This window comes from Staurois parvus, unplaced genomic scaffold (assembly GCF_062004578.1).
Source record: "Staurois parvus isolate SC_StPar_1 unplaced genomic scaffold, SC_StPar_1.0 ptg000287l, whole genome shotgun sequence".
Classification (NCBI taxonomy): Eukaryota; Metazoa; Chordata; class Amphibia; order Anura; family Ranidae; genus Staurois; species Staurois parvus.
In genome coordinates this window covers 3,094,307-3,233,183 of record NW_028318083.1, presented here as the reverse complement: position 1 = coordinate 3,233,183, position 138,877 = coordinate 3,094,307, and the positions used below count along the sequence as shown (strand labels likewise).

The window sequence follows — 138,877 nt, the reverse complement described above, 5'->3', positions numbered from 1 at the left end:
AAAAACAAAACAAACCCATCAGAGAGATAGCAAAAACATTAGGCGTGGCCAAAACAACTGTTTGGAACATTCTTAAAAAGAAGGAACGCACCGGTGAGCTCAGCAACACCAAAAGACCCGGAAAACCATGGAAAACAACTGTGGTGGATGAGCGAAGAATTCTTTCCCTGGTGAAGAAAACACCCTTCACAACAGTTGGCCAGATAAAGAACACTCTCCAGGAGGTAGGTGTATGTGTGTCAAAGTCAATAATCAAGAGAAGACTTCACCAGAGTGAATACAGAAGGTTCACCACAAGATGTAAACCATTGGTGAGCCTCAAAAACAGGAAGGCCAGATTAGAGTTTGCCAAACGACATCTAAAAAAGCCTTCACAGTTCTGGAACAACATCCTATGGACAGATGAGACCAACATCAACTTGTACCAGAGTGATGGGAAGAGAAGAGTATGGAGAAGGAAAGGAACTGCTCATGATCCTAAGCATACCACCTCATCAGTGAAGCATGGTGGTGGTAGTGTCATGGCGTGGGCATGTATGGCTGCCAATGGAACTGGTTCTCTTGTATTTATTGATGATGTGACTGCTGACAAAAGCAGCAGGATGAATTCTGAAGTGTTTCGGGCAATATTATCTGCTCATATTCAGCCAAATGCTTCACAACTCATTGGACGCCGCTTCACAGTGCAGATGGACAATGACCCAAAGCAGACTGCAAAAGCAACCAAAGAGTTTTTTAAGGGAAAGAAGTGGAATGTTATGCAATGGCCAAGTCAATCACCTGACCTGAATCCGATTGAGCATGCATTTCACTTGCTGAAGACAAAACTGAAGGGAAAATGCCCCAAGAACAAGCAGGAGTTGAAGACAGTTGCAGTAGAGGCCTGGCAGAGCATCACCAGGGATGAAACCCAGCGTCTGGTGATGTCTATGCGTTCCAGACTTCAGGCTGTAATTGACTGCAAAGGATTTGCAACCAAGTATTAAAAAGTGAAAGTTTGATTTATGATTATTATTCTGTCCCATTACTTTTGGTTCCTTAATAAGTGGGAGGCACATATGCAAACTGTTGTAATTCCTACACCGTTCACCTGATTTGGATGTAAATACCCTCAAATTAAAGCTGACACTCTGCAGTTAAAGCACATCTTGTTTGTTTCATTTCAAATCCATTGTGGTGGTGTATAGAGCCAAAAATGTTAGAATTGTGTCGATGTCCCAATATTTATGGACCTGACTGTAGATACAATGTTGCAGCCTCTATAAATGTAAAAGAACTGTCAAAGATGAAAATCGGCCAATTTTTTTACCGTTCCTGGTAACGTCGGCCGATTGAACGACTGATTTTTCATTTTTTTAAAGAAAAATTGGCCGGTTTTCTCCCCATCTATGGCCTGCATTAGTCTATGTATCCATTCACACATAGGCATTTACAGGCATATTAGAAGAGGAGTGTTTACAGGCAGAAAACCCCCCAACCAAGGATGTGTTCTTTAGGGAAGCTTAAGAGCATAAAAAAATCTATGCACATCTAAACGCGCCTAAATGCTAGACGTGTAAAGCGTATGTGCGTTTATGCTTCCAAAGACCAGAATAAATTGATATTCTGGTCAGTAGAATGCATTTACACTCAAACTCTATATGCGCCTAAAGGTGTGTGCAATACACAGCTTTAGTGGGTTTTTTAAGCCGAATTTCCGTGCCAGCAGCTCTGGCATTGAGAGGGGCTCTTTCAGAGGTCTCTTGTGCCTGAGGCCTTAATAAAGCCGCATACAAGAGCCCTTATGTAAAATCAATTTTTGAACAATAATAAACAGTCCTTTTAGGGTAAGGGAGACATTGATAGCCAGAATTATAATCAAACTTACTGTATTTGCTGATTGCCATCATGTGTGATTGGTTTATAACAGGAAAACAGCAGTACACCTTCACCTGGAATATCTGAGTGTACTAACTATAATTAACCACTTGAGCTCCAGAGGATTTACCCCCCTTAATGACCAGGTCTCTTTTTGCTACTCGGCGCTGCAATAATTCAACTGATAATTGCACGGTCATGCAATGCTGCACCCAAACAAAATTTACGTCCCTTTTTTCACACAAATAGAGCTTTCTTTCTGTGTAATTTGATCACCTGTGCGCTTTTTATTTTTCACGCTATAAACAAAAAAAAGGCCAAAAATTTTGAAGAAAAACAATATTTTTTATTTTCAGCTATAAAAAATATATAGTAAACTCAAAGTTGGTTATAAATTTAGGCCAAAATGTATTCTGCTACGTTTTTGGTAAAACAAATCCCAATAAGTGTATATTGATTGCTTTGTGTGAAGGTTATAGCGTCTACAAACTATGGTATAAATACTGCAATTTACGCCATTTTTCTGCTATACAGCGCTGCGCTAGTTTAACGGACAATTGCGCGGTCATGCAATACGGTACATAAATGAAATTTACATTCTTTTTTTTCCCACAAATTGAGCTTTCTTTTGGTGGTATTTGATTGCCTGTGCGGTTTTTCTTTTTTGCGCTATAAAAAAAAAAGGCTGACAATTTTGAGGAAAAAAAAAACAATATTTTGGACTTTTTGCTATAAAACATGTCCAGTAAAAAAAAATGCAAAAATCAAATTTAGTCATAAATTTCTGCCAAAATGCATTCTGCGACATGTCTTTGCTAAAAAAAAACCCCAATACGTGTAAATTAATTGGTTTACGTGAAAGTTATAGCGTTTACAAATGGCCGGAAAGATACTGGGATTTTTAGGTTTTTTTTTATACTAATAATGGCAGCGATCAGCGAATTATGGCGGCGATCAGGGACTTATGGCAGTGACCAGCGACTTATGGCGGGACTGCAGGACTGCGGTGGACATTCTGACATTGGGGGGTACTGACTTGGGGTCACTGACATCCCCAAAAACACCAATACAGTTATCAGTGCAAAAAAAAAAAAAACTGACACTGTACTAATGGCAATGGGGAGGAAGAGGTTAACTTTATTTTGCAGGGAAGGGTTATAGGAGTGAGGGGAGTGTTTTACTAGGGGGCGGGGGTGTGTACTGGGCGGGACAAGGCTGATCAAGAAAGAGAAACTGTTCTTTCTCGATCAGCTCATCCTCGAGCTGACAGGGAAGTGACAGACAGCACAGCTACTGCAGCTGTGCTCTCTGTCACTGTTTGCCGATCGCCGGGACATAGCCGCTAAGGAGTGGCTGTGACCCGGCGACTGACATCTGCGGCGGTGATCCGCGGGACAGATAAGGCGGCGGTGCGCCTCGCGCGCGCCCCCTATTTGTTTACAAAACACACGTTTTAAAACGTGGTTTTGCCTGCGAGTGCCGCCCTGCCACCGTATATGTACAGTGGCAGGGCGGCAAGTGGTTAAAGAAAAAAATGTCAACTGTTACTAAACCAAGGACCCTGCATTCACTATATCTGGTCTCCCACAGTGCACAGAACATGAAAGTGCAATTATTTTAGTCAATATACACTGCTAAATACCTTTTCCCATCAGCAGTATATAGCAGTCTTGTGACTTCTATCAGTGTCCAGCAGACCACATGTTAAAGCTTGTAGGAGGAGTTTTCTTTCTGCTCTAAGAAGATGCAGAACCCCTGACCTCTGTCTAGACAGTGCTGATTGTCCCTGTGCTGATCACATGCACCATATGTCTTATCAGGAGATAAGAGGGGGACACTGGAAGAAGGGGAGGATCAGAGAAGTCAGGATCAAAAGGCGTTTTTACACAATATAGAAGATTAACCCCTAGGTTCCACAGTGAGTATAACAAGTATGCTTTACTGCATATGCAGACTGATTTTACTGTTGTGGGTTTAGTAACACTTTAACCTTTACCTGCTGCCTAAGCTTCCTTGTGTTCAGGAGCAGATTTTCCAGCATGTTTGTGCTACAGACATTTCTAAAGCTCGTAGCATTTTTAATCCTGGGGATGAATTACTAGAGGTGTTATATTCAGATTTGTCTGCCCTCTCTGGGATAACCATATTCAGAGTCATAGGAATAAACACACTGAACATAGAGCAAGCTTTGGTCATTAGAAGTGTAGGAAGTTCCAGAGAGTTTTCATCACACAAAGCCCCAGCTTTTACTTTATCAGATGTCTGATATGATGTCTTTGTGTTTGGGAACTTCCTATCTTTGCAATTTGTTTTCCTCTGTTGCCATTGTTAGCTTAACTTGAAAACGTTCTACTCTTTATTCCATGTAATAGAAGGACTTCATAAAATAAACACAAAATATAGAGGCACAGAGAAAAAAAATATATAAAGACCTATATACTTTAAAAAATAAATTTTAAAGCTGAACTACAGTTAGATATAAAAGATGCAAATTAATGTACCTCTGTATTCATTAATACATAGTTAAAAGTGTTTTTTTTTATGTATGCAGTGTACATACCTGAATTTGACCTGCTATCAGCCTGTTGCAGTCCCTGTACAGCAGAGCTCAGAAAGGGGTAGGAAGAAGCAGCACAGGGACCCAATCAGATGTTCTACAGTGCAAGGAGCATGCTCATAGGAGGAGATAGCAGAATGGCGGGATGAGCTCATCAGTGTACTGCTTCTCCTTCTACTGTCCAGTCACATGGTGGGGGTGGGAAGAAGACCTCTAAGTTAAGGTGAAACTGCGAGTGAGAAAGGACAGGTCCTCTCCTCTGCAAGATAGGTATGTACTGTGTGGCAGAGCTGTGTAAATCTTAGGACTGAATGGGCCAAAATACAAATCCTTTGGCATGTAAAACATCTCCGTCATATGTTTTTCTTCTGTGTATGTATGTGTTTGCCTGGAGTTCAGGTTTTAATTTGAAAAAAAAAGGGTTAAATTATTTTAAATGGAAATAAAATGTTCAATTTGTGTTCATTATTACTGAAGGATTGCTGATTTCTTATGCTTCAAATGCTAGTTGCTTGGCTGCTATGCAGACCTTCTGACCCCAATACTTTGAGTCACTTCCAGAAACACATATTTCCCATCACTGAGTTATTTCCCTGTCTCCCTGTCACTCTTGACCCCACTCTGAAAGCCCAACTCCTGCTGACACCACCATATACTTCTGGCCAGAGTAAACTCTCTCAATATTACCAGAAAATATACTCACACACAAGTTAGAGTTAACTGGTACTTTGTTTCTATTAGGGTTGAATATCAGCACAGTTATCACGTACCTGGTGATGGAGGCCAATGGAAAGAGGGCTTCCTTTGCGGCTAAGTTCCGGACTCCCCTGAGAGTAAGACAGTGGGTGTCAGGGATCTCCTCGATCCCCGCCGTGATGGTCCCGGCGCAGGCGCAGTGCACCGCCCTGTGCAGGGACACGGGCACTAGGTCCGGGCCGGCCGCGGCGTTCGAGTTCGCGCATGCGCAGTAGAAGCCACGGCCGCCCGCTGGGCACCAATGGCAGCGCAGGGCGGGATATTTAAATGGCCCTGAGCTGTCATTCAGTACCTTCTGGTCCTACCTGTATCCTGCGAATCTGAACCTGTTCCTAGTAAGTTGTTTGACCCGGATTGCTCTTGACCTGCTGATTTCTCCTGCCCAGACCCTTGCTTTGCCTGACCTCTCTTCTGAATGCCCCTCATTAGATCTGACCTGTTGTTGCTGACCTGGCGTGTGACCCGACGATTCTCTGTCCGCTCCCTTGTACCATACCGTCCTCTACGTTACCAACTCGGCCCGTCTGACTTCGCACTTGCTCAGCCATCCATCCATCCCATCGGGGTCACCCGACCTCCTCACATCTGGCTCTCCCTGGTTGGAGCCCCTGGCGAACACCCCTACCATTGACAGGTGTGCTCAGTAGTTGCGACCTGGTCTCGGGGTACTCCAAGTCCATCCCCACCATCAGGGGCTCTGGTGAACAAGTACCCTGGGGCTTAGACTCCGCGCTCTGGGCACGCCTGACTGGTGGGGTGCTAGTGGTGCCGGTAGGCGGTCCCTCACAGTGGGAATCTGCCCCAAAGTTGCACAGGTCGCCTGTAGGAGTGCTGGTTGGTAATCCACTCAGAAGCATGACTGGTGCACGGAGATAGGTCTGCAGACAGGAGGTGTACGTGGTATGCAAGCCCTTCTGGGATTTGGATGTTTACTGGGTAGTCGGTTCAAGCCAAGGTTAGGTACCAGGTGGGAATCAGAGCGGGCGTAGTCAGATGGGATAGCCGAGGTCATTCACAGAAGAGAGAGAGAGTATCCATAAGCCAAGCCAAGGTCAGATCGGGTAAATCAGAGTAGACAGGTCCAGGAGCAAGCCGAGTCGGTAACAGGAAATCACAAGTCAGAATCACAGGAAAAAGGAACCAGGAACAGGGCATGGGGAGCTAGAGATCATCCAGCAACCAGAGGAAGTGATGAGCCTTTCTTATAAAGGCCATCTGGCACCAGACTGAGGCTGATGTGTACTTCTGCGGCCATGTAGAGTACTGGCAGAAATGCCAGATCTTCCAGAACTCCTGCCGTGGACAGGACCCTGACAACAGTAAAGTAGCACAAAATTATAGGTGTGTATGTAATAACAGTTATCACTATTAGTAACTTTAAGCAAAGGTTAACACAAATATAGCAAAAATCTCAGTCAGTTCTGGACTTCCTGCAATTCAGAATTTAACCAAAGGCCTCAACTCCAAGCTGTTTCTGTCCCCAGGAAAACTATTAAGTGTAAGGCTAGCTCACTTTGGGCCCCCAGAAGCTTATCACAAGGTTCAAGTCTGAGAAAATGAAAGAGCTCTTTAATTAGGAAGGCTAATGTCCCTTTAACTGCAATAAAAGATCTTCTGCACGCTTGTTAGGGCCCAGTTGGTGCACTACAAGAAATCAGATCTCCTTGGTTGCAACAGGCAGAAGTCCCTCAAAAGGATTTATGCAAGCACAGGCACTCTCCCTTTAAGGCACAAGATGAGATGCAGGTTTTAAAGAAGAACTCCGGGATAGCCCAAAAAAATCACCCATTAGTACACCCCCTACACAAAACACTAAACAGGTAATACATTTGTGAAATTCCATACCATTGAAGAGAAAAGTCATCTCTGTAATTCACAAAAGATAACAGCATCTGCTCTACAGAGGAGGAGGTGTAACGGCAGGGATTACATCATATCCTCTCCTCTTAGGAAATTACACTTCCCATCAACTTCAAAGAATTGCATTGAATGTGGGCGGGTCCACTAGGTCTGTTGATGTTGAATGTATACTCGCCCACTTCAACATAAATCACGCCCCCTCATACTCCAGCCACACTACTCAGCACCACACAGCAAGACAGTTAGGTAAAAATCTTATACATGTAAAGCATGCATGTGCAAAATATTTAGTTCATTCCATTTAGTCTACTTTATATTTAATTCTCCCTCCTCTAGAATGTCTGTTAGTGGCTGTGTCTGTTATCGTCACATGCAATCTCTCCCCCTCCAGCCACAACAGGGGATAAACTAATTGATCAGAGACTGTAGCCATACTACAGGAGATGACTTGAAACATATCCCATGGGGTCACAGACAAGGACACATTTATAGTACAGTAAGGAAGGCACTGAACCTCTGACAATGTTTTTATGGCTGTTCCTGTGCCATGGTCAGGAATTGAGAGGAAGTCTCCCTTCAGTGGTGTCAAAGAAACAGGAAGTCTCCCTCCAGTGGTGACACATAAACCGTAAATCTCCCTTCAGTGGGGTCACAGAAACAGGAAGTCTCCCTCAAGTGATGTCACAGAAACAGGAAGTCTCCCACCAGTGGTGTCACAGAAACAGAAATTATCCCTCAAGTGGTGTCACAGAAACAGGAAGTCTCCCTCCAGTGGGGTCACAGAAACTAGACGTCTCCCTACTCTGGTGTCACAGAAACAGGAAGTCTCCCTCATGTGGTGTTACAGAAACAGGAAGTTTCCATGCAGTGGGGTCACAGGGACAGGAAGTGAGGGGAAGTCTCCCTCCAGTGATGTCACAGAAATAGGAAGTCTCCCTCCAGTGTCTTCACAGAAATAGGAAGTCTTCCTCCGATGTTGTCACAGGGACAGGAAGTGAGAAAAAGTCTCCTTCTGGTGGGGTCACAGGGACAGGAAGTGATAGGAAGTCTCCCTCCGGTGGTGTCACAGGGACAGAAAGTGAGGGGAAGTCTAACTTCAGTGGGGTCACAGAAACAGGAAGTCTTCTTCCAGTGGTGTCAAAGAAACAGTAAGTCTACATCCAGTGTTGTCACAGGGACAGGAAGTGAGAAAACGTCTCCCTCCAGTGGGGTTGAAGGGACAGGAAGTGAGGGGAAGTCTCCCTTTGGTGGGGAAGCAGGGACAGGAAGTGAGAAGTCTCCCTTCGATGGGATCACAGGGACAGGAAGTGAGGATAAGTCTCCCTTTGTTGGGATCACAGGGTCAGGAAGTTAGGGGAAGTCCCCCCTTGTTACATAGTTACATAGTTATTCTGGCTGAAAAAAGACAAAATTCCATCCAGTTCAACTATAAAAAAAGTTATAATCCTACACCCACAGTTGATCCAGAGGAAGGCAAAAACCCAGCAATGCATTACCCAATTTGCTCTTGCTGGGGAAAAAAATTCCTTCCTGATCCCCCGAGAGGCAATCGAATATTCCCTGGACCAACTTTACCTATAAATGTTAGTATCCAGTTACATTCTGTGCATCCAAGAAAGAATCCAGGCCTTTTTTAAAGCAATCCACTGAGCTGGCCAGAACCAACTCTTGAGGGAGTCTATTTCACATTTTCACAGCTCTTACTGTGAAGAAACCTTTCCGTGTTTGGAGATTAAATTTCTTTTCCTCCAGACGTAAAGGGTGCCCCCTTGTCCTCTGTGATGACCTCAGGGTGAATAACTCTACACTGAGTTCACTATATGAACCACTGATGTATTTACATGTTGAATTATACATGTTGATCATATCCCCCCTTAATTTGCTCTTCTCAAGAGAGAATCAAGAGAGAATAAATTCAGTTCCTCTAATCTTTCCTCATAGCTGATCTCCTCCATGCCTCTTATCAGTTTGGTTGCCCTTCTCTGTACTTTCTCCGGTTCCCCAATGTTCTTTTTGTGAATTAGTGCCCAAAACTGAACTGCATATTCCAGATGAGGTGTTACTAATGATTTGTACAGGGGTAATATGATATCTCTCTCTCTGGAGTCTATACCTCTTTTAATACAAGAGAGGATTTTGCTCGCTTTAGAAACTGCAGCTTGGCATTGCATGCCATTATTAAGCTTGTGATCTACCAGAACTCCCAGATCCTTCTCCACCATTGATTCCTTGATTGATTGTTGGGGCCACAGGGACAGGACGTCAGGGGAAGTAAAGACCAGACATACTGCTCTCCACACTCTTGTTATCTAGAATGATATGAAAGTTGGATGTTAGGCTGTGATAATGACATTCTGAGTCCTGTACTTCCACAGAACCCCCCTCTCCCTTCCCTGCACACTGACCCTGCATGCTCTTGTTATGGGGGATCAGTAGGATGGAGGGGACCTCCTGATAACAGAGCAACGACCTCTCTATACACAGATCCTCCAGCAGCACACCACTCCCCTCCTGTATACCTGTTCGGTGTACTGAGCAGAGCGAGGACGCGGCTACAGATCTGACTTTATCTGTGGGCCTGATAGCCGCACACTGCTGACACACCGTCCCTGCTAGTCAAAGGACTGAACAAGCACTGCCTAGCAGCACAGCCACAGCACTCTGTACAGCCACACTGAAACCGCATGAGCTGTCTCCTTGGTGACAAGCCACCATTATGTGGAGGAGCGGACAGCAAAGGAGCCGGTAATCGAAATGCTATGTTGTAATGTGTATGGCAGCACTGGCTCAGCCCTGTGAATGTGTATGTTGGTGACTACACTGAGTGCACTCAAAGCTGTACAAGGACAGGTGCTCATTTTTACGGAGCCCTCTGTGAGAGCGGCTCATGAAGCCATGAGCTGGACTCCTGGCCATTAGGATACGAAAGGCTGGACAGACCCAGAGCTTGACCTGTCATTTTTAGGACACTACCTCCAATGGGCAGTACAGATTGGGAGCCTGAAAGTCCTGGTCTGCCCACCACAGCCAGCAGGGATGGAAGTATATCCCTGCTTGCTGTATAAAACTACAGATGGGAAGTGCCAAGACCAGAAGCTGGGGGAATAGGAGGAATAGCAGCCACCGGTCTTACAAACAGGATACCCCTGGGAATTACCGGTTTTATTTGAAAATGAATAGGCTATTTCAGAGCAACTACTGAGCAAACAAGAAGATGGATGATAAAAGCAGTGAAGGTAGGAAATCAGCAACAAGGACACGTAAAGAAGATTTTGTCCAGAGTTTTGCTTTAAACAAGAGGGTCAAAGGGTGGGCAGAAGCACTTATTGGCAAAGGCCTAATTCCTCTCTATGTCGCAGTAGCAAATGACAACGACAAGTGTCCCTTGATGGATATAAATCAGTTGCAGAGGAAACAGTGTTGTGGCTTGGCCCGCAGAGGGCAGACACTGCAGTAGGCTCTAATGACTGGATTATTCTGGGGATGTGTTTGTTAATAGGCTAGGTGAATTAGACCTCAACTTGTGTAACTGGTGAACAAAGTCAGTATCTACATAGAGAATAGCTGATTTAGTAGAATGGCAGTGATAACTTAATTGGCTGGAGATTGGGACTCTTGCCCGATCTGTGGCATCATCCCAGTCATTGGTGGTCTCGCTGTAGATTGGGGCCCCCAGCGGTCCTGCGGTTCCTCCTGTAGAGTTTACTAGTGGCTGCAACACTCCAGGTCACCGGCTGACAGGGTAGTTCTCCAGATTCCTTGGTAATGTCAGCGGTCAGTTCTTCCTCCCTCTCTTTCCGTTCTCCCTCTCTCTCTGTGGCCTGGTCCGCTCCTCCTCCTTACAGCTCTCTCCTCACACCTTCCTTCCAGCTCTCTCCAAGCTCACTTCTTTCCTCTGTTTCCAGACTTCTACATTTATAGTATATGCCTCTGCCCTCGTCTGGGAAATGTAATCCCCTAAATTGCTGCCTTCCAACAAAGTCCTGCTGTTCAGCCTACAACATCCATAAAGCTTTTCACATGGTGTGTGCTACTGAGTTGCAGGACACCGCCACTTTGTGTCTTCTTTAACATCATGCAGTCTGAATAATAACGGTGTTATATATATAGAAGGGCTTCTTGCTTGACTCTACCTTTTCTGATCTGCATGTATTTTTTGGACGAAGGATTCAGAAGGTACTGAAGCCAGCCGCAGGCAGATTACATTTTCTGAGGTCCATCAGCGGCAGATCTTGCAGAACATTTATTTTAAACTGACATTTATGAAGGATAGGCTCATGAAACTAGAACACGAGTCTGGAGAGCTTCCAGCAGCAAAGAGAAATCTTGGCAAGTTCTTAAGTGATGAACACCATATTTTCAACAATTAAAAACTTTTACAATAAAAACAATTGTCTGTTTTACAGGATCTTCAAATAGTCAGTGTGGAAAGCACAAGTTCACTTTAGCCCTGGTTCACACTGATGCAGTATGGAATTCGCTGCGTTTTCTGTGCGAATTCCGCACTGCATCAGAATCGCACCCCATTCATGCGAACCTCTGCGGGTATGTATGTTAAGTATACAACACCCCAAAAGCGTCCGCAAAATGCGGTGCGATGTGCAGAATTGGATCACATAGGTGTGAATACCCATGTGATCCGATTTGAGTGCAGACCCAAAAAAGGGTCCTGCACCTTTTTGGTGCGGTGCGATTAGAGCCATACAAAATGTATGGCTCCAATCATAGTGCACACAAATCGCATGTGATTTGCACAGGAATGCGATGCGGTTCCTGTGCAAATCAAATGCGATATACCACACCACATATATGTGAACCCAGGCTTAAAGACTTTACTGCCCAACCAGAGAACCTAGAATTGGATGTTTTTATGAATGTTTGTAAGGCAAAATGCAGACTGCAGACTGTTACACCAATCTATTTTGATTCGGTTTACAATTTGTACACATTCCCTAAAAGTATTAACCTACTAAATCACTGTCGGTAAGACACCTGAATGAGTTTGTTGTTTTGCACTAGATTAATTGAATTCCTGATGTTAAGATTTGCAGTTACGCTTGTAAGCAGGATTGTGTTTATAGTGACTTAATGTAAGCTCTGCATATTTTTGGTTACCAAGCAATTAATGAAACCTCTTGTTTAGTATCAACAAAAAAGCACACTTATTAGCTATTGTTAAAGTTTACACTTTGTTTGACAGGTGATCACAATTATTAAAATTATTTAATGATGAGTATATGCAACTTTGTTTCTAATACTTATCTTATTGTAGCCCTACGCCCTCAGGGGCCACTGAGTAATTTTCAGGCTCTCTGTCGTTCAGCCCCTTTCTGGAAGCCCAACCCCTGTTGACACCATCATAATCTTCTGGCCAGAAGAACCCTCTGGCTGCCACCAGAAAAAAGGCTCTCACACAGTTTAGAGTGAACTGATATTTTGATGATATTAAGATCAAATGAGAGCACAATAAAGCAACATAGAGAAAAATGTGTGCATGTAATAGCAGCCATCACTCTTAGCAAACGGTCAACACACAGCAAAATCTCAATCAGTTCTAGATGTCCTGCAATTCAGAATTTAACCAGTAGTCTTAGTGTAAGGGACCGCCTGGCGGTACCACTAGCACTCCACTGAATAGGCGTCCCCAGCGCACGGAATCTTAGTCCCAGGGTGCTTGTTCACCAGGGCCCCTGATGGTGGGGATGGACTTGGAGCCCCCCGAGACCAGGTCGTGGCTACTGGGTGCGTCCGGCAGTGGTAGTGGTATGCGCCAAGGGCTCCCGCGGGGAAGAGTCTGATGTGAGGAGGTCAGAAGACCCCACTGCAAGGGATGGATGGATGAGCAAGGTCAGACGGGCCGGGTCGGTAACAGAGAGGACGGCAAGGTACAAGGCAGCGGGCATAGAATGGTCGGGTCACACGCCAGGTCAGCAACAGCAGGTCAAATCCAATCAGGGGCATTCAAGAGAGAGGTCAGGCAAAGCAAGGGTCAGGATAGGAGAAAACAGCAAGGTCAGGTACAATCCGGGTCACAACTTACAATTCACAGGTTCACAGGTTCACAGGATGCAGGGAAGACCAGAAGGCACTGAATGACAGCTCAGGGCCATTTAAATATCCCGCCCTGCGCTGCCATTGGTGCCCAGCGGGCGGCCGCAGCTTCTACTGCGCATGCGCGAACTCGAACGCCGCGGCCGGCCCGGACCTAGTGCCCGTGTCCCTGCACAGGGCGGTGCACTGCGCCTGCGCCAGGACCATCGCGGCGGGGATCGGAGAGATCCCTGACATTGCCCCCCCCCTACGGGCAACCTCCAGATGCCCACCCGATCTCTCCACCACGGGTGATCGCGAAAAAACCTCCGGACAAGTCTGGGTGCATGGACATTATGGGCTGGTTCCCAAGAATTGTCCTCAGGGCCATAGCCCTTCCATTTGATAAGGAATTGGGTATGGCCTCCCCTCCTTCGACACTTCAGGATTGTTTCAACCTCAAATTCTTCTTCTCCCTCGACCGTTACGGCTTCCGGGGGTCTAGATTCCCGGTCAGGGAAGGCATCAGGGACTACTGGCTTCAGCAGGGACACATGGAAGACTGGGTGGATCTTGAGCGTGTCAGGAAGGACGAGTTCGTAGGCCACTTCGTTAACCATCCGTTTAATGCAGAAGGGGCCTATAAATTTGGGTCCCAATTTCTTTGACGGGCAAAGCATTTTTAAATTGGACGTCGCTAGCCAAACCAGATCAATACCAGATCTCCTCTCCGTTTCCTATTGAATGCCTTCCTGTAGTCTTCCTGGGCCCGACTGATGGCCTCTTGAAGCTTCTTATTGTTCGCGGAGAAGAACGTCACAACATCTTGCGTTGCTGGTACTGGGCATTCCGTGACCAAATCCGGGAGGAAGACTGGGTGAAAGCCATAGTTGGCAAAGAACGGGGACTGTCCCGTCGCTGAGTGGCGGGCGTTGTTGTACGCAAATTCCGCTAGGGGTAGAAGTGGCATCCAGTCATCTTGAGTAAATGAAGTGTAGCATCTTAGGTATTGCTCTAGGGTCTGATTGGTCCTTTCGGTTTGACCGTTAGTTTGAGGGTGGAACACAGAGGAGAGAGACAATTTGATGTCCAGGGCTTTGCACAGTGCTCTCCAAAATCTGGACGTGAACTGGACCCCCCGGTCCGAGACAATGTCTTCGGGGACCCCATGCAGCCTTACTACCTCACGAATGAAGACTCGCGCAGTCTCGGCCGCCGAGGGGGTTTTCTTCAACGGGATGAAGTGGGCCATCTTGGACAAGCGGTCCACGACCACCAGGATTGCCGTGTGGTCTATTGATGGTGGAAGCTCGACTATAAAATCTAACGAGATCTTTTGCCAAGGCCGTTCAGGAATCGGTAAGGGTCGCAGCAGACCCCAAACCTTGTTTCTTGCTGGCTTGTTCTTCTGGCAGGTGATACAGGACCTTACATAGCCCTTACAATCTTTAGCCATGTCCGGCCACCAGAATGAGCGTCGGAGAAGTTCCAGGGTCTTTTCTGGGCCAAAGTGCCCCGCCATCGGGTGGTCATGGCAATGCCCCAAGACCAGGGTTCGGGCTTCCTCCGGCACCACAATTCGATCTTCCCTCCATAGGAGTCCCCCTTGTTCTGGAGCGGCCCTCCGCCTGGGGTAGAGATGGTTGTGGATGCCTCCATTAGCTTGGAACGAAGGTCCGACTGAAGGGCCAAGAAGTTACCCGAGGACAGGATGGTGTCGGGTACTGGGATCTCCTTGGCGTCCTCGTACATACGTGATAACGCATCGGGCTTAGTGTTCTTTGATCCAGGCCGGTACGTAATGTGGAAGTTGAATCTTGAAAAGAATAGTGCCCATCTTGCCTGTCGCGGGCAAAGACGCTTGGCGGTTCTCAGATATTCCAAGTTTTTGTGATCAGTAAATATTAAGATGGGGTGCACCGCACCTTCCAGTAGGTACCTCCATTCCTCTAACGCCGTCTTGATCGCCAGTAGCTCTCGATCCCCGATATCATAATTCTTCTCCGCTGGGGTAAGCTTCCGTGAGAAGAATGCTACAGGATGGAGCAGTTCCTTGGTGCCTTTCCGCTGGTAGAGGATGGAACCTACCGCATTCTCTGATGCATCTACTTCCAAGATATAGGGCAGGGCGGCGTCTGGGTGACCCAAAATGGGTGCCGAGGTGAACAGCTTCTTCAAGGCTTCAAAAGCTTCCTGCGCCTCTGGTGTCCATCTGAACCGAGTTCCCAGCTTGGTTAGCTGAGTAATGGGGGAGACCAGACCCGAGAAGTTCTTGATGAACTTCCGGTAAAAATTCGCAAAACCGACAAATTGTTGGACGCCTTTCCTGTCCGTGGGTTCAGGCCAATCCAGTATTGCGGCGACTTTCTGGGGATCCATCGCGACCCCCGCGGTGGAGATAATCAGGCCCAAAAAGGCAATGCTGGATTGTTCAAAACAACATTTCTCTGCCTTGGCGTACAACCCATGCTGCCGCAATCGCCCCAATACCTTTGCTACATGTATTCTGTGTTCCCCCAAAGAAGGGGAGAAAATCAGAATGTCGTCTAAATAAACGATAACAAAGACATCCAGAAAGTCTCTAAAAATATCATTCACAAAGTGTTGAAACGTGGCCGGAGCATTACACAACCCGAACGGCATGACCAAATATTCAAAATGGCCGAAGCGGGTGCGGAAGGCCGTCTTCCACTCGTCCCCCTCCCTTATGCGAACCAAGTTGTACGCCCCCCTCAAATCCAGCTTTGTAAAAACCACTGCTGTTTTTAAACTTTGGAACAACTCTGGCACTAACGGCAGTGGGTAACGGTTCTTTATCGTGACCCTGTTCAATTCCCTGTAATCTATACACGGCATTAAGGTTTTGTCCTTTTTTTCAACAAAGAAAATTCCCGCCCCTGCCGGTGAAGTGGAGTGGCGGATGAACCCCTTCTGGAGACTGTCATCGAGATATTCCTTTAGGGCCCCCAGTTCGAGCTCTGAAAGGGGGAAGATTCGCCCAAAAGGAATTTCTGAACCGGGTAACAGGTCAATGGGACAGTCATAAGGGCGGTGGGGGGGTAGAGAATTGGCTCCCCGTTTGCTGAACACATCTAGAAACCCATGGTAGACTGCAGGGATTACTTGTTTTAGTTCAGCTTCCCCCTCAGAGCACAGGAGGATTTGGGGGATCCCCGGGCCCGAAGTGCGGCAGTATACCCGACAGTATGGGGAAGGGAACGAGATTACTCCGGTTTCCCAGTCAATCTGGGGGTTATGGGCCCGTAACCATGGGAGCCCCAGAATGACTGGGAAGAGGGGTGAAGCTATAGCGTCCAGGCGAAGGAGTTCCTGGTGCTGGCCGGCAATGACAGTGGTGATGGAGGGGGTTTCCTGGTTCACTACCCCCGATTTTATTCGGGAACCGTCGGCCAAATAAATATTGAACCCCTTCCGTTTAAATTGGAGAGGAATACCCTGTTGGTGAGCAAAATTAATGTCCAAGAAGCAGCTGCATGCCCCCGAATCAATTATGGCCGATACTTCCACGGTCCTTTCTGGAAGCTGAAAGGAAAGGGGCACCACTAAGTATTGGGATGGACCAACATTGCCAATGGATAAGGAAGAAGAGGTGCACTTACTCAGTTTCTGCGGGCAGGATCGTACCATATGGCCAGCTTCACCACAGTAAAGGCACAGGTTCTGGGATCGTCTGCGCTGATATTCCTCTGGAGATAGTTTAGGCCGTGCCAGGCCGAGTTGCATGGGTTCAGGGATATCTCCAGGTGGCCGGTTCTGGACGTTTGGCCTAGGTGCTTGACTGGGACCTTGAAAAGACCCCCAGGAATTTCCTTGACCCTGGCCGGACCTCTCAAACCTGCGTTCCCGCAGTCTACGGTCAATTTTAATGGTCAGTGCTATTAAGTCCTCTAAAGTCTCAGGCACCTCCACCCGGGCGAGCTCATCCTTCAGACCTTCTGATAGGCCTATACGGAACTGATGCAGGAGTGCGAATTCGTTCCAGCGTGTGTCCCCCATCCAGCGCCTAAACTCAGACGCGTACTCCTCCGCCGCTCGGCGGCCTTGCCGGAGCGTGTACAAAGTAGCTTCAGCAGAAGCTGCCCGCTGCAGGTCATCATACAGGATGGCCATGGCGTCAAAAAAACTGTCAACCGAACTAAGGTGAGGGTCATTTTTTCCCCGTAATCGGTGGGCCCAGTCTTGGGGTTCACCCTGCAGGAGGGAGATGACGAACCCCACCTTCATGGATTCAGTCACGAAGGTCCGGGGTTGTAACTCAAAATAAAGAAGACAGGACTCACGGAATGACCTGAAGCGTGTGCGGTCCCCGTGAAAACGTTCCGGTAAGGGTACTCGGGAATCGGCCGCCGGGAGTGGTGCGGAAGCCCCAGAAACCAGCACAGGGGCTGCTACGGCTGGGGGGACCGCGGCCTGTGGGGCAGGAACGGATATAGTGCAGGTCTGGAATTGGGTTTCAATCTGCTGGCATCTATCCTGCAGGGCCGATACGGCCTGAGTCAAATTAGACAAGTGCCTGCAGATCTCCTCAAGCGGCGAGGGCCCTCCTCTAGACTCAGTCATGGCCTTCTGGTACTGTAAGGGACCGCCTGGCGGTACCACTAGCACTCCACTGAATAGGCGTCCCCAGCGCACGGAATCTAAGTCCCAGGGTGCTTGTTCACCAGGGCCCCTGATGGTGGGGATGGACTTGGAGCCCCCCGAGACCAGGTCGTGGCTACTGGGTGCATCCGGCAGTGGTAGTGGTATGCGCCAAGGGCTCCCGCGGGGAAGAGTCTGATGTGAGGAGGTCAGAAGACCCCACTGCAAGGGATGGATGGATGGATGAGCAAGGTCAGACGGGCCGGGTCGGTAACAGAGAGGACGGCAAGGTACAAGGCAGCGGGCATAGAATGGTCGGGTCACACGCCAGGTCAGCAACAGCAGGTCAAATCCAATCAGGGGCATTCAAGAGAGAGGTCAGGCAAAGCAAGGGTCAGGATAGGAGAAAACAGCAAGGTCAGGTACAATCCGGGTCACAACTTACAATTCACAGGTTCACAGGATGCAGGGAAGACCAGAAGGCACTGAATGACAGCTCAGGGCCATTTAAATATCCCGCCCTGCGCTGCCATTGGTGCCCAGCGGGCGGCCGCGGCTTCTACTGCGCATGCGCGAACTCGAACGCCGCGGCCGGCCCGGACCTAGTGCCCGTGTCCCTGCACAGGGCGGTGCACTGCGCCTGCGCCGGGACCATCGCGGCGGGGATCGGAGAGATCCCTGACACTTAGTTCTGAGATGTTTCTTCCCTTAGTGAGCAGAGAAACTACCAAACAGTGCGGCTAGCTCACTTTGAGGTCTCAGAGGCTGATGTCAGGGTTCAATTTTAAGGCAAGGAAAGAGATCTTAAATTGAATAAGTAATGTGTCTTTAAACTGCAGTATAAGGTCTTTTGTGCGCTTGATGGGGCCCAAGTTGGTGCACTTTAGGGATTCAAATCTCTTTGGGAGCAAAGGTGGAAGTTCCTTAATAAAGAGTGAATACAAAGGAAAAGTGCTGCCCCTTTAAGTGATATACAGCTTGGACAGCACCCCTTTAAGACATAGGGTGAGATGTGAATTTAGGCAGAAGATTCAAGGAATGGACAGCAGCATGTTGCTGTAGAGATTACTTCTTCTTCGGACCACAGTGGCAAACTGCAACAATGAAGGGAGTTCCTTGATGAATGTGGGCCAACTGCGAGGGAAGCAATAATGTGGCTTGACCTGTGGAAGGCAGACACTGCAATAGGCTCTTGTGATTGGATAATGCTGAAGGTGTATTTACTAGTAGGACGAGTGATGTAGGCCTCAACATACTGTATGTAACTTGTGAACAGTGTCATTTAAACTAGGCAGGGAACTGCAGACTTGAATAATGTCATTGGCAACTTAGATGGCTTGAGGATGGAACCCTCTTACCTGATCCGTGGCACCAATCAAGTAATGGATGGGTTCTATGTAGATTGAGGGCCCCCTGTAGTCTTGTGATTCCTCCTTCAGAGATCACTCCTGACAGCAGCACTCTGGACCACTGGCCAGCAGGGTAGTTCTCCAGATTCATCAGCGATATCAGCAGTCAGTAATTCCTCCCTCTTCCACCACTCTCTCACTCTTTAGCCTAGCACGGAAATCCAGCACAAAGCACAGCTTTCGCCTCACTCCTGCTTTCCAGCTCTTCCTGCTCACTTTCTGTCCCAGGTTCCCGGGCTTCTGTATTATTTTGCCTCCTTTGGGAAATGCGGTACTCTAGCTCGCTGTCCAACGGCAAAGACCTGCAGTCAGCCTATGAATAACAGAGTCTGTGCCACTGAGCTGCAGGACACTGTCACCTTGTGTCCTTTTTACATCCTGCAACCTGAATTATAGCAGCGTGTTACATTATTAACACTCATACAACGCACAAAAGAATGCAGCTCATTTATAGCCCTTGTCTGCAGCACCATCAGAGGAGCAACCACACTGGGCTGTCATTGACTCTGCAGGCATCCAAACACACAACTGTATGAATACATGGGGCATCAAAGTCTGAAAGCCAACACCAGAATCCAGTAGGAAACTTCAAAGGGCCCAGGTGCCAACTGGGTGTCCACCAACAACAGCCAGCTCCAATTCTGAAGAAACAAGAGCGGAGGCCTAAATCCTCAAATAGCCCTTCCCTCTGTTTCTGAGAGACTATCCAATTCTCTTCCTTTGACTTTTAGTAAAGATCATACACCCCAATGTCCTACAATTCGGTTAGGATGTCAGTTGACGCATTACAAAGCAAACATGGAAGCTCAAACACAGAGTGCTGAATCCACGGCCCAAGCTCCTTCAAGAAAGATTTTAGGCAAGCTGGTAGGCCATTCTCCCATCATGACAGTTCAAGTAAGAGGGTATTTACACAAATGCCCTTCTTGATTTGGGAGCTCAAGTGACCCTGCTGTATAAGGACTTCTACGATAAACATAGAAAATAGCTACCCCTGTGGAAACTCGATGATGTGGAAATTTGGGGTATCCGAGCTGAGAAGTTCCCTTATGATGAGTATTTGCCTATCAGGTTGGCATGTGACTCTCTTATTCTGACAGTCTGAGACATTCAGAATCTTAGCCATTGTGTGCCTTCCTCCCCCTGGATTCACCAGGAGATAACAACCTAGTCAAGTGACTACTAAATCCTCTTGTTTCAATTAGTTTCCCTGCGTTAAAGGAGGGTGCACCCCATATTACAGAAGATGTAACAACAGCTGGTACAAGAGCAGAAAGCCCCAGCAAAATAAATGGGTAAGCTATGGAGACTGAACAAAAATGAGAAGATACTGCAACCAGGAGAGGTGGCATGAGCTTCAGTCAAGTTAACTGGGACTAAGCAGGCCTATATGTTGTCCTTGAAGCGGACACTGGGGTGGAGCTAATCCCTGAAGTGGTGTCAAGAAAAGCCTAGGAAGAGTTCCTGTCAGCTTTTGAAATGTTACTGACTCCCCAGTGAAGTTATTGGCACATATGCTAATAGGACAAGTGTATCCTACTACTCCCATCTCACTAGCTGATTTTGTGGGGGAGAGCTGAAGATGAGATTAAGGTAGAGAAGTTTTACCCGATGAACAACCCTATTACTCTTGAATGGAATGAGAGAGCCCAAGCACAACTCTTGAGATGGCATTGAACTATTCTCCAACAATGAGAATGATTTCAATGTGGGGTGCTCAAAGGGTACCCAGCACTGAGGCACGGAGTCCTTATCCCTCTCCCATAATGGTGTTCTGGAGGAAGAATGGTTCCCTAAGGATGTGTATTGACTACTGCATCCTCAACAGGAGGACTATTCCTGACCAGTACATCTCCATACAGATAGAGGATACTTTACAATGCCTGTCGGGGGCAAAGTGGTTCAGTATGTTGGACCCAAGGATTGGACATCATCAAATTCCCATGGGAAAAAACTGACATCATGTGCCCATTGGGATTCTACAAATTTATCAGGATGCCCTAAGGTCTTTCAGGAGCCCCTGTGACCATTAAATGACTGATAGACTGGACGGTGGGAGACATTAACTTGATTGAGGTGCTGGTATACTTGGATGACATAACAGGTTTTGTCAAAATCCTCAAACAGCCTGGAGAAGGTCTTGAATAGACTCCATGTTGAGGGGTTGAAGCTGTCACTTAAGAAGTGTCAGTTTTATCAGCCTTCTGCACCTATTTTGGTCACATCATCTCTGCATTAGAAGTGACCATCAACCCCATGAAATTGGAAGATGCCATCTCCTGGCCAAGGCCTGCAAAGAAAACAATCTAAGGTTATTCCTGGGGTTCTGCACCTATTATCAAAAGTTTGTGCAAAATAGCCTGAACCCTCAATGAAATGCCGAAATGCGAAGATGAGGGAAAAGAATCAAATTTGTCAAGACTTGTTAGGTCAAGGGTCCCAGAAAGTTTCGCAATTCAATGCAGGATGAATGGACAAATCAGTGTGAACAGGCTTGTCACCAACAGAAAAGGAATATGACCAATGCCACTGTTCTGGCCTACGCAGACTCAGCTCGACTCTATGAATTACATGTTGTGTTGGGTTTGGTGGAGTGTTGTATCAGAAGCATGACAGACACCTACAATTTGTCCTATGTACAGTAAGTGTCAGGGTAGGTGCATGGATGTGCGCAGATGCGGGGCTCCTGCCGGCTCAGTTCACTGCCTGTCGGTGGGTGCACATACGCGGTCGCGAGTGCATGCAGGTGCACATGCGCGGTGGCACTTTGCCATCAGGTGGGCTTTTTAAACTAAGATGGGTCTCTGCCTCAAAATCATTTGGTCTTTACCCTGTGCTCCTGTGTATCCTGCTATCTGTTTTGCCTTAGTGATCTGACCTGTCAATTGACCTCGCTAGAACGTTGCTTGCCTCGACCTCTGTCTGCCCACCGACTATTCTTCTGCCTACCGATTCTGTCTGATCTTGCCTGCTTGTTGCTGAACCGGACCACCTGACCTTGCATACGCTGATCCTGCTTCCTACCGGCTATCCTTCCAGTATCCTGCACCTGCACATCTGCCTGAGCGCCAGCTGCCTGACTACCCTGCTTCGGTGCTCCATGCCACTTTACCAGGATCCCTGAGCCAGAGCCGCAAGGGAGGCCCTCCTCTACATCTCAGGTTCCACCATCAGGTACGTGACAGTAAGTCAGAGCCTTACCCCCACTGAAAAAAAAACCTACACCATGTACAAGCTAGTGTTTCCTGCCTTGAAGTGGGTGGTGGTGGACAAGCTGAAAGGTTATCTGTATGGCACAGATTTAAGGTCAAGATCGATAAAAAACTGCTCATGTATATACTCACTTTGGCCAGCTGGACTCCACGAGACATTGATGGTTGGCTGCCCTATCTGGCTTCTGCTTCATCCTAAAGTATCACTCAGGGTTCAGAAACAAAGAGCCCCTATGAACCTGATGCTCATAGAAGAAGAGTGGACTTTATTGACATCAAAAAGACTCCAAGCTTTATGTCTTGGGTTTGAGCATTGTGTCAAGAGAGCAACCAGGGCTGAATCCATCAGGGTCACTGCTGTAGGGGTCCCCAAACTCAACTGTACCCTCACCCAAGTGAGTGGAAGAGACCTTCCTACTCTATCAAAGAAAGATCCAACAAAGGATCAAGGACCCTCACTGGCCAAGACCTTGGTGGAGAAGTTCTTTGTCCACTATGGTCTTCCCCGGTGCATCCTCTCTGATCAGGACAGAGTTTGAGAGCCATCTTATCAAGCAATTGCTCAGTCCTTTGGGTGTTGTGAAGTCCAGAATGATCCCCTATCACCCACAAGGGGATCAGCAGTCTGAGAGGTTCAACTGCACCCTTCTCGACATGATTTGGATTCTGACAGCGGAAAAGAAGCAACACTGGAGAAGGCACATCTCTGCAGTCATACTTGCATAAAAACAGCATAGAGGAGGATGCCACTGGGTATTCCCCAAACATGCTCATGTTTGAAAAAGAGGCCTGACTGCCCATGAACTTAGCTTTCAGCACCTCTATAGACCAGACGTCTATTACATCCTATAGAGAGTATGTAGATTGTTTTTAGCAAAATCCTAAAGACAGCTTACAAAAATGCTCAGGTTGCATCTGATGTTGTAGATCACTGGAGAAAAATGGTCTTTGACCTGAAACCAGGACCTACAACCAGGATATTGTGTGTTTCTGAAAAATGAGGGCATTCCCCAGAAGTATAGGCTGACTGACAGGTGGAGATTCCAGCCCTACATAGTCTGCAAGCAATTGTCTTGTCTACTGGTATATCAGATCTGCCCTGAGGGGAGAACAGGACCATTGAATGTATTACACTGGATTCGCCTCCTACTTCTGAGTGAGGCTGTTCAGATGTCTCAGCAGAGTGAACCATCTTCTACAAGGGCAATATATTCCATACAAGGTCCAGTAACCCGTTCACAGTCTTCTCCATCTGTCAAAGAGTCCACCTGAGAAGAGGAGGATGACAGTGAAGAGGAAGGTGTCTGCTTAAGCTATTGGTGGCCATCTGAGGCAATGGATGTCACTCCATCTACTTCTACTACCAAGACCTATTTGATCCCCTCAAGCCTGAAGCCCCTGAGTTAGTACAACAGGTTTAAGAGAAAGAAAGACAGGAGGAGTCTTCCATTCTGCCAATTGAGGAGGAAGCAGAAAACCCTCAACCAGCCCATGAATCCAAAGAAGAGGACCCTGAAGAAGGTCCATCTATGCCCAAGGAGCAGAAAGCCAAGATATCAATACACCCTCCAAAGAAACTGACCTATCATTCTTTAGTGAAAAATTCAGAAGAAACTCTTTCTACAGCCCAAATGTACTCAGAGATGTCCATACTGTCTACCCTGCCTAAAGTGGACAGAGGCCTTAATTTGCTTTTTGACATACAGTACCTTGGAGGGAGTTTCCAAGGTCTGCTTCTTTCGTAAAGCAATGTCACAAAATGAGCCTGACTATCAGGGCCAAAAATGTATTGCTTTTTCTCATGCAAATGTAGCGCTACCCCCTTGAAAGCTGCTGGCTTTGGGTCCCCCTTATTTGCTGCACAGCCAGGCAACACACTTTTTCCAACTTGCACCCAGTCACAAAGAAACAGTCTATTGGGTTAGGTTTTTAGGATTTGTTAGAGAATTCAACTTGGATATGGTAAAGGGGTTATGGGATGCCCAACCTGATTGAAGATTAGCAAGAAGGAGGACAGTTTCCTTCTCTAGCACACTGCAAAAATGACAGATGTTGACTGTGTTCCAGCCAGAACTACGACAGTCTTTAGCAAAGTAATCCCCTCATAGGAATTCGGTGTCCTCTGAGTGAATTGTCAACACAGTGACAACTTGTAGGAGCTCTGGGTCCCCTTTATGAACACAAAAACAGCCCACCTGGCTATGGTATCTGATCCCAGGACAAGGGATTGGGTAAGCATTAGACTGTCCCTTGAAAACTTGCCAGGAACTTGCATCTAGCAGACTTCTCCTGTATAGGCCCTAAGGGTGTAGAGGTACTCACACTGTCCTTGTCCTGCAGCTGTGGATAGAACTGATTTCAAGCCTTCCAGTGGGCTGGTTCTTTTGCAGGCTTTACAGGCTGTCCTTCCCCAGGAAACTGCAGGGCACTGGAGCTCCCTCTTTCAGCATTCCTCCTTCCTCCAGCCTGGAGGCAGAACCCCCCCTCCCAGGCTACACAGCAACACTTCAACCATCCATCTTCCACCTGACTCCCCTGCTGGCTAGGTTCTGTCATATTTATGGGCCAGTCTGCCACACTTCCAGGCCTCCTGTCTGGGATTGGTCAGACTCCCATACATATGCAAATTAGCTCCTCCTAGCTCCTGCCTACTGACTTCTAGAAGCTTCTACAAGCATCTAGAGCACCAACTGACCTGTAGAACCTTCCAGCCTGAGCTGAAGTAAACCCTCTGTCTCACACCCAGGCTTCTGGCAAGCCTCTATCTACACTAAACTATCTACACTACAGGGTGCTACATGAAGTAACATGTTTACTGGGTTCTTTTGATTCTGAAGGAGACAAAAGACTTTTAGTGAAAGGGGGGGGGGGTGTAGCCCCAATCTGCTGCTACAGTGGCAGGGCTGTTGGACAAACTGGGCTGTCATTGACTCTGCAGCTGCTCACACACACAGCCAGCGCTGCAGCTATACTATTTCCTTAGCTGCTGGTGAGGGTAGAGAGAGAACCAACCACACTGAGCAAGAGGATAGCCTTTTTTCCCAGGACATCAGAAAACACTGACTGGCTGCTATGCAGCCTGGGAGGAAAGAGGACTGCTGGGAACCACAGGAGATTAATGTCCCCAGGAGACATCTTTCTATTAAATCAAGGATGCGATGGAACTACAAGTTCCAGGAGGAGAGAATCTGGAGCAGGAGGAAAATGAAGGAGAAGCCCAGGGCTCAGGTCACGAGGAGGACTGTGGGAGGGAACAATCTGAGTGGGCTGGTGTGTTGGAGATAAACTCTGCTACATAAAGGCCACTGACATGTTCTGAGTCACTGCCAACATCACCTGTTCCATGAGAGATCATCATTACCAGGTTCTGAATTCCAGAGAGTGGGAGGAGGTGTAATCACAGATCATTTTTGTTGAGAGGCTGCTGGCCACAACTTTCTGTCCAATTTAAAAGGGACAGTGTCACCTAATTGTATGATATAATTTGGGTACTTACGCCTGTTATTGTGGGATCTATTAAAGTCTGCATGCTCAAATGCCGGAACTTTGGACCCCAACGATTACCAATACACTGGCCAGAGGGATGGGTTTGGAGAGACTGCTAGACCTTTAGTTTCCAATACCATCCTTAGTTAAGACTTCCCTAGTTTTAGAGTTCAGAACACATTTGTTCCTCCAGTTATTTAAGGTGTTATACAACATTGGTATCTGTTGTTCACTGTTATTGCTGTTCTGGTTTTTGTTTTCACTTGTTGGGAATATTCTCCCAAATAAATCTTCCTTAGTTAGCCTTGGATTTTCAAAGGGTGTGACATTGCTGGGAAGATAGTTTAGACATCTAAAATCCGGGGACCCACACCTCCTTCAGGGATGAACGCTTCACATTTATTAAAAAATAAATGTATTTTTTGTTAAATGCAAGCAGTGTAAGTACTTGAATTTGACTTGTAGTCAAATTTCTTGTAGTCTAGTACAGCAGTACTGCCCAGCCAAAGGGTGGTGAGCTAAGTAAAAGTGATGCTGCAGCAGTTTAAAAGGACACTAAACTCTGGCTTAAAAATAAAAAAATATATTCAAGTTTATATTTTAAACTTAGAAATATACCTTCTTTGAGTCTCCTCCTAATCTTCAAACTCTTTTTTTTTCTGCTGTGGTTGTAAGCAACATGAGTCACTTGACAAATTTTCCTGACACCAAGGTAAAAATAGGAGGGACCTCCAGATGACCTCCAGATGATTGACAGCCTCAGCTCTGTTCCTGTGAGCTGTGTGGAATGAGGTGTGTCCTTTCCCTCCAATCAGCTCTCAGAGATCTCACTGAGCTCTGCAGAGTCTAACTTCAGCTGTCCGTCCCCTTTTTTTCTGAACACGTAGGCAAGCTTTATAAAGTCAGCACTCTAAATGGATGTAGCGAAGAGAAAACTGCCAATAGTACAACTTGTGTGGGAGACTTTGTTTCATCTCTGTGTATCACCTGAGGCCAGCCACTTCACTGGGTTTATGTGAGGGTGTTACAACCACTTTAAAGCATGTCTACATTTTTCCATTGTCCCACTGTATGTAGGAATGTAGCTACCCTTTCTTGCTCACTCCCAAGATGGACTATGGACTTTGAAATCTTTAGTGTGCATAGAGCTGTGACCACAGGAACTCACAGGAGGATTTTACAAGGAGGCAGAAAAACACAGTAAGAAACAATTTCATAAAACACACACATTACAAAAATATATTTATGGAGAATAAGTATATCATTTTTTGTCACTTTAAGGTCCCTTTCCCTATTAGACAGGACTGCACTGTGGGGCAGAGCTATGTAACTATCAGAAATGGATGGACAGATATACAAATCTTTTGGCAGGTAAAAGAGCTCTCATATATTTCATCTGTTGTCTGGAATTCAGCTATAACATTTTTTCTAAACCTATTATTTTCTCTGTAATCTGCTGAAATAGCATTTCATGGCCAGAAAATGTTTCCACATTCATTTACTTAGTTATTCTTGTTTGATTACAGCCACATATGATTTTGGTTCTCTTAGCCCCTTTGCACACAGCAATGATAATACACGCTTCTAGCTGTGTTTGGCGCTCATCCCTTAACCCACCTGGAAACATGTAATGATTAGCTATGGCTGGATGCACACCTAGATGCTCACCAGTGTCCAGGGGCATTCAGCCTAGCTGCATTTACCAAATCAAGAATCCCATGCATCTCTGAACCATCAAGCTCTGTCAGAGCCAATCTAAGCATATGTAAGCTGATGTAAGCCAGTGTACAATGCTTACATTTGTTGGGTTTACTCTGGTTTCCCATTGCTGAATGTTCTTCTGCCAATACGGCACACAGTACTGGCAATGATTTTGGCAGTGTGAAAAAAAGAAGTACTGGGAGTTGTGGGTACAGTGACCAGTGTTTTAATCTACTAAATTAACACTTTTTTAGTCAACTAAAATAGGACTTAAACAAAAACAATTCAGATGACTAAAATACCACTAAAACTAAAATGGCATTTTAGTCAAAAGACTAAAATATGACAAAAACTAAAATAACATTTAAGTCAAAAGACTAGTACTAAAACTAGATCGAAATTTGATGTCAAAATTAACACTGCACTACCACATAAGAATAAGTAGGAGGCATCTACTAAGCTTCTGAAAGAAAAAAAAAGAAAAAACTTTTCTTATTTTTTTCCTAATAATTAATATTGGTAAGATATTCAGGTAATATGTGCAATGGCATTACAGCCAATAGAGTTACAGCTGTTGAAAAAATTTATTTAAAAGCGGAGCTCCAACCAAAAGGGGAAGTTCCGCTTTAAGCCTTTGTCCCCCACTCCCCATTAAGGAATGACACCTTTGGGGAGCAGATGGGGGGCGCAGGTACCCGAATTTGATAGGTACCCACTCCCACTTCCATTGCGATTGCCTAGGTGATTGGAAGTGGAAGTTGTCCTCCCCAACTCTCTCCCCGTAGTCTTCTGGGACATGTGACAGGTCCCAGAAGATTACGGGGCCATTCACAAAGTGCAGTGCTTCTCGGGCATGCGCAATGGGCACCCGGCTGTGAAGCAGCAAGCTGTCACAGCCGGGTGCCCACATTGAAGATGCCGGCACCGGGGAGAGAAGATGACCAGTGAAACCAGCCATGGTGAAGACACCGCTCGACCGAGGGACAGGTTGGTGTCTGTATTTTAAAAGTCAGCAGCTACAGTTTTTGTAGCTGCTGACTTTTATTTTTTTTTATTTTTTTTTTAGCTGGAACTCTGCTTTAAAGTTGCACTACTTTTTGTCAAAAAGCAATATTTTTGTTTGTTTATGAAACTTGTTTTTATTTTTAAAGATGTTATATATCACAATGGCTAAATCTGTGTCTGTAGTGCATGTTCAGACTTTAATACCATAAATAATAACATGTATTAGATTTTTACACCAGGAGTAAATAATGAGTTTGCCAATTTTAGGGAAAAACATTACAACTTACCTAAAGTCTAAAATACGACTAAAACTAAAATGGCATTTTCAGATTTGATAACTCTCCATAGTGTTTTAATAATCCCATTAAGTTAGGCAACAACAATCTAGGATTCACAATGTAAAACAGCAGATCATCTGCGTACGCTGTTACCTTATGTTCTACATCTATCTTAATTCCAGTAATATCAATGCTCTTTCTTACCAACTCCAAAAGTTGTTCCAGGGATAAGACAAATAACAATGGGGATAATGGACATCCCTGACTAGTTCCATTATACACTTTAAAGGTCCATGACAGGGACCCATTGACCTTCACTGCTGCTGAAGGGTTTTTATAAAGCCCTTTTATCCACCTCACCATTTTTTCCCCTATTCTTACTGCCTCTAGTGTATTTATCATAAATCCCCAATCTACCCTATCAAAGGCTTTTTTTGCATCAATCGACAATATAATTGTCAGCTGCCTTTCTCTTTTTGCTTTTTGTAAAAGAAGCAGTGATATTAAACTATTATCTATTCCTTCCCTTCCTGGGATAAATCCCCCTTGATCTAGGTGTATCCACTCCGGCATCAGCTCTTTCATCCTTGTAGCTAGTACTTTTGTGAACAGTTTAGTATCAATATTTAATAGTGATATAGGTCTATAACTGGCGCATTGTGCACTATCGTTCCCCTCTTTAAGAATAATTGTTATATATGCATGCAATGATTCCTCTCTCATTTCCGTTCCCTCCCCCAACGCATTCATATATCTACAAAGTCTAGGGACAAATAATTCTTTAAATTTCTTATAATATCCTACCGTATGTCCATCGGGACCAGTGCTCTTTCCTCCTGCCGAACACTTCAGGGCCACTCTAATTTCATTTTTGGAAATTACTCGTTCTAGGGATGCTAATTTATCTTTTGCAATTCTTAGTAAGTCTCCCCCCTTTAAGAATTCTTGCCTTTTCCTCCTCTTTTCTTCCTCTGTTGCTTTCTGACTTTTAGGGTTCAACTCTTAAAGCCTACTATAAAACTTTTGAAACATATTAGTGATACCAGTGGTAGAGTATATCAATTCCCCATCATCATCCTTGATTTTTTCTATATAATTTTTTAATTTCTTTACCTTCAAACTTTTCATCAGATATTTTCCTGGTCTATTCCCCCACTGGTATCTTTGCTTTGAAACTGTATTAAAAACTTTCCTCCTTTCCTGTTCCAATAGATCCTTCAGTTCTTCTCTTTTAAGGATAATCTTCCAGTGCAAATCTATGTCCTGCTTTTTTTATGTGCCTGTTCTAGATTATATAACTCTTCAGTTACCTCCTTTAATTCCCTCTCTCGGTCTCTCTTTTTTTTTTTTGTCCCTGCAGCAATCAGGATTCCCCTCATAAAGACTTTATGTGCCTCCCATATAGTAGCCACTGATAATTACTCGGTTTCATTCAGAACAAAAAATTGCTCTAACTCTTCCCTTAACCTTTTCTCTATTTCGGGTTCTTGTATAAGTGTCTTGTTTAATCACCACATAGCCCTCTTATTTCTCTCACCTCCCAACCAAAGTCTCACTATGACAGGGGCATGATCCGAGATAGAAATAACCTCTATGTCAGATTTAACCAGGGATTCCAACTTTAGTCCAATCGTGAATACGATTTGTGTGTCGAAGAGAAGAAGGTATAATCTCTTTCTCTGGGATGTTTTACTTTCCAAGCGTCTATTAATTGATTTTGATGCAGCCACCTTTTCAACATTCTTAATTTTTTACCTCACTCCCTCTGCGCACTCGAGGATGCATCCATCCATGGATCCAAACAACATTTGAAGTCTCCTGCCATGATCAGACTACCCATTTTAAATTACATAATTTTCCCAAGCACATCTAGAAGGATGCGCAGGAGCGTGCGAGTGCGCGCATGCGCACTAGCATACATGTCACCGCAAGGCGGGCTATTTAAACCTCCAGCACAGTTTAGCCTATGCCTTTTGGTCTATAACGTTCTGCACTCCATAACCTGATTTTGTTGCCTGTATCTGATCTGACCCTGACTAAGAAAGAACTTCGCCTGCACCGACCCCGGCTTATCCCTGACTATCCGCTTGCCTGCTCCCTTGTACCTGATTCGCTCGATTGATCCTGACCCGGCTTGTCTGACACTGCTGCACATACTTACCTGTATCTGCACCTGGCCTGTATCCTGGTTACCGCCATACTTACCTTCTGCTTCACCTACATTCCTGCACCTGGCCTGCACCCTGGTTACCGCCATACCTGCCTGCTGCCGCACCTACGCTCCTGTGTCCACTCCTGGTCCTTATCCTGGTTGCCGCCATACCTGCCTGCTGCTGCACCCACGTTCCTGCATCTGCACCTGGCCTGCGTCTGGATCTTCTGGGTCTTCACCTAGCTACCATCAGCTCCAGACCAACCCGGCACTCATGCCACTCCTGGCTCAGCGCCCTCTATTCCCACTATCAGGGGCTCCGTGCGGGAGTAGTAAGAGGACGCCTCCTCTCTGTCAAGGTCCTACCTTTTCCCTGAGGTTATGTTACTCCATGTGCTGGCGTCCATCTTGGATTCTGCTGTGCATGATGGGAATCCTTTTATGCCTTCAGGTCTCTGTGGTCCATCCCCCAGAGGGGTGTGGCTGATGACATATAAGCCTGTGGCCCGCACATGCTCTTTGCACTTGTGTCTTGTGTCTTTGTGTTGCTATTACTCTGTTCTGACTCTCGTGACTCTCCTGGTATCTGATTCGGCTTGTGACTTGACTATTCTTTGTATTCTCCCTTGATCTGACCCTCTGTTGCTGAACCCGGCTTGTGACCTGTGATTCTCGTCTGCTGTCCTGTACTGTTTTGTCCTGTTGTTGTTGACCCGGCTTGTCTGACTACTCTTTTGTCTCTTCCACCAGCTACACGCCATTGGCGGCGGCCATTACCACAGCTGGGGTGTCTTGGGGGCCGCGACCTGGTTCCTGGCTGCGTCAAGTCCATCCCCACCATCAGGGGCCCTGGTGAAGGGCAGCCTGGGACTTAGACTCCGCGCCCTGAGGGACTCCGGTCTGTGGGTAGTGGTTGTCGTCAGCCAGTGCGTTACATTGTTAGGCCTGCCTGTCCGTTCCTCGGCCCCCGCCCTGACACTCTCCAGGTCAGGCTCCCCAACCAGGTACGTGACAGAAGTACAATTCATTATTGTTGCCTCTGGTGGACACAGAGTTTTTTCCTCCAGGGAGAGATAATATTTCAGGGAAATGATTTAAAGGTAGAAATGCACAGTTAAGGGATATAGTAGATAAAGGGAAGTTATGCACTTTTCAAGAGTTAAAGAGTAAAAAGGACTTATTTTTTGTATTAGACGACTTGAGATATTTTCAATTAGGACATTTTGTCTCAACGCTACCCCAACCACTGAGGATGCAGGAGGACATGTTGCCATTTGAAAAAATGTTGAGTTCTAAGATTGTATATAAACATATAGCCTCTAGGATTTATAAGATTCTAATTGAATTGACAGGTTCTGAACCTCCGTTATTCTTGGATAAATGGGAAAGAGAATTGGAAACAAAAATAAATGACCAACAGAAGAAATGTTAATGTTAGTGCACGGGGTGATGAATATGAACACAGTTGAAATGAATTATAAATGTTTATCCAGATGGTATTGTACATCGAGTGTGGCACATAAACAATGAAGAGAAATATCACCATTATGTTGGAGGGGATGTGGGGCAAGGGGCACAATAGCACACATATGTGGGTGTGCCTTTTTTTATAAGTCAGAGATGTCAGTGAAAAAAAATAAAAAAATTGGAGATTATACCATCTGATTAGTTCAGCAAAAAGTTTCATCCCCAAATTTTGGCAGGTACAGGACCCTCCAACAATGAGGGACTGGATAGATAGAATCTAATATATATAAGTAGGATGGAGGAGTTACTCCATATCGAGGAGGATAAAATAGAAAAATATAGAAAGGATTGGAGTAGGTGGTATGAATTTAAAATATCCAAAAAATGCTTCAAAGTGAGGGGTGCCCTGGTAGTATAGTTGGAGAATAAAACTGGTTAACTACATAATAGAAAATAAAGTTGTAGACATAGGTTGGTGAACGGGGAAGGAAAGAGATGGTAGGAAATACTTGGACAGGGGTAATTGTATCGGGCGGGGAGAGATTGGGGGGGGGGGTTTAAGCTGTTTTTTTGGGAATGTATGTTTTGATAAATGATATATGGTTGTTCTATGTATTGCTATAAAATGTAATAAAGAATATAATAATTAATCCAGTGACAAGAAGAGACAAGAGACCAGGCAGAGGAGAAACACTGGGGGAGACAAGACAATAGTGCCAATCACAGTAATAACACTTATACAGAGTTGCATGGATACTTAGAGAGCATGCTGGGCTTGAAAAAAATTAATTCTGGGAGCTTAGCAGCAAAAATGTATGTAAACACATTTGCATAATGCTGACAGAGAGCAAATTATTTGTAGGAGAGCTCTCCTGAACATCACCTGAAAATTAATGGGTAGCAAATTATTGTGTATGTGGAAGGGGCCTAAAGGTGCTTTACAGTACATGTTTCTTGGTATACAAAAAGAAAACCCTAAACAATAATATACAGGGAATGCACCAAGAAACTAGAATAAATTTGGCACAGTTGGTTTGGAGAGTCAACATAAGTCCTATAGTTTGTCCAGTCAACTGAATTGCCTTCCTCTACCCATGCCAGGTTACATTTTAAATGACTAGTCCCTTGGTTTGGAAATATCATTTTGTGCAGAGATGATATATTAAATCACAGCTGTCTATATGTCTTGAGGATGATGCCTCTGTGCACAAGCTTACAGGAGGTGTCCTTCCTGTGAAATTGTGAAGGGACCTTACTGTCTCACTATACATTTTTCAATTAATTTACAGCATGAAGAATACAGCAGCAGAAAGATGCAAAGGCTAGGATCTGCAGGATTTGGATTTCCAGTAAGAAGATCTCTCCACCAGACTTCTAGAAAAATATCTTATAGTAAGTTGGTGGTGCAGCCTACTATTATCTAACCAGCATAGCAGTCAACACAGCTGCTATGGGGCCTGGAGCAGTGTAAAGCCCTCTCAGGGCCAGGAGAGGTGAGCTTAAGAAAGAGAAAGCAACTGCTCTGGCTCCAGCACTAGTAGCAGTCATCAGCCTTTACCTGCTTTCATTGGCATCCCCAGAATGTGACCACTACTGCTCTGTTGCAGCCCATCTCAGGGAACACTCACCAACCCATCCCGTGTTCCCTAGCTCCAATCTACTACTGTAGCACATACAGCTGTAGTGTTGGAATAGGTATTGTGTGGTCCCATTTACTTGAAATCAACCAATCAAAGGATGGGGCCATGCTACCTATTTCCTGGCATTAGAAAATTGTGTTTAGCTATGTTCTCTAGAGTAGAGAATGTGAAGTGAGTATACCTGCTGGTGATTAGGAAGATCTGCTAGAGGAATGGATAAGTGCTGGGAGCAGGAGGGGTATGCATTGGGAAGAGGTGTGTACGTTATAGGGTGATCAGAAAGTGGTGGGAGCGTCGGAAGGTGCAGTGTGGTTTAGCAGAGTAACTACAGAGTCTGGTTGCAGGAACAATAACTTGTCTTAAAGGAAAGGCTCAACTCAACAGGTAACCCAGCGAGAAAGCGCCACACCATAGAAACAATCACAGTTCAAAATGACTTGTATACACAGCAGGCTTAGATGCACCAACAGCGTCTGTCTCAGAGGGCGTAATGCCGCTTGGCCGGTCTGGTCCAGTCCCAATGAGGAGGCTTTCAAAGTAGGACGGCGTGTCCCTAGCCTGTCCCTCCTCATAAGAAACCTCTCCTTATGGCCAACACCTTCCCTGACAGACTGATGCTCTTTCCCTCAATACCTGGGGGCAGGGACTTACAAAGACACTGCTGACCCAAGATGGCTGCCAGGGGTCACCTTACTGTAGTGTAGCCAACCACAACGCTGCCTCAGAGGACTTGGAAGCCATAGAGTAACCAGGTTTCTCCTGACTTACCCTCCACTTGCAGTACCCCTTCCCCCCCCAGTTTGAGTGTCACATGCAGTGTAGAAAGCAGACTGCACCTGCCTACATGTATACTGGAAGGGGTGGAAGAAATGGTGTGCATATTGCTGTGGGAAGTAGATATACAGTATAATTTGTATTGGAGGAGAATGCTTTATACTGTATACTGCTCTGGAGGGGTGGAAGAAAAGGGGGTTTATATAGTGCTTTTGTGGAAGCATGTCCATGCTGCTTTGGGAGGGAGATTTATTTATGTATTGGTGTAGAGGGGTGTGTATACTTCTCTGAAGGATGAGGGTTTATCTGTTGCTCTGCAACAGATTTTCTCTGCGACAATTTGCTGCTTTGAAAATAAGCTTAATCTTATCAAATATCTGAATTGGTTTAGCCTTTTTAGAAGCTTTCTAAGATTGTTCACACCAGGTCCTCACAGCAACACACTTTATGCACATTGTGGTTCCATTTATTTTGAACGGAACCCCAGCATACCTCCACAACACATGTGCTCTGCAACCACCACAGCCCACAACCACCCACGTTATACATGTTAGTTACAAAAAATGCAGCCTGCACTATTTTTTAGTTAGTTTCATTCAAGCACTTTGGAGCTCATTCATTTTGAATGGGCTGCTAATGCACCACAATACCATGTCCAGATCTAGAGGGGTGCTGGGGTGGGCTACAGCCCCCCAGATTTTAGTTGCCCCCCCACCTCAAAGCCAACCCTAACTTTCCACTATTGTATACCACTATATTACTCTAACCTACCACTATACTGCCCTAACCTGCCACTATACTACCCTAACCTATATAATAGATAAATGGTGCAGCGCTAAAAACTAGAGTACAGTTTATACACACAATATATATAAACATGCATGATATCACTCTGAGGGTGATCAATAAATACAAAAGTTCAGTGTAATAGTGCGGATCATGGAAAGATCCCAATTCAAGGTGAATGGACGTCCTGATCCAAGGTGTGATGGTAGGTGTGATCACACAAATAGGTGGAAAACGCACTCACCAGATGTGCGTTTAATATACGCGATATGTAATCCTGCGTCACCAGGCCATAAAACGATCATCAGATCCCAGATCAGATTGTACCCAGATCACCATCTCAGTTCCACAGAAGTGAAGTCATCTGAAACCGCTACCAGGTATCACCACCAGGGTCCTGAGTCCTCCAGATGGGCACTGCGAATGATAGCACTCACACAGAGTGCCCAATAAGAGACCTCATAGCGTGATACTGCTTTAGATGCTTTTATTCAGGGTTGGTTGGTGTGGGGTACATACAAAAATAAACCAAAAAGTTACTGACCATATGCATTCCTAGGTGGTTAGGTGTCCTGCTGCTGCTGCCCCCATGATGCGTTTCGTGCGATGCACGTATTCATAGGGTCCAGGGCTGGCCAGGACATCCTCATCAGTGCTATTTATAAATGTGAATGGCAAATTTGCCTAATACGGCCGCCATTTTCTCGGCTATCCGCGCATGCGCAGAACGCCGGCGTCGTCTTCCCACGCTACTGCGCATGCGCGAGCGATCGACGCCATTTTGTCGTGGATCGCGGATGCGATCTCCAGCAGGAAGTCTCCTACAGTGCGGCGCCATTTTGTTGGCGCCGCACTGTAGGAGACTTCCTGCTGGAGATCGCATCCGCGATCCACGACAAAATGGCGTCGATCGCTCGCGCATGCGCAGTAGCGTGGGAAGACGACGCCGGCGTTCTGCGCATGCGCGGATAGCCGAGAAAATGGCGGCCGTATTAGGCAAATTTGCCATTCACATTTATAAATAGCACTGATGAGGATGTCCTGGCCAGCCCTGGACCCTATGAATACGTGCATCGCACGAAACGCGTCAGGGGGGCAGCAGCAGCAGGACACCTAACCACCTAGGAATGCATATGGTCAGTAACTTTTTGGTTTATTTTTGTATGTACCCCACACCAACCAACCCTGAATAAAAGCATCTAAAGCAGTATCACGCTATGAGGTCTCTTATTGTGCACTCTGTGTGAGTGCTATCATTCGCAGTGCCCATCTGGAGGACTCAGGACCCTGGTGGTGATATCTGGTAGCGGTTTCAGATGACTTCACTTCTGTGGAACTGAGATGGTGATCTGGGTACAATCTGATCTGGGATCTGATGATCGTTTTATGGCCTGGTGACGCAGGATTACATATCGCGTATATTAAACGCACATCTGGTGAGTGCGTTTTCCACCTATTTGTGTGATCACACCTACCATCACACCTTGGTTCAGGACGTCCATTCACCTTGAATTGGGATCTTTCCATGATCCGCACTATTACACTGAACTTTTGTATTTATTGATCACCCTCAGAGTGATATCATGCATGTTTATATATATTGTGTGTATAAACTGTACTCTAGTTTTTAGCGCTGCACCATTTATCTATTATATATGTTTGTTTTGGAGGTTTTACTTGGTTACCTTTTCGGTGTATCAGCTGCTCACTAACGGTTTTGTGTATACACATTGATACACTTTTTGCATTTAAGTCGCGCTCACTTTAACATCTTTTATTACAATACTACCCTAACCTACCACTACACTGCCCTAACCTGCCACTATACTACCCTAACCTACCACTACACTGCCCTAACCTGCCACTATACTACTCTAATCTGCCACTATGCTGCCCTAAAATTACACAATACCACCCTAATCTGAGACTTTACCGCCCTAGTTTGATATTATACTGCCCTAGCCTGACACTATACTGTCCTTGACTGACACTGTACTGATCTCAGTTATATATTGTGTGCGGGGAGGAGCTCTGCTGCCTTTGCCCAGGCTGTGTGCAGTGCATGGGATGAGAGAAGAAGCTATGCCCCTGTCCCCTGCCCTGCCAGCAGTGACCCCTGTCCTCTGCCCTACTGACCTCCCATCCTTTGCCCCCCTGACATTTTTTACTGCGCCCCCACATCGGACAGGTTAGATCCAGACCAGCTCAACACATGATAAAGAAATAAATATACATTGTATATATTTTCTGTATATACAGTATGTGTGCAGTAGCTCAAGGTCCATACAAGATGACTGTGATGATTAGGATGTTGTTCAATGACATTTTTCTTTCTGTTTGAGGAGAGTGCCCTATAAAACTTTTGATATAGTGCTCTAACTAAAGCTAAAATATCTAGTTTAGCTATACTAAGCGTGTAACTTTGTTCCTGCAAAGAATCAGGGTTAAGCAATCATGATAATTCACAAAAAAAGAACATTTGGGAACTGGAGAAAGTACAGAGAAGGGCAACCAAACTGATACGAGGCATGGAGGAGCTCAGCTATGAGGGAAGATTAGAGGAACTTAATTTATTCTTTCTTGAGACCCTTGAACAATATTTACGATGTTTCTCCTCTTACTCACAGGATGAGTGGGTGTCTCTCCTTCCATTGGCAGAATTTGCGTATAACAATTCCATCCACTCTGCATCCACTCTGCTACCAAACAGTCGGCTTTTTAGGCCAACTATGGATACCATTCTTCCTTCCTCCCTGAAATGCCGGGGAGGGGGGGGCTAATCTGCAAGAAAGGCTGGATTTCCTCAATAGGAATGGTCAAATGTTACGAGAAACTATTGTGGAAGCTCAGGAAAAAACCAAGAGATTTTTTGACAGAAAAAGAAGGGGGAATCTGAATCTGAAACCAGGAGATAAGGTTTGGCTATCCACAACAAACTTGAAATTGAGCTCCCCTTCAAAGAAGCTTGGTCCAAGATACCTGGGACCATTTACAATCAAAAGAAAGATTAATCCTGTAGCTTTTGAATTAATGTTACCAAAGAATATGAAGATCCATCCAGAGGATAATTCTTGGGAACCATCCGCTAATGTCCATGCTCCACAGTTAGTGCAAGCTTACCTTCATCTTCATCCTATAAACAAGCTTTAGTGGGCATCTGGAGGATGCCCCTAAGGGGGGGGGCACTGTAAGGGAATTCCCGTGAGAAGGCTGGCAAATAGACGTGCGCATGTGCACAGAAATGCACGACCGCACACACGCACGCCCATGTGCACACGCACGGCAAAGATTGGTGCCAGACGGACTATTTAAAAGGTGCCTCTGCCTGTGCTGAGTGCTGACTGGTCTTCAGCTGTTCCCCATTTCCTGCTCGTTCCTATGTGATTTCCTTGTTGCTGACCTGGCTTGCTCCTGACTTGACTCTGATTACTCTCCTGCTTGATACTTGTTCCGGACTTCGGCTCTGCTCCTGAAGGAAGGAATTTTTTTCCCCTACAGGAACAAATTGGATCATGCTTTGCTGGGTTTTTTTGCCTTCCTCTGGACCATAACATTTCCTCTGGATTATAACTTCTTTTTTTTTTGATGGTTGAACTGGATGGACTTTTGTGTTTTTTCACCCAGACTAACTATGTAACTATGATAAATACAGTGCATCATAACCATTAATAGCTCAAAAATGTTTTTTCTTACATTGTAGCTAGTAGCATTTACTCACATTCAGGTGGAATTGTTTTGGATTGTTGATGGTATTCTGCCAGTCATCTAAGTACCTTCCTGAGTTATATTGAGTTTCAGGAACATATGTCGACATTTATTATAGCCACATGGGTAACTCAGTCATCTTAATCCAATCACCATAGTGTCATATAATTTGTCAATGCTTGGTACATGCTTTGAATGTGAAACATAGTGATATCTATTCAAATGAAACCTGATAAAAAGACCGAAAGAATGGAGAAGAATGCCAAAGCATACACCTAGAAACAAAACAAATGGGCTTGAGCACACTTGCAGACTTGAAACAAAGCTGTATTTGTATACTATCCTAGGAATGTGTAAATGATGCCCTGTATTCACTAAAGATATGACTGTTTTATGTAGCGTCCCTCTAGTTAACCAGGGGGAGCTAGCTAAGTTTTTAGGCAGAGGCTAAATCTACATAGCAGCCTGGGATAAGTCAGCCTGGGATGATTCAGTCAGGTTACTCTAGGTCAGGGCTGAAGACTCTGAAGGTCAGTTCCCTGATACCTCTCCCTTCTCTAGAAGCTTGAGAAGTTTGTGTAAGGCAATGGGTGTGGGTGAGAAGGGACTGATCTGCATGTCTGAGGGATCTTGACCAATCCCCAAGCAGAAGGCTTGGCATGGGGTCAGGACAGCCCTCAGATATTATTGAGCCTGATCAGCAGGAAGTAGTCAGAGTGTGTCAGTTGGAAGATGATGTAGGAAGCAGGAGTGTGGAGCCTGGGTAGGGGCCCAGGGAAGGGGCCTACCAACAGGCCGGTTCTGGAAGAGGGGGCATCCATTGTACCACCCTCTACTAAGAGGGACAGCCTGAGTAGCAGGGAAGGAGCCAGTCCAGCAGAAGGCCTGAAGGCAGCCACCAACCCATAAAGCTATCAGTAAGGATAGTGTGAGTAACCTTGCACCCCCTGGGCTGGATAAGGGAAGAGGGCAGTCAGGTGGTGAACCCAACTAGCTCCTCAGCCATTGCTGTTTAATCTTTGGCAGCTTCTGGATCCCCTTGTCCAGGAAATACCCTTAGTACTGCTGGGTGAAGTGAAGGATTCATCTGGGGTCTGAGGAGATACACTGGAGATCTGGACTGCTCTCAAAGTAGAGACAGATTTTGCTTCTTGTCCATAGACTTGTACATAGTTTGTCCTCACAGTTCACAGTTCCTTGTGCATCTCATGCCTCGTTCAACCCCATCCAAGTTCAATACCCCTTAATAAAATCACACAAATAAAGCCTAAGGACTGGTTACTGTCTCAGCGAGCAAGTGTGGAGGAAGAAGATGCGTGTTGCCCGGCTATGCAGGACTGTAGGGGGACCCAAAAAATAAGCGACTCGTAAGGGGATAGTGCTACATATAAATATGCAAATTAAAGTCAGATATTATTTATTTACATAGCTTGGATATTTCCTGAGTAAGAAAAGATGAGATTGTTGTTACTTGACCTAAAATGTATTGTGGATTCTCCAAGCAGAATCTATACCATATAAAGGCATTGATAGTCTTTTAAATTTTGTATTTTCTCACTTTGATAAACCATTTTAATTAAGACCTTTCTTCCCCCATGTAAATGAAGATCTTCCCGCTCAGTTCCACATGCTAAGAAGGCCTGAACTACACTGTATCTGAGCACCACAAACCAAAATAATGAATTCATTTTTAATATCCAAAGCAAATTCACCCATCCATATATGTCTCCATGCTTTATTTTGCTAAGAAACCATTTTGAAAAACACCCCTAGCATTTCTGGCTGTAGCTATCTTGAGTAAAGACAGATGATTCATGTAGCATTTACTTCTTGGAATCCATCTATCCTTAGGTCAGGCATGCAGACAGGAGGGCGTGTTTAGCTGAAAAAAAAACCCTCCTCCCCTCCTGAAGACTCTTAGGATGTATGACATCATGGAAATGGCATGGAAAGCAGAAAATACAGTTGCAAGAAAAAGTATGTGAACCCCTTGGGATTACGTGGAGTTGTGCATGAATTGGGCATAAAATGTGCTCTGAACGTCATCTAAGTCACAACAATAGAAGAACACAGTCTGCTGAACATAATACTACACAAACATAAGATGTTGCCATGGTTTAATTGCACATAACATGTAAACATTTACAGTGCAGGGAGGAAAAAGTATGTGAAGCCCTAGCTTAATGACTTCTCCCAGAGCTAATTGGAGCCAGGAGTGAGCCAACCTTGACTCCAATCAGTGTGATGATATTGGATGTGTTGCTGACAGCTGTCCTGCCCTTAAAAAACACACACCTGTTTTGGGTTTATTGGTTTCAAGAAGCACTGTCTGATGTGAACCATGCCTCGCAGAAAAGAGCTCTCAGAAGACCTACGATCAAGAATAGTTGACTTGCATGAAGCTGGAAAGGGTTACAAAAGTATCTCCAAAAGCCTTGATGTTCATGTGTCCACGGTAAGACAGACTGTCTACAAATGGAGAAAGTTTAGCACTGTTGCTACTCTCCCTAGGCGCGGTCGTCCTGTACAAATGACTGCAAGAGCACAGCACAGAATGCTGCATGAGGTAAAGAAGAATCCCAGAGTGTCAGCTAAAGACCTACAGAAATCTCTGGCACATGCTAACATTTTTGTTGACACATCTACAATAAGGAAAACATTAAACAAGAATGGAGTACATGAGAGGACACCACGGAGGAAGCCATTGCTGTCCAAAAAGAATATTGCAGCACGTTTGAAGTTTGCAAAAGAGCACCTGGATGTTCCACAGCACTACTGGCAAAATATACTTTGGACAGATGAAACCAAGATTGAGTTGTTTGGGAAGAACACACAACACTATGTGTGGAGAAAAAAAGGCACAGCACACCAACATCAAAACCTCATCCCCACTGTAAAACATGGCGGAGGGAGCATCATGGTTTGGGGCTGCTTTGCTGCCTCAGGGCCTGGACGGATTGTTGTCATTGAGGGAAAATGAATTCCAGAGTTTATCAAGACATTCTGCAGGAAAACGTACGACCATCTGTCCGCCAACTGAAGCTCCGCAGAGGATGGGTGATGCAACAGGACAATGACCCAAAGCATACAATTAATTCAACAAAACAATGGCTGCAACAGCACAGAATAGGCCTTCTGGAGTGGCCCAGTCAGAGTCCTGACCTCAACCCGATTGAAATGCTGTGGCATGACCTTAAGAGAGCGATTCACACCAGACATCCCAAGAATATTGCTACACTGAAACAGTTTTGTGAAGAAGAGTGGTCCAAAATGACTCCAGATCGTTGTGCAGGTCTGATCTGCAACTACAGGAAACGTTTGGTTGAGGTTATTGCTGCCAAAGGAGGGTCAACCAGTTATTAAGTCCAAAGGTTCACATACTTTTTCCTCCCTGCACTGTGAATGTTTACATGTTATGTGCAGTTAAACCATGGCAACATTTAATGTTTGTGTAGTATTATGTTCAGCAGACTGTGTTCTTCTATTGTTGTGACTTAGATGACGTTCAGAGCACATTTTATGCCCAATTCATGCAAAACTCCACGTAATCCCAAGGGGTTCACATACTTTTTCTTGCAACTGTAGCTGATGAAATGTGAAAAAAAGGTTTAAAACAAACAAATATGATATACTGTCCTATCTATTTACTAATGCTAGCGGCTTAAGCATTAACATGAGTCAATGTTGATTGAGAGAGTGAAGTTCCACTCTAATCAGAGTTTTGTCTCTACAGAAGCAGCACACTTATAAGATTGCTCTGATATCCAGAAGTGGGCTGCTCAGGAATCCCACAGCTTGAGTGGTTATTGATCTTGTGATCACAACAATTGGTTAATCATGGTGATCAAGTGATCAGTAAATACTTATAGTGCTTACCCTGCTGTCTGCCACATTACATCTTCTTTCCTCCCACAGCAGCTATAGATGTGAGAGAAGGACATCTATATGGGACATGCAAGCTTCTGGTAAAACAATAAAATAAAAACATAAAGTTTAATATTATTACAGTTATTAAATTAATATTAATCTAATAAATTAGATTATATTAGGTTAGCTTTTTAGTTAGTATTAGGTCCATTCAATAATTAATTTTTAGGGCTAATTCACATAAGTCCCCGCGTTTCCAATGCCAGGACATCTCCAGCACCATTGCCTTACTGTTTTTAAACGCACACCACCACAAACCGTTCGTGTGAATGCGGCACTTAGGAGACAATGCACTTTGGTTTGTCGTGCAGTGGAACTGCCTTGGGATAGCCACTCAATGCAGTCCCACGACACCTGTTGTGAATGAACCCTTAGGGTTTTATTCTGTCATTGGGGAATTACAGCCACTAACCTGTTCCTGCCTGGCCAATAGGAAAATGATGGCCGAGCGGGACTTTCGTCGATCCAGGTGGGCGTCACTTTCTGGACGTACTTTCTGGACCGTTGCCAGTACCATGTGACCTTCTGTCACCAATCACAGCAGGTCCCATGACAATTGTAAACAATGGATGGCTTCCTTTCATGCCATCTGTTGTATACAATTGTGTCCATAGCTGTGATTGGTCACAATGATCACGTGCACAGACTGGGCCAATCACAGCCCATCTGTGTCATGTGATTAGTCGTGGCCAACCACAGCTAATCACAGCAAAAAAATCCTGAATGAATAGATTTCATTCAGTTAAATGCTTTTTTATTTTTTGCTAATAAAAATCCCAATAATTGTAAATTAATTGGTTTACGTGAAAGTTATAGTGTTTACAAATGGTAGTATATATACTGGGATTTTTTTTTTACTAGTAATGGCGGCGATCAGCGACTTATAGTGGGACTGCGGCGGACATTCTGACACTGGGGGGAACTGACTTGATGTCACTAACATCCCCAATGACACCAATACAGTGATCAGTGCTACAAAAAGCACTGATACTGTACAAATGGCACTGGGCAGGAAGGGGTTAACATGAGGGGCTATCAAAGGGTTAACAGTGTGCAGGGAGTGTTTTACTAGGGGGCGGTGTCAGTGTGCCTCACTCTAATCAAACTGCTCTGGATGGCTTTGCTGTGCACAGCCATCCAGAGCAGTGTGCCCGAGCTGACAGGGAGGAGAACTGTTAGTAAACAAAACAGTTCTCCTCCCTGTCGGAGATCCTCGGAAATCACTGGACGCCGGTGAGTAATTACCGGCCGGGACCTGGTGATTGACAGCCATGGCTGCAAATGGTGGCGCTGGTAGGGCATGCGCGCCTCCTACCCAGAAGTGCAATATCACATATATAAACGTGATTTTGCACACCCATGCCACCCTGTAGCAGTATATCTGCTATAAGGCTGTCGTGAAGCGGTTACATACTGCAGACTGTCTACTTTGCAAAAAGGTGTCATTTGGGGGATATCTGTACTGTTCTGACATTTTGGGGCCTCAAGAAATTAGATTGGCCATCAGTACTTCAGGATTGATCAATTTTCAGAAATATCCCATAGTTTGTGAACTCTATAACTTTCCTACAGACTAAATAATAAATACTGGTTTGGGTTATTTTCACCAGCAAAATGTAGCAGAATACATGTTGGCCTAAATTTATGAAGAACAATTATTTATTTGCAAACTTTTATAAAAGAAACAAAGAAAAATGTGGGGTTTTTTTTCATACATTTCAGTCTTTTTTTTGTTAATTTAGCAAACAATAAAAACCCCAGTGGTGATTAAATACCACCAAAAGAAATCTCTAGTTGTATGAACAAAATTCTAAAAATCTAGTTTGGTTACAGCATTGCACGACCACGCAATTGTCATTCAAAGTGTGAAAGTGCCGAAAGCTGAAAATTAGCCTGGGCAGGAAGGGGGTAAAAGTGCCTGGTACTGAAGTGGTTAAACTCAAAACATAGTAATATTCTTATTATCATTATTATTATTAGTAGTAGTAGTAGTAGTAGTAATAGTAGTATTGGAGAATACCATATATCTAGAAATAGAAAAGAAGCAAATTTGTTTATTGACCATACAGCATTGACATATGCGTAAAAACCTACCATGGGGCTTCTGTTTTTCCAGATAAATGAGAGAAAATAATTTACAGAACATATTTGAAATAGTATTTATTATACAAAATATGAAATAGTATTTATTATACAAAATAAATTACACATTAAAGAAACTAACTTTAGGCGCACTCTGAAAACCTATCTCTTCAGGGAAGCCTACCCCGCCCTCAGCTACTTACTGAACTCCTCCACTCTTCCTACCACTCCATCCCCCACAGCTATTTCCTCCTGTACCACTATCCCCTCCCTCCTAGATTGTAAGCTCCAAGGTGCAGGGCCCTCGAACCCCTCGTGTATTGACTCGTATTGTTACTGTACTGTCTCATGTACTGTCTCCCATTATAATGTACAGCACTGAGCAAACTGTTGGCGCTATATAAATCCTGTATAATAATAATAATATTTTTTTCCATTTCTCTGCTTATTTAAAAAAATATATTCAGGATAGTTTAAAAAGAAAAACCAGATTAAGACCCCGTATGGACTAAAATGGTGTGCAAATCTATTTAATTTGCAAAGCAATAAAAAGTTATTGCTGAGTAAACTAGTATATACCAAAACTTTAACATTTTAGCTTGGTCACTGTTATGATGAACCCTGGACATGAAACCATTAAGGTAGATGTAGAATCATCAATCATTCATTATATCATCAATCATTAAAATCCCTAATGATTTTTAATATTATGCATCTTTTAACTTGTAATAACCAATCTTAAATCTAAGATTCATTTAAATAATTCTGATGTTTGGGTCATTCATTTTATTGTTTACATATTTTATGTATTTATTTTTTTTACGTAGTTATAATTATCTTTATTAATATTATTCAATTTCAACACCTAAAAAAATAACACCCCAAATTCTCTGTCTCTTGATTGCCCTCACTGCATTGTCACATTCATTTCCAGTGGAGTTCCAGTGGCTGTGCAGGCATGTTCCACTATTGTCACCATCAGGAAGTCCATCCTAAGCAACGACATGCAGTTATTTCTGGAGCACATGCATGTAGACAGGACGTGGCTGCACAGAACTTGGAGCAAATTACAACTTTCTAAAAGTTAAAACATGGCAATTTTTATGGTACACTGCTTGGCACATGTGCAAATGCCTGCAGGGCTCTGCCAGATGCCGAAGGCCAGAGAGACCTCTTTGGTGTATCTACGCACATACCATGCATTCAAAAACAGTGGTGCTGCCGGAGGGGGCAGAGCCACAATCAAGGGAGCTGAATTCAGCCTTACGTCCTCACATTCTTATATATTATGTTTGTTCCATTAGATTTTTTTCTGCCGTGGGTCCACTAACAGTTACAAATTGTCCATTATGCTCCCAGAAAAGTATCACACTGACATTTGGGTCAACAATTGAGTGTCACCCAAACAGGTAATAAAATGTTCTTGTTGCTAGGATAAAGGTTTTGATGCCAAATGGTTGATAATTATATCTTTCTGCCTATGCTACAATAAAAGTGTCTTTTAATATGTAATTAGTTTGAGGCTCAATATAATATGCACATTCATATTTCTTGACTTAGTTTTTGTAATAAAAAGACAAATGAAGGGTGTAGCGCTGTGCAAAATAAAAATTACCAAGTATTTAAAATAGTCCACATATGTAATAGCCATAAACGCATGTGAAGACCATAAATGAATGAAAAAGTCTCAAGACGGAGGAAAATGCAGCAGATTGACTTGTGACTCCAACCGTTAGTAAAAAATGCGCACTCACCGGAAGCGCATGGATAATGCGCATAAATATAAATCCTCAAGGTATACTGGACAATCCGGTGAACTTTTCCCTATGGTGCAGTCATCAAGCCGTTAAGAAAGTATTTGAATCCACTGGTTCCAGAGGTCCCCTTATGGTGGTAAGGTGATCAGCCTGGGTGTGGGGCTCCTATTCCTCCAGATATGCTGGATACTAACAGGTACCTGTGGGCTTAATAGCTCCAGATAGGAGCCACAAAACAAGTGCCCATAGTGTAGTAGATTATAAATCTTTTATTGTAGTACCGCATAAAACAGACAGAGTATAGTGGTGAGCAGAACTAACACACTATACCTTAATTAAAATGGCCGCCCGGGCTTCATTCCAGCTCCAGGCGGCAGTAGTGTCATAGGAGGAACCAGACAGCACATGACACTACTGCCGCCTGGAGCTGGAAGGAAGCCCGGGCGGCTATTTTAATTAAGGTATAGTGTGTTATTTCTGCTCACCACTATACTCTGTCTGTTTTATGCGGTACTACAATAAAAGATTTATAATCTACTACACTATGGGCACTTGTTTTGTGGCTCCTATCTGGAGCTATTAAGCCCACAGGTACCTGTTAGTATCCAGCATATCTGGAGGAATAGGAGCCCCACACCCAGGCTGATCACCTTACCAACCTTAAGGGGACCTCTGGAACCAGTGGATTCAAATACTTCCTTAACGGCTTGATGACTGCACCATAGGGAAAAGTTCACCGGATTGTCCAGTATACCTTGAGGATTTATATTTATGTGCATTATCCATGCGCTTCCGGTGAGTGCGCATTTTTTACTATCGGTTGGAGTCACAAGTCAATCTGCTGCATTTTCTACTGTCTTGAGACTTTTTCATTCATTTATGATCTTCACATGCGTTTATGGCTATTACATATGTGGACTATTTTAAATACTTGGTCATTTTTATTTTTCACAGCGCTACACCCTTCATTTTTCTTTTGATCATTTAGAGCTATATTGGAACCTCTTGGTGTTTTAGCAGCTATCTTTAGGAGCGCTCACTATACTCTTATTTTGATTTGTTAGTTTTTGTAATAGGTTGGCTCAGTTTAGACACACCTGGTAGATAAAACATGTGGCACAAGGTTCTCAGATAAGCTGGAATGTGGCCTGCAGTTTCCCCTCACATCCTTGCATGAGTCAAAAAAATGGCACAATTTCCATAGCTTGAATTTAGGTCATGTAACATATTTTAGAGTAGATGTACTGTATATGGTAGGCATACAAAGCAGGTTTGAGTGGCTGGATTAATATTTGATACATGACCATTATTGAATATCTGTGGTACCTGTATACTGTATGTTGCAAAATAAGATCCATGCAAATGGGAGACACCTTGTTCACCTAAAACTAAAGAAAAACTAAAGTAAATATACATACCTAAACTGTCAGACACCATGAAGAAGGTCATTTTTTCACTTCAGCTTCCTAAGACTCCGAAATACCAGGACTTTCTGGCATGTAAGAATTGGCCCACCACCTTCTGTATTCTAAAACTTGCTATTGCTCTTTTTGTGTCATGCACAGCTTCATTGACCAATAGAAAAACTAAAGAGGAGGAAGAAGATGAGGTTAGAATCTCAACCCAGCTTCCTATTTATTATTTATTTACATGTAAGGATGGTGTGGGATTTGGGTGATGTAGAAAGCTAAAGAAATTAAGAGAGCACTACAATGTCTGTTGTTCAGTATTTTTTTTATTACTCACAATAGTATCAGCAAATTTGTATCAGCCATTACATTTTGAAAGTGACACAGACAAGTGTCAGGCTTTCTTGAGGCACATAGTCTTTTTGTAGCAGACAGCTCTACAATTCAACCTGATGAAGGATGGAATGTCTAATAAAAAAACTATAACTGTGCAATTAATATTTAAAACATTTACAGCATGCAGGACTTCTACAACACAAGTGCAATTTGCAACTCTTTGGAGATATGCTTGGAGGTATAGTAAAAGCCACTTCACAGTATAACACCCTATACCAAATGGTGCTACAACAGTTTCAGTCATCAAAACTGATTAAATATGTATGCTTTGTATATGTACTGTGTAATGTATTTCCTTCATAAAACATGTAAACACTTTATTATGGTTAAATTTTTCACCATTATAAATTCATCAGATTTACAGAATTTAAATAAATATATGCAGATGGACAATAATTATTACAGTCATTAAAATAAAACAGTCCATTTGTCAAACAATACTTGATTACTCAGTGCAGTACACAGTTTGGATTCTAAAGAAGGAAAAGCTTGATTCTAGTGCATCACTATAGTATGTATAGAGCTTTAAAATTCCACAGTACCACACAACTGTAGTAGGACTAACAAAGACAATGAAATGAAATAGCCTAGTCTATGGAAAGGTAATGTACTGCAGTTGACCATGGTACGTTCCAGTGATTCACTTCAAATACTTGTAACGGTTACTGTAACAAAACAACAGTTATGTGTTTTAAAAACGTCTGATCAATGATAAACAATGAAAATCAAAATGATAGGTATCAACGATTGGCAACAATTGAGGTTGCCAATTTTGCCATGTAATCAATACAGTTTCGGGCAACACAACATAGCAGTGGTATGCGTCAACTCCTGAGAACCACATTTTAGGGCCATATAGCCAGGATCCAGCCAAAACCTCTCATTTAAATTGTGGATATAGGTCCTGTCAGGTGTTCCTATAGGAAAGATTCTGTCAGTGACTCCACTGGTGTGATTCATGTCACATCCTGTAAAAGCAGGGGATTCTCCTTGAAGGAGAAGTATGGACAAAGCTCTTTTGGCTATATTTCTCCAGCGGGTCACAGGAGTGTACTTAATTGTGTACTCCTGAAACCCAGATTCAGGTTAAAGTCTGCTGTCAGCTGACATCAGAGAGCCGGTCCAGGCTTTGCAGGGATCCCAACAATAATGTAGGGATACAGGCAGATGCCTGACCAGCAGCTGGTTCTGCCTCTCAGCATGTTGCTGAGAGCTTGAGCCAGCCGCTCCCACCCCCTCCACAGCCTGGTGCTCCAATGAGCCCCGGAGAGGCAGAGAGTCAATGTCCTGTGCTCAGAGCAGACCTAAACACTGAGCAATCACTCAGTTCTCTGTGCAGAGCTAGTGGGGGACAGCTGCAGCATCTGATGAATGCTGCAACATCTGTGATAGTATGTATGTTTGCTTTTTTTTTATCCTAACACTTCTTTTTTAACGAAAACACATATTCAGTAGGATGAGGAAGGATTGGAACTTCTAGCTAGGCTTTTATTGTTGTCTATACCCTCCTGGTCCAGTAATGCCTGAACCGCCCTTTCTGGTATGGATATCACAGGTACAGGAAACAAGGAAAAATCTCCCCAGTGCTGTCACAGGTAGAAGTAAAGACGTCACAGAAATGTACGTGTGTATGTTATCCCTAACACTGGACTTCTCCTATTTGCTGCACAGAGCTGTTCTGTACTTCCAGACAATGTTATTGCAAAGAGACTCTTTATCCCTCTCTGTTCTCATCTTGGACTACAAGGGTTGTGGATAGGAAGACATTGGGAGAGGTTGAGCAGTTTAGCAAACGACAATGGGCAGGACTGACATTACTCAGTCTAAAAAATAATGTGTCTTGTCAACATACTATAGATAATTAGGAGCTGGGAGCATTTCTGGCAGATCAGCAGGTATTTTGCTGTACTTGCAGGCATTTTAATGGGATAAAACATGGGGAAATTGATGGACTGCATATGTTTTTATTTTGCCTTGACGTATGCTTTAACTCCTCTACACTCTATCCAAAACTAAAAAAAAAGTGTTTTGATTATTTTTTTGATCCACTTTATTCATTTTAAAGTAGGACTGACATTAGCTTTTTTAGTTTCAACTAGATTATGTAAGCGTTAGGACCTCTATCAAGTTTTTATTACTATTGCCATCTAAGTTTCTATTGGGGAAATGCTTTTTTCCTTTTTGACACAGAGACAAGACAGGAAAGAAGCAGAAATCTGCCCAAAATTAGATGAAATCCCACCATGAAGGGCCGAATTCAAGCACTGAATCCATAAAGATGTGAAGGTTAAACACAGCCTCGATATTTAGAAATCACCCAAGTGGCCATCTTTTGGCTCAGAACTTGAATTCAGTCCTTTATGTACCTTCTGCAATCACACGGATGCTTGTGCTTTTGATTCAACATTTGTTTTTGTTCTAAAGAACAATATTGGCAGCATAGTCCCAAGGACTGTATTGTGGATAGCCTTTCTCTTCCCCTGAGGAAGCCCAGGTTGGGCAAAACATGTTGGGAAGCATCGTCTGTGCACCGCAGGAAACAGTCAAGCGTGTTGTGATTGTCAAGTCCATTGTAACTATTCGTATTCAATGAAATTTTATTGCTATAAATAAATAGTAAAAATCTTTAAAAGATTATTTTGACTATCATTACGCACCGTCAAGCTCTCCTTTGTATAATTTTGACAGGGATGCAGTGCAATATGCTGATTGTCAACCATTCATCATTCTTTCAATTTTGTATTTTAACATGTTTTCTTTACATATGGGTGGTAAGTCATGCATTGATATGCAGGAATAAATCATGTTTAAAATGCAGTACAATGTATTCCTATGGGAAATATGCATGAAAACAAAATAAAGATAAAAAGGCAAAAAGATATGGGGAAGAAGTGTACTATTAAAACAATGGTACAAAACTCTCAATGCACTTGGAAATGTGACCTTAGCAGATGAAATGAGTTGACAGACATGTGAAAGGCTATGAGAATTCTTTCTAAATGTTTGCTTTGAGTTACCCTAACCAATGCTATTTGCTCTGTTACTAAATAAGCTGCATGTAATATGTGTGATGTAAGACTACAATGCAATCTGCTGAGAATAAACCTAACACCATGTATGACAGCTGGGAGATTGCATTACAGAAATGCTGCAAATGTGATTCAGTGCAAATTGTGTGGTTAGTTAACTGTCATACAATCAGTGAGCATCATACAACCAGTAAATGCAAAGTTCAGCTAAATGCCACTGATAATTGTGAGTATCACACTGGCTTTTTAAATATTGGATTCCCATGAAGCAGATTTAAAGAGTTGAGTACAGCAGAATAAAGAGGCAAGGGTTAAAAAGACCTTCTAATTTAGGCAGAATAAGTTATTTAGAGGCATAAAATTATGCCTAACTGTAGAGTCGGTTGCTTGTCAACATAACCGTTCATCTTTCCATGCCTTTAACCCTGCACACAGATTTAAAATAACACACATAAGGCCACGTAATATTAGTACAAATTTAACGGAGCGATTTACAGATGCTGGGTGGCACAGTGACCCTAGGAGGGGAGATTTACTAAAATTGGAGAGTGCAAAATCTGGTGCAGCTCTGCATAGAAACCAGATTCCATTTTTTTTAAAAGCTTAATTAAACAATGTTGAAGTTAGAAGCTGATTGGCTACTATGAACAGCCGCACCAAATTTTGAACTCGCCAGTTTTAGTAAATCAACCCTCATAGTGCCACTTTGACATCTAGGAGTTTTTGATTTGATGTTGGTAAATAACATCTGTTTCATGCTATGATATTCTTCCTGATTCATATGGCTTTTTAAAAAGGTGCTTCTATTTGCATCCATGGCTCAAAGTTCTTTGTTACAAGAGGTAAATACAAACAACAAACAGATAATATGTTGTAGGGTCTGCTCCTACTTTATATATAAGATAATAATTAACATTTTTAAAATATTCTATGATTCCTGATTCATATGGCTTTTTAAAAAGGTGCTTCTATTTGCATCCATGGCTCAAAGTTCTTTGTTACAAGAGGTAAATACAAACAACAAACGGACAACGTGTTGTAGGGTCTTCTCCTACTTTATATATAAGATAATAATTAACATTTTTAAAATTATTATTTTAACAGAATCAGGAAGTGTCTACACCAGGGGTGGACTGACAACTCATGGGGCCCCCGGGCAATAGGGGATCATGGGGCCCCTGTGCCCTTGCCCACACTCAAAAAAGCCTATAAAAAAGGTATCAGGGGCATTTCATGGGGCCCCCTACTGACCCCGGGCCCTCGGGCCCTCGGGCAGTGCCCGAGTGCTCGAATGGTCAGTCCGCCCCTGGTCTACACATACTTGCAGATGCCTCCAAAATTTTCCTGCAATGGCCAAATGCTGGGCTAACAGGTCTGGCCAATCAGAATGGCCTGTGACAAGCAGGTTTGGGAGTCTGCTGCAGGTATGTGCAAACCGTGTATATGTGTATAAGCGTGCAAAGTGTGTATACCTACAGTAGTTTACCTACCTAAGAAGAAGGGGGGGGGGGAAGTTCCTGCACCTATTTTTGAGAAAAAAAGCCCTGGTAATCACTGACTATAGGGTATATCTTTAATCAATTTCAGATTTAATTTAAGTTTTTACAACACCCACTGACCACTATAATAAAAAAAATATTAAAAAGACACTAAATGATGTGAACACTGAATAGAAATGTATGTATTATTTAAATGAAATATTCAAAGTAATACAATAAATGTATTGTTGCCTTTTGCGATGAAATAAATATGTGAGTGTATAATGGTAATCTAAGCACTTGCACTTCCCTGGTAAGAGTCCTTCTGATACTGTAATGTGCTTGCATAAGCATGTTGATGTTTTAGTTTAAGTATAATTTACATAATGCCCTGATAAATCTTTGCTAATAAAATCCCTGTTAAATATTTCTGTCAATTGTCATAAAGTAAATATATTCTCTTGCAGCAGCAATATCAGTGTACTACAAAAGTGCAGCTTTGAACACATTATGTTGTCTCATGAATGTCTTTCATACAAAGCACAATGGCTAAGAAAGAAATATTGCCCAGAGTGGATACCAGTACGTCTTAAAGTGTATGCCACTTATTTACAGAATGCAAACTGCATTCTGGAATGTTTGAGGAATACAAACACTAAGAAGTGGAGTGATAAAAATCAGAATAGCTTACGTATTATTAAATGATGATTCAGGTGACATTGGTTGGAAAATACCAGAATCACTTTGCCTTATCAAATGTGAACTACAGTACAATATTTAACAGTCTTATATTTATCCTCAGTAGTATCAATTAAGAAAAAAAAATACAAACAAGGAAACAAAAAAACAGCTGCACTGTTTTTAAACCTAATCATTCATTGTGGCCACATTATCATATTAAAATCTATTTTTGTGTTACTGAAACTAGTACATTATTTTAATTGTAAGGGTTTGAGTGCTTAATGGAGAAGCATAGCCAAAGCTTTTTTGGCTATACTTCTCTGGATCACAGATATGCAGTTAGTTCTGCACTCCTGTGACCCGTTTTCTGCTGACAGCGAAGACAGAGCCAGTCCACACAGAATACTGGATTAGCAGCTGGCTCAGCCTCTCAGTGATCCACTGAGCACCTGAGCCAGCTCCTCTGGCTCCCTCTACAGTCGATGCTCCAGTGAGATGGGAAGAGCCGGAGACTGACAGTTGAGACTGACAGTTACGGCTCTCTGGTCAGAGCGGAGGACAGAACTGAACAATCACTGTTTGATTGCTCAGTTCTCTGTGCAGAGCCGGTGGGGGACAGATGCCACATTGGATTGATTCTTTATCCACCTAGGTGAGTATAATGTTTTATTCCTAAAGCCCATAGTTCTCTTTTATGCAACATTCTGGAAAATGAATGCCCCTCAAAAGAAGTCAATAACATCACTGAGACTTAAAGTGGAGCTCCATTCAACCTATCCAAAAATAAAAGTCAGCAGATACAAAAACTGTAGCTGCTGACTTTTAAAAAACAGCCACTTACCTGTCCCTCGGTCCCATGGTGTGTCCCCCGCAGCTCGTTTCACCGGCCGTCCTGTATTCCAGGAGGCCGGCATCTTCAGTGTGGGCACCCCACTGTGCATGCGAGAGTAGCGCTGTAACATGTCCCAAAAGACTACAGGGAGGGAGGGAGACAGGACACCTTCCGCTTCCGATTGCCTAGGCGATTGGACTGGAAGTGGGAGCAAATCCAGGTACCCTCTCTCCCCCCAGCCCCCCAAAGGTGCCAATCCTTAATGGGAAGCGGGGGAGCAGTCCTTAAAGCTGAACTTCCCCTTTTGGGTGGAGCTCCGCTTTAAAGTATATTTCCATTTATGTAGTTAAATTTTAGAAAACCCCTTTACAATTTTTGTAAGTATTGCTTACCTTTTAGGCATTTTTCAGGAGAATGCCTTATGGCTGACTTCAAGGATTTTTGGACAAGCTTGGAGTGAATCTGTCCTAAAAAACAGACAAAGTCTCACAAGGACAGGCATCTAAACAAGGCAAGCTGCAATTTTTGGATATTTTTTAAGTTATGTTATGTGAATGAGGACATGTAACAAATATAAGGAAGGTGTTATCCCAATTCGGCTGCTAAACTGGAAATATACTTTACATTGAGACCCCTCATAAACGCTAAATACATTGATTGGCATACTTTCTGGCAACAAGATTTTCTTTACATTGTGTTAATAACTAGAAAACATTCTAGTGAACCAATGTATTTCCCCATGCAGGGCATGGTTCTCTTTATCTACATCCGCACCATCAGCTAATACTTATTTGCTTCCAGGAGTGAGCAGAGTTAGCCCTGTTTAAGTTCCAGGGGAAATTTCGCTTCCCTCCATTCCATGCCAGAGCACTGAGTGACTGAACAGTCAATAACCAAGCATCAGCAATGTCATGTAGGACAAAAAAGGAGTGAGTTACATGCTCCATATAACTGGAAACACCAGAACATTTTTTTCATTTCTGGAGATCAAACAGAGCATCAGTGAGGGGAAGGGAAGGTAAGCACAAGCTGCTGGTGGAGCTGCAGTTAAAAGAGAAATTTGGGATTACAAAAAAACAAACATTTATACTCACCTAGGATCGATGCTGCATCTTTCCCCCGCTGCCTCTACACTGAGAACTGAGTGATCAGTTCTAGGTCTTCAGTGAGCAGAGAGCCGGTTGCTTTCAGTCACGGGCTCTCTGCTCTGCCCCTCCAGTGCTTATTGGACCTACGTCTCCTTTAAACTGATCCTTCTATTTTAGCAGCACTAAAGCCAACATTTTCGCCAGGAAAAAGACCTATCACCTATTTGGAGATATACAAGGTAGGCCAACTTCCTTAGAAAATAATAATTCTAGCATTGTTCTGGAGAACTAAATTTGCTAAGGAGCTTTTTTGGCAAATCAATGATGGAACAACTGACATGGGATTCCATGCACTGTCTCTACTGCTTCCTGCCAACTACAAGCCAATTTTTTTGATCAGTGGAGGGATGGTCACTAGTACACAGTGTAGTTATTGCCTCCTATGAATATGCATAACTGATGAAGTACAGAGTGCATACATACTTCAAGCAGGCCTTGACCAACAGACCAGCTAAATATCAGTTTATTCCTGGTAAGGCTCTAAAGCAAATGTTCTGTGTTCGTTTCCAATGGCAATTTTGGTTGCTTGAGGTGGGAGAAGCTATGGGTGGAGCTGAAATAATTTAAATTATGCCCTTGGGGCAAATCACAAATATCTGTCAAATGACGAGGCTCACAGTTTTAATGTCAGGAACTTAGAGCTAGCCCTTGATGTATTGGACTGTTTGTATGCTTTTAACATTATATTTGTCTTTCTGATTTAAAACTTTGAAACTGGTACATGTGCTATATATGCCTACTTTGTTACCTGCTTGTTTACAGTGATACAGATCAAGGTTAAGCATATAAAAGATAAAACCGACAAATAAAACACATACTTTTTCAATGTTTTCCTTGATGGAAGCACTGTTGTAGCATTTGACAGCTCCTGCTACTTTTCATATGCAGTGGTAAACATATGCATTTTATCAGTCTGTGAGCTCAGGTACAGCCAGATAGGACAGTGAATTTTGTGGCACCAGGCAAGCGTCTATCACCCTTCATGTGTAGAACAGTGTTATGATCATGAGCAGGGGCGGACTGACCATTTGGAAACGCGGCACTGCCCGAGGGCCCGGGGTCAGTAGGGGGCCCCATGAGATGCCCCTGGCACCTTTTTCGTAGGCTTTTTTGAGTTTGGGCAAGGACACAGGGGCCCCATGATCCCCTTTTGCCCGGGGGCCCCATGAGTTGTCGGTCCGCCCCTGATCATGAGTGATTTTATTATACTCATAAATCTGGGACAGTAGGATTGGTTTACTAAAGGGAAATGGACTCTTCACTTTGCAAGGAAATCTTCCCCAGAATTTAGTGAATGTTGTGCAGTTTCACATTGCAAAGAATACCCAATCAAGTGCAAGGAAAAGAATTAAAAAAAAATAACAGCATTTTTGTTCACACATATTTGGATGATGAATGTCAGCAGAGCTTCACCTCATTCACTAAGCTCTGGGGAAAATTCCCTTGCAAAGCGCAACATCCTTTGCAAAGTGACCAGCCTATTTGTTTTTAGTAAATCAACTTCTATGACTTTACTTTACATTTTGGCTTTAACTAAGTAAAATGGGCAATAAGGCTCCATGCACACTGGGCGTTGTAATACCGCTGGTAACATTAGCTGTGTAAAGTCATGTTAAAAACGTGGGGTTTTCAGCGTTTTTTAGCATTTTTGCATTAACATTTTGCCACAATTTTTCACATTTGCAGTTTTTAGCATTTTTTTTACAAAAAAAAATTCAAAAACGCTGGTTTGCCCCGTTTTTCCTCTAGAAACCCACTAGTTGTGGGGGGTTTTTCCAGCCAAAAAATGCTGATTACAGTCTATGTGTGCCTGGACACATAGGATAACATGCTGGGGAGTTTACTCGCTTTAGAAAAAAACGCCAAAAGCCAAAAACGGCAGCTGTAAAAACGTCCAGTGTGAATGAGGACTAAATCTTGCAGAACAAAAATGCAACATGCTATATTTTTTTCTACATTTGTTATGATTTATGTAGACAAAAGGTATGGGTGAGGATGCTAAACTACTCCTAAATGGAGTTTATAATGCCTGGTAGAATTACAGTACAAAGACTGGATGCTTTCTGATCTGTTGGTCATCTTAGTCTGAACACTCCCTTGCTGTGCTGCATTCGAAGGCCATGCTTTTCATAAAATCTAACTGCTAATATGTTCCTCTTCTGTGTGCAGACTGACACTATATGAACCAAATGACGGTATAATTTAGATACAATCCATTTCATGGGAACTGCATCTAATAGCAGCATAATATGCTCATAGCTTAATAACACCAGTAGAAAATATAATGGTACGAGCATTGTGAATAATAGAGCTTAAAAGGAGGAAGCTGCTTGATGGTATCTGCTTCTTGACTTCAAATTGCCTTTTAAGGACAGTGGTTAAGAGATAGTTATGTACTCTGTGTGTCATATCCATATTAGAGCACTTTTATCAATTCTTCAGTTTTTTTTTCCAGCAGTGTACTGCTTAGAGGTACCAGTCAGGCTGCACAGTGACCTCGCTCTGATTAAGTGATCGCTCTCGTATCTTCATTTCTAGGCATTCCAGTGTCGGAGGATAAGATTTCAATTCAAACTTGTTGGCATAAATACTATTGGCATTAATTAACCACTGTAAGTCCCCTGTTCCATAGATGCAGATATCCCGAACGTAATGGCCTAGAAAATAAGAAATAAACATTTTAAAACATGTTTTCAATTTCCTGACGTATCACAGTAACACTTCTGAGGGCCCATGCACACCAGGCTTAAAAAAACGCCAGTTTCTTTGGCAGAAAAAAATAAACGCTCATATAAAGCATTTTTGTACACAAGTTTATGCATGTTTACAAGCTTTTAGAAGAGTTTAGGAGTATTCCGCATTTTGTTCTGCTAGAAAACCACTCTCAAACCAGAACAGTTTTTTTCCTGCCTCTAAACACTGAGCTTAAAATATGCCTCTAAACGTTCTAATGTGCATGGACACAGGGGTGTATTTAGGCTTTGTGCTGCCCTAGGCAACCCAAAAATTGGCACCCCTTCCCCCACAGAAAGAACCTGACATTGACCAAGAACACCCCTGCCCTTCACGCGAGCCTTCCACTACCACTGCCCCCCATACACCAGCCACCATCTCCCATGGTGAGAGAGAGAAAGACACTCACCTTCACAGCTCCGGACATCCCCAGGAACTAGAGTCTGGCTGTGCATACACCATCATGAAATCCACAGCATCTCTCAGAACCCACCAGGTCCCCATGCCGCGTGTGTCCCTTCCATTCCTTCTTCCAACAGGCAGTGGTGCCCCCCCTGAAAAATGCCGCCATAGGCAAATGCCTTGTGGTAAATACACCCCTGCATGGACATATAGGATAACATTGAGCTGCTTCTACAGGCCAAACACAAAATTCATGTAGAAGCAGCGATTATTAAACCCAGTGTGCATGGACCCTGAATCATTTGAAATATGTTTGACTTTTGGAATATAACACGTTTTTAGCAAGCTTGAAGTTTTGTTATTAGTTTCTTTCCAGTTCACTTCAGCGAGGTTTAAATCTATATCTTTCTCAGTGAGTTCTGCACCTGATATTTCTATAGAGAAGTGCAAATCTGCAACCAAGATAATAATCTGTGAAAGTCACCCCATGCATGATGAAAGATATCTTATTCAGGAATTTGGTTTAACAGAGGGATACTATGAAGGTGAAGGAAAGAAAAAAATGGAGGTTTCCTTCCCTCTGTGTCATTACATAGATCATATTCAGAGCTAATCAAAGAAAAAGTCTTGAAAATAAAGAAATTAAAAAAGGTCTTTATCTCTTGATTACATATCCAATAAGTGTGTGACAAGCAATTTACACACTGTATATGATTTTGTTAATAGAAGCAAAAAATGTTGAATGTTGGAGTTACATAATAACATAACAGTGCTCTGGTTACATTAATAATAAAAGCTTGCCAAATAAAATAGGTGGAGTAAGTAAAATCAGTTTTGAGACAAAACAGCATAGATGAGCTAAAGTGGACAGGAATAGTCTTTATTCCAAAACAAAAGAGATTAGGAAAAATTGAGACTCAGAATTAGTAGTAGAGTGTTATTCTGGTATTGCATGATCATAGTTATCTTATTGACAGGGTCTTAGGTCTCAACATCCATGTTTGTCATGATTTGTTCAAATGATTGTAAAGTTAAATTAAAAAAAAAATAACAAACACTCCTGGACATGCCTGATGAAGGGGTCCTGTGAGACTCCGAAACGTTGCCTTGCTATAACTAAGTGATCGTTCATTCAAACTTGTGAACCCATATTGGTGATCCTTGCTGTGCTGGTGAAATTCTCCCTAGAAGACAATACTAGTCCCCTACTTTTCCTACCCTGTCATTGTTTCTTCTTTTACTCTACATTCATCATGTAGAGTCACCTATGACTGGACCAACCGGTCTTGACTACATCTTCCTACCTACTTCTCATATTTCCATTTTCCCTACTTCATTCATTTACTTTTCTTCTTTCATCCATTCACCCTTTGCTTTTCATTGTATTAATTCATTCTATGCTTCTACCAGTTGTCTATTCTTTGTTTATTACCCTGCACTATCCTTCATTGGCTTCACATCTATCACAATCTGGTTATCCTCCAGATTCTTTACCACTTTGCCCCCTATTATTCACTCTTTTTCTCTTTTCCTCTAGACTAAAGCTAAAGAGTGAGCCATATTGTACATAGTTCTTGGCAAAATACAATTTATATTGTACAACAGTTTCTCAAAATCAGATGATATAGAAAAAAAAAAGTTCAAGGGTAATTTTGAAGAACTTTATATTGCCGTGTATGTGAGTACATGGGCATCTATGAGTACCTTGTCTCACACTTCAGTAAATTAGGCCCTTGGTTTTTTTTTATAGGAAAAACAGTGCTCAGTACTTGGTGTGAAGTTATATGAATTTTATGATAAGAAGCAGAGGTGAAATTGGAATCACCCCTTCTGAAAACCTGGGGTTGGATTTGGGATGGCAGTGGTAGATATCTCAGCACATGAGTTTTCTCTAAAAAGAAAAACAAAGATACCAACTGTCCTGAATTTGCCAGGACAATCTCCCATCTTGGCTCTCTGTCTCTCCTATGCTGTGTCCTGCAACATGTCCTGGGATCACAGCATCAATTTTGAGTTCTCGCATATGAGCAGTAACTCAAAAGGCATTTGTGGGGGGTGGGGCCACAAGTGGGCAGTTACAACATATTTATAGATGTAATCTGGGTAGGACCATTCATAATGTGGGAATGATGGGCGATCTCCACATATACACATATTTAGAAGCAGGGTCTGGGTAGGACTAACCTATGAAGCAGGAATAATTTGGGCATGACCACTCAGAAACTGGGCAGATAAAAGGGGTAGGGTTACCAACATCCAGGGAGTCGGGATCATATTGTTGGTAAGTATGTTATCACCGTTTATCAAAAACTGAAATATTACTTCTGATTACCGTATGTCTCCTATCTCATAGATGCATTGCCAAAGACTTTTAAATAAATTACCCATTATATTTAGTTTGGTAGCTTTCTAAACATAGGTTTTGGGTGGGTAAATAATTAAATGTTATTGTGCAGGTAAAGTGTTTTGTGTTGGCGTAACATAACTGTTTGCACTGCACTGAGATAAATGTTTTCTCCTGCAGACTGCATAAAGTGACTCACGTAGATCTTATTCCCCAGACGCTAGCATACTATAAACACATCCGTAGGGTCTCTCACAAAGGAAAACTTTAATATTCCCTTGATGTCTAAACTGCTATGGAGATAAAACAAAAGATTTTGCAGAGCACAAACTAAATTATTTTTCCCCTATTTATATTCTACTGCTTACTTCTTTAATAAATAGGTATGCTGGAGAACATTCCACACAAAACATGCAAATTAATACAAGTAGTTCATAAAGAGTTTTTAGAGGAACAGGAAAATTTTAAATATTGAAGTCCAGGAAAACCTTTTTTTTTGTTTTATTTTTTTTTTTACTTCTGTATAGAGTGAGCAATCATTAGGGTTTTTACTGCATATTGGTTCTTTGCTAGAGTGGTTTACCTTCACTTATTGTCATGGGACAGGAAACAAAGATAAATCTTCAGCAGGGACACAGTCTGCCAGCAATAGCTGATGGGGGTTCTAGACTTCCCATACTCTGCATATTTTTATTGCTGTATGTGACCCTGCTACAGATTTCCTCTATAATTTCCTTATATTCTCTGTCAGCTAAAATCATTGACATGGTGACAGTAGGTAAGGAGAAATCCCTATAGGCCCACCATACACTTTACAATCTGACTGTGCAATCTCCTTTAGATGTACCACACTCAGGGGCGGACTGACCATTTGAGCACTCGGGCACTGCCCGAGGGCCCGGGGTCAAAACGGGGCCTCATGAAATGCCCCTGGTACCTTTTATAGTCTTGTTTGGGTGTGCTTTGAGTGTGGGCAAGGACACAGGGGCCCCATGATCCCCTATTGCCCGGGGGACCCCATGAGTTGTCAGTCCGCCCCTGACCACACTTATGTAATGCAAGGGCCTGTCTGACTGGATACAAGCAGACTGGTTCACGTAGGTCCTCTGGTGAAACTATTCAGTGCTCACAGAATTAAACTGGAAGGCATGAACTTATGATCTCTACATAATGTAACATGGGCATGCTGGAAGCCATTTTGTTCTTCATATTCTATTTTCATGGCTTCTGAACAAAATTTCTAACACCAGACATTCTTGGTTTCTTACAGCATACTTTCCCAGATTCTGGGGGGAGGGTTGGGTTGTTGGGGGAGGGGGTATAGTGGTACCAGACAGAACTGACCAATGGTACTAATTTGCAAGAATAATTGAGGATTCCATGTCTTGATTGATTTGTTTTTTCCATGAACATCTGTAAAAGAGTTCATATTAAAATGTACGTACATTGCATATAGTGTTATTATTATTTGACAGGATTATTTTTTATTTATTTTGTAATTACTAAATTAAGTCATTTGGGTTTTATATTACTATATTCAATCTCTCTCTCTCTCTCTATCTATCTTTTATCTATATTAATTGGTTTTGTTTTCAATAGTATAAATAATTATTTTAAGGTTATTATATTATATTACAGCATCTGTATACTATGAAAGAATTTAGATAATCAAGAAATCTCAGTACAAATGAACTCAGCGAATGTCTGTAAGATGTATCGATAGAAAGTTTTTCATAATCACTTAAGTAATACATTATTTTAAATGACACTAGTCCCAATTTGTCTAACCAACCTTGTCAAAAGAGTGACTATCTCTTAAGTTTAAGATGTATTGATAGAAATGTTTTCATAATCACTTAAGTAATATATTATTTTAAGTGACATTGGTCCCAATATGTCTAACCAGTCCTCTCAAAAGAGCGACTACCTCCTAAATTTATTGCATTCCTAAAAACTGAAGGTTACAGGTCAACCACTAACATGGCACAGGAGGTTGTAGGAAAAATCCAAGATAATCCTATACTGCCCCCTTCAGGTAATTGAAATAATTTAGTAATGAACATGACACCACGAGTGATGTAATGGTTAGGTGAGATAAGCTTTGCCTGCCTAGGTTTTTTGGGTGATTAAAGTTAGAAGCTGACAAAGGAGGGGGGAGACAAGGGGCAATAGACGGACATACACACACACACAGAAGTGAGCTGACCAAAAGCTGACATCACTGATACCATAGAATCTATATTGGTAATGTATAATTTTCATGTTTCTACAGGCAATTTATGCTTGTCTTATATCTGCAGCTATACCTTTTAGTATCATATCAGTTATGATTAGCACCAGAGATGATTTGAAATAATTTTAACTGCAGCATAAATTATCTTCATTTCAATTCTCGGGGGCGGGAGGATTCTCTTTGGAATATCCCCATAGATGAGTTTTAGCCTTTAGTCAGTGGTTTAGTTGGGTTTTATTATTATACAGGATTAATATAGCATCAACAGTTTGCTCAGCGCTTTACAATATAACGGGAGACAATACAGCAACAATACAGTTCCATACAAGAAGGTTGGGAGGGCCCTGCTCCTTGGAGCTTACAATCTAGGAGATATATAGCAAAGTAGACAACTTAGTAGAACATTTGTTCTTGACCTCAGTTAGATTCTAAGCTTATTGGATTGTCCTGTGTATGGTATTCTAAATCAGTTCATGCCAATGTGAACTCTGAGCTTTGATTATCTGGTTGTAGAGAGATCAGGTGGTCAATTTGCATAGCCTTTGTCATATTCTGCTGAGTTACTGACAGTTTACTACGCTGCATTGCTGACAGTTGGTTCTATTTCATTAATATTTGATAATATTGCTGGTTTGAATTTGTAACCATTAATTTTGATTAGATAATTGAATCATTAGTTAGATTTAACCACTTGCCCTTCAGAGATTTTATCCCCCTTCCTGACCAGGCCATCTTTTGTGATAAATTTAGGCCAAAATGTACAGGTGAAACTCGAAAAATTAGAATATCGTGCAAAAGTTCATTTATTTCAGTAATGCAACTTAAAAAGTGAAACTAATATATGAGATAGACTCATTACATGCAAAGCAAGATAGTTCAAGCCATGATTTGTCATAATTGTGACAATTATGGCTTACAGCTCATGAAAACCCCAAATCCACAATCTCAGAAAATTTGAATATTGTAAAAAGGTGCAATATTCTAGGCTCAAAGTGTCCCACTCTAATCAGATAATTAAGATAACCTGCAAAGGGTTCCTGAACTTTTAAATAGTCTCTCAGTCTGGTTTAGTAGGAATCACAATCATGGGAAAGACTGCTGACCTGACAGTTGTGCAGAAAACCATCATTGACACCCTCCATAAGGAGGGAAAGCCTCAAAAGGTAATTGCAAAAGAAGTTGGATGTTCCCAAAGTGCTGTATCAAAGCACATTAATAGAAAGTTATGTGGAAGGGAAAAGTGTGGAAGAAAAAGGTGCGCAAGCAGCAGGGATGACCACAGCCTGGAGAAGATTGTCAGGAAAAGGCCATTGAAAAGTGTTGGGGACTTTCACAAGGAGTGGACTGAGGCTGGAGTCAGTGCATCAAGATCCACCACACACAGACGGATCCTGGACATGGGCTTCAAATGTCGTATCCCTCTTGTCAAGCCACTCCTGAACAACAAACAACATCAGAAGCATCTTATCTGGGCTAAAGAAAAACAGACCTGGTCTGTTGCTCAGTGGCCCAAAGTCCTCTTTTCTGATGAGAGCAACGTTTGCATCTCATTTGGAAACCAAGAACCCAGAGTATGGAGGAAAAATGGAGAGGCACACACTGCAAGATGCTTGAAGTCCAGTGTGAAGTTTCCACAGTCTGTGTTGATTTGGGGAGCCATGTCATCTGCTGGTGTTGGTCCACTGTGCTTCATTAAGTCTAGGGTGAATGCAGCCATCTACCAGGAGATTTTGGAGCACTTCATGCTTCCTTCCGCAGATGAGCTTTATGGGGATGCTGACTTCATTTTCCAGCAGGACTTGGCACCTGCCCACACTGCCAAAACCACCAAAACCTGGTTCAATGACCGTGGGATTACTGTGCTTGATTGGCCAGCAAACTCGCCTGACCTGAACCCCATAGAGAATCAATGGGGCATTGCCAAGAGAAAGCTGAGAGACATGAGACCGAACAATGCAGAAGAGCTGAAGGCCGCTATTGAAGCATCCTGGTCTTTCATAACACCTCAGCAGTGCCACAGGCTGATAGCTTCCATACCACGCCGCATTGAGGCAGTAATTGCTGCAAAAGGGGCCCAAACCAAGTACTGAGTACATATGCATGCTTATACTTTTCAGAGGTGCAATATTGTTCTATGTACAATCCTTGTTTTATTGATTGCATGTAATATTCTAATTTCCTGAGATTGTGGATTTGGGGTTTTCATGAGCTGTAAGCCATAATCATCACAATTATGACAAATCACGGATTAAACTATCTTGCTTTGCATGTAAGGAGTCTATCTCATATATTAGTTTCACCTTTTAAGTTGCATTACTGAAATAAATGAACTTTTGCACGATATTCTAAATTTTTCAAGTTTCACCTGTATTCGGCTACATGTCTTTGCTAAAAAAAAATCCCAATATGTGTAAATTAATTGCTTTACGTAAAAGTTATAGTGTCTACAAATAGTGGTATATATACTGGAATTTTTTATTTTTATACCAGTAATATATCAGCGACTTATAGCGGGACTGCAGGACTGCAGCGGGCATTCTGACACTGGGGGGGAACTGACTAACTGCCACTGACATCCTCAGTGGCACCAATACAGTGATCAGTGCTAATAAAAAAGCAATGACACTGTACTAATGACACTGGGAAGGAAGGGGTTAACATCTGGGGCGATCAAAGGGTTATCGTGTGCCGTTTCACTGTGTGCTGTGTATGTGTATGTGTTTTACACTGTAAGCACACTGCTTTGTATGGCTCTGCTATACAGCGCCATACAAAGCAGTGTGCCGGAACTGACAGGGGTGAGATCTGTATTGCTTACATACAGGTCCCTTCTCCGTCCGTGATACTCGGTGATTGCCGGCTCGTGGAGGGGAAGCGGTTAATTATTATTTATCATCACCAATTATATTTTAAATTACCATTTTGCATTGATTTTTATTATTAATAAATATATACTTTTGCCCATTTTTGCTTTTTATTTCGTCTTCATATTATCGCAAAGAAAGAACTCGCATTATCAGTTGATTTATGGAGATTAGTAGGGAATCTCCTTAATTCCAGATCCCTGTCTGTTTTCATAAATTATATGCTGATTATTTTTTTCAGAGCTAAAGTTCTGAAACCTCATATTACATACAGTTTTGGTAAGCCTAAAGTTAATTATATAGCAATTGTATGATCAGATTGTAACGTCTATGACACATGTGCCAAACACAAGACCCACGGGCCAGATCCGACCCTCCAGGCCATTTCATGAGGCCCTCGAAACTCTCCTGCAGTGGCGGCATCCATCTTCATTTTTGCCTTCACCTTGTCTCAGTAGTCAGCAGTAGAGAGGAGGAAACAACTCCTCCAGCAGGTCCTGCATTTGTCTGTGCAGCCACAGAGAGGCTTGTCCCCCCCATCTTAGCAGTCAGCAGCATAAGAGGAGGACAGAACTCCTCCTACAAATCCTGTGCCTCTCTGTGAAGCCACAGCACCCTCTTCTCTCCTTCTCCTCTGGTTTCAGCATACAGCAGACTCTGCCAGCTGACTCCAGCTCTCCTCTGGTCCTCCTCCATACCCTGCACTTTCTGCTTCCTAACTGTGTGCCCAGCTTTTTCCAGGCAGCAGCACAAGGTAAGGGGGCTGCACTGTGATGTAAGGGAGAGTGGGGGACTCTTGACTACTGATGGTGGGGGGGTTCTTGACATTTGATATAAGGGGGCTGGGGTGCTCTGGACATCTGCTTATAATTATTAAGGGAATAATGCTATTCTATGCCAGTTGAAAAAGAGGGTTGCACACAGCTGGTGTTATCCACAAGGAACCTTACTAGAGACTGCTCAGACAGAACACTATGGCAGAACCATTTTCTGTGTGCGCAGTCTCTGGTAAAGTTTCTTGTGGATGATACCAGCGGTGCGAGACTCTTCTTCTCATATTTGCATCATGTGATACAGATATGGGAGTGGGCTCTAAGCCAGTCTCACATGCCCTTCACAGCCTAAATCTTAAGTTATCTCTAAAACCAGTAATAATTGAATGCAGAGGCAATTATTTAATATGATATAGAGTAGATACATTTATACAGTTGCAAGAAAAAGTATGTGAACCCCTTGGGATTACGTGGAGTTTTGCATGAATTGGGCATAAAATGTGCTCTGAACATCATCTAAGTCACAAAGATAGAAGAACAGTCTGCTGAACATAATACTACACAAACATTAGATGTTGCCATGGTTTAATTGCACATAACATGTAAACATTCACAGTGCAGGGAAGAAAAAGTATGTGAGCCTTTGGACTTAATAACTGGTTGACCCTCCTTTGGCAGCAATAACCTCAACCAAATGTTTCCTGTAGTTGCAGATCAGACCTGCACAACGATCTGGAGTAATTTTGGACCACTCCTCTTCACAAAACTGTTTCAGTGTAGCAATATTCTTGGGATGTCTGGTGTGAATCGCTCTCTTAAGGTCATGCCACAGTATTTCAATTGGGTTGAGGTCAGGACTCTGACTGGGCCACTCCAGAAGGCGTATTCTGTGCTGTTGCAGCCATTGTTTTGTTGAATTACTTGTATGCTTTGGGTCATTGTCCTGTTGCATCACCCATCCTCTGCGGAGCTTCAGTTGGCAGACAGATGGTCGTACGTTTTCCTGCAAAATGTCTTGATAAACTCTGGAATTCATTTTCCCATCAATGACAATCCCTCCAGGCCCTGAGGCAGCAAAGCAGCCCCAAACCATGATGCTCCTTCCGCCATGTTTTACAGTGGGGATGAGGTTTTGATGTTGGTGTGCTGTGCCTTTTTTCTCCACACATAGTGTTGTGTGTTCTTCCCAAACAACTCAATCTTGGTTTCATCTGTCCACAGTATATTTTGCCAGTAGTGCTGTGGAACATCCAGGTGTTCTTTTGCAAACTTCAAATGTGCTGCAATATTCTTTTTGGACAGCAATGGCTTCCTCCGTGGTGTCCTCCCATGTACTCCATTCTTGTTTAATGTTTTCCTTATTGTAGATGTGTCAACAAACATTTTAGCATGTGCCAGAGATTTCTGTAGGTCTTTAGCTGACACTCTGGGATTCTTCTTTACCTCATGCAGCATTCTGCGCTGTGCTCTCGCAGTCATTTTTACAGGACGACCACGCCTAGGGAGAGTAGCAACAGTGCTAAACTTTCTCCATTTGTAGACAGTCTGTCTTACCATGGACACATGAACATCAAGGCTTTTGGAGATACTTTTGTAACCCTTTCCAGCTTCATGCAAGTCAACAACTCTTGATCGTAGGTCTTCTGAGAGCTCTTTTCTGTGAGGCATGGTTCACATCAGACAGTGCTTCTTGAAACCAGTAAACCCAAAACAGGTGTGTGTTTTTTAAGGGCAGGACAGCTGTCAGCAGCACATCCAATATCATCACACTGATTGGAGTCAAGGTTGGCTTACTCCTGGCTCCAATTAGCTCTGGGAGAAGTCATTAAGCTAGGGCCTCACATACCTTTTCCTCCCTGCACTGTGAATGTTTACATGTTATGTGCAATTAAACCATGGCAACATCTAATGTTTGTGTAGTATTATGTTCAGCAGACTGTGTTCTTCTATTGTTGTGACTTAGATGACGTTCAGAGCACATTTTATGCCCAATTCATGCAAAACTTCAGATAATCCCAAGGGGTTCACATACTTTTTCTTCCAACTGTAATTGACTCAATGATGGCAAGAAAGAATGTTCTGAAAAAAGATTTTTCATAATACCTGTGCACGTTTGAAAAAAATCAAAACTGTATATGGCCAGCTTAACCTATAACCAGAAATACTGCTACAGGGCGGCACATATATATATATATATATATATATATATATATATATATATATATATATATATATATACACGTGATTTTGCATTTCCGGGTGGGGGCCATTCGCAGCTGTGGCTGTCAATCACTGGGTCCTGGCCGGTGATTACTTGCCGGCGCTTGGTGATTTCCAAGAATCTCCGACAGGTAAGAGAAGTGTTTTGTTTACCAACAGTTCTCCCTGTCAGCTTGGGTTCACAGCACAGCTATCCACAGCAGTGTGATTACAGTGAAGCACACTGACACCACCCCCTAGTAAAACACTCCTAGCACACAGTTAACCCTTTGATCGCCCCTCATGTTAACCCCTTCCTGCCCAGTGCCATTAGTACAGTGTCAGTGCTTTTTTTTGCACGAATCACTGTATTGGTGTCACTGGGGATGTCAGTGGCACCAAATCAGTTCCCCCAATGTCAAAATGTCCACCGCAGTCCCGCTATAAGTCGTTGATCGCCACCATTACTAGTAAAAATAAAAAATAAAAATCCCAATATATATATACCACCATTTGTAAACGCTATAACGTTTATGTAAACCAATTAATTTACACATATTGGGATTATTATTTTTTAGCAAAGACATGTAGCAGAATACATTTTGGTGTAAATTTATGATGAAATTAGATTTTTAAAATTTTTTTACTGGACATGTTTAATAGCAAAAAGTCAAAAATATTGTTTTTTTCTCAAAATTGTCAGGAAATTGTGCGAAAAAAGGATGTAAATTTAATTTGGGTGCAGCGTTACATGACCGTACAATTGTCAGTTAAAGTAACGCAGTGCCGTAACACAAAAAATGGCCTGGTCAGGAAGGGGCTAAATCCTCAGCAGGGCAAGTGGTTAAAGTGGTTATAAATACCTTAAATGAAGGAAATGAACAAAGCATATCCTTTTATTGTGTGTACTTTGTGTGTAGTGTGTACCTTATCCCAAACCACTGAGTGATTTCTGTCTGCTCTGTCATTCTTCTGCTGTCTGTATGAGTCAGTTCTGACAGTCTATTCCAATACCAAGCAATTCCAGTAGACAGCCACACCTCCACTCCAGCACACAGCGAGTGATTGACAGCCTCAGCTGTGCATGTTTCCCTATGAGACTGTGTAGAGGTGGTGTGTCCTTTCCCTCCTCTCAGGTCTCAGAATACACTCAGCTCGCTGTACAGTGTGTGATATCAGATCCCCGCCCCGGTGTTCTAGAGCTCAGAGCTGTGTTCTGGAGCTGTGTAAAATGTGCACTTTGAACAGCTGTAAAGAAGAAAGTGTTACAGATTAACAGGTATAACTTTTGAAGGAGGATTTGTTTAATCTCTGTGTATCACCCAGTCACTTCAGTGGGCATATTCAAGTGTTTACCACCACTTTAAGAATGATTGCCCCTGGGAATGTCTGGCTGTGTTGGCAAATGCCTATAAACATAAAATAGCTACCCACAAACATAACATAGCTACCCTTTCAGATAGTAGCTAGCTGTTTGGCTGAAAAGTCAAGATGAATCAAAAAGAGAAATTCAAGGAGTATGTAGTAAGGAATTATGTAGTTATCTTTCTTTATTTGAATATTAGAATGCATTTCTGCCATGATTTAATCTGTCTCCACACAAAGAGGCAACTACAAAATGATGCACAAGTAAGAATCACAATTTCTCCTTGTGACATGCATTTTGAAATCATTTATATTCTATTATACAGTATACTTTGATGCACTATCATTATTCGCTTTTATACATCAGATATTAAAGAAGTAATGAAAATAAAGGAAAAATTACCATGACAACCGCCATGATCATTCATGTCTCTCCACTTAATTGCTCTGAGGTCACCTTCCCATTGAGCATCTGGCATCGATCCCGGTACATCTAAAATTGAATACATTACATTAAATCGATAATTTCAAAAGCAGATTGGCAAAAGTGCTTCCAGCATGAGAGTAATAGATGTTTGCGAATTGCCCATTGTTATTCATTATACTTCCTTGTACAACAACATTTCATAAATTATAAGGGAAGAGGAATAAGCAATTAGCCTAATTTAATTATAAAATTTAAAAACTAAAAAAAAACATAAATCCGCGCTAAGAATACAATGTGCACAAAAATTTTAGCAGCTAAACAGTATTACCCTGATACCAGGCAATTCGAAAATTACTATACAAAAGTGCAGCGCTTATATAAATATAGTGATAATAAAAGTCCAAAATGAGAATAAAAAGTTCAAAATATGGAATGAAATCAGAAAAAAGTGGTTCCAAAAAGGCTGTGATGAAACGGAATTTTCAATGATAGCTGATATGTCACCAACAACTCGCATGCAAGGCTTACCAGAACAACATGACCCCCTGTTTAGTTGCTAACATTTTTGTGCACATTGTATTCTTAGCACATATTTACATTTTTTTTAGTTTTTACATTTTATAATTAAATTAGGCTAATTATTGCTTATTCCTCTTCCCTTACAATTTTTGAAATGTTGTTGTACAAGGAAAGTATAGCTGATGTGTCACCAACCACTCGCATGGAAAGCTTGCCAGAACAACATGAGCCCTTGAAAGAGCGCTTTACAGGGGGTCATGTTGTTCTCTTAAGCCTTGCATGCGAGTGGTTGGTGATATATCAGCTATCATTGGAAATTCTTCTGTTTCATCACAGCCTTTTGGGAACTACTTTCTTCTGATTTAATTCCATATTTTGGACTTTTTATTCTCATTTTGGACTTTTATTGTCACTATATTTATATAAGCGCTGCACTTTTGTATAGTAATTATAAAATGTAAATGGTAAGCAATAGCTCAGTAGTTATTTCTACTCATACTTCACCAGCTAACCTTGGTATTCAATAATGACTGAAAATAAAACAATATTTAACTTTTATTGATTCTTCTAACCATCAGGCAACTATAAAGTGAATGCAGTTGTTATTCTATTACAAAATACATGATTTTTTTGTAAGTACCTAAATATGATTTGGTAATCCTGTGCCAGTAGATCTGAAACTGAGAGTGAGAAAGAGAGGGGACAGCACTGGGGGTTAATCAGGTTCTGTTGCATGCACATGTCCACATAGAAAATGCTGATAGGTTAAGAAAGTAGAGTAAGGAGAGGGATGACCTCATCCGTCTCCTACTTCTTTATTGTCTAATCAGCAGGCTGAGGGTAGAGAGGACACCAATGAATCTCTTCTACTGGCTCAATAGAAAGCGGTCTCATCTACCTGGCCGTGCTGTGTGCCAGGCCAGCTGTGTAAACTTCAGGACTAAAAGAACAGAAACACATCTACTGGCAGGACTCCTAATAGACTGTTGTACAAGTTGGGTCCAGTAAGGAGCATGTTGTTAAGAGAAACACCTTCATGCTGAGCGCTGGAATCAAAGACAACTCTGATTTTGTCTGGTTTGCGTGGGTGATACACGCCAAAGGATGGAAGGTACTAGCATTCTTCTCCCTCCTTTAGTGGGGGTGCAGGCTTTGCATGATCTCTGTCAAATATATTTTGCATAAAGTCCACAAAGTGCCTTTGCATGTCTGGATTCCTGCTTAAGTTGCACTTTAAGGAGGAGAATCTACTGATGGCCTACTGCAAGTTGTTGGGCAATTTCTCTTTTGCGAGACGAAAAGGTAGGGGTGCTACCCAGTTATTGGAGTCATCTTGAAAGAACTCATTGTCGTCTTGAAAGAACTCTCGGTTAGGGTTTTCAGTTTTCCTACTCTGTTTATTTGCAGCCACAACTGTAGTCGGAGTGGGGAAGATGTCAGTCTTTTTCACGGATACTGGGCCTCTGCGGTTCCTATCGTTGGCCTGACGACTGGTACTCTTAGGAAAAGATGAAAAGAGACTGTACTCACTGTAGAATAAACTTGGGTCGTTCTTGGTCTCTGCAATGTTCCTTTCCAGAAGAAAGAGAATGGAGGGAAGGAAACATTGTTCTGTTTTTTTGTATGATGACCCTAGTGCGTGCGGACCATTTTTCTTGCAAACCATACAGGAGCTTGGAGACAATTGGGTTTACCCCTCTGGCAGTGTCCAGGTAATTTAGTCCAGGTAGTTTTGGGTCTGCCTTGGCTAGCCGAAGGTCGCTCAGTCTCTGGAACCCCTTGTTGTCCTTACCAGATATCTTTGGGAAAGTTTCCAGACGCATGATCAGAGCATTTTCTATAGCTTCTGGACTGCCATAACTTTGCTCTAATCGATCCCATGCAGCTGTGAGGCCTGCTGTAGGATTGTCCATGAAAACTGATCTTAATGGCTTAACACATGCAGCAGAGAGAGGACCAAACCATCTGATCAGCAGCTCCAACTCTTCAGCAGCTGTAATACCAAGATCATTGATTGTAGTTCTGAAAGCACATTTCCAACTTCTGTAGTTTTCAGGTTGGTCATGAAAACTTGTAAGACCATTCTGGCTTTGAGGAAGAGGCAAGACCTCGAAATGCGACAACCATTTGGAGGTCTAATAGTCCCCATAAAGACACCATCTAGGGAGATTGGACCATGCTGTACTTCTTATGATGTGCCTTTGATATTTTATCCTTTTGTGAGTATATTTCTTTTTATATAATAAATAAATTTTCATAGGTAATGCACTAGGCCCATGCGCCCTCTGTTTGTTTTTTAGTATACTGTGCAATGACTACCAGAAAGGGGCAGGAGGGAGGAGTATACACAAGTACGGTGACAGAAAGAGCTCCGCTTAGACATTCTCACTGCGCATTCGTGGTTCAGGGATCGCACTGAGCGGCGATCAGCGGTGCGCTGTGTCCCCCGGACACAGCGGATCACCGATCACGGAAAGAGCCGAAGATGTCGGCTCGGTCATGTGATCAGCTGTATCCAATCACAGCTGATCACATGTAAACAGGGAAATGCCGATTATTGGCATTTCTCTCCTCGCGAGCTGTCATGCTGACAGCTGGAGAGAAGAGGAGAGCCGGTAATCGACTTTCCGCGGAGGGGACATCTACACTGATCATCAGGGCACTGATGATCAGGGTGCCCTGATGATCAGTGTAGCCCCAGCAGTGCCACCTGTCAGTGTCCATCAGTGCCTTATGTCAGTGCTCATCAGTGCCCCGTGCCAGTGCCCATCAGTGCCACATCAGTGCCACATATCAGTGCACACCAGTGCACATCAATGCCACATATCAGTGCCCATCTGAGCTGCCTTTCAGTGTCACCCATCAGTGCCAATCAGTGCCACCTATCAGTGCTGCCAATCAGTGCCACCTATCAGTGCCAGTCAGTGCCGCCTATCAGTGTGCATCAGTGCCACCTATCAGTGCCTGTCAGTGCCAGTCAGTGCTGCCTAACAGTGCCAGTCAGTGCCGCCTATCAGTGCCAGTTAGTGCCGCCTATTAGTGCCAGTCAGTGCCGCCCATCAGTGCCATATATTAGTGCCATGTATCAGTGCTGCCTTTCAGTGTTCATCAGTGATGCCTGTCAATGCTCATCAGTGCCACCTACCAGTGCCTCCTCATCAGTGCCCATCAGTGCCACCTATCAGTGCCCATCAGTGCAGCCTCATTAGCGCACATCAGTGAAGGAGAAAAATCACTTATTTACAAAATTTTATAACAAAAACTAAGAAAAAAAAATTTTTTTTCAAAATTTTCAGTGGTTTTTGGTTTGTTTAAGAAAAATAAAAAACCCAGAGATGATTAAATACCACCAAAATAAAGCTCTGTCACAAAAAAAATGCTAAAAATTTCATATGGGTACAGTGTTGCATGACTGCGCAATTGTCATTCAAAGTGTGACAGCTGCGTGTCCATTTACAGCTCGACCTCCTACCCCTCTCTCTTTTCATTGGTTCTCTGGCTGTGATTGACATTGCTCCCGCTGCTGTTTCAGCCAATGAGGACGGAAAGTCCTTGAGCACATTCCTGGATCACGAAGGGGCTCAGGTATGTATAAGGAGGGCTGCTGCACACAAAAGGTTTTTTACCTTCATGCATAGAATGTATGAAGGTAAAAAACCTGGAGTCTTTATAACCACTTTAAATAGAAGCTGAGGAGTGAAAAGAAAGCTTAACCAAAGAAGTGGAAGTAGTAAGGAATGGTTACATTTCCAGCCATGTTTTTTTTTGCTGTATGTGTACTGTATGTGAGATTTCCATTCACTTCCTGTCCTAGAGACATAGGAATAAGCAGAGATCTTTCCAAAGGCAGATGTTATCATCTCTTACACAGTTGTCACTTGAACAGACTTAGCCAGTTATTCATTTCCTCTGTTCTTGTGACAACTCAAAAAATGTTGGATTTGCCATCACTTTTTGTTAAGGAGACAATGGTCACCAGGATCAATAGTACCGTAATGTGGAACTGCCATGTGGTGACACATCAATTAAAAAACATACATGGGTTCTGACCCTTCCACATTCTATTCAAAACTTAAACAAAAAGATTTTGCCCTACATACACTTTATAATACTATTACTTGGGGAGGACGGAGAACCTTTGGCCTGGAAGAAAAGCACAAACTGTCCCTTTAATGGTAGCGGCAGATTAGTGTGGGCTAAAGAAAAGTGTGCCATGGTGCCCTATTGATTGGCGGGCATGGTAAATGGTGGGTGTTCCTTAATGACATGGATAATTATGTAATGGACTGCAGGTGTTGCTCTGATTGTTGTCTGAATAGTAAAGTGTCTCCACTCAGGACCACCAGCCCAGCATATTCATGTATACTGGCCTAGAGGGCAAACGCCCAGCTGCCCAACAGCACTCTCCCAAATGTACCTACTAAACATACCTTAGATCTAAACTCTCTCTCCTTTTATTTTTTTTCCTTGAAAATGTTATCCTGTTGAGTTTAATTGATTTTATAACTTAAAGTGTTACTAAACCCACAGCAGTAAAATCAGTCTGTATATGCAGTAATGCATGCTTGTTATGCTCACTGTGGAACATAAGGGGTTAATCCTCTGCATTGTGTAAAAAGGCTGTTTGATCCTGTCTTCTCTGATCCTCCCCTTCTAATACTGCCCCCAATCCATCTGCTGATAGAACAGATAGATAGCTTTGGGGGCAAGCTGCAATGCTCAGTTTGTTGTGTATTGCTAGAGAGTTTTTTTTTTCTTGAGAGACTGCATGTGATCAGCACAGGGCCAATCAGCACTGTCCAGACAGAGGGTCAGGGGTTATGCGGCCTCATAGGAGAATCAGGGGAGAATGAAAACTCCTCCTACAAGCTTTACCAGTGCTCTGCTGGACACTGATAGAAGTCACAAGACTGCTCTATCTGCCGATAAGAAAAGGTATTTAGCAGTTTATATTTACTAAAATAAATGCATTTCCATGTTCTGTGTACTGTGGGAGACCTGAAATAGCAAATGCAGGGTCCTGGGTTTAGTAACACTTTAATACAAAAATAGCAGCGCTTGTGTCGGATATAAAACTTCAATGTTCAAGGATCAATATAAATATGTGAATCAATCAATAAATAATATATTTGTTTTATATATAGTTAATTCTCTCACATATATATTAATTTTTTTCCTAAGCGCAACAGCACCCCCTTTTTTCTTTCAATCAATAAACAATCCAATCCAAAAAAAAAAAAAAAAGTAAGACAAAAAAACGCCACAAAGACCACCATAAATAGTGTTACAAGTCCATAGTCCCCTTCTTACATCCAGTGACAGAAAAAAATCTTCAATGTGCATGTGATCATCAGCCGACTCCGTTTTCAGACACCACGGGGTTTATTTACTAAAGCTGGAGAGTCCAAAATCAGACTCCCTTCTGCATAGAAACCAATCAGCTTCTAACCTCAGCTTGTTCAATGAAGCTTTGGCAATGAAACCTGGAAGCTGATTGGTTTCTATGCAGAAGGAAGTCTGATTTTGGACTCTCCAGCTTTAGTAAATAAACCCCCACATGTCCAGATAGGTCACTGCCTATTTACTGCCACTCGCCGAATAATATGGCTTATCTATACCTGATAAGTGAAAGCGCTTGTAAATTACTCCTCCTTCTTGAGTTTTGGGTATATAGTTAATTGATTTTATGTTGAAACAAATATTATTTATCTTCCTTATTGTTATCAATCTGACGTCTTCACCTTAGTACTCTACAGAAAACTTAGAAACATTTAGATCAGACTTTGTCCTCAAAGGAGCTTACAGTCTAATTTCCTTATCACAATTGTATAGGCAAAATCTAGGGCCAAATTGAATAGAACCCAATTAAAGTGCAAAGAACCTAGAGGAAGGACACAAAAACTCTATGTAGATGGTATCTTTACAATATATCACAGCTAGGACCCAATTCAAGGTAAGAGCTATGTCAACCCAACCGCCATGCTGCCTATGATCTTTGCTGTATATTTACATTTGCATATTAAGTGAACACAATTATGTCTTCTCCTGCCTCTACTGTCAGTGTTATGGGAGGCAGTAGTTGCACATAGAAAGAAAAAGTATTAGACACTATCATTTTCACCTGTCCCTACTGGGTCTATCATAGGAATATACGGAGTAAAAAGTAGGAGCAAGTGATCTTAATACCCAAGCTTGAAGCAAAACAAGGATACAGGGATGGGTGACCTGCTGCAGCAGTTCTGGACACGTTTATAACCCAATACAGAATGAGTTTCCAAACATTTACAAAGGATCATATGTTTGCCAATCAGTTGTAACTATCAGTGTCAGGAAATAATTACTGAGGTATCTGAGCTCATATGACTCACACAACTAAAATATTGGCTTACTGCAATCTCATCCTTTTGTGTACATTTTCTAATTGTTCCATATTCTTAAAATAGAAGCTTTTCTTGTACTTGGTAAATGTAATATGGCAATACAGGTGAACCAAATGATCTCTTCCCACGCACATTTATGAAATGTAATTAACTATATCATGTTTTCCCAAACCAGTGCAATAAAGGATTTATTATTCTCACATATAACTGAATTTAACCAATTATTTTAAAATAAGAAGCCTTACATATATTCAGTATTGAAATTTTAAATTATCCGATTCCTTCTTAAATTAGCAAGCAAATTGCAAAATTCAAGCAAATATAATGGCTAATACTTGTTTTTTTCAGTGCCTCTAAGCTATATAGTAGCTATAGGATGAATAATAGGATTCCATTGTCTAAACCTACAATTATACTGTATGTAGAGTCTCCAATGAAACTTGGCATTTTGGCTAAACACCACCCCTGTCCTTGTAGTTCTCTCATGACAGCTTCAATTTAAGATTTTAAGTTGTCGCTGTTTGTGCTACTAGAGGAGATGGGTGTGTTTGGGGTGTCATCAAGATCTCACAAAATCTGCTTTCTAGACTTACATGGAGGACCACATGCTGATTGAAAGTATTACATATTTATCATCCCTATGCAATAATCTAGATTTACCTGATTAAAACAGAATTATTTGTAAAACCAAATGCAACAAAGAAAATAACTATAGAAACTCTAAATTCCCTTTAAACTTTATAAAAAAAAATCTAATGACCAGATATGTGTTTCATTTCGTTATGATTCCTTTTTCCAGACAAAAATTTGATTTTCAGAGATTTGGATGTATATGAATCACTGAATGGACATAGTAACGAATAACAACTAATCTGATCTGAAAAAAAAAGTTATTAAAAAATTAATGAATGCATTTGTTCAGTCAGGTGAAATCACATGATACGATAGTAGTTCGGGCCCATAGGGAAATTAAATCAATTTTCAAATTTGTTTGATATTTCAGATTCAAATAACGAATGGATCCAAATGTTGTTCCATTTGTTAATTTTGGAAACACATGATGCCAGTCGACATTTTCCAATCAGCTTATGCCATTTCTCATGGTGGGTTGGACTGTTGTTCAAAAATATTGAATCCTTCCAATTAGAATCCGTCCAATTGAATATATAGCGATTTTTCCAGAAAAAATGAATTTTTAAAATTCACCCAGACCAACGAATATACGAAACAAATGCCAAAGATACAAAACGAACTCTGAAAATGAATCGGTTTAACATAACAAATATGACAAAAGCAAATTCTTCAATGAACGAATGCATCCGAAATGAAAGAAAAATATCCGGCGTGCACATGTCTACTAATGACAGGATTTGTGCTGCCAAAGAACTGGAATAAATCAGTTGTCTCCTCAATAAGGAACTGGGCTGTGACGGTGAATCAGTTTACGCAAGTGCGATACTGGAAATCTCAGCAGTACAATGAGGTCTTCCAAGAAATGCAAACGCAATGGCTCTGATTCACTGACACAAATATTTATAAACATTCTGCTATCCTAGTTTTTTCAGTTTGGTTTTCTAGGGCTCAGTGTCCTTATTACAGATATACAACACATTTCCATAAGATTTTACATTTTTTTTAATACTAGCAGCTTTACTCACTTTTCTTGTTTCTTCAGTTTTGTAACTGCAAACATGAGAAAGTGTTAAATCTATTTACTATAAATTAAGATTCTTGAATAATATTATGGGTGATGTAATTCCTAAATTGATACCATCTTTTGTCTGTATATAATGTACTATGTCAAAGAAAAAAAATAACAGCACCATTGGGAAGAAGCATTACAGAAGCAGCTATCACTAGTGACAGACTGTTGAGTGCCTGCATTTACTAGATGTCACACAACAGTGAATTTTGAGTGTTGAATGGAATTCTTCATAAATTACATCATTCAAAAACATTAGTTCTCAACAACTAGGAACATCTGTTAATTGTGACTCAATTACTTACAGCCTTGTCTCTGTTTTTTGGCATGATGTACTCCATGTCATGTGTCCAGCACCTAATTTTGTATTGCTCTCGTGGGTGTATTCATCTTTGCATATGAACTATATCTAGTGGCCAGTTAGTATCACTTTGCATAATGTCATGTGAATTAAAGTAGTATATTGACCTGTTGCTTCCATGCCATTTAAATCTTTCTTTGAATGAAGATATGACAGGATGGGAAACAGGATCCCCATTTACTTGTACAGCTTTTCCCACAATTTTTACCTTAGAGGAACCCTTGAAACATTTCTCAGGTCTCATGGAACCCCTGCTAAAACCACTTTATTGGGGTAAGTGGAAAACAGCTGGCCCTGGAACTATGCAGCACCTTCAAAGGGGTCAATCAGTGACAGCTCAAGGAACCCGAAGCAACCTCTGGAGGAATCCTAGGGTTCTACAGAACAGTTGTCCTAGTCCAGGGGTGGGTAAACTGCATCTCTCCAGCTGTTGCAGGACTACAAGTTCCATCATGCCTCTGCAAGTCATAGCTGTAACTGTCAGTTTTGTAATCTTTGCAATGCCTCATGGGAAACATAGTTCCACAACAGCTGGAGAGCCGCAGTTTGCCCACCCCTGTCCTAGTCTATACTCAGGAGAAGCATCATCCTACGTTTTTCCCTTGTGGTACCATAAACTGTAAGTTTATTGATGTCTACCAACATCCAGCTTATACTATACCTGCCAGCTATATGCTTGCAGCCAGTTGCACTTAATAATCTTTTAATTATATAGTCTGGCCAGACACCCAAAGGCCTCTTGAACTTCTTTAGGGAAAGCCTTGTATTACAGTGGGCATTGACTCAAATGAAGGTGGTTAAGTGGCTCTGTCAGGAATAAGTACAAGAACAGGTGATGGGGTGGAGCCTGAATGCTAAAAAATTGTTATTCTGAGGCATGTTGCTCTGACCTGAGAAGAAACCATGTGATGGCTTGTTACAACTTTTTTATCAGTTTTGACCTTGCCAGCAATTGACATTGTTTTAATGGTCTATGCCCTCAAGTTAAACTCTGGGGTCAGTCTAATGCCTGTATGGCAATTTATGGTTTATATCTGCTCACAGTATAATTGACAGGGATTGGTTATTTGTTACAATTGGAAAAGTTCAATAAAGCTGTGACCTTGCCTTTTTCCAACTTAATAAGCCTCTGTGTCATTTTTGGACAAGGTATTGGTCACAATGCCAAGGACCATTCCCCTGCCTTCATGTATATCGTATATGGCCAGATTATTTTCCAGTGGGCTTGCATGCTATGGTTGCCATTGAGAAAGGGTATTCGGCTAAGTACAAGTAGGTCATCTATTTGACAGTTGCAAATACTTAAGCCTAGTACCTACGAGAATATCAAGCAAATGATCATCCATTTTTTTGCATGCAAGTCTTATATCGAAAACAAATAGTTTTCTAAAGGTATAAAAATTCTCGTAAGACAGAATACAACTTTGGAAGTGATGTATTGTATTGTATTGTATTCTTTCGTTTTCAAGCATGTGCAATTTTTTTTAAAATACTATACTAATTAAATGAAAATCCTTTGTTTTGTGATCTTACAAGAACAAATGTCAGGCTTGTCCCTTCAGATATGTTGTATGAACTGTCATGAGCGGCTCTCAAAAGCTGTATACTAATGAATGGATTATTTGACGATTGCCCCAAATACGTTTTTTTTCATCTGATTTTCTGACCATGTGTACCAGGCATTAGAGGAACTGCACTGCTGACATTTACTGAAATATGGCTGTTGGCTACTTATTTTTTAGGTCTCTCCATGAATACCTATGATGGACAGTATAGCAGAAGAACCTATGTTAGACTGGTATGTGGCACTGAAAGCTGCACCCGCTCTTGGGACTGGCATTGTACCTGGCAAAATAGTAAAATGGTGGTTTTGCATTTGCTGTTTATACTGTTATCAAATACTGTTACCTTATCAAATCATTGGTGTTCCAATTACCTCCATGGCCACAGGTGTATAAAATCAAGCATCTAGGCATGCAGACTGCTTCTACAAACATTTGTGAAAGAATGGGTCACCCTCAGGAGCTCAGTGAATTCAAGCGTGGTACTGTGATAGTTTTCTACCTGTGCAATCCGTGAAATTTCCTTGCTACTAAATATTCCACAGTCAACTGTTACTGGAATTATAAGAAAGTGGAAGCAACTGGGAACAACAGCAACTCAGCCACAAAGTGGTAGGCCACATAAAATGACAGAGCGGGGTCAGCGCACACTGAAGCACACAGTACACAGACTTCGCCAACTGTCTGCAGAGTCAGTAGCTAAAGACCTCCAAACTTCATGTGGCCTTCAGATTAGCATAACAACAGTGTGTAGAGATCTTCATGGAATGGGTTTCCATGGCCCAGCAGCTGCATCCAAGCCTTATATCACCAAGTGCAATGCAAAGATTTAGGTTCAGTGGTGTAAAGCAAGCCGCCAGTGGACTCTAGCGCAGTGGAGACGTGTTCTGTGGAGTGACAAAATACACTTCTCTGTCCGGCAATCTGATGGACGTGTCGGTTTGGCGGTTGCCAGAAGAACGGTACTTGCCGGACTTCATTGTGCCAAGTGTAAAGTTTTGTGGAGGGGGGATTATGGTGTGGGGTTGTTTTTCAGGGGTTGGGCTTGGCCCCTTAGTTCCAGTGAAAGGAACTCTTAAGGCATACCAAGACATTTTGGACAATTTCATTGCCCCCAGCTTTGTGAGAACAGTTTGTGGATGGCCCCTTCCTGTTCCAACATGACTGCGCACCAGTGCACACAGCAAGGTCAATAAAGACATGGATGAGTGAGTTTGGGGTGGAGGAATTTGACTGGCCTGCACAAGAGTCCTGACCTCAACCTGATAGAACACCTTTGGGTTTAATTAGAGTGGAGACTACGAGCCAGGCCTTTGCGTCCAATATCAGTGCCTGACCTCACAAATGCACTTCTGGAAGAATGGTCAAACATTCCTATAGACACACTCCTAAACCTTGTGGACAGCCTTCCCAGAAAAGTTGAAGCTGTTAGAGCTGCAAAGTGCGGGGCCAACTCAATATTGAACCCTACGGACTAAGACTGGGATGTCAGTAAAGTTCATGTGCGTGTAAAAGCAGGTGTCCCAATACTTTTGGCAATATAGTGTATATTGACAAAAGAGACTACTAAAGGCTATCAAAATGCTAAAAGACAATTATTGAATGCAGACATGCTTAAACAGACAAGAGACCACTGAGATGATGTTCTAGAACCTCTTTTTATCTTTTGTTGAATCCTTCAATGCTATTACTGATTTCATTGCTTTGCAATAGTAAGTGGTCATGGAAAAATCCATCTGTTGTATTGTGTTGATAGAAAGGAACAGATAAATACAATAGAGGTCATCTAGGAATTATATGACTAAATAAAAGCTCAAAGCCACAAGCTACGTGCTTTTGTTCAGTTCCCAGAACTCTGGTGTGACTACTAAAAGCCTTTCATTTTACAGGAAATAGGTCCTTTTCTCCCTTTAGTACTTTGTAACAGTTTACTATAAAGATATCTTTTTGTCTTCTCTTTGTAAATGAAGTTACTAAACAGTTTCCTGCAGGTCATAACCGATTTTATCATTTAATTCAATAACAGAGCTTGTGAAAAACAAGTTTCATAGCAATTGTATCTAAAACTGTACAGATGCTCTACACTATAATTGAACAAAGAATGTTTTAAAGTAAAAAAACTGTCTTTAGAACCACTGTAGCTCTAAACATTCAAATGTCAGCAAAGCATTAGGTTAGTTAGTAGTACTCCCATCAGAGAGAAGTTGGAGGTTTCAGAAAATGCACTGTATGCCTATATACCCCACAGGCTCTTTCTGCACCAATGTGGTTTATAGTAGGTAGAAAAGCTAACTCTTGTCCCCCCTGTCCCAGCCAGGGGAGTCCTGGATTCACACTACTTTGTAGGTTATGCTGATGCAAGCATTACCACAACACACCATATGGCAAAGGTATGTGTTCAGCCCTTAAAGTGATATGAAAGGCAAGTTTTTAAAAAAAATAACAAACATGTCATACTTACCTGCTCTGTGTGGTGGTTTTGCACAGAGCAGCCCTAATTCTTCTCTTCTTGGGTCCCCTGCCGGTGTCCCTGCCCCTCCCTCCTGCCGAGTGCCCCCATAGCAAACAACTTGCTATGGGGGCACCCAAGCAAGTTTGCTCCCAATTCGCTGCTCTGCATGTCCTTTCACACACAGAGCCCCGGCTCGGCCCCACCCCCTCTCAGCCAATGAGGAGAGATAATCACTGAGTGCTGAGCCTATTGTGCACATCAGACTATCACGATGGGGATCAGGTAAGGGGGCAAGGGGGGTGGCAAGGGGCTGCGGCACAAAAGGATTTTTACCTTCATGCATAGGTTGCATGAAAGTAAAAAGCCTTAAGCCTTTAGAACCACTTTAATAAATTAATTGGCTTTATGCTGTTTTGTTTAACCCAACCTGTAGTATGTTAGTAGGCATACACTGAGCAAACTTTTGTGATGTGAAAGAAAGGTTTACTCATAGCACATTACACAGAAAGTCAGAAGTGTATGCTAAATAAATTGATCTTTCTAGAATAGTTTTCTTTATAAATATGTTATCTATATTTGCTGTAACACACCTGAGCAATATGACTCAAGTTTGTGACTATAAAGCCAGCCATAGACAGATCAAAATTCAACCAATTTGGCAAGAAGTGGCTGAATTTTGATCCATCTATGGGTAGGCTAGTTGTACTGAAGTGGATCTATCAACCAGCCTGTCGGAGTCTTTTTTGTCCATCAATACTGGCGGCTATAGCCATCGGCAGTGATCATTGTATCCTTCAGTGGGAAGTGGCTGAATTTCAGTCTATCTATGGCAGAATGATTGTACTAAAGTTGCATCCTGAATGCCTACCAGCTGCAGCTATACTGCCATCTGTGGTGGATCGCTTTATAGACGTTGGTAGGCCTTGCCACCAGTGTGAAGGAGCACACACCAAACATTCCCTGCAGATGCATCCTCCTGGTGCAGATATTTTCAATATATTGGGCAGCACAATGGCTGAATAGTTAGCACTTCCGCCTGGCAGTACTAGGGTTGTTGGTTTGAATCCCAACCATGGCACCACCTGCCTGGAGTTTGCATGTTCTTCCTGTGTGGGTTTCCTCCAGATACTCCAGTTTCCTCCCACAATCTGAAGACATGCTGGTAGGTTAATTGGCTCCTGTCTAAATTGGCCCTAGTATGTGTATGTATGAATGTAAGTTAGGGACTTTAGTTTGTACGCCTCTTGAGGGTTAGGGACTGATGTGAATGTACAATATATATATGTAAAGTGCTACGTAAATTGACAGCGCTATATAAGTACCTGTAAAAAATAAATATAGTGATTGATTCACCTGCAGTGAATGCTTGTGTAAGTAAAAAGTAATTTACAGATGAAACAAATTCCTTTTTTCCCCCCTAATTTCAGCGATGTTTTGAGGCATTACTACAATAAAAAAAAAAAAAAAAACCTATGAAAAGGAATACAAATTTTAAGCAATGTGATATAAAAAAATAAATAGCAATAAAAATTTGTCAAAATATAGGGGAGGTGAAGGGAAGGGCTGATTAAAGTTGATTAGGTGGTAATAAGGAGTTTTTTGGGTTTTTTTTTTAATCTCCTACTTGTATTAAGGTTGCTTTTTCTAATATCATATGTAGAGCAAAGGTCACCCCTCTGATCTGCACATGAATGAAACCAATATTATGGTAAAATAATAATACCGTTATCAGATTGCTCAATGAAGCTTCTGAACGCTGCTGGAACACTGCTCAGAAACTTTGTTTTACACAGCAGCAGCTTGTCCTTGCTATACAACAGCATACCTGATGAGTGGTTCATGTTTGCATTCAGACATTGCTGTACTGCTACAGTCCACCCCATTCTAATATGTCTGTAATCTGGCAATGCTGGAACACATCTGCTGGTGATGACTCTCAGATACAGAAAGACTGAACCACACCCTTCTGAGGAAGTTATGGTGAAACTTGCGTGTGGCCCTTCTATAGTCTAGGTTCACACTTTAGTGTTTTGCCATGCATTTTGCAGAGACACACTACAGTCCATTTAACATGATTTCTTATGGGACACGTTCATATCTCCGCATGTTTTGGAAAGGTTCAGGGACTTTTTTAAACACAAAATGTTGCATTTTGGTTCAATAGACTTCAATGGAGTCGCTACAGAAATGCATGTAGTATGTTTGAAATGCATTTGTGATGCGTTTAATCTGCCCAGCAACAAGTTGGCAAAAAAACCCACAAAACGTGTCAAAACCGCATGTCCAAAAACACAAAACACACCACAAAAAGCACTGCAGAAATGGATCAAACACAACCTGCATAGCTGTGAACCTAGCCTAACTAGGTTCAAATCCTCCCCTTATTCAAACCTGGTGATGCTGTAGCTATAGCTGCTGCTGTGGTACAGAAAACATAATGATGTTCATTATGGCAGCTGAGATTTGCTGACAATAGCAATTCAGCAATACTTACCTTTGCCCAAACGGTCTGATGCCTGTGAGGTCCCTTGCCAGCTCCCCCCCCCCAGCTTCCAGGTGTTGGTCTTCTGACATCTTGTTTTGCCAGTGAAGGATGACATCACTCCCAGGCATGCTCAGGAATGCAGTCTTCCCATCCCACAGGCTCTATGCCAAAATGTAAACTGAGCTGTGCATGTGCAACTCAGTGTACATTCTGCAGAAGATTTGAGCAGGCAGGTACTGTAGGTTTACTTTATTGCAGAAGATACATTGCATGTCTCGTGTGCATTACACCCCGGTCACATTGATCCTGACTTTGAAATCATGCAAGTTCACTGTAAGTCGCACGATTTCGAAGTCTTGATGCCAGTGTAATTTGAGGTGCGATTTCCAAGACATCTGACACAGATGTCTATGCAAATCGCACCAAAAGTAGTGCATGCATTACTTTAGAAAACAGTGTGGCTCCGACCAAGTCGGAACCACACCGATAAGACTGCAGTAATTGCAGACAAAAGGGGGTGACTTGGCATGCAATTTGCAAGTCGCATGGCATGCAAATCACATGCAACGTCGCACCCAGTGCGACCGGGGTCTTAAAGAGCCTGCCTGATCACAGTTTATTTGGAGACTTTGGTTCCGCTTAATTGCAGCACATGGTAATGTGCAAAATAGTGCACGTTAACGCACCACAAAAATGTAATTGGATCCAGGGGCGAACTGACCATTTGGAAACTCGGGCACTGCCCGAGGGCCCGGGGCCAGTAGAGGGCCCCATGAGATGCTGTGGTACCTTTTTCATAGGCTTTTTTAAGTTTGGGCAAGGACACAGGGGCCTCATGATCCCCTATTGCCCAGGGGCCCCATGAGTTGTCAGTCCATCCCTGATTGGATCCTTATACTTCTGCCAGATCTAAACTGTGCGAATCACTGGGACCTGTGCTGCCACCATTGCAAATTCTCCTGGATGGTCTTTTGCTTCTTCTATGCTTTCGTGGAAAAATCTCATCTATTGTTGGAACATATAAAAACAAATGGATACAGCGCACTCGAAAGTAACCTAAAATGTGACAAGTCAATGATGTGAATAAAATAAACAAACTCCTAAACATTATGCCATTTTCCAAATGAATACGTGTCAAAAAAATATCCAAACAATATCATTTGTAGCAATGTGTAGATTTATATATTCAGCCCAAACTCTGTGTCAAACCCATGCGGTTTGAAAATACCTTCATGCATGTCAAACCTTGTGATCATTACACAACAGAACACAGCACCCATTGTCCAATGATTTTCCACCTCTATGCAAACAGGGAAAGCACCAGAAAATAATGACCTCTATATTTCAAGGTCAGAAAAGCTTAAAACTGTCACTACACTTTCTGATCTTATCTTCCGATCTTGAGATGTTCTCCATACCAATAACCATCGCTCAGTAATAGGAGGATTTCCCAGCCCTCCAGCTTTCAAGGTTAAGTTCAGAGACAGAAGAAAGGCTAAGTTCACCATTTAGGAAAAAAAAAATGAATGCACATATTTTTGCAGAAAAAAAAGTGCATGCTTTTCCCCTACAAAGTATTTCACCCACAATCAGCGGATCATGGGTGCAATGTCAGGTTTCTGCAGACACTTACTCCAGCTTTCTTGTCACTACAAACTGTATGGGCTTTCTGTTGGAGGAAGTGTCAATGAACTATGAAGGTGCTCATCAGTACCATCACAGTCCATTGAGAACTACAAGCCATCTGCCGCAGTGTCAGTTGGGACTTGTAGTGTCTTCATTCACAGATTCACGCTGCTTTTAAAATGTGACAGTGGGTGCGGGGCAGAGGATCCCTTGCCCGCTGTCACAGTGGAATAGGTGTGGGGGGTGAGCGGGGAATAAGCTGGAACATGTTACATGTTACACCCTAAATGAGTTCCAAAGGTGAACTTAGCCTTTAAAACATCTCCTTTTCAAAATTCACCACTTGTAAGCCATACCAAAAAGAAAACGTCACAAAGTGTAAAACCACAGACTTTATTAAAGAAACTTAAAAACGTATGCCACTCATTTGGATCAGTGCTTACAATTGCATGGATTAAGGGCTCGTTCACACCACTTGCATAAGGGGAATGCACTGCCATCTACAGACGCACTCATTTTTAATGGCACCCACACAGATCTAGCAAATGGTCCTGCACTTGTGGCCACCAAAATGCATGGTACTGCAGTACCATGCAGTTTGGTGCAACGTGTGTTAAAAAATTGTGCCAGACATACTTTTTTTTTTGCATTCCTGCATGTTTGGCAGCCCATTGAAATTGATGGGCTGTTGAAAATGCACCATGCACGATTCATGAAAACGCACCCGAGAAAGCACATGTTATGGTATGAACTGGCCCTAAGAATTCTAAACTTCATAATGGAGCATTAGAGGAAAAATTGTGACATAAGCTGCAGCAGGACTCAGAGGAAACCAATGAGTGATATAGCTCTGTCTTCCACCACAATTTGTCACAACAGAACTTTGTAAAGCTACATATTATATTGGCTGGTCATTTATTGACACATGCATTCATTTGTAGATGTGTTATAATGTTTCTGAGTTGTTTTATTTTATTCACACGTCATTGACTTGTCACATATTTTAGGTTACTTGAGAGTGTGCTGTAGCATTTTATTTTTATACTTTTTTAGTGTTTTTTGACCATGTGGTTACAGCAACTTCTTTTATATTTGGTGGATGGTAGCCAAAATTTCAGTACTTCGAAATTTCTATATTATAGTTGCAACATGTAACTGACAGCATTTCTATATCTCTATAGGGATGAATATTATGAGCCCAGACAGCTCATAACGAAGCGAGATAGCATGGATCTGGCAGCAATGTGGACGACAGGTACGTATAAGACTTTGGATGGGGGGGGGGAGTGCTGGGATTGGTAACCTAAAAGATACTTATATCTATCCCTTTCTGGCCATGTGGCTTCCCAGCCCCGACTTCCTTTTAACTGGGTATTTATGCCTGGTGATGTGGCTGATTGGCTATCACAGTGGCCACATAGTCAGAAGCCCATCCCACAGGCTCCCTATCATGACTAGAGACTGAGAACTGTCTATGACAGCTTGGTGATTGTGAGTGCAGTGAGCATGCTCCCAGCACAGAAACCTCCATGGATGCATGTGTGGCAAGTGGTCATTAAAGCCCTTTTTTGCTGCCACACATATATGTTATGTTGGTGGTGAGAGGTTAAAATCTTATTAATACCTTATGTTGTTATATTTATTTATTTACAGTATATTCAATAATCTATTCAACCATCTGTTCTCTCTCTTTCACACATACTGATCTGTTTTTTAGTTTTTTATAATAAACAGATAGATTATTAATATTATTATTATACAGGGTGTATATACCGTATTTGCCGGCGTATAAGACAACCCCCTACTTTTCCTGTTAAAATATAGGGTTTGAGCTATACTCGCCGTATAAGACTACCCCTCTTCCAACACACACCAAATAAAAATGAAAAAACATCAGATTTGATTTCAATATGGTATGCTATTTCAGTATGGTATTCCAATGATGGGTGCTATTCCTCCCACTGACACCAATGATGGGGCATGATTCCTCGCTCTGACACCAATGATGGGGCACTATTCCTCCCACTGATACCAATGATGAGGCACTACTCCTCCCACTGACACCAATGATGGGGCACTATTCCTCCCACTGATACCAATGATGGGGCACTATTCTTCCCACTGATACCAATGATGATGATACCAATTGCTGATACCAATGATGGGACACTATTCCTCCCACTGACACCAATGATGGTGCCCCATCATTAGTGTCAGCGTGCCCCATCATTGGTGTCAGTGGGAGCAATAGTGTCCCATCATTAGTGTCAGTGGGAGGAATAGTGCTCCATCATTGGTGTCAGTGGGAGGAATAGCGCCCCATCATTGGTGTCAGTGGGAGGAATAGCGCCCCATCATTGGTATCAGTGGCAGGAATTGCACCCCATCATTGGTGTCAGTGGGAGGAATAGTGCCCCATCATTGGTATCAGTGGGAGGAATAGTGCCCCATCGTTGGTATCAGTTGCGGGAAAAGTGCCCCATCATTGGTATCAGTGGGGAGAATAGTGCCCCATCTTTGGTGTCAGTGGGGGGGGGAATAGTGCCCCATCGTTGGTGTCAGTGGGGGAGGAACAGTGCCTCATCGTTGGTGTGAGTGGGGGAGGAATAGTGCCCCATCATTGGTGTCATTGGGGAGGAGGAATAGTGCCCCATCATTGGTGTGAGTGGGGGAGGAATAGTGCCCCATCATTGGTGTCATTGGGGAGGAGGAATAGTGCCCCATCGTTGGTGTCAGTGGGGGAGGAATAGTGCCCCATCGTTGGTGTCAGTGGGGGAGGAATAGTGCTCATCGTTGGTGTCAGTGGGGGAGGAATAGTACCCCATCGTTGGTGTCAGTGGGGGAGGAATAGTGCCCCATCGTTGGTGTCAGTGGGGGAGGAACAGTGCCTCATCGTTGGTGTCAGTGGGGGAGGAACAGTGCCCCATCATTAGTGTCAGTGGGAGGAATAGTGCTCCATCATTGGTGTCAGTGGGAGGAATAGCGCCCCATCATTGGTGTCAGTGGGAGGAATAGCGCTCCATCATTGGTATCAGTGGCAGGAATTGCACCCCATCATTGGTGTCAGTGGGAGGAATAGTGCCCCATCATTGGTATCAGTGGGAGGAATAGTGCCCCATCGTTGGTATCAGTTGCGGGAAAAGTGCCCCATCATTGGTATCAGTGGGGAGAATAGTGCCCCATCTTTGGTGTCAGTGGGGGGGGGAATAGTGCCCCATCGTTGGTGTCAGTGGGGGAGGAACAGTGCCTCATCGTTGGTGTCAGTGGGGGGAGGAATAGTGCCTCATCGTTGGTGTGAGTGGGGGAGGAATAGTGCCCCATCATTGGTGTCATTGGGGAGGAGGAATAGTGCCCCATCATTGGTGTGAGTGGGGGAGGAATAGTGCCCCATCATTGGTGTCATTGGGGAGGAGGAATAGTGCCCCATCGTTGGTGTCAGTGGGGGAGGAATAGTGCCCCATCGTTGGTGTCAGTGGGGGAGGAATAGTGCTCATCGTTGGTGTCAGTGGGGGAGGAATAGTACCCCATCGTTGGTGTCAGTGGGGGAGGAATAGTGCCCCATCGTTGGTGTCAGTGGGGGAGGAACAGTGCCTCATCGTTGGTGTCAGTGGGGGAGGAACAGTGCCCCATCGTTAGTGTCAGTGGGGGAGAGGAATAGTGCCAAGAGTGTCACAGCATGGTGCTGCTGCACACTTACTGGCCGCTCCCTCACTCAATTTTCGCGGGGCCGCTCAGCTCCGCCTCCTCACCGGTGATTGGTCACCTGTGTGCCTTTCCAGTGCTGGCGTCCAATCACCGGTGAGGAGGCGGAGCCAAGCGGCCGCGTGACCATCGAGCGGCCGAACTGAAAGAAGGAGCAGACGCGCTTCCTGGACCGGATCGTCGTGGGACCGGGACCGGAGCTAGGTAAGGTACAGCAGCACCCTGCCCGCCCCTGTACTTAGTGTCCCTTCCGCCACCGCGCCGCCCCTCAAAAAAGTGCCGCCCTGACACCGGCTCGCTGTATACCGGCGTATAAGGCGACCCCCGACTTTTCAGAAGATTTTCATGGGTTAAAAAGTCGTCTTATACGCCGGCAAATATGGTAGCTCTGAACGTTTGCAAAGCACTATACAATTTAAATTGAAACAGTACAATTACAATACAGTTCAATACAGAAGGAATAGTAGGACCTTGTGCATGGAGCTTACAATCTAAAGGGAGGAGGAGGTGGTACAAAAGGTAACAGCTGTGGGGAATGATTTGATGGAGGTTTCCAAGTACAGTTTTTAGGTGGAGGTGGGGTAGGCTTCCATGAATAAATACGTTTTCAGGGACCACCTTAAGGTGGACAGGGTAGGAGCTATCCGGACACACTGTGGTAGGGAGTTCCAGAGGATGGGAGATGCTCTGAAGATGTTCTGGAGATGAGCATTAGAGGAGGTAACAAGGTATCTAGAGAGTAGGAGGTCTTTGGAGAAGTAGAGAGGACAATTTGGGGACTATCTTGAGATGAGGTTGGTAATGTAACTGTGGTTTTGGCTAGTAAATACAATACTGAATATTGTTTTAGGCCTCTTTCACACAGGTGTTCCATATGTCTGTTTTTCATCTGTCTGTTTATGGATGAAAAATGAACCCCCATGTATTTCTATGGACTTGCGGATGTAAACGGGTGAACATCTTTTTACATCTATTAATGTCCGGATCTGTTAACATCCATCTTTTTGAACGGAAGAAAACCCTATTTTTCATTCACCAAAAAACCTGCAATGGACGAAAAACGGATATCAACGGATGTAAACGGACCAAAAACAGATGTAGATGGCTGAAAATGGATCTAAATGGATGAAAACGGATCTAAACTGATGAAAAATGGATGTAAACCAATGTAAACAGATGAAAAACGGATGTAAACGGATAAAAAATGGATGAAAAAAACATATGAAAATACAGATGTAAACGGATGAAAAAACGGATGTAAACTCATCTGTTTTTCTTTGAAAAAACGTGACTGAACTGAAGAAAAAAAAAAACGGAACGCCCGTGTGAAAAGACCCTAAAGGTTGAATCCACTAAATAGAGTTCAGTAAATGAGGTGGGAGAGGGAACTGGCATACATAAAATTAGGTTGGCAGGGGGCCTGCTATTGGTGGACTGAAAAAATGAGGCACAAATGTGGGTGACAGTTACACAAAACATAAGTTTCACTTCCTCTACTGAATTCTGCCAAGTGAACTGTTAGCGAAAAAGGAAACTTGAAAGCTGTAGCTAATTGCACTATCACTCAGTCCTGGTTTATATACGAATGTGCTAATTGATTTCCTTGGGACAAGAAGTCATTAAATGTTTATATTTGGATTCTTCAGAAATGATTCATTTGAAGAAACAAGTTGCAAACATCCTAATAAACACGTGCCTTTAGCCACTAAGCTGATGAAAATGTGCCTAGAGCTAAAACATAGTTATAAAAGATCTGTCATCCATGGGAGCTTGATTGTAAGTAAAATGTGTCTGGTGGTAACAATGTGTGTGATAGTCTCATGTACAGCAGCATATGTCTCTCACATGCCCTCCCAATGATATCTTCCTAATGTGTTGTTGGAGGAAATGTGTGATGAACAAAGTAGCAGATAACTGATGTAAGAGTAGATAACAGAGATCACATTTAAAACCATTAGAAGTCTCTGCTTATGTCTCAGCTGGAAGTTTTTTATACGTCATTAAACACATAAAAATACAACTTTTTTCGACTATCGTATGCTAAAGCCAACGGGTTCTTCCATACACAAAAACAAGGTGGAAGGAGGAATTCCCCCGTTTAGACTGTACCTGCTGCTATCAGAACATACTGATCAGCAGCTGCAGCCAATGATCAAAAAAAGATTCTTTGTCCCTTAGGCCGGCCATAGACGGGTCAAAAATCGGCCGATTTTTCTTTTAAAAAAACAAAAAATCGGTCGTTCAAGCGGCCGACGTTACCAGCAACGGTAAAAAAAAAAATTGGCCAATTTTCATCCCGTGTACAGCCGGCAAAAAGTGTCCCTGCAGAGAGCTCTGCTATTTCTTCTGACAGTTCCTTGACATTTATAGCGGTTGCAACAATGTATCTATTTGTATCCATTTAGGATACAGATGTTTTTATTCGGAAACAAATAAATACATTGTTGCAACCGCTATAAATGTCACGGAACAGTCAGAAGAAATATCGGAGCTCTCTGCAGGGACACTTTTTGCCGGACTGGAATTCCTCTTCTTCTTCATCCTCTTCTTCTTCATCCTCTTCCTCTTCTTCTTCTTCTTCATCTTCTTCATCCTCTTCTTCTTCATCCTCTTCTTCATCCTCTTCTTCTTCTTCTTCATCCCCTTCTTCATCCTCTTCTTCTTCTACTTCTTCTTCTTCATCCTCTTCTTCTTCTACTTCTTCTTCATCTTCTTCATCTTCTTCTTCTTCTTAATCCTCTTCTTCATCCTCTTCTTCTTCTTCTTTATCCTCTTCTTCTTCTTCATCTTCTTCATCCTCTTCTTCATCTTCTTCATCTTCCTTTTCTTCACCTTCCTCTTCATCTCTTCTTCATCCTCTTCTTCTCTTCTTCATCCTCTCCTTCTTCTTCTTCTTCTTCTTCATCTTCATCCTCTTCTTCATCCTCTTCATCCTCTTCTTCTTCTCTTCTTCATCCTCTTCTTCTTCTTCATCCTCTTCTTCTTCTCTTCTTCATCCTCTTATTCTGCTTCTTCTTCATCCTCTTCACCCTCTTCTTCTTCTTCTTCATCCTCCTCTTCTTCTTCTTCTGCTTCATCCTCTTCTTCTTTTTGTCTTCCTTTTGCAGGTCACTGCTCATGCGCAGATTTTTTTATCGGTAAAATATCGGCCGATTTGCCCATCATTGCCACGAAAATCGGCCGATAGGCAAAATCGCCCGATTTTTTTCCAACTTTACCGATAAAAAAAATCTGCCAAAATACCGAAAAACGGCCGACCATTTAGCCCACTAACGATCTGAAAATCAGACGATTTTATTTTCGGCCGAAAAATCGGCCGATTTTCGACCCATCTATGGCCTGCATTAGACAGAAGTCAATCAAACGGCCTAATTATGTTGAGCAGGGATGACCACAGGCTGACAAAAATTCAGCTGAATTTCAATGGGACCTTGTAAAGATCTTAGACATAAGGTCATCATCTTATTTTGCCATTTATCACAAATTGTGAATGAGTAATACATTTTCAGCAAACTAAAAAATGCACCTATTTTTTATTATTAAGTATTTCTATAGCACCAACAATTTACATAGTGCTTTACATATTGTACATTTACATCAGTCCCTACCCTCAAGAAGTTTAAAATCTAATACCCTAACCTCACATACATACACATATTAGGACCATTTAGACAGGAATGAATCAACCTACCAGCATGTCTTTGTAGTGTGGGAGGAAACCCACATAAGCACATAGAGGCCATGCAAACTCCATGCGGGTGTCATGCTTGAGATTATAACTGATGACCTTAGTGCTGCAAGGCACTAAAGAAGAACTCTGTGATAGGTAAAAAAATCACCCATGATTACACCCCTACACAAAACACTAAACAGTTAATAACATTTTGAAAATCCATACAATTTAGGTGAAAAGTCTATTTGAGTTTTCATGACCTGGTCTCTGTAATTCCAAAGATAACAGCCTCTACTCTGCCAAGGAGGAGATGTAACAGCAAGGATTACACTATATCCTCTTCTCTCCCTCTCTGCAGTACATAGAAACCACAGTTCCCATCAACCACAGGGAATTGTAGTGAAAGTGGGTGGGCACACTTGGCCTGTACATGTTGAATGTGTCTGAGAGTCTCGGTCTGCCCAACACTGCATTTGGAGCTGAATTACATCACTTCTTCCTGGAGAAAGAACTACAGGAGGGATGTGCCAAGACCAGTGGCTGGGGGAATAGGAGGCCTAGCAGCCACAGGTCTAACAAATAGGAAACCAAAGAGAATTACCAGTTTGATTTGAAAATGAATAGGCTATTTCAGAGCAACTACTGAGTGAACCAGAAGATGGATGACATATTCAGTGAAGGTAGGAAATCAGTAGCAAGGATAGGTAAAGATGTTTTTGCCTGGAGGTCTGCTTTAAGCCACTGTGTTGCCCATACTGATAAACAAATGGACATTTAAACCTGAAAATCATCTGACTGCAGACTACTTTCCCTCCCCACGTTTGCCAGTGACCAGTACTGACAGCAGAAGTATGAGCTTCTTTTCCAAGGACACTGACACCTTGGACTGCCATTACTTACATCTACAGAAAAATGACATTGGCTGCTGTTGAGTGGCATCCTTAGTGCTTGACATATGTGCAAACATTCAGAGGGACATTTATCAATTCTGTCACACAGCAAGGCAATGCTAAGCAGGAGCAGCAAGACAGACTGTGCAAAGGATTTACTGCAAGGTTACAGCTTAGGTGTCAAGTTGCTTCCTCTGTAATAACTCCTTAAGGCCCCTTCAAACGGGCAATCTCATCAGATTCACCTGTCAATTTTTTGGCTGGACCTGATCGGATTGTCCATGTAGCCCTATGGACCTGTGGGTGCACGCAAATTTTTGTCTGTTTATACCTGCCTACCTCCAATTCCATCCAGTGCCCTAAAAAAATGAAGGGGATCTATTCTCTTCTGTCTAGGCTGATTGGATCGCAGGGCAGTTGGGTGTAAACGGACAGTCGGCCTGTTTTCTCCTGGCCACTCATAGAGCAGAGCAGGCTGTGTTTGTGTTCTGCTCTGCATAAACTTAGCAGACACAGACTTGTCTTCCTCCTGCTCTGCTCTGCACAGCAGACAGATCCCCTGCTGATCTAAACAGAGCCCACCCCGTGTGAAAGGGGTCTAATAGCGATGAGCTAAGGTTCAGCACAAATCCTTGGGAAACATGGGATATGAGTGAGGCATATGCTGCTACACATGATAACTGCCTGGAGGCCCAATCAGCCATACAAAACAAAGGGGTAGGGACAGGGGCGGACTGACCATTTGGAAACTCGGGCACTGCCCGAGGGCCCGAGGTCAGTAGGGGGCCCCATGAGATACCCCTGGTACCTTTTTCATAGGCTTTTTTGAGTTTGGGCAAGGACACAGGGGCCCCATGATCCCCTATTGCCAGGGGGCCCCATGAGTTGTCAGTCTGCCCCTGGGTAGGGATGCTGGTGACATCATTGACCTAATATGTCTATATTTGGTCAGTGATAGTGACCTTAGCTCACAACTACCCCCTTAACCCCCTGGCGGTAATCCCGAGTGTAGCTCGGGGTTAACTTTCAGTACCAGAAGCAATAACCCCGAGCTACACTCAGGATTACACTGCAGCGCTTCTCCAGCAATCCCTCCAGCACTTACCTTGTCCTGCGGTCTCGCGATGTCCCCCCTGCAGCGTCCCCGGCCATGTCCTCTGGCCGATGCCGGCATCTGTCTTCCAGCTTCCGTTCCCTGCGAGTGTCGGTATGTACAGGGGGTGGAACCGGCAGGAATTTAAAAAATGTAAACCTTTGATATTCACTCAATACACTAAAATCTGATACTATTACATTACTGTATCTAAGCATTTCACATACATTTTGTCCCTAGTGCTTTGTCCTGTGCCCTGCCTGCATTTTGACTGTTCTTTCTGCCTGCAAACTGAGAAATGTCCATGGCATCCAAAAAGTGTCCCTTTAGGTCAAAATCGGTTTTAGACCAGCTAGAGAACAGCGATAGTAAATTAGAACCACTTGCAGAATTGAGTGATAATGATTCCTGGGGAAATTCGTCATCAGACACTGAAAATGATTTTGCGACTGAGCTCAGCGATGTGCGAACTTGGCGCTATATTTCATATTTCAAATTTCAGTGTTTTTGGTTTGATTACATTATTGAATTAAATTTATTATCAGTATATTATTATTTTTTATGATTATTTATTATATTATAATTTATGATTTCATGTTTCAAATTTTATCATATCCAGGATGTTTACTAGACTTCTAAGACTTCCTAAGAATTACAGGCCTACAATAAAAAAAACAACATATTTCCATATTGCAAACAATGTACTGCTTTGAGCACAGAAATACTGACATAATCATACCACTAGGGAGGTTAAAGCAGTATTAAACCCAAACTTTATTATATTGCAGCTTACCTATTCTTAGATGCAATGTTTACATTATCTTTTCTTTTTTAGGCTTTCTTTCCTTTACTTTCACCTGGTGATCCTGCCAGTTAGTCTGTTGTTTTTCAACTAGAACAAGCTGTCCTACAGATGTAGCAGTTAGAGGGTTGAGACAAACCATTTAACACCAACAGGCACATTTACAACAATTTGCTTTTATTTATGTAAAACCTTTATCCCAAAAGAAAAATAAACTGTTTCTATATCTGCTTAAAAAGTGCTAGCTGGAGTTTGGCTTCAATTTGTAAGTATATCCAAATTATGCATCTAACACTCCCCTTCCCCCAGACTGACAATGCTGCTCTCCAAAGGTGTCTCTGTTGCTCCTCCATCCAGACAGGGGGCACTCTGATACAAGAGGTGTTTCTGGCCAGATCACCAGGTTAAAACAGAGGGGAAAAAGCCTTTAATAAAACTATTGTAACCATCACATCTAATAATCGGTGAGCTGCAAAATATTACATTTTTGGGTTTGCATTCAGACATTACTTTACTGCTATAGTCCACCCCATTCCATTATGTCTGTAATCTGGCAATGCTGAAACATATCTCTCACATACAGAAAGACTGAACCACACCCTTCTAAGGAAGCTATGATGAAATTTGTTAATATATGTGTAGTGCCTTCTTTTTACTGGGTCCCCCTCCACCCCCCCTTATTCAAACCGCCTGTTTTGTTTTTTGTTTTTTTTAAATGGTAATGCTGAACCCGAGAGAAACAGAGAGGAAGATACTATACACAGCACAAGCTTCAGAAGTAAATATGTAATGTCCACCTATTGACCCTGTATGGGGGTATGTGTGCTTTTTCTGCAGTTTTGTCCTAGCTTAAAGCCCAACTCTAGGCAAAAATGACATTTAAATAATGCATTGTGCATCAGTTAAATTACTCCTCTGTCTTGATTCCAAACATCTCTTACTAAGCCATCCTGCAGTGTCATGGATCCAAGTCAGTTTCCTGTAATTATAAACACAATTGTGAATATGATATCAAACCCAAAAAGCCAAATCAGTCTAAATTCCAATTAGAAAAAACGTTCAACCCTTGAAAGCTCAAAATTAAATAGAATTATTCCAAAAAGAATCTCCCCCTCTTTAAGCAAATTCCCAACTGAGATATATAGACATGTTTATATATCTCAGTTGGGAATTTGCTTAAAGAGGGGGAGATTCTTTTTGGAATAATTCTATTTAGTTTCCTGTAATTATCAGGCTAATTTCCTGCCCTGGAGACCAGGCAATTTCCCTGCTTCTTATCTTCTTGGGCACTGGTCACCCCACCACCCTTATGAGTTCTTCTGGTTCTGGTTGCTGGAAGTGTTGCCTTCACCAATAGGAGTTGTCCACATCATTCAGGCAGTTATGATTAGGAAGTAAACAGTTATTTTCTAAATTCCAGCCTAATTCCCCCCATCCTGCATGAGCAGTCGTGCAGCAGGTTTTTGCCAGTTCTCTGTTGGCAGAGACCCTGTGGCAAGCGTACACATGAGCCACATCTCAGATCTCCTTGGATGCGTGATGTAGCCATCCCAGGAGATATTTGTGAGATGTCGTGCACGTGCAGACACGCCAGGTCCTATAGAATCATGGCATGCCTGTCTGTAGACTTGTGCAGTCCACAATCTCCACTGCAGGTGGTGCACGTCTGGAATAGCAATGGAGCTGGAGGAGGAAGTCAGGAGGAAGTTGAGCCTCTCTATGATTCCCTCTGTCCCCTGGGGCAGCGTACAGCATGGCTACACTGCATTCACATGACGCTGGTGGCCATCTTGGGTCACGTAGATTCTTTTTAAGTCCCTGCCCCTGGCTTTTGGCATGCATTTGCAAATGTGCTAGTGTAGGGACAGCATACCCATCTGACAGGGACAGTACCAGGGGCAGGGAGATGTTCCTGAGGAGGAGGGAAAGCTTACAGCCTACGTCTACATCAGAGCAAGCTTGCTTTGGGTTGGACCAGCCAGGTCGCACTCATCTCCCCTGGACAGGCACTGTCTTCAGCTCAGGCCTATTCACTGCTGACTTTTTGATCTAACTGTTGTGAGTTACCTGATCAGGTGTGCTCCTTGCCGGGTAGTTGTACTCAGGCGGCCCCTGGGCAATAGGGGATCATGGGGCCCCTGTGTCTTTGCCCAAACTTGAAATAGCCTATGAAAAAGGTACCAGGGGCATCTCATGGGGCCCCTTACTGACCCTGGGCCCTTGGGCAGTGCCCGAGTTTCCAAATGGTCAGTCCACCCCCGATTGTACTGTTTTGCAAGTTCTACAATTCTTTGTTTGCTGTTATCCAGGATGCTGTGTATTCCCTGCCGCTGCACCACACTGCACCCACCTAACATGTGCTGCATATTATTGAAACATGGCAGCACTGGAGATGAGGCATGAATGGAGAGCTTTTGCTTCAAACAAAACAACACTAGACTGCATTGTCTAGTCTTGTATTTTTTTTTTAAACATTGACACATGTTGAGCTACTTTCACACTGATATGCTGCAAAAACACAGCAAAAATGCATAGGCATTTTTACTGCGCTTTCTGAGCATTTTTAAAGGACACGTGACTGCTCCAAAACGCTTCACAGAGGCGTTTTTCAGGCGGTTTCCTTTGATTTCAATGGAAAGAGGTGTTTCTGGGGCATTTTATTTTTAACTCACCAAACATGCCCCAAAAGATTCTGAATGCAGGATTTTTTGCACTGCCCCACAAACGCGTGTGAAAGAGTGTGAAAACATACATAGATATACATTCACATACATACAGAAACAGTTTTCTTGAGCTTTTCAGGCCCTTTTTTTAATGCAAAAAAAGCTTCAAAAACTCCACAGTGTGAAAGTAGCCTTCAGGTTTTATTTTTTGGAAGCATCAGTGCACAGATTTAAATATAGTTCTTTTCATAATCTGCAACAGCAATTGGAGCAGATATTCAAAGAAGAAGGTGGATTGATCTGAATATCAATTTAGGGCTCATGTACACGGGGCGTTAGGAAAACTCTTCTGAAAGATGGAAACTGACTGCTGGAATATGTAGGTTAAAAAATGTTAGTTTAGCCGCGTTTGCATACCGCTTTAGAAGCATTTTGCGTTTAGAAGCGTTTTTAAAAGATAACCTCAGGAGACCTTCCCAAATGCCCAGAATGCACTGAAAATAGTAACAAAATTAACAATTTCAGACATTTTGACAGGAATAGAAAGAGCAGAAGCAGAGAGAGCAGTATGTGTTGAGGTGACCTGTCTTTTCTGGTTGTATTCACTATGGATGCCATCATGAGCATAATGCAGCACGTTCTACCATTTTTTCCTTCACACAAAACCTGCAACTGACTGCGCTGGTGTACCGGGTCCATTTGAATATATAAAAGTTTGCTTTGCATGCATTTCTGATAATGAAAAAAGGCTCTGGACAGCATCAGGATATGGATCAGTTAAAAAACGCTTCTAAACGCAAACATTTCTAAACGCAGTTAACCACATTTCCATGCATTTACAAGCATCTGGCTCTTGAAATGCCGGTAAAATCTACTCCTGAACGCAAGTTTAGTGCGATCAAAAAAACAACTGTAAACTCAACTGCCTGTAAACGACTGTAAACGACGTAGTGTACATGGACACATAGGAAAACATTAGGGACAGTTCAGGGGCTGCTGAAAAAAAACACTGAACAGCTCCTGAAAGTCAGTTTAGCAGAAGCAGTGTACTTGAGCCCTTATAACAAATCATATCAACTTTAAAGTGGAGTTCCACTCACGCTGTCAAATAATAAAAGTCAGCAGCTACAAAAACTGTAGCTGATGACTTTTAAAAAACAGCCACTTACCTGTCCCTTGGTCCCGCGGTATGTCCCCTGCAGCCCGTCTCACCGGATGCCCTGTATTCCAGGAGACCGACATCTTCAGTGTGGGCACCCATCTGTGATAGCTTGCGGCTTCACAGCCAGGTACCCACTGCGCATGCGCAAGTAGCGCTGCGCTTCATGAATGGTCCTGTAGTCTTCTGGGACCTGTCATGCCTAGGCGATCGGACCAGAAGTGGGAGCGGGTACCTGTCAAATTCAGGTACCTGCTCCCCCCCCACGCCCCAAAGGTACCAATCCTTAATGGGGAGTGGGGGAGCAGTCCTTAAAGCAGAACTTCCCTTTTTGGGTGGAGCTCCGCTTTAAGTTGTCAGCTCTATACAAGCAGGGACCCTCTAATGACTGGCGTAAAAACAGGGGTTGCAGAAGTCGCAGTTGCAACCTGGCCCCTGCTCCAGGAGGGCCCTGGGGACTGCCTGTCAACTCCTGTTCTTTAAAGCAGAAGCTGATTCCTCCTGCGTATCACAATGTGCTGTTTTCCTTCTACTTTGCTGAAAGAGTTAACATCCACCCCCTAGTCATCCTGTCAAGAAGCTTTGTCAGATGGAATATATTATCTCCCTCTGCACAGCCCCCTCCTCACATGCCCCTCTTATCTAGAACTGGACACAAGATGAAAAGAGAAGAGGAAGAGTTGCAGCTGTTCCATAGGCTGTGTCAGTCCAGCCAGTGCTCAGTGTAGGGCAGATTCTATAGTCCAGACAGGTACAATGTGTTAATGTGTCGATTGTTCACCAGACAGCTGCATTAACTTTCACATTTTGGATGCTACTGTCTTGCCTGTAAGACTGCCTATAGGAATGGATAGGACACTGACTGCCTGTATTATTTGACCATGTGTAATGGAAATGTCCTTCAGTGTGCAGTATTATTTATTTATTTCAAGTACTTATATAGCGCCATCAATTTACACAGCACTTTACATATATATTGTACATTCACATCAGTCCCTAACCCTCAAGGGGTGTACAATCTAAGGTCCCTAACTCACATACTAAGGCCAATTTAGACAGGAGCCAATTCACCTACCAGCATGTCTTTGGAGTGTGGGAGGAAACCAAAGTACCCAGAGGAAACCCATGCAGGCACAGGGAGAACATGCAAACTCCAGGCAGGTGGTGCTGTGGCTGGGTTTAGAACCAACAACCCTAGTACTGCCAGGTAGAAGGGCTAACTATTTAGCCACTGTGCTGCCCACACAGTAAGCCAAACTTTTATTTATTTAGTTTGCATACAGACAAAAGAGAGAGATGAACACCTAAAGAAAGCAGGGCTGGTTCACACCATGCCTGCAAAGGAATCATACAGGAACGTGCTGTGCGTTCCTGTGCAATTCTCAGTGCATGCAAAACACACTCCATTTGCGATCTGCAGTGGGTGTCAGTAAGAAGGGAATGACAACCCAAACACAGGTCACAAGCGCAGTGTGTTTGCCCACATCAGATCGCATGGTACCTTTGTTGCAGTGCATTTTAAAAAGTAGTGCATGCAATACTTGTGGTGCGGTGCAACTTCTGTCCATTCAAATTAATTGGGCTGCGATTGCACTGCGCAGAACTTCATGTGAATTGCACAGGAACTGCAGAGTGTCACTGCATATCACATTCAGTTTCTGGTGTGAACAGACACTGAATTAATGGAATGAGATTACATGAAGATGAAAAAAGAGGGAAAGAGAAAATGAGAGAGAGAAGGGGAGAGAGAGAGAAATGGAAAGGGGAAAAAAGAGAGATGGAGGAGAGAAAGATGAAAAAAGAGAATGAGACAAGTAAAGTTTGAGAACTTCAGAGACAGCAAGAGAGAAGGAGTATAGAACAAGAAGGAAAGAGAGAGGAAAGAGAATAGGAGAGGAGAGAGTCTATTGATTTCACTGGTGGGATGGAAATAAAATGTTGTAATGTATTCTTGCAAGTATTTTTACACTGGGGTCTGCTTACACGTATTCAAAATAATTGGAGATGTATATCTGCAGTAAATGTGGACAGCTTCTCCAAAATCTTTTGAATTACCCTCTCAATATGTAAATAAAGACCGGAAATAACTTCAAGTTACGCCTCTGCCTCTAACGCTTGTGTCTTGAATTGTATTGTAACTGTACTTTCTCCCTTTTCTTGTAAAGCGCTGTGCAACATGTTGGTGCTATATAAATTCTGTATAATAATAAAAATAATTTGTAGCACATATACTAAAATTCACATTTTTGTTACATAAAAACGCCCCCAACTGAGCCCCCCAACCTCAAACCTTATAGTGGCAATATGGGCTGCCTGAGAATATACTGTATTTGCTGTTGGTTGGAAGGTTGTCTACTCCAGGGGCAGACTGACCATTTGGAAACTCGGGCACTGCCCGAGGGCCTGGGGTCAGTAGGGGGCCCCATGAGATGCCCCTGGTACCTTTTTCATAGGCTTTTTTGAGTTTGGGAAAGGACACAGGGGCCCCATGATCCCCTATTGCCCGGGGGCCCCATGAGTTGTCAGTCCGCCCCTGGTCTACTCCCCTCGGTTGCTAATTAGTAATGTTCTGTATCCCAGTCCCCAAGCACTTTAGGGTCATTGCTACAAAAAAAAAAACTGGTCATGAGTATTATATCATACCTCACTTCAATAAGGGGATTACTACGCCAGGGGTCACTAGTGGAAAAGTATGCTATTGAAATTCATAGGGAAACACCACATACACTGCATGCCAATCTTATCAGACGTCTGCTATAATTAGAATTTCAAACGCAAGGCGTCTTTCTGTTTATTATGGGTCATAAGCTGACATCGTTGTGCTTGACTTTGTCTAAAAAGCCAAAGTCAAATATCTAACTGATATACTGTATATGTCTCCAGGAGCTGTAAAGTTTGCTAGAACAGTAAAAAAAAAGTACAGTTAGGGCTCATTCACACTTGACTGTTTTACTAATGCTTGCCAAACGCCCCTATAGCGCTTGGCAAGCGTTGGTCCGGCATTTGCGGAGCGTTTTTTAACGCTCGGCAAACGCTCCACAAACGCAGCATGCACGGTTTAGCGGCGGTTGCTAGGCATTTGCCAAGTGTTAAAAACGCCCCACAAACGCCTATAATGAAGTTTGAATGGTGTTACCACTCCGCAAACGCCCCGCAACCGCACTGCAAACGCCAGCCGGGCGTTTGCGGAGTGGCACCATAGACTAGAATAGGTGGCTTCAATGCCTCCTGACTCGACCAGAGGCGTTCGTCTTGCTGCGACGCGATGCTAACGCTCCCGTTAGAACAGCACCATGTGCTGCAATATGCAGAATTCTCCAAGGTGCTTGGGAAGCGGTAAAAACGCTTCCCAAACGCCTCTCTGCCGCCTGCACACAACGCTAGTGTGAACGTAGCCTTAAAGTAAAAAGTATATATATCATTGTAAAATTCTTGCAAGCTATGTTCCGGTCTAGAGATTACTGTAACTGTTGCATTTGTAGGCTAAACAGCTAAATACACAGTTGAATGTGAACTGTTTTACCATCCTTAGTATTTGTAATTCTGTAATTCTGTCTTACCACACATCTTTGTTCACCCCTCTCCCTACCAGAGCCATCTTTTGGGTTTGCAGAGGTAATTGGTGATTACAGAGAGGTATGGCCTTTTGGTTCTACTTCACCTGTGGGTCACAGGAGTGCACTTAGTTCTGTACTCCTGTGACCTGTATTCAGCTGACGGTGGACCAAAGTCTGCTGTTGGCTGATGTTACAGAGCCGGTATCCAACTTTGAGTTTGGGATCCACCCAGATTCTTGACCAGCAGCTGGCTCAGCCTCTCAGAGCACTACTAAGAGCCTGAGACAATGGCTCCTGCCCTTCCACAGCCCGGCACTCCAGTGACTGCTGGAGGGGCAGAGCAGAGAGCTGGTGCCTGGCAGTCACCAGCTCTCTGCTCAGTGAAGACCGATGACTGAGTGATCCAGGGCCATCTTTAAGGAGAAACAAAAGGGACAGCTGCCCGGGGCCCAGTCATTGTTGAGGGGCCTAAAACATTTGTCCCATACTTGCCAACTGTCCCAGTTTTCATTCCCTTGTCCCTTGAAGTCTTCGTCCCATGTTGTGTCCCGATATCTCAGAATGAATTACTGTCATTTATGCTGCCCAGCTCAGCCTCACTGACATGACTCACATGCAGACCATGTCATACCCCCCTGAGGTTCCTTCCACCATCAGGTCTGCTGAATGCTGCCCACTGTGGAGGTAAACAGGAGCATGCTTGAAAGTCCTGCCTGCAACTGTGGTCACTGAGCCTACCATTAGCCTGTTCTACAAAGGTAAGCAAAGTGCGGTGTGTGTGCAGAAGTAGGCAGAAAAGGAATTCCAGTTTGGGGTGCACAGGTGAGGAAGGAGGGGATGTACAGAGGTAAGGAAGGTGGGTGCAAAAATGAGCAGAGGAGGCATTTGGAATTAAGATGTGTGTGTGTGTGGGGGGGGGGGGGATTAGAGTGAAGAGGATAGGGGAGGTTTGGGGTGCAGAGGTTAGCAGCGAAATTTAGGATGTAATGGTGTACTAACGGGGTGGATAAAGATGTGTGTCACGTGCAGGGGAGCCCATTCATTTAAATGGGCTGCTCTATGTGCTATAAATGTGGAAATAAAGTCCAAAACCCTTTTTCAAAATCATACAGCACCGTGAATTTTGGTGCATGTGGAAACACACGTCAGCAGATGTGCGAGGGTGTCGATAACAATTATTGGCACTGCTGTGTATCTGCTAAAGTATGTTTCTGTAGTGCCAGAAAAGCGCACAAATGTGAACATAGGCTAAATGGCTCAATTACATTGGTGGTCAGTGTATACCTTCTCATTACACTGGGGCTTGGTGTAGAATCCTTTCATTCACACTAGAGGCCAGTGTGAATGTCTCCCTTTCATTGGTGGTCAGTGTAAATCCCTCCTCACATTGGTGGTCACTGAATGGTCCTATTAAATTAGTGGTTAGTGTAAATCTCCTTTACGTTGGTGGCCATTGTAGAAACTCCTTTTTATATTTTATTTGTAGTCAGTAAAAAATTCTAACTTGCATTTGTGGTCAGTGTTGAATCTTCCTTTACCTTGGTGGTCCATGTAGAACCCCTCATTAAATTGGTGGTCAGTGTAGAAATGTATTGGTTGTTGGTGTAAAATCCCCCATTACATTGTTGATGAGTGTACATTTTTTAATTACATTGGTCATCAGTGCAAATTCCCCAATAGATTAGTGGTCAGTGTAAATTTCTCTTTACAGAATTGCCAGATAGAATTGCCCTTACATTGGTGGTCAATGCAAATCCCCTCTTACATTGGTGGTCGATGTATAAATGTCACCTCACATCCCCATCCAGCACTGCCACTGATCCCACCCCCCCAAGTACTGCCACTGATCACATACCCCCACCACCACTGTCATTCATCCCATCCTCCCACCACTGCCACTTATCCCATCCCCCCACCACTGCCACTGATCCCATCCTCCCCACCACTGCCACTGATTCCTTCAACCCCCCAGCACTGCCTCTGACCACACCCTCCCCACAGCACTTTCAGGAGTCTTAGAATCCCTAGGAGTTTTCTGTTTTCTGTCTTTTAGTGGGTCCCATCACCTTCCCAGTCCATGGTGTGCAGGCAGTGATGAAATGATGTGCTGTAACCTTCAGCAACCAATCAGTTAGATGTAATTAAGTGCTGTATCCTCTAGCAATCAATCAGTGGGCTGTAATGATGTGCTGTAACCTCTAGCAATCAATAAATAAGTTGTAATGATGCACAGTAACCAATAGTAACCAATCAGTGAGTAGTAATAAAGTGCAGTAATCTCTAGCAACCAGTGAGTAGTAATGATGTGCAGTAACTTCTAGCAACTACTCAGTGAACAGTAGTGATCTGCTGTAATCTCTAGCAACCAATCAATAAGCAATAATGATGTGCGGTAACCTCTAGCAACCAATCAGTGAGCAGGAATGATGTGCAATAACCTGTAACAGCCAATCAGTAAGCGGAAATGATGTGCAGTAACCTCTAGCAACCAATTAGTAACCAGTAATGATGTGCAGTAACCTCTAACAACCAATCAGCAAGCGGAAATCATGTGCTGTAACCTCTAGCAACTAATCAGTGAGCTGTAACCTCTATCAACCAGTCAGTGAGCTGTAATAGAGGTGGGGGGGGGGGGACAAATGCAGCATTGGATGCTGCTTCATCCACCTAGGTGAGTTTGTATGTTTGTTTGTTTTTTTACTCCAGAATTTCTTTTTTTTAATGGAATACAACCTTGAAGGAGTCACAAGCTTCCCTTTATCTCAAGTTAACAAAGCAACCAACTCTTGATTAGATGATTGTAAATACTAAAGGTTCCATGTACATGAATATGCAGAAAGCACACTGCTTCCAGTAGAGAATTCTGGTTTCAATTGTAATATTAATGATCGTGTAATTACAAAAAAAGGTGGAGCATTATATAAGAACACAATTATTCCAATGCCTGAGAAAGCATGAAGTTGAAACCATCCCCCAATTTCTTTTTTAATTTTAAAAACTTATCTTTTTGCAGTATTTTTTTTCATGTCAAGATTGGTAAGGGAGAGCATGTACCTTATTCAGATCTCAAATTCTTAAATCTTTGTGTTTCTCCTTTCCTCTGAGTGTCAGCAGCTGTGTTGCTTCTAATTTGTGATTTCTGTGAATTCTTGCTGCAATTCTATAGCTAACAACAGGTTGTAGCAGTTCTATCTGCCCACCAAAAGAGAGACCTGTAATGGACTGCTTGGATTGTAAACCAAGGAATAAATCCTTCAAACTAAAAAAGCATTTTTCAATCAGGTTTCCATGGAACCCTAGGGTTCTCCTCTTTGGTGTTGGTGTACCTTTAACAGTGAGAAGTGGAAATTGTCCTTTTATCTTCACTTCAATACAGTAGGGGGTTACTTTTACATTAAGCTTAATGTTAAGGTACACCAAAGTTTCCGCTGCATGAATTTCTTATTTTATTATTACTATTTTCAAAGTTATTACTGAAAAAATGTCTTATACAGCAGGTGGGTGCTAAAAAATTATCTGGCCTAGGTGTCAATTACCCTTGGTACACATTCTTTATAATTTCATATAAAACTTTTTAACAACTTACAAATCATGCTAATGTACTGCAAGCCTAGGTACAATCACTTTTAGTAGAGGTTCCCTGGGACCTGTAAATTATTTAAAGGGTTTCTCCATAGTAAAAAGGTTGAGAAAAGCTGATAGCTGGAAGATATTTACACTCATATTAATTATAGGACATGCACTCTCAACCTACAGCTCTATTAATGTGCTATTATCATTTAGTAATTTATTGTTACGTAACTGTGCAATGAACTATAGCCAAAATGTGTTTATTTCTTGCTGTCTGTTTCCCATTAGGGAGATTTCCCTTCCCATCTAGTCTATGGCCAGAACAGGAAATAAGATGAAATCTCTACAATGTGTGGGGAACTCCCCTCTTAGACTGGTGTCACAAGAACAGGTGTGACCATTAAAAGATTTACCTTCACTTCCTATTCTGGTGACAACTGTGTATTTCCCATCACTTGGCAGTGGCCAGCTGGTTAAATAAAAAAGAGCAACACAGTGGGGAGCAAAACATACCTGCCCAACAGATAGACAATAAAATCTTGACAGAAGTCCTAAGCCAGGGGTCTCCAGACTTTCTAAACAAAGGGCCAGTTTACTGTTGTTCAAACTTTAGGGGGGCTGGACTGTGCCTAGTAGAAGTAAACAATGTCTGTCTGGTATTAGGGGAAATGCCTGAATGTTGTTGTCAGTGGAAAGAATAATGTCCCATTGTTGGTGTCAGTGGGAGAAATAGTACCCCATTGTTGGTGTCAGCAGCAGGAATAATACTTCTGGGGCCAGATAAATGCAAGCAAAGGGCCACATCCGGCCCCTGGGCCTCAGTTTGGAGATCATTGTTCTAAACCTTTCCTACTCTATTCTGCCTTATACAGTATGCAGAGAATCAACATGTGAAGGTGAGCATATAGCTTGTTAAAACAAATGATATTGATCTATTTATTAGGACAGCTGGCTACAACTAACAGGTGCATGGTACTGACCTCACCTAAGAGGTTGCTGAACTGCAGACATCTCTTGTACTGGAAATATATAATAAATATTCAGATTTTTATTATACCATTAAAAGTGTAACATTACTAAAATGGTTAGTGTTATTTTTCCCTTATAAAACCACCCTCTGCTCTATACCACATGGAAAGTAAGTTTCAGTTTCATTCATTAAGTAAATACTTTTGTTTCATCAAAATTGTTAAGTTAGAATTTTTTGTTTTCAAAAGGATTTGTTGTTTTGGGAGAGTATGTATTCATTGTTCTGAATCAGTTTGTATTTTTGGAAGTTCTGTTATTCTTTTGTTATTTGGGAAGATTGGCTATATCCCTGCTAGTCCACAAAGAGAAATGAAATAAGCTGAATGGCGATATCAATCGGAGTCGCGTGCATCCAAAAGGAACAAATTAAACAAAATTAATTTTGGCCTAATTTGTTATGTTATGATTCAGAGATTCTGATGGATCCACCACCATCCAACCCAAGCACAAAAAGTAGGAAACATCTTATTTCACTTTTATACCTTTATTTATTGCAATATGTTTCCATTTCATATATGGCTCATTTTTTAAATTAATGAAAAATGTTAATGCCAAAAGAATCAGCTGATTATCCAAGAATCAATGACTATCACACCACTCTCATTCAAATAAAACAGATGAATCTAAATTAATATTTCATTTAATATTTCATTTCCCTATTCCAAAATGACTTTGTTTGTTGGGTTGCGCACATACAAATTAAATGAATAGTCTCTCAAGTTCAACCGCAATACAAACAGAATCTTATTAGAATATTCATACTACGCGCTCTAGAATAAGAGCACATGGATCTGAATCAATTCAGTTCATTCGTTATGTAATGACGTTATTTCAGATGCTTCAAACATTAACAAAACGTCCAAACTATCGAGTCATGTCATCCGAGTGAAACAAATGAATGGATGAGAATAAAAATGTGTTGTTTTTGTTATAATTTATTTCAGATTAGTTGAAATTCATTACTATTGTGATTTGGAGATTCAGATACATCCGAATCTCCAAATCATGGAAATTTATTCCGATTTTCAATGCGAAATGAAAAGAGTTTCACATGTCTATTGTCTATCAGTGCACTTCCCATTGATTCATCAATATACTAAATTACAAGCAGCCCACCTGATGTCTAGGCAGCTGACTCCATCTAGAAGTACGGAAATATATAAACCAAGCTAGAATTTCTATGTGGGTTTGCCATTTAAAACAATAACATCTGGTTTGTGGTTCTATTTATTACTGTGGGGAAGGCAGGGGCTGCAATTTATGGGAAAAAATATAATTTCAGTTACATTTTAAATTATATTTTGGGAAAAAAGAGGATAAACAATTACAAATTATGTATCAAGTTCATTTGTGAGGACTGTTTTCACGTCATATGACTGTTCAGATACCAGTTATTAGGTTATGGATTTACCAGCAGTGAGCCAGCCAGGGTGAGAAATTAACATTTGGTTCACTTTCCACAAACTTCAGTTTTAAATATTACCTTTCACCCTATCAGCCTGGGTTGGTTAATATACAACTTCAAGTGAAAATGACAATCTTTTCATTCTGACTTCTAAAAAGGTCTGTAGTCTCTATATTTCTTCTGCCAGAAAAGGATCCAATACAGTAGCAGTTATTACATTACAATCCTATTTTGCCTACATTTGTACAGTATTTGCATAGAAATAAATACCTACAATTACTCTATTTGTATAAACCACAAGACTTTTTTTAATGTGAGTTATACTGTCTATATAGGAACAAATTTTTTCTCCTTCAAGATATATAAACACATTTTTAATTATTACGCTTAAAAAAAGAATTTGAAGCAACACTATTATAAAGCTGAAGCTTAAACTGCGTATATTTTGCCTTTCTTCTTCCCCCCCCAGCAACACCATACTTTAAATGCAAAATAAATCCTGTTTTCATTACGTCTTATTTTAAATCCAGTGATGTGATCTCAAGGTCTCTGTGCTTCTCAATTCAACGCAGGCAGATCATGATTGTTGGGAAGGGCCAGCAAGGTGCTGTACATTGCTTCCTAAAAAATTTACTGCACTCTGCCTCATTATTTCTTCCAAGAGCCTTCAGCCATGATGTAAGATATAGGTTGGCTTTTGGGAGTAATTGTGCAAATATCAAAATGCCTCTATGGGAGGTATGGGAGGTACAGGCAGACAGGTGTGCTTTCTGAGAGTCTGCAGGAGCCTGACATTGCATCTGTTGTCTGCTGATCACGGGTACAATGCTCTGCAGCCTCCAAAGAAAAAAATGAATGCACATTTTTAACTGCAAATTTATTTATTTTAAAGGTGATTAGTACTTATTTTAAAATGTAAATCCAGGCAAAACTATTTTCTTTTAATTTTGGAGTGAGGAAAAGTTATAGCTCCTGTGTGTTTTTTGCTGCTATCCGGCACTTTGTAAAATATTTTACACCCACTTTCTGTCCTTTTGGAAACTGGTAAAATCTGCAATAGGGTCACAAGCAGCAAAAATAACAATACCAAAAAAAAATGTTTACAAGGTTTCTAGGATTCCCCAACCCCATAAAAACTATATAACCCCCCCTCCCAGTATGCAGTCATTGTCAGCTTTTAATTATCAAAGCTAGCATTACTGTATAGTCAGAGAAGGTTTTGCTGTAGCTGTCAAAAAAGCAGTCTGAATCGGTGTTTATAAAACAACACTGCTCCAGACATGATTAAGGTGTCCTTGTATGAAACAGAGATCAGTGGCAATCCTGAGGATGGTTGCTGATCTCAGATCATTTGTGGTTTAGGAAACAGAGATGATCAGTGGAGAACATATTTTCCGCTGATCATCTCAGAAGAACTGATCCTCTGAGAATACCAGAGAACTGAGCAGTGGTCATTTACCTCTGCATGATAAAAGGACAAATATACAAAGTAACATGTTGTTACTTTTGTAGCTTTCTCTTCATTCATCTGCAGATCAAAGGGATGAACTTAGATATGCAAATGTCAGTTAAAGCAACATGGTAAGTAAAAAAAGGTTTTTTGTTATTGTTTTTGTTTTGTTTGTTAATATTTTTACACATTTAACATATATTCACACAGTTCCCAGTATGATGTCATTGAAAAAACAAACAAACTACTTTATTACATTTGTAAACAACTTTGCAATGCTTTGTACCAGAATCACAATTTTGGCGTTAATGTAGACAGGACAAATTACAGAGAATATGCACATTTTATGTGAAGTAGCACTAATTATTTTTTACCACTTCCCGACTGCCCTATAGCAGAACTACTGCTACAGGGTGGCAGGGCTGCGCAAAATCACGTATATATGTGATTTTGTATTTCTGGGTTGGTGGCTACGGCTGTCAATCACCGGATCCCGGATGGAGATTCCCCGCCGGGAACAATGACAGAGGGGAGATCTGTATGTAAACAATACAGATCTCTCCCCTGTCAGCACCAGCTTTCTGCTTTGTATTGCTCTGCATAGCAGAGCAATACAAAACAGTGTGCTTGCATAGTAAAGCACACACAGACAACACAGTAAAACAGCACACAGCACCCTTTCCAGTAGCACTGATCACTGTATTAATGTCATTGGGGATGTCAGTGGCAATTAGTCAGTTAACCCCCAGTGTCAGAATGCCTGCCGCAGTCCCGCCTAAGTCGCTAATCGCTGCCATTACTAGTATGAAAAAAAAAGTTCCAGTGTGTATATACCACCATTTGTAGACACTGTATCTTTCACGAAAACCAATTAATTTACATGTATTGTAATTGTTATTAGCAAAGACATGTAGAAGAATACATTTTTGCCTAAATTTATGATGAAATTTGATTTTTAAAATGTTTTTACTGGATATGTTTTGCAGCAAAAAGTAAAAAATATTGGGTTTTTTTTAAAATTGTGTTTTTTTTTTGTTTATAGCGCAAAAAATAAAAAATGCAGAGATCAAATAGCACCAAAAGAAAGCTCCATTTGTGGGAAAGAAGGACATAAATTTCATTTGGGTGCAGCGTTGCATGGCTGCACAATTGTAAGGTAAAGAAATGCAGTGTTGCATCACAAAAAAGGCCTGGTTAGGAGGGGGGGGGTAAATCCTCTGGAGGGCAACGGTTTGAACTAGCACTGCTAAAAAAAAAAGTGCATTTTGTTTAGTTTTGTTGTATTTTATTGTCTAAGGATTGTGGTAAAATAAATAAATAAAGGTTGGAAGACTATATCATGAAAAAAAAGCATTGTTTGTCCTTAACCACTTCCTGACCAGCCGTTGCATATAAACGGCCGGACAGTGACAGTGCAGAGTCGGGTGGCCGTTTATAAACGCCTCCCCGCACCCTCCTTGAGCACGCTCCCTCGGAGCGTGCAGCACCGCGATCCGGTGCCCGCTGCGTCCTCCGGACACAGTGAAACACCGATCGTCAGACGGGACCTCTGTACGAGGTCCCGATCATGTGATCACTGATTGGCCAATCAGTGATCACATGCAAAGTAGTAAGCAAGATGTCTCTTGTGACATCATTGCTTACTACGTGTGAAATCTGTGAATGATCACAGAGGTCACATGGTACAAGGCTATTCACAACAGCCTTGTACCATGTGACAAGCTGTGACCAATCACAGCTCACTCAGTACTTCTCAATGAGTGCAAGAATGCACACAGAAAGAGAAATGATTGCTTTTACATCCTATATGGGTGTAAAAGCAATCAGTGTAAAAAAAAAAAAAAAAAATCTTCATCACCCTCCACAAGTAGTACAGTGTCACCATGGTGACACTGTACTGCTAGGGCGACAGTATGTAAAAAAAATAAATAAAAATAATAATATAAAAAAATAAAATAAAAATGTAAAAAAAAATGTTTAACAATTATAATTTTTGGTTATAAACTAATTTGGATTTTTTTGTTACTAAAAAGATAACGGAATAAATTTTGGCAAAGATTTATGATGAAATATTATTTATTTGCAAAATTTTATAAAAAAAAACACTTTTTAAAAATATTTTTGGACTTTTTCATTTACATAGCAAAAAAAAATAAAAATCCCAGCAGTGAATAAATACCACCAAAATAAAGCTTTACCTGTCTCAAAAAAATGGTAAAAAATTAATTTGGGTACAGTGTTGCATGACTGCGCCATTATCATTCAAAGTGTGATAGCGCTGAAAGCTGAAAATTGCCCTGGTCAGGAAGGGGGTAAAAGTGTCCGGTCTGGAAGTGGTTAAAAAGCAATATATGTATGACCGTGTTATCTTAACCAGCATTTTAAATATTTTTTATCCTTATGCTGCTAGCATTAGTAAATATATAGGAAAGTATATTATATTTACTTGTATTAACCTTTTTTTTAACATTTCTTCAGTTGCTTCCTGGTTTCTGACCTTGACCAAAATGATGTCATACATCCCAAGAGTCTCCATAGGCATTTTTTTATTTAATCTGGATGAAAGGCTTTCTCAGCCTCCTGCCTGCATGCCTGATCTAAGGGCAGATCTTTTCTGGTAGGTAAATGCTACATAATTCATATGCCCTTACTCAAGATGACTACAACTAGAAATGCTAGGGATTTGTTTTTCAAAGCAGTTTCTCAACAAAAATAAAGAATGGAGACATGGATGGATGAGTGGGTTTGCTTGAAATACCATAAATGAATAAAATACCGTTTTTTGGTTTGTGGCACTCAGTCTCAAATGCAGTTTAGTTCTGCTTTAAAAGTGGAAGTGCTTTTTCTTTTTTTTAGAGCAGTACAATGAACCTGTACAATACGGTATCTACAACTTTTTATACTATATAGACAGTTTTGAAGGTGGTGAGATGAATTGTTTTTTTTAGCTATTAAAAGGTTCAAAACTCGAAAGATCATTTTTTTGGCTTACTACAAACATGCACTGTTTTATATATACAGTATAATACAAGCAGCCACATACATTGTACCAGCAGATACAGATAAGTGCACAAGCAGATACCAGTGGCCATGAGTCGCATCATGTTCACTAGGGATCACGCGACCATTCCAGTGTGGATATAAGGAAATAACAATTTTCTAAATCAGTTTACAAGGTAAACACAAAGTCAAATATAATTCAGTCACACATGTATCACGGCTCTAGTGCACCCCTCCAGCAAGTTCTTCTAATACTCAAAATATATTCCATAGTTTATGAACTCTATTTGTTTCCTACAGACTAAATAATATACACTTATTGGAATTTTTTCACCAAAGACATGTAGCAATATATATTTTGGTCTACATTTATGAAGAAATTTGATTTTTTTATAATTGGATGTGTTTTTTTTTTTATTTTCAGTCTTTTTTTCATTTATAGAATAAAAATGTTAAAAACCCAGCGGTGATCAAATACCACCAAAAGAAAGCTCTATTCATGTGAAAAAATTATAGAAATTTAATTTGCATGACCATGCAATTGCCAGTTACAGCAGCGCAGTGCCGAATAGCAAAATATGGCCTGGTCGTGAAGGGGGAGAAAATCTTCCAGAGCTGAAGTGAATAAAATAGTAATTCTCCGCTATTCAGCACTCCAGCAAACCACCCCCAGTCATAAATACATTCAGAATGATGAAGCAAAATCACAAAATGCTAATCACCATGCATCTTCTGGAAAGTTAATTATTTCCATATTATGGTGCTTGCTCAGGCAACCTTTTTCTGCATTTTGACCTGGATTTCAATTTCACCTGATGTTTAAACATTTCTTGTGAATCATTAGTAATTTAGTATGTTTCCTATAGCAAATCCTGATTTCCTGTCATTGATTTGTAACTAAAATACTGTGGCTAATATTTAACCCCTTTTGAGAGGAAACCATTTTAACCCCTGGGTTTTATTTGTAGCTGAGCTATTGTCTGAATATTATTTTGTATCTCTTGCACAGGCAATGAGAGCAGTGGGGGCCCCATTGTCTTAAAGGGCTCATACTGTTTTCTGTACTAGGAACAATATAGTATTTCATAAATATCCTGAGGGCAAACAGTGACCTAATTTGAAAAATCTAAATGAAAATAAACGCTGTGCTTATTTTGTTTGCCATTTATACCTTGATTTCTGTGATCTCTAGTTTTCGCTGGTTGCTTATCAGATGTAGGAATGGTTAAAACTGCTTTCCAAAAGTAATTAGACATCATTGTCCTACATCCTATTAAAGATTAGAGAAATGTAAATAAAAAGGAAAAGTGATGTGCTTGAAAGGCCCTGTGGTGAGAGATTTGAGGAAGGCCTGTAGATTTACTGCAATGCCTGTTTGGTTTGAAAGTCATGGTCATTGGAAGAGGTAAAACAGAAAGCTTTGCACGACCTTTAATGGTCCATGCAGATAAGGGTGTCTGTAGATAAAAACAAACTGTGCAGCTTTGACCAAAGTTGTATAGGTGTAAGCCACTTACATACAGGGGCGTATTTACCACAAGGCAAACAAGGCATTTGCCTAGGGTGGCATTTTTCAGGGGGGCACCACTGCCCCCCAAAAGAATGAGTACATGCACCTTGGGGACCAGGTGAGATCTGAGAGAGGCTGCAGGCTGCTTGATGGTGTGTACAGAGCCTGACTCTTGTTCCCAGGGATATCCGGAGCTGTGAAGGTGAGTGTCTTTCTCTCTCTCCCTGGGAAGGGGGGGGGGGGGGGTGGAGGTGGTTGTATGTTAGTGGAAGGCTCTCTCAGGTGGGGGTGGGGGGTAAGGGTGTTTGTTGGTCAATGTCAGGCTCTCTCTATGGGGGGGGGGGTTGGGTGTAGGATTGGTGGTGTTGGTCGGTGCCAGGCTCTCTCCCCCTGGGTGAGGGGGGCTCTGATTTTTTAATTGCTTAGGGCAGCACAAAACCAAAATACACCACTGTTTATATACCCCATAAGGCCAACTGCCATGCTTGGACATTGCTAAGACACACCCAGCTGTTACTGTTCACCTCCATCATCACATGAGCAAGCTCTCAAATGCTACGCTTTGAGCTACTGCCTCAAGGGAGAGAAAGCTCATGTAAGTGGCTTTGAATCAGAGAAATAGCTAACTCCTGTGATGGTGTAGGTGGTCAGTAACAGCTGGGTGTGTCTTAGCAACGTCCTAGCAACAAGGTGGAATGGGGAGATGCAATCTTTGGGAGTTTTTCTGTCAGGCTTCATGAGATATGTAGAACCAGCAAACACAAATGCTCCTGCGCTTGGGGATGGACTTGATGCAGGCTACAACCACATTAAGAATGTCCTGGAACATGCACACCTTGCTGCCCTCAAATAGAGAATCTAAATATATTGAATGAGGAAAGAACAAACAGAGGGCGCACAGGCCTAGTGCATTACCATAAAAAATGTTTAATAAGAAATAAAGTAGGTGTTATACTCATAAACGACAATAAAGTCACGGCACGTCATAAAAGAACAGCTGGGTCAACACCGCGCTGAGTAACAGTCCGCAATAGGGAGTGTAGACATCCAATAGGCTGACACGTTTCGAGGACTTGCCTCTTCCTCAGAGCGCTCTGTTTGTTCTTTCCTCATTCATGAGGTATGTAAATGGCCTACACCTTCAGCATGGGCATTCTATAACTTTGGTTAAAGCTGCACAGTTTGTTTTTATCTATAGACACCCCTTATCTGCATAGGCCGTTTTTTGGTAAAGGTGAACTATGTCTTTAAGCTATGGCCAGTAAGATTAGAAGGGCCAACAATAGGACCCTCGCTATAAAAGAGGGGGCACAGAACAGCCATATTGTAAAGGTGTTGTAGTTGCTGTAAGGAGAGGATAGGGAATGCTGAACAAGATAATAGGGTCAGGTAGCAAACTGTGCATTAGTTTTGTAAATTTTAGTTTGAAATTGATTTACATAGCAATCTGCAATCTGCTTGACTTTGAAAAACTGGCCTTTTTTCAGGGCTGCTATTTAAGCGTTTTCATTTTCTTTTGAGTTATTTTTTTTCTTCTTCACTATATTGGCAAAAGTATTGGGACACCTGTCCAAATCATTGGATTCAGGTGTTCCAATCACCTCCATGGCAACAGGTGTATAAAATCAAGTACCTAGGCATGCAGACTGCTTCTACAAACATTTGTGAAAGAATGGGTCGCTCTCAGGAGCTCAATGAATTTAAGTGTGGTACTGTGACAGGTTGCCATCTGTGCAATAAGTCCACCCGTGAAATTTCCTGGGTACTAAATATTCCACGGTCAACTGTTACTGGTATCATAACAAAGTGGAAGCAACAGTGACAAACAGCAACTCAGCCACAAATTGTTAGGCCACATAAAATGACAGAGCAGGGTCAGCGCATGCTGAAGCGCACGGTGAGCAGAAGTCGGCAACTGTCAATAGCTAAAGACCTTCAAACGTCGCGTGGCCTTCAGATTAGCACAACAACACTGCACAGCGAGCTTCATGGAATGGGTTTCCATGCTCGAGCAACTGCATCCAAGTCTTTTATTACCAAGTCTACTGCAAAGCATGGGATGAAGTGGTTTAAAGCACGCCACCACTGGACCCTAGAGCAGTGGAGATGTGTTCTCTGGAGTGACGAATCCGATGGACATGTTTGGGTTTGGCGGTGGCCAGGAGAACGGTACTTGCCTGACTGCATTGTGCCAAGTGTAAACTTTGGTGGAGGGGGGATTATGGTGTGGGGTTGTTCCAGTGAAGGGAACTCTTAAGGTGTCAGCATACCAAGACATTTTGGACAATTTCATACTCCCAACTTTAAGGGAACAGTTTGTGGATAGCCCCTTCCTGTTCCAACATGACTGCGCACCAGTGCACAAAGCAAGGTCCATAAAGACATGTATGAGTGAGTTTGGGGTGGAGGAACTTGACTGGCCTGCTCAGAGTCCTTATTTCAATCCAACAGAACACCTTTGGGATGAATTAGAGCAGAGACTGCGAGCCAGGCCTTCTCGTTTGACATCAGTGCCTGACCTCAAAAATGCGCTTCTGGAAGAATGGTCAAACATTCCCATAGACACACTCCTAAACCTTGTGGATAGCCTTCCCAGAAGAGTTGAAGCTGTTAAAGCTGCAAAGGGTGGGCCAACTCAATATTGAACCCTACAAACTAATACTGGGATGCCATTAAGGTTCATGTGCATGTAAAGTAGGCGTCTCAATACTTTTGACAATATAGAGTATGTTGATTGGACCTTTTCATAAGTGTTGGGGTGCTCTAAGAGCAGAATTTACATAGTAATAGTATGCTTGTACCCACGTTTCCCTCACCGTCTTCAAAATGCACTGCTGCAGGTGTCAGTGCATTCCTAACGACATCCCAAACGAAGACTGCAAATGCAATCTGGTGCATTTACCTGCACCAGATTTCATGGTACTGCAGTAAAAGTAGTGCCTGCGTGAGATCCAGTGCGATTTCAGCTCAACTGCATTCCTGTGCAATTTAGGTGTGACACAGCCCTAAAGATTTTGCCACTGGCATTTTTTTACTGCAGTTTCTTAGTACTTAATGCAATTTTGATATCATTTAGGCAGTTTTGCATCAGCAAGAACAATGATAGCATCAGCAAATAGCTGGCTAAGTTCTATCAACAGTCAAAACAGTGCTATTACCGCAGTTATGATCACCGTTATAAGCAGTCATTTTTATGAATGGCTTCCATTCATTTGCTGTTGTGTACAACTGTGATAACTGTGATTGGCCACAGCTATCCCATGGTACAGATCAACAGATGACAGATAACGTAGCTGCACAGCCACTAGGATGTGCACGAGGCGTGCAAACTGGAAGATGTCATATGACATCCACTCAGGAAAATGATGCGCCATATTGTTGTAATAGGCCAGGCAGATGGCGTTTAACTGACTTCCAGCCCGCAATGTACTGCGAACAGGCAGCAGCTACAGGAAAAGCAACATACGGGTATGTCACTGGCTGTACTAACACAGGAGGGTGCTGTGCACCCGAGCGGGCACGCAGTACTCCCCACCCTACTGCTGACACAGCGGAATGAAGATCCCGGTGAACAGGACCCGGTGATCATGTGATCGCTATACGATCACATGATCACAATGTTAGCAAAGCTGTTATGAATCAATCTGATTCCTAACAGCTCTGCTTCTCTTCCTAGTGAGCTGTGATTGGCCCACAGCTGTCACATGACACATGGGGCCAATGACAGCACCCTGTACCATGTGACCAGCTCCAGCCAATCACAGATCACTATCTTGAGCTGTCAAAACCCTAACTCATTCATGACAGTTCATGAATGAGTTAGGTTCATGAGAGCAAGCTTTGCATTGCAGCAGCAATGATCTTTATTTCTCCTGTGTAGTGTAAAGTGTAATGAAAGTGTAAAAGAAAAAAAACTATGGTAATGTTGTACTATTCTGATAAAAATATATATTAAAAAAAAACTACCATATTGAGAATATTTTTTCTATAACTACTTTCTGACCACTTACCCGCATTTTGTGGGCAAGCAGCGGCTCTGGGCAAAGAAACATAATCTTACGTTTCTTTCTATTTCAGGGAGTGAACGCGGCTGCGCCTCTGGCTGCCCCCCCATCCCCCAAGTCGGTATAGGGAGAGAAAAAAGAACACGGCACCGAGTAAAAGCACTACATTTTATACACACATATTAGATTACCACATTTAACCCTTTGATCAACCCTATTAACCCTTTGATCGCCCCATCACCCAGCAAGTGCCATTAGTACAGTGTCAGTATATATAATTTTTCACTGATCACTGTATTACAGCCACTAGAGACATGAGATAGCGATAGGGTCAGTTAGCGCCCCTCCCAGCCAGGGTCAGCTAGCAATGCCTGCACACTATCGCACTTATGCTATAGGTTGCTGATCACCCCCATTACTAGTATAGTGTTTGTAAGGATCAATATAATGATCATGAACAGAACTATACTAGTGTCTGCTTTTAGTGTCCCCAAAAACGCAGTGTTAGCAGGATCAGCCGCGTTCGCTGCCAGCACTAGCATTTAGCTTTTCATGGAAGATTTGTACCAACTGATTGTGGGCCAAAGCAATTTAAATGCACAACAATATATTGCCGCCCACCCAAATTCAGCTCTTGTCACAAAATTAGCATGCAAACCTATCACAGTTTCTGAATTTAAAACTTTTTGGGGCCTAACCCTTAACATGGGCATTACAAAAAAGAATGAATTGTGATCATATTGGTCCACAGACCTGATTCATCATATCCCCATGTTCTTCTGTTACATATACTGTATGCTCAACATGGACCAGCAATGTACTGGTATGTCGCTGGACTTTAAGTGGTTATACTGGGATGATACCTGCAGCTACAGGCATCATCCTGGTATAATTGTTTTTCAGCTAGTGATCGGCTTTTATGTAAAAGCAATCTTAGTGGCCAATTAGCTGCTGAATCATTTTTACAAGCTGCGGGAAGGGACATCTCCTGCACCACAGGGGAATCCGAGAATGCAGCAAGTAGTTCCACTGGCTGACCATGGAACTGATCAGAGACCAGAATGGCTCCAAACTTCTCTATGGTCTAAGAGACCGAAAGCTATCAGCATTTCATAATTTTCGTTTCTCCAGACTTTAACAGCGCCATTTCTAAATTGGGAAAGTATCTGATCACACCGATCTTGGTCGGTGAATGGAGAAAGGGAGGTTTTTAGCTATTAGATAACCTCCATACCATAACTATGGGATTATCATATGCATATGTGTATTCCATAATAACTCTTGGACCGCCCATTTCAGGAATATTTGACAGATGCTAGGTCTTTTTTATTACACTATGGGGCTTATTTACTAAAGCTGAAGAGTGCCAAATCAGGATCACTTCTGCATAGAAACCAATCAGCTTCTAACTTCAGCTTGTTCAATTAAGCTTTGGCAATAAAACCTGGAAGCTGATTGGTTTATATGCAGAAGTGAGCCTGATTTGGCACTCTTCAGCGTTAGTAAATAAACACCTATGTGTTTGTTGTTGTGTTTTCTTTTTGCATGTGACTTTGACTGAACTGTACTTATAGATTTGAGTATGTACTTGATGGCACCCTCTTCCAGAATATCCTATAATAAAGACTGAATTAAAAACAAATCGTAATGTGCAGTTTAAGTTTTAAAGAGAAATAAGGAAAAAAAATTGTAAGCATATCCAAACCTAAGAACAAAAATGTAATATATTTCAGGTTACCAGTCCTTACATGTAGTAGCAGCATACGTCTTTATTTTTCAGGCTTTTTCCTTTGTTTTCACTGGGTGACCCTGTCAGTAACACATTTCCAGTCACAGGGTGATTACACTCACTCACTATAGTACAGTATTGTTGTCACCCTGGGACAGGACTACAGAACACCTCTCCTCCTCACCATAACATAAGGGGAGGTGTTCTGTAGTCCAAAGAAAGAGCTGGGAGCAAAGCTAAGTAATAAGAGTGAAGCAGAGCCAGGGTATACAGAAAGTTATCAACTCTATAGATTTGTGGTAGGATAAACAGGTAATTAGTGCACTTATAGAAGAGGCATAACAAAATGTTTTAAATTGTCTATTTAATATTTCAAACAATAGCAATTAAGCAAAGTTCACTGATAGGCCCCTGTCAGTGTTTCAGGCAAACCTGATCAGATGGTCCATTTATCCCCATGGACCAGCAGGTGTAAAAGGACTTGTAAAAGACAGCCGAGCCCATTACATCTGGCTGCTCATAGAGCAGAGCATGCTCTGTCCATGTCTGCTTTGCATAAACGTGGGTGTTTCTGTCTACATTTGGGTTTTCCAGCTTTTTTAGTTTTATTCCCTATATTATACAATATAAATGTCCAATAGGGACGGTGAGAAACTGAGATAATATCTGAACCAAGTGTTTAGACTTAGGAACTCATAAAAAGATATCCCATCAATACATTTCTCTAATGTTATAAAAAATTGTCAAGTAGTTCAACTCTCCAGCATCTGTGGAAACCCTCAAACCTACAGAAACTTTTAGCTATGGGTGGACTAACCTCTTAAAGCCTAACTGTACTTTTTACAGTTACCCTTTAATTCAACCCTCTCCCCCAGCACCCAACCAAAGTCTTAAGCTGGCCATAGATCAATCAAAATTTGGTTGGTTCAGCAGGGACCAGCTGAAATTTGATCCATCTATGGCTGTTCCTGCTAGAGAAAGGTCGATCCAATGATTGGTTTCTCTGCAAGAGTAATGTTTTGAAAATTTAGCAGATGCAGCCAACTGAACAGTGGGGAGGATTCCTCTATCCACCTCGATTGTGTGGATGGGTGAGTGCGTTCCATTTTGTTGATAATCCAGCACGATCCATCTATGGCCAGCTTTATATTCTCCATAACGTCTTATGTACATACACATATACCCTATTTATTGCTATAAAGTAGCTGTCTATTATGCATCTGAAGGATACACAACCTCTCCATAGGAATGAATGGGATTTTTTGTGCATGCGCAGGAGTAGTACAAGATAATCAGGGAGAGTCTGCAGCAACTACTCCCCACCACCCCTCTTTGGCAACTGGTTATGTAACTCCTGCACATGCGAACAGGAGCAACATCGTCCTCGGCTTCTGGCTTTGTTCCCAACATTTAACAGATGCCGGCAGTGTACAAGCAAAAAACAATTGCCAGGAGCAAGAGGAAGACGTTTCTTGGCAGAAGAGACTTTGCATGTCTCTTCTGCCAAAAACTCTACCTCCTAGCAATTTTTTATTTGTGAACTTTGGTTCTGCTTTACAGAAAAATTTTACAAAAGATACCTTTGTGAAAGTGTTCCTTTAAGTACAAGAATATAGGACATTTGAGACTTTGGGTGTTTTAGGTGCGCATATAGAATGAAACCGATAGGTTTACAAAACATCAAAAGTAGGAACTGCAGATTGTTTTCTAAAGAGGAACTACTACTTAACACAGTATGAAAGGAGATACGTTTAGTTTTTGTATAAAAAGTGAAAGTGGACTGCAGAACTTGCACACAACATTCATCGTAATACATGTAACAGATATTATTATATCTATATATTATCATAACTGGTCCCTCATCAAGATCAATGTATGATTCGGGATCAGCTTTTCTAAAATACGATCACTAAACAATTATTACTGCTCTAGAAGTCTCAGTTACTGCTTAATTTTAATGCTTGCACAGTGAAAGGGTCTTGTCTTTTACTGGAAAGAAAGGACAACTAAACTAATTGTCATTTTTTTTAACATTTATGGGGAAACTTCAATCCCTTAAACAACATTGACCAGTTTTAATCCTTATGCTGCTAGCATTTGTAAATAGATAGGAAGGTATATCATATTTACTTGTTTAAAACTTTTTTTATACATTTCTTCAGTTACTTCCTGGTTTCCAGGCCTAGGCAAATGATGTCATACATCTCAGAAGTCTTCAGGAGGGGAGGAGGAGTTTCAATAGCTAAGTACACCTTTCTGCATGCATGCCTGAGCTAAGGGCAGATGGATTTCAGGATGTAAATACTACATGAATCAGCTGATTTTTACTCGAGATTGCCATGGCCAGAAACGCTTAGAGTGTTTTTCAAAGTGATTTCTCAGCAGAAAGCACATCTAGCTGTAATCTGTACTAATCTGAATCCAAAGCACCAAGTCTGGTTCCTCTCTGATATTTCCTCTCTCTGCTATCTGCTTGATCCGCTCAGATGATGAATACCCATACCCATCTATGTTTCTTTTAGCCTGTGAAGGAGGGTGTGTTACTTCCCTTCAATCAGTTATCAGATTTCACGGAGCTCTGTACTCTAGCTCTACAGTGTGTGACATCAGATCCAGGCCCCTGCTTTCTGCTGTTCAGAGATGCTGTGTAAAATGTTTTTGGAAGACTGTCTAAGAGCAGGGGTGTCAAACTGGCGGTCCTCCAGCTGATGCAAAACTACAAGTCCCATCATGCTGCTGCCTTTGGGAGTCATTCTTGTAACTGTCAATCCTGCAATGCCTCATGGGACTTATAGTTTGGCAACAGTTGGAGGGCTGCCAGTTTGACACCCGTGTTGTAGAGAATATAGGGTTGCAGAAAAACCGGTACCATTTATGTAGTTGGATTTGTTTGTTTATCACCTGGGGGATATCACTTCACTGGGTATAAATAAGGATGTCTTTGTGTGTATTGAGTACTTACAATAACTAACAACTGTCTTTTACTGCTCCATACATCAGAAGTCATGCTTATACCAGACTGATCACAAGCAAATATTAGGGCTTGTAATAACAACCTTCGCAACCACCTGTACACAGCCCATTAGCCAAAATAAATATCCAGTGAGAATATCTCAGTGTTCCTGCCATGAGAGAAATGTTCGTGCTGCCACAAAACTGAAATTTATTTTTTTGGGGGGTCAGGGGGTTGGGAATACAACACCCAACACATTTGTTATATGCAGCGGTGTGTATCCCATTACCTGCAGACAACTGCTTCTGATAAAAATCTTCCATTCAATACCTCCTTCAGAGCTGCTGGATATTACTGAGCTGTGTTCCAGAGCTATGAAAGTTAACTGCGGCCGATGTCACTGAGAAAAGTTGCTCTGTTTACCCCCTCCGCTCCTGCCCTCTCTGCAATTCACAGAACTCACACAATTATTCTCCTGTAAAGTATCACATTCTGTGAATGGACAATGAAGATCCTGTCATACCACTGCTCCTCCATTCACGAAATGGGATGCATTGCAGTAGTATAGCTGTGTGAGTTTTGTGAGTGGTGCAACTTTTCTCAGTAGCAGCAGCTGCTATTAACCTTCACAAAGCTAGAATACAGCTGCTCAATGCTGAATCCAGTGGCTCTGAAGAAGGCATTAAACCATAAATATTTACCAAAAGCAGACACCTACATGTAATGGGATAAACTCCATTACACATAACTAATGTGTTTGGTGCTATATCCCAAAACACCCTAAATATCAGCTTTAATATTTTTAGTGACTGTTGTGAATGTGCTGGCTTCAAGTGATATTAAACCCAAAAGCAAAAATGTATTATATTACAGCTATCAGTTCTTAGATGTGATGGCAGCATTAGTTTTCTTTTTTAAGTCTGTTTTTCTCAAATGAACAAGCAGTCCTGCAAAAGTAGCAGTTACAGGGATGAGACAAAATATTTAGCACTGACATGGTTGTTTACAATGATGAACTTTTATTTATTTATGTAAAATCTTTACCCCAAAAGGAAATACACTGTATTCTGTAACTAATTATACAGTACTAGCTAATGTTCAGCTTCAGTTTGTTCAGTAAATCTGCTAGTACAGCTACCACTTCACCCCCTATGCATACTGCCAATGCTGCTGTGTCCAAAGGTTCCCCTGTGCTCCTTCATCCAAAGTAGAGACACTCTTATACAGGAGGTGTTTTACTGACAAGAACACCAAGGGCGAACATAGAAAAAAAGCCTAAAAACAAAACTAATACAGCCACCACATTAAAGGATTGGTAACCCACAATATATGGGCAGCACAGTGGCTAAATGGTTATCACTTCTGCCTGGCAGTACTAGGGTCGCTGGTTTGAATCCCAGCCACAGCACCACCTGCCTTGAGTTTGCATATTCTCTTTGTGACTACGTGGGTTTCCTCCAGGTACTCTGGTTTCCTTCCACACTCCAAAGACATGCTGGTAGGTTAATTGGATCCTGTCTAAATTGGCCCTAATATGTGTATGTATGAATGTAAGTTAGGGACCTTAGATTGTACACCCCTTGAGGGTTAGGGACTGATGTGAATGTACAATATATATGTGTAAAGCGCTGCGTAAATGACAACACTATATAAGTACCTGAAATAAATATATTATATTTTTGGGGGTTCTGAGTCATTGTTTTGGAACACATATAGAAATAATGTATTCTTACTCTAACTTTTACTGGATGCGTGTTCAGTTAGGGTCTGTAAATCAAAAGTAGCATAACCAGACACAGTGGGGCAACCAGGATTTTTAGTTGGCCATCAATGGCAGCTCAAATATTTATTTTGTGACAGGTGCACTTTAATGCCTATTTGTACAAGTATGTGACTTTTCCTCCCTGTACAACAGATGGCTGCAGACCTATATACGGCTGCAGACCCACTTCACATACTGTACATTGGCAAATTATAAATGGTGTTGACAACAACATACTGTATTATACAGAAAAACATAGTAAAGAAAAACATAGTAAAGAATGTCAGTTTGCGTTTACTTTCAACACAGTGGAAGAACACCACTAGATACTGGGTTCACATATGTGCGGGGCTGGCTTGCAGTGTAATTTGTATAACAGTCTGCTGCAGTTTCGTTCAGTGGTTCAATGCAAATTGTTAAAGTGTATCACATTGGAAATCGCATCTGAACCGGGCTGAAAATCATACTGAACTTTTGTCAATCACACTGCGGCCGGTCTGCACATATGTGAACCGGCTCCATAGAAAAGGATTTTGGTTCACATGTTGTGCGAATCGGATGCAGTTCATAATGCATCCAATTCGCATATATTTGAACCAGGTCTGAGTGTTGTAGGACCACGAAGGTTACATACCTGGAAGTCTATTGAGTGTCACCCAGTAGTGTTCATCTGGGCTGTAAGTGTCCATAGACCATTTCAGTAGATCTATAGCCCTCTGGTCTTCCAGGATGAACTTAGTAAACTCCCTTGTCAGTGCAACATATGCAGTTCCAAAGTAAATGGTGATATTGTGCGGCGGAGGGGGCTTCAAGGTATCAGTCCTTAGTACGAAGGAATGTACAATATCCTCTCGGTGAACGTATTTAGTCCGGGGGATGGCATGACCTGGGGGCAGCACCCCGGGAGTGATATTTTTCCCTTTAAATTTTTTCAAATGCTCTATGATCTCCTTATTGGTCTTTAAAGGGAAATCCTGTCCACATGTATTGATGACATATTTCCATTGCATCTTTGATTTTAGCAGATCTTTCATGCAATTCACATCCGCCTGGAGCCTCGATATCCCAGCATACACCACAGGCTCCATTTTCGAGGCGAAAAAAGCATTAGGGAAGCAATCCACCAAATCACTTACCGACTTCAAGTAATCCGCACTTGCCTTCTCATCCACATGGATGCAGTATATGTTCTGCGGCATATAGATGGCCCTGAACAGTCTCTCGAACGTGTCAAATTCTTTATGTACTGTCATCATATAGGCTATAGGGAAGGCTGCCTCTTCATCCGAAAGGGGGTCTGTGATGTAATGATTTTGTCTTTTATACTCTTGACAGTTAGAAGTGTGATACAAGCTAGCCAGTGTAGGTTCAAAGGAAGATTTCCTCCCATTAAAAAATGAATCGCAAGCTTCCAACAGTAGAATTCTTTCTTCAGTGGCATTATACCAGTGAAAGGCTCTCCACTTTAACAGTTTACTGTTATAGTATAACAACAAGAGCGTCACGCTTAGCACGGGGATTGGGAACATGTATCGCACCCAAGAAGTCATTATTAAATAAATACAACCATGAAAAAAATTAATTATACCTCCATCCAAAGGTTTTTCTCATCTACTGTCAGCTCCCAGGTTCCTGAGCAGCTCATTGTGGCTTTGGGAAGACAATGCAAAGCGTTTGTGGTCTGTCGGACAATGTGTTTGTGTCATCTCGGTGTTGTTTAGCAGCACCAGCCCTCGCTGTCTCCCTTTCTTCATATGAATTTCTGCAAGCTGCATGAGGCACTGATGACCTTCTGTTCACTTGAGTATTTGCATATGAAACATTCACAGCACTGATTGGTTAAGGCTCTGGCAACCACCAGCATGTCACTGACTGCGATAATCTGTCCTTTCCTATTCTCCTTGCCTAGATTTCAGCAGCCAGATCCATGCTCTCTCCCTCTTCTCTGGGAGCAAATTAACAGGAAACTAACTAGGTGTGAATAGCAGGGCTGGGTCTGTTTTTTGAATTCTTTCCGAAAAAATCCAGTTTAATATGAATTTCTAAATTTTCAGTCCAATTTGAGAAACCCCCACTATCCGACTGTTATCTGCACATTCACACAGCATACCTAAAAATAAGAATAGAAAATAGTTACCTGTTATAGGGATAATTCGCACTAGTGCGTTGATCTGCGTTGATGGCGCACTTGTAGAATGCAGATCAGCGCACAGATCACAATTGTTTTTTTTGGAGGAGATTTACTGAAACTGGAGAGTGCAAAATCTGGTGCAGCTCTGCATAGAAACCAATCAGCTTCCAGGTTTTAGGGCTCATGTACACTGCAGCTGATAAACTGATGTTCAGGAGCTGTTCAGTGTTTTTTTCAGCAGCCCCTGAACTCTCCATAATGTTTTCCTATGTGTCCATGTACACATAGTTGTTTACAGGCAGTTGAGTTTACAGTCGTGTTTTTGAACACACCAAACTTGCGTTCAGGAGTAGATTTTACCCGCGTTTCAAATGCCAAATGCTTGTAAACGCGGTTAACTGCGTTTATAAGCGTTTGCATTCAGAAGCGTTTTTTAACTGTTCCATGTCCAAATGCTGTCCAGAGCCTTTTTTCATCATCAGACATGCATGCAAAGCCTTTTCCATGTATTCAAATGAACCTAGTATACCAGCGTATTCAGTTGCAAGTTTCTCGTGAAGGAAAAAATGGTAGAACGTGCTGCATTATGCTCATGATGGGATCCATAATGAATACAACAAGAAATGACAGGTCATCTCAACACATACTGCTCTCTCTGCTTCTGCTCTCTCTATTCCTGTCAAAATGTCTGAAATAGTTAATTATTTACTATTTTTCAGGGCATTCTGGGCATTTGGGAAGGTCTCCTGAGGTTATCTTTTAAAAATGCTTCTAAACGGAAACGCGCATAAACGCGGTATGAAAATGCGGCTAAACTGATGTTTTTTTAACCTACATTTTCCAGCAGTCAGTTTCAAGCAGTCAGAACAGTTTTCCAAACGCCCCGTGTACATGAGCCCTTATTGTCAAGACTTAAAGTATTCACTTAATGCTGCACAGTAGGCTCTATGTGCTATACTGCAGTCAGGTCTATTATTATATTATATCACCTTGCAAGCAAACCAGCAGTCTCTTATTATACAGGATTTATATAGTGCCAACAGTTTGCTCAGCGTTATACAATATAAAGAGAGACAATACAGAAACAATACAGTTCAATACAAGAGGGTTAGGACAGCCCTGCTCCTTGGAGCTTACAATCTAAGTACACTTTGCTATATGTTGCATGCCCCAGACTGCTCCATTCTGTGTGCTGCACTGTACATTCCATATCTTGTACCACGCCACTATGCATGATGTTATTCATGATTTACGTCACATAATTAAATTGTTACTAAACCCACAGTACGCAGAACATGGAAGTGCAATTATTTCAGTAAATATAAGCTGCTAAATACCTTTTCTCATCAGCAGTTAGAACAGTCTTCAAATTAGTGTCCAGCAGAGCACTGATTAAAGCTTGTAGGAGGAGTTTTCATTCTCCCTTGACTGTCCTATGAGGTTGTAGGACCCGTGACTGGTCTGGACAGCACTGATTGGCCCTGTGCTGATCACATGCACTCTCCCAAGAAAAAAAAACTCTAGTAATACACACCAAATTGACCTTGCTCCTAAGGCTCTGTTCTATCAGCAGATGGATTTGGGGCTGTGAGAAAAGGGGAGGATTAGAGAAGACAGGATCAAACATCCTTTTTACAAAATGCAGAGGATTAACCCCTTAGCTTCCACAGTGAGCATAACAAGCATATTTTACTGCATATACAGACTGATTTTACTATTGTGGGTTTGTTAATACTTTAATTGAACAAGATGAAGATAGAAGCTGATTGGCTACTATGCAGAGCTGCACCAGATTCTAACTGTACCAGTTGTAGTAAATCTCCCCCATGTGTCCTATTTTCACTACAACGTTACCCTGACCTGTTTTGAGCTGCGTTAAAATGCACCATGTACAGTATGCATTTTAACGCAACCCAATGCACCATGTATGCATTTTAACGCAACCCAATGCATGTAAGGGCTAATTCACACTGTGTGAAGGAAGTTTTACTGCATTTACTGTTTCTTATGTGTCCCATTCACATTTGCAGCGCAGCATATGGCTGCGATAAAATGCGCACCTACTGCATCACAGCGCACCGTGCTGAATCACACAGCAATGTACAGCATTGCAGCACTTGTTTTGCACACTTCAAATAAAGTTCATAAAAAAACCCCACAAAAATAAATGAAGCCATCTCATGCACTGAATAGCACACCACACTGCCCCCTACCACAGCCGGTAACAGAGAGCCTAATGTGTTCTGATAGATGTAGTCAATTCAGAGTGCAAAATCCTGCTTTTTCTGTAAGAGCTTGTTCAGAAGTGTGGCCAGGTGCTCGTAAATCCAGGCTGTTGGGATGTAGTGTAACCACCTCCCAAAGGTTCACCTAAACAAAGACATGCAGCCACTTTGGGCTGTACACAGGTTGCAGCTACAATGCACATAAGAACCAGTATATTTTTTTATATGAAAAAAACCTTTGAGGAAGAATTACGTAATCTTTACATTATTACAAAGCATTGCTGTGTTTTGTTTTTTAACCACAAACCTGTTCTTAATATGTCTTTGTAACAGTGTATGAATACACAAGGGTATGAAAAGTGCAGCCTTTTCTGTTGGAGTATAAAAACAAAAATATCCTGCCAAAGAGGAATTATTACAAATTTACCCTACTACAAAACAAAATATTATTTCATTGTACAAGAAGGTCTTTCTAACTGTGTATGAATACATAAGTGTATGAAGAATGTATTTTCATGTTAAAAAAATTGCATAGCACCTGTAGGTAGGAGGAGGAATAGTGCCCCATCACCGGTCTTAGCAGGAGGAATAGGGCCCCATTGTCGGTGTCAGTGGGAGGTAAAATTCCCCATCATTTGTTTCAGTGGATGGAATAGTGCCCCATCATTGGTGTAAATGGGAGAAATAATGCCCCATCTGTCACGATCGCAGCGTCAGACCCCAGACCTTCTCACCCAAACTCGTGACTAGAGATGAGCGAATTATTCAAAAATTCAGTATGACATGCAGATGAGTGCCGTCGATCTTAGAATCACCGCACACTTCACTCATTTGGGCAGTCACGGGGCACGACGAAGAAGAAGAAGCAGAAGAAAAAGAAGAAGAATGAAATGAAGAAGAAGAATGAAAAGAAGAAGAAGAAGAATGAAAAGAAGAATGAAAAGAAGAATGAGAAGAATGAAAAGAAGAATGAAAAGAAGAAGAAGAAGAATGAAAAGAAGAAGAAGAAGAATGAAAAGAAGAATGAAAAGAAGAGAAGAAGAATGAAAGGAAGAAGTAGAAGAATGAAAAGAAGAATGAAAAGAAGAAGAAGAAGAATGAAAAGAAAAAGAAGAAGAATGAAAAGAAGAATGAGAAGAAGGATGAAAAGAAGAAGAAGAAGAATGAAAAGAAGAAGAATGAAAAGAAGAAGAAGAAGAATGAAAAGAAGAAGAAGAAGAATGAAAAGAAGAATGAGAAGAAGAATGAAAAGAAGAATGAAAAGAAGAATGAGAAGAATGAAAAGAAGAATGAAAAGAAGAAGAATAAGAATGAAAAGAAGAATGAAAAGAAGAATGAAAAGAAGAAGAAGAAGAATGAAAAGAAGAAGAAGAAGAATGAAAAGAAGAATGAAAAGAAGAAGAAGAATGAAAAGAAGAAGAAGAAGAATGAAAAGAAGAAGAAGAATGAAAAGAAGAGGAAGAAGAAGAATGAAAAGAAGAAGAAGAATGAAAAGAAGAAGAATTCCAGTACAGCAAAAAGTGTATCTGCAGAGAGCTCCGCTATTTCTGACAGTTCTCTGACAGTTCCTTCACATTTACAGCGGTTGAAACATTGTATCTATTTGTTTCCGAATAAAAACATCTGTATCCTAAATGGAAACAAATAGATACAATGTTTCAACCGCTGTAAATGTGAAGGAACTGTCAGAGAACTGTCAGAAATAGCGGAGCTCTCTGCAGGGACACTTTTTGCCGGCTGTAGAAGGGATGAAAATCGGCCGATCGGGAAAAATTCGATTCGCGCATCCGAAGTTTGCTAATATTCGGATTCGGTGCGAATCGAATTTTTCCTAATATTCGAAACGAATTCCACTTTGCCAAGTTCGATTCGCTCATCTCTACTCGTGACCAAAGGACTAGCCCATCTAAAACCGTGATGTGACGTGCGTAACAATGCCACACCCAGCTGCACCCTGCACAATGATTTTCCAGCTAACGGGCCACAATCGATGTACTGGCAGCCTGGGTCAGGTTAATTACGCAATTAACCCTTCACACTGCCACCACCTCCTTTTTGTACAGAGAAAGAGGAAACTCTGCGTTATCAGCTATAACAATATAATAATTGAGATAATCGTCTGTATAAAACGGTCATAACACAGGCCTGTTATACAGAGGGTTAAGCAAACAGTAGCGTTCTCTTTAGAGGCAGGGTTTCGTAAATTGCAATACAGAGCTATAGAAAAAGTTCAACACTTTCAGAAAGAAAGATTTATTACTAAAAGGTCAAACGGGTGCAATAAAAATATTTACAGAAAAAAGATGCAACTAAGATATATATATATAAATATACAAAGAACCATAGCACAGCAAAGAGATATCAGAGAGAGGTGAAAAGGGTTAAAGTACTTTCCAAAGTCCTGGGTTAGCAGATCCAAGTTTCAGAGCAGAAGAGTGCTTTGATCTCCCTATGTTAGGATGGTCAATGGGAGAATTCTTCAACTTCCTCTCTTAGGTCTGACAGCCTATTTTGTAGTCCCCAGCAGGGGGTGTCTCTGAAGTCAAGAACCAATTATTATGCAGACAAGTCTGAGGATTGATTAGATATGAATTATGAAAGTGTACACTAAACGGTTCACGAGATCTATTTTTCTGCTTTCCTGTGTGTCCGAGTGACCCATCAAACTGTTCGCCTGCTTATCGTCCATCTGACGATATGTTCGGTTTTTATGTAAGTCTCTCATATTCCAGGATATGAGATGTAGGAGAAAAATGGTTTTAACCGAGGTTATCTGATTCTGTCACCTACGCTGAGTTAAGTTTTATGAGGTTGGAATCTCTCTCAACTCTGGAGAAAGCTTGCCTTATCTCTTCCGAGGTGTGAAATGGTACAGCTTCTTGGGACAGTGAGGCACCTCGTGGCTCCCTGCTGGGATCTGGCCTGTGACACTTCTAACACACACATATACTGCCATATGTCACTGTGCCTCTCAAGGAGGGAGGGGGGGGGGAAGAATAAAGGAGAATCATATTTGTCAGGACAGTTAACCCCTTTGCCAAGATGGAGGTTGAAACCAAAATGGTTGAACCGCGTCCATCTCTGGGTATACGCTGTTACACCTACATTGGTATCAATGCAAGAAATAGTGCCCCATCATTGGTGTCAGTGGGAGGAATAATACCCCATTGTTATCAGTGGGACGAATAGTGTCCCGTTATTGGTACCAGTGGGAGAAATATTGCCCCATCATTGGTGCCAATGGGTGGAATAGTGCCCCATTGTTGGTTTCAGTGGGAGGAATAGTGCCCCATTGTTGGTGTCAGTGAGATGAATAATCCCCCATTGTTGATATCAGTGGAAAGAACTGTGCCCCATCATTGGTGTCAAGGGGAAAAGTAGTGGCCCATTATTGGTGTCAGTGGGTGGAATAGTGACCCATTGTTGGTGTCAGTGGGAGGAACAGTGCCCCATCATTGGTGTCAGTGGGAGGAATAAAGCCCCATTGTTGGTGTCAGTGAGAGGAATAATTCCCCCCTGTTTGTGTCAGTAGGAGGAAATGTGCCCCATTGTTGGGGCCAGTGGGAGGAATAGTACCCCTTAGTTGGTGTCAGTGGGAGGATCAGTGCTCCATCGTTGCTGTCAATGGGAGGAATAGTCCCCCATTTTTGATATCACTGGGAAGAATAGTGCCGCATCATTGGTGTCAGTGGGAGAAATAGTGTTTCCTCACTGATGTCAATGGGGGGAATAGTGCCCCATTGTTGGTGTACGTGGAAGGAATTGTGCCCCATTGTTGCTTTCAGTGAGAGAACTAGTGCGCTATTGTTGGTGTCAGTGGGAGGAATAGTGCCCCATCGTTGGTGTCAGTGGGAGGAAATGTGCCCCAGCGTTGGTGTCAGTGGGAGGAATAGTGCCCCATCTTTGATGTCAGTGGGAGGAATAGTGCCCCATCGTTGGTGTCAGTTGGAGAAATAGTGCCCCTTCAGAGGTGTCAGTGGGAGGAATAGTGACCCATTGTTGATGTCAGTTTAAGGAATTACTCCCAACTTTTGGCGTCAGTGGAAGGAATGGTGCCTCATTGCTTGTGTCAGTAGAAGGAATAACACCTTGTATCAGTGGGAAGATTGGCACTCCAAGGGCCATATAAGACAGTTTGGAGACCACTGGTCTAAATCAATGCAGAATTAATGCAAGTACGCATATAATATGCTTTTCTATGTGTCCTGTTCATACCATACTGCTGCGCTGAGGTGGGCTATGCAAAACTGCAACTCATTCACTCCCTTATTATATCACGCCGTGACTATTGTAACTCCCTCCTCATTGGCCTACCTCATCGCAGGCTATCCCCACTTCAGTCTATCATGAATGCTGCTGCCAGACTCATTCACCTTACTAACCGCTCTGTATCTGCCACCCCTCTCTGCCAATCCCTCCACTGGCTTCCCATTGCCCAACGGATAAAATTCAAAACATTAACAATAACATATAAAGCCATTTATAACTCTGCCCCAAATTACATCACCAATCTTGTCTCCAAATATCACCCAAACCATACTCTCCGCTCCTCACACGACCTCCTGCTCTCTAGTGCCCTTGTCTCCTCCTCCCATGCTCGTCTCCAGGACTTCACCAGAGCTTCACCCATCCTCTGGAACTCCCTACCCCAATCTATCAGACTATCGCCTACTCTGCTCACTTTTAGGCGCATTCTGAAAACCCATCTCTTCAGGAAGCCTACCCTGACCCCAGCTAGTACTGGAATCCTCTACTCTTCCTACCACTCCATCCCCCACAGCTAATTACCTTTTGTACCACTATCCCCTCCCTCTTAGATTGTAAGCTCCAAGGAGCAGGGCCCTTGTAACTCTCTTGTATTGAACTGTATTGTTACTGTACTGTCTCCCTCCATAATGTAAAGCGCTGAGCAAACTGTCGACGCTATATAAGTCCTGTATAAAAATAATAATAATAATATGCAGAAGAAAATGCTACAGTGTATAGGGTTGAAGTGTCATTTTGTGACATTTCGATAAAGTTGAAACAAGAGAAAAAAGTAAACAGTATGATACATTGTAACAATGCTATGTATTACAAAGAAATATATGTAATTTCTGTATTTTTTATAACCCCTAGCGGCCCACATAACGTTTATGTTACCCCCTAGCCGCCCACGTAACCCCCATATAATACCTTACAAACTACTGAATACCATTCTGATTGCTGCAATGACGTTTCAGCAAAATGGACTAGCCTGCAGCATACTTTTTTCACTTTGAATTTCAGGTGTCTTTGAATTCAGTCCTCTGTAGGTTGATAGTTTTCATTTCCATCAAACGATGGTACATCCCAGGGGCGGACTGACCATTTGGAAACTCGGGCACTGCCTGAGGGCCCGGGGTCAGTAGGGGGCCCCATGAGATGCCCCTGGTACCTTTTTCATAGGCTTTTTTTAGTTTGTGCAAGAACACAGGGGCCCCATGATCCCCTATTGCCCGGGGGCCCCATGAGTTGTCAGTCTGCCCCTGGTACATCCTTACGTTCCTAACACATTACCCAGTCCATATCAGTATAGATATCCAGCATGAGATTTTTCCTCATTGAGATCTGATGTGTTTTCAAAGTGTTTTTTTTAGCAGTGTACATGCTGAATGTGCTATAGGTTTGTAGGGACTTACCCGCTCAGTCAAGTTTAATAGATATACAGGTATGGGTGCACAGCTCAGAATGCACAGTCTCTGCTTTGGGCCCCATGCACCTGTCACTGTGTACTTATCAAATATGGTGAGTCTGTACAGGTGAAGTGTGTCCTTTCACTACAATGGGTTGCCAGCACACAGCTCAGGGCTAGGCCTAAAAAATAAACAAAGGACTCTTCCCGTTGTGCAGGGCTGTGAATGAGCCCTAATGCAGGCCATATATGGGTCAAATTCTGAACAAATTTTCTATAGAAAATCAGACATTTTGTGCATTTTGTAATCTGATGGTACCATCATTGATTTTGAAATTCAGCCAACCAAGCCTTTAATTTCACCTCTGTTGCTACAGAAAAGAATTTTCGTGGCCAGGAATTATCTTTTCTTTCCAAATCACAGCTCATGCTTATTTCTTTTTCGATTACATTTCTCACATGATTTTCCCATCATTG

General features: G+C 42.3%; 1 protein-coding gene across 2 annotated transcripts; it reads right to left on the bottom strand.

The window, feature by feature from the left end:
- Positions 1–48,757: 48,757 nt before the first annotated feature.
- Positions 48,758–130,327, bottom strand: LOC149458323 (N-acetyllactosaminide beta-1,6-N-acetylglucosaminyl-transferase-like). 2 transcript variants are annotated; one of them, XR_016313441.1, is made up of 4 exons: positions 129,026–130,327; positions 71,330–71,419; positions 55,258–58,670; positions 48,758–49,510 (listed from the first exon to the last, which is right to left on the bottom strand). XR_016313441.1 is itself a non-coding variant. In XM_089682181.1 (3 exons), exons 1-3 carry the CDS (start codon positions 129,939–129,941, stop codon positions 58,480–58,482), a joined length of 1,197 nt encoding a protein of 398 aa, XP_089538307.1. In that variant the 5' UTR covers positions 129,942–130,327; the 3' UTR covers positions 48,758–58,479. The 2 variants fall into 2 exon arrangements, 1 of the variants encoding a protein (XP_089538307.1); XM_089682181.1 differs by having other exon boundaries at positions 48,758–58,670.
- Positions 130,328–138,877: the final 8,550 nt, after the last annotated feature.

Excerpts from the sequence above, each read along its gene's own strand:
- LOC149458323 (XM_089682181.1), bottom strand. The coding sequence starts at position 129,941 with ATGACTTCTTGGGTGCGATACATGTTCCCAATCCCCGTGCTAAGCGTG. Across the intron at positions 71,420-129,025 it reads GACACTCAATAGACTTCCAG|ATGTACCGGGATCGATGCCA; the intron begins GTATGTAACCTT and ends ATTCAATTTTAG. Across the intron at positions 58,671-71,329 it reads TGATCATGGCGGTTGTCATG|GCCATTACGTTCGGGATATC; the intron begins GTAATTTTTCCT and ends CTTATTTTCTAG.